Raw genomic sequence first — 144,179 nt, forward strand, 5'->3', positions numbered from 1 at the left:
TTCTCTTCTCTCTCTCTCTCTCTCTCTCTCTCTCTCTCTCTCTCTCTCTCTCTCTCTCTGCTGAACACTTTAGAGATCTGATTTCAGGGACTCACAGGCAGTCAGGAAGGAAGTAGGCCGCTGTCAGCCTCACCAAGAGCCCAGCAGATAGAGGAAGTGTTTCAAGGGCTGTGAGGATGGTATTAAATATGCTCCACAGTCAATCTTCGTACAAATCCTTTATTTATCAAATATTTTAAAATACACAGTTCTCCTTGTGAAGCAAGTTTACAGCAAACTCCATGGCCTATCCCTCCAGCACTGCAAGCAGGATGGCGCCTTGCTTTCCTGTCAAGCTTAGATATGACAAACATCTAAAGTACAAGCTCTGAGCCAGAGCTCTCTGAGTCCTGGTGCCCAGCAGGTCTCTCTCTGTGAAGTAGGTGCACAGGGTGTGGGAGCAGAGGGGCAACAATGCCTTTCCACATGAGGTGGGCCCACCTGGAGAGCTTGGAGCGTGGAGCAGTGTCTGATAAAAACTAGCTTGGCAAACGCTGTCTTCTACTTCTGCATGCTCTGGAGACATGTTCATCAAGGCACTGAAAAGGAGTCCAGGGAACCCAGCCTTCCCTGCATTCCTGTGACCATGAGCAGCAATTAGCAAGGACTGAGTGGGTTTCACTTACGGCGTGGGCTTCCATAAGTAAAGAAGCAACTTGCAAAAAGATGTGTGGAGTAGGGCAGACTCGTGGCAGCACCGCAGCATCACGCGATTTAGGGAGATAAATAACAAAACCAGAGACCTTAACAATTTCACAATTTTTACCAATAACAACAACAATGACCACCACAACAAAAACTATTCATCAGTGGGATGGACGAGACTGCCTGAAGAGAAATGAGAAGACGTTTAAACCTTGTTTGGATTTTTATCAGAATATCAGCCATAGGAAAGGACATTTTAAAAGCAATATTGAAGGCTCTTCCTGTGCAGGACATGACACCCTGACTCCTACAATCCTCTGCTGCTGGGGCTCACACTCAGCCAGTCTGCCAGACAAGGGCACCTCACATATGCCTTAGTCAGTCACCACTCTGTCTGCTGGCATGCCGGTGTCTGGCACTGCACCCAGGCCTCTTCAGATTCTCACAGTAAAGCAGGCCCCTCCTTGCTCCAACCCTGGAGTCTATCTGGATCTCTCCAAGTGGGTTCTACTGACCTTTCTGTCCAGGACAACAACAGAGGGGCTTTGGGGCTTTTAGTTTTAAACTAGACGCTAATGTCTGCTCAAGGACCAGAACCAAGCCAACAGCATCCACCTATGAGACCTGCATGTGTTCTCCATCTCCAAGGATGCAGTGTTCCTCGGCCTAACCTCTTCAACAGCATCTCCCAGTGAGAGCAAACCAAATTCTACTGTGTGCATCCCACTTGTTTCAACAAGGGGTGAGGAAGGTATCCTCTGTGTGTCTGGAGTATTTGCCTATCATTCCATCCTCCAAGATGGAAGCCATCAGCATGTGTGGCCTAAAGTGAGATAGGAATTGGGGGCCCAAACCATACAACATTTTCCAGAAAATTCAGCTTCGTGGTTAAAACAGCATAACATTAATGGGGGGAAAGAATTCACATGGCAATTGAGGCGAAGCTTCTGCTAATGGGACGAAGAGTCATGATCATACAGGACCAGGCAAAGAACCTTGGTGAAGTGCCACATATGGTTAATACACTACAGGAGGACAGCTCTTTTTTGGGCCTCTGGAAAAGAGTGCTTCCCAATTTTGCCTTCATCTTCCCTTGGGATAATATACCCCAGAATGTTTTGCATCTATAAGATGTATAAGTGACTTCAGTTCACAAGACTCAGTGGGCTACTGGGATACATGGTGGGTAGCTACGAAGATGTCTGAACCCAGGCACTTTACAGTGCACCCAGACACATTACAGTGGAATTCCACATGCCACTCAAAAGATGAGGTAAGTCTGTATTGTTGGGTACAGAAGAATGCCTCTCTCTCTCTCTCTCTCTCTCTCTCTCTCTCTCTCTCTCTCTCTCAAGGCAACTTCATATATATGTATTTAAAACTAAAACATGTTTAAAGAACAGACTGACCTCTTGTAGCTAATTCTAGCAAGGAAGATTCAAACATAAAGTACTTTTCAGTTTTCCCCTTCTCTGTGACAAATACTTTTTTTCTATAATGTATATTACTTATAAAAGGCTCCTTTTTAAAAAAGACACCGGATGGTTCGTTGCTTATTGAATGGATGCTGCTGAAAGACTTAAGAAATATTAAGAGTGGCATGTTAAAAAAAAAATAAAGAAGCAGTAAGTGCCATGTGTGTGAATGAGCAGTTGACTCGTTCTGAGCCTGGAAGAAACAGAAATCATATTGTGACAGGAGAAAAATCCCAGAGCATGACAAAGCCACCTAAACAAAACAGTGACAGGAAAATAAGGGATCAGACGATTTATGAAGGCAAGCGAGACTCTGGGATTCTGTGAAAGAATGTATTGTTGGAAAAGCCCGGTAATTTTGAGACTCTGTCAAACTATTATTGGCACAAGGAAGCATCTAATATACAAAATAAGCAGAAATAGCCCACTGAGTCTGCAGCTGTACACTGAACCATTGGTGTCCGGGACAGTTCCCAACCTGCTCAAAGGCTCCACCCTTCAGTGTTGCCATGGAGACTACAGATGGCAACAAAACAGATATAAGGGGAAATGGCAGAGAACTTTAAATATCTATCTCTAGAATATTTGCTCTCTCTCTCTCTCTCTCTCTCTCCCCTTTCCTCCCTCCTCCCTCCCTTTCTTTCTTTACAAAAAAAGCAACAGTTCTAAAGAATGAGAAGCAAAACAAAAAGGGGAGACAACAAAAAGATTTCATAGACATTGTTAGATTGGAGGAGATGCAAACATGTTTGACCTTATGTGTCCCTGATACTTTTATGGCTCAAGTATATGGCAACAAGAGTTGATATAGGGTACAAGCAGGATATAGGGTACACCGGAAGAGGCTCTGCAGGATCAGGACATGAGAGCCTAGACTGGAGCTAAGAACCAAGTCCCTTCACTCGGTGGGCACGATCCGGGCGGCCTACAGCTCCTCTACTCAGGAGTGTATTTCCTTGTGGGTAGACAGAGTAGTCTCTAGTTTAGACTTTACTTCCCTGAGAAATGGACCAATAATACATATGTCTTCTCTTGCCAGGGATTCTTATTGGCACCGGCTTTCAGTTTTCATGCAAAAGTCCATCTACCCCAGGCTGAAGCCAGCATTTAAGTACATGTAAACATGACACTGATCAAGTTTCACAGTTATAAGCCAGGGCACAGTCACCCAAGTACTGGCGCTTGTCAAGACCTGGATGACAAGCACTCTTCTGGGGCAAGCTCCTCTGTTGAGCAGATACCGCTGTTTCTCCTCACAAATCCCTCTTGTTGCTTCTTAGCTCTTCCAAAGAGAAAGGGCAGCACCGGGCTGCCCTGTCAGAGTATTTACAACAAAACAAAATCATTCCTGCTGCTGGCTTCCCTCTCATTCTTGGATGGAAGAATGACGGAGGGGACGGTGGTAATCTGGAGCGCTGATGTGTTCAGGTAGCTCGTAGCCCCTCAGGAAATGTCCACTGTTTTGTTGAGCAAAGTAATACAGTTGTCTGGCTAGCAGAGGTTCCACCTTTAATGAGATTTTTTTTTTAAAAAAAGAGACATCACTACAATATTCTTAATACCATACAATTGGGGCATCATGAAATGACCCTAGGACTTTAAGTAAACCCACAAGCTGTGTAGGATAACATAGGGAAACAGTTCACATCTGGACCCATTTGAAAAACTAGTTTTGTTTGCCCTTGCAATAACTAGAATAGAATACCCTGGAAATAGAATTCTTGGTTCTCTAATTGAAGATAAATATGGCATTTTGAAACCAATTGCCTCTTGCATTTTTCTATTTAGTGAATTAATTGGGCATTATTGGGTGAGATGATCAAATTAAATGGCTAAGTAAAATCCTGGGTAAGTGAGGCTCGTGAGTTTGCTAGAGGGGCTCACCCTGGAGCAGATGACGAGCGTGCAGTAGACACAGCTCTGAACCACGAGGAGAAGAAAGAGCTGAACAGCCACAAGACAGCAGTTCGCTGGCTCTGATGGATCTGGTTTGTTTATGAGCATCAATTGCATCCCCAGTCAAAGCCAGCCTTCACCAAGGCAGGCTCAGTGCTCTGTAACAACCCATCATGTATAAAACAAGCCTTTTTGCTATTTGATATATAATGACTGCTATGATTCCTCTGTAAGCCCCCATATGAATTAAGTCTGCAATAAGAAAACCAGGAGGGCTCATGGGCATGCCCATGCACGTTTTCCATCTAGGGACCACATGGCAGCATTTGGAGGCCTTTGCCTATAGGATCGTTGTTGTCCCCTTTTTGTGGAGCCCCGCTGCACCCAAAATCCTTAAAAATAGCTCGATGCTGGAATTTACTCACTACTTTAAAAAGTACTGCTTGTCTATGCTACATTCATCCGCACATCTACAATCACTTGATATCAACCACCAGTTAGAACTGAGAAAATGCTCAAGGCCTGGATTAAAGTTTTGTTGCCCCCCCCTTTTTTTTGAGATTTATATGTGTGTGAGTACACTGTAGCTGCATACAGACACAGCAGAAGAGGACACTGGATCCAATTACAGATAGTTTTGAGCCATCATGTGGTTGCTGGGAATCAGGAACTCTGGAAGAGCAGTCAGTGCTCTTAACTACTGAGCCATCTCTCTGGCCCATTTTGTTGCGTCTTGAAATTTACTTTTGCAACTAAGAAGGGAGTCTGGATGTTCAACATCAGTGCCCAACCCCCATCCCAGGCTGGGTCCAGAATCCAGGGCTTTCCCACTGCCTAGCAAGTGCCTTCCATTGAGCTGTATGCCCAGTCTTCAATTTTCACTAAGAAATATTATCAGAGCTACTATCCCATTGGCATTGAGATAGTGTGGATATTCCGGAATATAACATTTATTTGGTACTGCATACTTTTCTAGATATGTAATTAAGTAAAATTCATTTTCTAATTGAAACCATCAGGTATTCAGAACTACTTTTTAATTATTAAGTAAGTGTTAAACATTATCTAAATAAACCACAGCTGTGAGGATAGACTGACCTGTCTAGATTCCTGGAAAAACTCAGCCTCCTTCATGACACTTGATCAGCTACTAAATAACTCCCTAAAGTCCAGCAACATAAAGAGGGCTGGGGAACTATCTGAAGTTATTAGGAATCGTGAAGCATACAGAATACACAATAGGTGGGAAACGTTCTACTCTACTAGGAAAAAAAAACCAGCATTTTAAAAACCACATAAGAAGCAGAGACGTCAGAGTGTAGTACTTGGTCCCAACTATTGAAAATTCCAATAAAAGTGCAGATACCAGTCTATCTGAAACAAAGAGGAGACGGAACAAGCAGAGCCTTGGGTTCGAGTCATCTACCCTGCTGGTTCTGTGGTGACAGCATTCGGCTGGAAGCAGGTTGTGGGTCCCTGAGCTGTGTTGTTCACTGGGGCCTGCTTCCTCCTACGCTATTTTAAGGTCTTCATTTAGTTTCCCAGGTGAGTTGACATTTACTCGTCATTTGCCACTTCTCTAAAAGGGACAGCTCCACAGTGTGCGATTTAAGGGTGATGTAACCAGGTACTCACATGAGCTGTGATGAGCTTCCTCTGTCTCTGAGGGTCTGGAAACTCCTCACCAAAGCACAGAGTCACCTGGAATCTCGGGGCTGGCCGGCCGTGGTGAGCAAACACTTGCAGCTCTGAAAACCCACAAGAGAAAAAAAAAAGCCTATTGAGACACCTGGTAAAGTGGGTGAACGGAAAGCAAGAGCCACGTGTGGCCTGCTTTGGGAGGGCCCAGGCTCTGTTCCCCTAAGCCCAGCCCTTAGAGCGGACCCCAGACCCCAAATCACGTGGTCAAGTTCACATATCATTTCCTGACTTACACTGGTTTTACCTCATTATTCTTAAGGAACACGACCCGGACTTAAGAACTTGGGTGTGCAGCACTAGACAGAACTACACGAGGCCAAAGGAAAGAAAAGCAGCCACATCGAGTCAAACAAACAACACAAGCAAAGGACACAATTTAATGTAAAGAATCAAAATGTTCTGATGGCCCAGGGTTCTTTTTAAACCTCACTAGCTAACCATGGAGGCCGCATGGTGTTTGGGCACCAAGGGCATCTGTCTCTCACCAGGTGTTGGCAACTTGGTCCCACTTGGTACTAGGTCTAAAACTCCAAACTGGAGAACCAGAGTAGCATTCAGTCTCACTTTGGGGACTGACAAGGATGTCATGCTGAAGCTACTCCTGCCTGAGAGACAGGAATCAGACAAGAAGATTGCCGAAAAGAAACCTGCCCATGGCTGAGGGCATCACCACTGGAGGCAGGGCACTTGCATGGACAAGGAGCCCCTGCTTCCTCCCCCCAGCACAAGCAGGAAGCCACATCCAATCACTGGCATTAACCTTTATTCTTCCTCCTGGCAACAGGTTCCCAGGTCTTGTCTGTTTGAAAGAACTGACATTAAAAAGCTGCCTCAACAGAGCAGCTGTGAAGACTCTGCCCTGATCAGATATGAATTCTCAACTGCGCCTACAGGGGACCGTCCCTAGCGGGGTGCAATTCCCGAATGGGTAAGATATCAAAGATTTCCACCGCTCTCTGCAACTGAAGAGCTTCAAGAAGCTCCCAGATCTGACTTCCTGTGTTTCTTTCTCTTTCTTCTTCCAGAATTTAAATCAAACCCAATGGGTTTAGTCACAATGTGTAAAGTGCACAGCGCTGTGGCTGGGATGACACCTACGTGGGGTTAGGTCAGAGTAGTAAGTGATACAACTCTCTGAGAAAGTCCACCTCAGCCTGCTCTTCCCAGAACATTGGCTGGTGATCCCTAGGTACAGAGGCAGTTGGACCCCTCTGCAGCAATGTCATCTTCCCTGAGCCTCTGTGGGACTTGGGGACTGTGGACAGAGAAAACAACAGGCCCCACTAGAGAAGAAGGGAATGAAGGGGAGCAGCTCTTACTCACTAATAACTAATAAGTCTTAGGAAGCAAATTTCTATCCCAAGGTGTCTGCTCTGTTTTGGCACTTGCCTCCTGCCTCACACCAAGACTTAGTGTATCCCAAAGCCCTGTTGCTGGCAACTGTCACAGTTCTGAGCTAACTTAATCAAACACGGGGGTGGGGGGTGGGAGGTGGAGGCTGGGGGGGGAGGGCAACACAAAGACTTCCAGACCCCAGGGCAGACACAGGATGTGTAGCTGTCCATCTCTAGAAGTTATTTTTCTTTGCCTTGGACCATAAACACTAAAACTTACCCCTAGAGAGGCAAAGGCTTATATCATGCCCAGCTCCAAGGGTCTTTCTTCATCAGGCCTCCTGAGATGACTCCCTTTTCTGTGTCCCACCTCTCAGGGGAGGATATTTATCAAGGAACATGTTTGTTTTTGGAAACCAAAGAGGACTTGGATGAGCCTAAACAAATATCAGCCACTGGAGCTCAAAAGGCAGAGGAAACACCTCTAGTACCAAACACACTGGGCCTTTTTGTCTTCATTGTAAATGAACGGAAGGAAGACGCACATTGAGGATTCAGCAGTCCTTTTCTGTCTACATACCCAAGGCAGAGCAAATTGGCTTTGGAGGGACAGCTACACTCCCCCATTCAGCAGCACCAGTCAGAGCTGTTTAGACAAGGCATCAACCCAAGTACCCACCACTGATACGCAGATAAAGAGAAAGTGACAGGATATCGATAACACAATGGAATATCCCTAGCCTTTACAAAGAAGGAAGGCCTGTCATTTGTAACAACACAAATGAGCCTGGAGAACATCATGCCAAGTGAAACTGGCCATGCATACAAAGACAAAGGCTGCATGATACTCCATTGCGAACTCTAAAATAGTTGCACTCATATGAGTAGCACCAAATGGTGGTCACCACAAGTGGGAAGTGGCTAGGAGCTGTGGGTCACAGACTAGAAACTGTCACTAAGACAAGAGGAGTTTGATGAACACAAGCTTGGCAATACTCTCATGACTAATAATGGACCATGTGCTTAAAATGTTGAGAGTAGATTTCAAGTAATATTCTTACCAAAATAAAAAAGATAGCTATGCAAGGTGACACACATGCTAATTAGTGGAATTTAGCCAGAACATAGTGTACATGCATTTTAAACTATCACAGTGTGCACAGATGAGAGGGAGAAAAGGAAGTTCACGTTCAAAAGAAGGAAAGTAGAGGAAAAGCCAGAAGTATGGGCTTTTTGGAAAGGGCATTGGGAAGAAATAAAGCTCAGGATATGATGGGGAGACAATCAGCAGTCAGCAGAGCAGCCTACTGCTCGATTTCTAAGGAACCCAACAGTGGCAGGGCTAATGACTTCATCTAAGCCAGCTCTGGACTAACGCAACTACACAAAGTCAAAATTCAAACCATAAAAAGTACAGGTACTGGAAAACATGATTAGAAGCCTTTGTATGCCAGTGATAAGACCAAGCCTTCTCAGAATTTCCCCCTTACTGAATCTACTCCTTACATTCTCAGCTTTGGTCCTGCCTGCAGTGTGACAATTTTATAAGGGTGACACATCTCATAACCAAAAACGTTAAGAATGTGTTTCTAACCTTCTTGATTTTTTTTCTAGAAACCCCTAAAGAGCTGAAGTGTCAGCAGATAAACTTGCTGAGAGCATAGAGCCAATACAGTGGAACCTCGCTGGGGGAGGGGCACATGCCGCAGAAAGCCAGATGTGCTGGTGTACAGCTATCCCAAGGCAGGAGGATCTCTAGTTCTAGACCAGCCAGAGCTACATAGATTCTAACAAAACAAATAAATAAAACAAAAACCTAGGGTGAAAATAATAATGATAAATTAAGATATCAACCTGTACCATTGTCTATCCTGGATCCTCTTTCTGGCCCCCTGCTAATTAGGGGAGTACCCAGCAGACAAAGTCCAGGGACGAATCAGGCAGAAGCCCTATTCCTGGGTGAGCTCACTGATTTCAGGAAGAACACCTCTGCCTGGGGTAGTAGACAGACACTGCCATTTTGAGACCTTCATGGCCAGTACCCCCCACCTCTATTCTAATGGACCGTGAGGTGTGTTACCTGATAGAAACTGCTGTGTGTCAAAGAGCTTGCAAGTCTGGTCTCTTTCTAGTTTGTTGGGCCGATCACTGCACAACGCCAGGGGCCCATCCCAGTAGATCCTGCTCTGGCAGAGTCTTTTGGCATAAAGCCCATCTGGGGCCATCCAGAGGACCAGTCCCCTCTCCAGGTGGCTCAGCAACTTCTCAATGTTCTTCCTCTGCCCATTGTCATCCGGGTAGGGGAACAGGACCTGGTCCAGGTTGCTAACATCATAGGTATGTCCGTGGGAGATCCGGCAGCCTTCGGGGCTGGACGTTGTCAGCTCCTTCACGAGGATGTCCCGGTAATACAGGCAGATATGCAACCGGCAGTCTGTGAACAAAAGTCTGGAGTCAGGGCTGATGGACTTGAGACAGGTGCCACCATGCTCAGAGCCGCAAAGCCTCAGTGACTAGACTGATAGGAAGTACAGCAGGGGGAAGTGCCTAGATGCTTTATGAACAAGTGAAAGATCCTAGGGCCAAGGAAGTCCTGGGGATGTTAGCTGCCCTGTAAGTTCTTAGACCTCAAGCACATTCAATTCCAAGAGAAGCTCGTGGAAAGACACTGATTTCTTGGAAAGACACTGATTTCTCTAACACCGTCACTTTCAAATGTTTCTGTGACTTGTCTTGGGGAGGGGTATATAGTTCTTGAATTTTCAGCCAAATTTTATTAGAAAGCACCTCTGTTGTGAGGGCTTTTGGATGGTGTTGTTAATGGTGGTAGCATTTTGTCTACAATGTGAAACAATACTACCGAACTGGAATTCATCTTCCAGCAACTCAATTTCGATGTTGGAGTTGAACTCTTAAGACAGATTTCTATTAGTAAAAGAAACACAGAGATATCTTAGAAAAGAAGCAAATGTGCCTTCAGCTCGGGAAATTTCCTAAAATGTCACCATAATGACATTAAGTAAAACCAAAACAACAACAACAGCAACAACAACAACAAAACTCACATAGATATGTTAGAGATAGACACTAAAATAACAATTTCTGGGCTCCGGAAAATGATACTTTTTTTTTCTTAGTTTTAAGTCAGCATTGTGTGTGCAAAGCACTTCCCAGGCAGAGGCAGATACCAGGGTGGTGGCTGGAGCCCAAACAGTGCCTGGAAAGAATAGATTTCTGAAAAGTACACTCAAGGTTGATAATTAATTATGCAAACCAGAAGAAGAAACCCACAAAAGCCTCGTATTCTTCAAGTTCTGACAGCCCACATCATGACTTCTTCCATGTCTTGCAGCTATGAACAGCAACTCAAGTGGTGCACCCAAAGAGAGGGGGCGTTGGCCATCTGAAGTGACTGGAAGGGCAGGTTTCATTTCACTTAATGTCACCAGAATCACAAGATTGCGGAGATATAAATAGCTATTTATTTCCCACTCTTAGGGCACCCACACAAGTCTTAGGTGTTCCAGAAGAGGATCTGGAGCTTTCTAGTGTCTGTGACAAACCCTGATGCTCAGAAGTGTCCTCGGCTGTTCTTGAGCGGCTCACAAAGTCTCCCTGAACATCAGAACTGGGAGGAACTAGATTTTGAAACTTCTTCCTCCCTCGAGAATAAGGGAAGTGTCTAAAATTGTCAAAATGTAGTTGATGTTTTAAGTCACGGACTTTTAAGGTAGCCAAGGGCATGATGAGAATTCTAATAATTCCATTTGAAAACATCCAAAAAAAATCATCTAAAGACTAAACAGACCTGTGAGGTTTCCTAACACTGGTCAGAATCTTCCTTAGTAACAGAACTTTAAAATCAGATCAAATCCACACATGCTCAGCAATCCTATCAAAGTGGTGAGGGAGTCAGAGCGATATGGTCCCTTAGGGGTATAATAACTTCTCAGAAGCCAGGGTCCAGAACCAGTGTTCCCTGGAAGCAGTTCAGGACCACTTGTTTGTAGCCAACCCTAAATCCTAAAAGGATAAACAGCATTGGAAAATGAAAAGCTTTTCTACACTGCAAGCCTGGAGGAGGAACCTGGTTACGCATCCCTGGAAAGCAGGGCAGGTAATGATATAGATAGAAGGTTAAAGACATCATCCAAATCTGTTTGGCTAGCTGCGGAGATTCCTAAAGTTACTTTATTCAGTGTAGTGTCCACACAGCCTGGATGATGCTTACTCCAGACCCTGGGGCCTGCAGGTGAGAGTCTAAATAGTCACCCAAGCTAAGCAGAGGAGAGATGCCACCTCCCTAGGAGCTTTATAGGAAGCGCCACACTCACCTGAGAGCGCCAAGGCTTCAGCAGACCTTATGCTTGGCTCAATGGGAATTCCAGGAGCCTGGGACTCAGGTGGGGCACAAGCATAAAAGGTTCCTGTCACCTGGCAACCTGCATTTGCAAATAAAAATCAGATGATGTCTAAGTAGAGAGTCTGAGTTCAGGGAGGCTCTCGAGCTGGGAGAGGCTAAGGCCAGTCACCTTCCAACCCAAGCCTGACAGCCTCTAAATACCTGCTAACAGCAGAACCGGTGATTATGGGGCAAAGGCTAAAAGCCACATCCAATGAGAAAAATCCAGGGTGATGGAGAAGGAGCCACAGCACAGCTCTGGATGGAAACCTGAGGCTCTCTCCAAAACTCATCTACAGGGAAACTGAGGCCCAGAAGGAGAGGGATTTGCACAAGCCTAACACAAGTTACCAGCAGGGTCAGAATTCAAATTTCTATAAGGCTGGTTTAAAAATAAATTAATTATTCAACTCCTTTTATTCTGTTTAATGTCTGTAAGTTAGGGGGAGGGGCTGAACCATGTTCCCCAGCAGCAGAGAAGTTAGGTCACACCATAAAGCAAGATTAGTGTGAGCATGCATGGAATGAGGGGGTGTTGGTGATGTGACAAGGAAAGCATCTCCAGAATAATATAAAAGGACTGCTCGCGTGGTGACCCATGCCGAGACTCAAAGCTTGTTTTACATCCAGCCTGGACAGGACTGTAATCCCAGCTACTCAGGAGTTGAAGGCAGGAAAGTCAAAAGGCAACCTAGCCTGGGTAACTTAGCAAGACTCAACCTTAACATGCACACTCGAAAAAGGACTGGAGGTGAAGCTCAGTGCACTCACCTAAATAAACACTAAAGGGCCCAAGTCTCACTGAACATAGCTTGAGAAGTGCACTGTGTCTGGTTAACTGGCATTTATTTCTTCTGCGCGAGCTCATCTAGCTTCTGGGGGTCCCCTGTGCTTTGTTAAATGCAAGTTCACGGTCTTTCAGAGCTGGACACTCATTTATAGAGACACTTTGTGGATGACTTTCGCTCTGATCCTTCTTTAGTACCAAGGTCAGCTACCAATGACTCATTACTATTCAAGAGATGTGAACCAACAATGATTTCCTTAAGTCCCTGCTGAGGTGGTCTGGGCACAGCTGTCTTCTTTACTGAAGAGTAGAAAGACACAGACTGGGGAGATAGTACAGCTCTCTAATTAGAATTAAGAGACAACTCAGGGGCTGGTGAGATGGCTCAGAGGTTAAGAGCATTGACTGCTCTCCCGAAGGTTCTGAGTTCAAATCCTAGCAACCACAAGGTGGCTCACGACCATCCGTAAAGAGGCCTGACACCCTCCTCTGGTGTGTCTGAAGACAGCTACAGTGTACTTACATTTAACGATAAATAAATCTTTAAAAAGGGGGGAGGGCAACTCAGAAGAGAGACTGACAAAATCTACCTCTCTGTCCTAATGGGACAAAGAAAGCATAATGTTATGGAAAGCACTAACACGTTTACCAAGTAATTAAAACAAAATATAGACAAGTCTTATAATTGACATTGCTGTCACTGAGAACTTGTGGTCAGCCATGGTTTTCTCTATGTATTAAAAATGGGTCACTTTTCAGCTACTTGGGATGATCTCTTGGGTCTTCTAGTTAAGTCCCCACACAGACTAATGCCGATCATTGATCTGAGGACTTCAGCATTTCATAGGACAAGGCAACGTACCCTACCCCCACCCCCAGCAGCAGCAGCAGCAGCAGCAGCAGCAGCAGTAGCAGCAGCTTTATGTGATGTGTCTCTGGTATCTCAGTGGTAGGGGAAAGCTCTGTGCTGTTGCCCACACCCTGAGCCCAGGTTGTCCTTCTGTCTGCTGCCCTGGCACAATCCTTACCATTTTCACAGGATGGGCCTTGCCAGTGATGGCCTCGTGGGCCAAACGTCACAGGACATTGATATGGGATTTCTGGGTGTGACTGGTCAGGGGCATAATCCCTCCAGCTCCTGTCATGGGGTGGCATCATGTAGTTATGAACCTGCTGACAAAGCACAGGGATTGCTAAGAGGAGGACATCAGTGGATGTCAGAGTCCTTTCATATCACCCAAACTCCCCAGGGAATCCCTTTTTTTTTGTCCAGTGGCCAAGTCATTTTGCCCAAAAAAGTGACATGGACTGTCTATCACACTAGGTAGAAAACAGCCATAGAGGGACTGAAAGCACAAAGGGGGTATTCTGTCAAGCTGTGATGACTGTAAGCTTTCATCATATGGCTGAGTCTGGCACCAAAAATACCGCAGTGAAATTTGCCCTTTTTAAGCCACCAAAGTGAATAAAACAGTACTGTAATTCACATCAGGGAAGCCTTAAGAAGTCAGCTGCCCTGTGGTTTCACATGATGAAGTGCTACTTCCAAAATCTTTAACAAAAGGTCTGATTCCCAGAAGATTTGACCATCAGTGGAAGCCTATCTCCCCAGGTGGGACACATCAAACTCCCCAGAGACAGTCAGGGACAGAGACATCACACTGGAACAGAAACCTCCTTCTCTGACCAGGATTTTGCTCAGCGTGTATATTAGCCATAGCAAATAGGAAGTCAGTCCGACAGTTTTCATTTGTGTTGGCCTCTCTGTGTGGAGCCAGCCAAAAGGACACAGTCCAGCCTTCCACAAGACCAACAGTCTACCACATACCTGGGCTGGCAGAGAGCCATAAGGCGCTGTCATGGGGTAGGGGTGGCCCATGGCCATCTGTGTGTCTTCCAAAGTGAGCTGCTTTGCTCCTGTGTGTTTGGGGAAAAGGAAGAAAGAACACAGAATAAAACAAGGAACTGAGTTAAGTCTTATAAAAGTACCTAAGCACTTAATTCTTAGAATACATGGCCATATTTAACCAATTGGGTGTTTTAGGTGTGTTTTGTTTTTTGTTTTTCAAGAAATTCCCTCAAAGAGATATTTGTCTATGTCATTAAACTGATTAAACATGCTCTGACTTGTGAGTAACAGCCAGGGAAGGAAACACCACCCAGGGCCCTGTGATCCACCAAGTGCTTTCTGGTAGTGAGATGGTACCTAGCTAAGGCATCCTGTATGATTGGAACCAAGCGTAGATTCCCTGGGCTCTGCTCTAGATGGACTAGTTGGAATCTCAAAGACAAGTCAAGATCATAGCTACCCTAGCAGGCTGTGCTACACTAGAAGCTCTAGCAGTTTTATTACAAGAAATGTAAATATGTATGTGGTGTGTGATGTGCTTTCCCCTCTTTAAAATGCTTAACTACTAGAAGATATTAGGTAAGCAAACATTCAATGGATTCCAGGGTTTGTTTGGAAGTTTGATCCATAGTCTAACTGATCGGAGTACCTGAAAACAATGCTTTCAAGTGCATACCCACACACCCATGGGGCTTAAAGTCTTTGAGGTCACCACACTACACTAACACCACAGGGTTGTCACTTGGGATGGAGAGAGTGGGCAAAGGGACTGCTGGGCTAAACCTACGGCAGAGGTAGGACATGGCCTTCTCTAGGAAGAACGGCTCTGTGAGTGTCTTTTTGCGGCGACCTGTGCTGGGCAAGCCCCTACCTTTCTTGGCTCCCTCTGGAACAATCCTGTACACCTTGTACGGGTCCGAGATATCCAGCTGGCTCCTCTCTACCAGCTCCTCAAAGTCGTTGCTCTTGTTCAGAGCACATCGTAATCTCGTCTTCCAGGTAGGGGGATCTGGCTTGTCTATCCCTTCTCGGAACTTGCCTTTGAACAGTGCCCAAGCCTAAGAACAAAGACAAAGAAAAAAAATCAAGCCCAGATCTTCAAAAGAATCCTATGGATTGCATTTCGGAAAGGAAGGTTGGTGTTTCAAATTTGCTGTTGCCCAAAACATGGAACATGATGTTAGTGAGGTCCTATAAGGAAAGACTTTCTCACTTAGGACCCTATGGTGAGAGAGGGAGACTCCCTAGTACGGGCTGTACACACCCAGTGCCTGAATCAAGTGTGGGCAAGACGAGGGGCAGAGTTGTGGAGGGGGCAGGCCCCCAAGAGGACATCTACAGAATCACAGAGGTACTTTGAACAAATTCCCGCAGGAAGTCCCCTTCCTTGGCCCTGCTGGCAGGTGGAGGCTGGGGGGCTTCACAGTTCAGTGAGCCAGCTCTCTGGGGACATCAGTCCTAAGGGGCTCACTTACACGGGGTGGGAGGGGGGATACCAGAGAAAGACTTGGAATAGTCATATCTACTTAAAGAAAAACAGAGATCACAGTTTCCAGAACTAGGATCAGATAGTAGAGGAGCCCAATCGAAGAAGGAAAACCCAGAGAGAGAAACTCAGGAAAGTAGCAGTACAGAGACAGGGAAGCAGAGAGTGGCCCTAGCAGTCGGTGGCAGCTGCAGGAAACAGCAAATGGGCTGTGCAACTGGAACCTCGGGTGCCCAGAGATGCTCCTGGAGCTGGAAGTTCTTTCCTTCACACAAACTTAGTATTGGGACCTGGTTTCCTGTGTAAGCAACCCCCGGAGAGGGCTTGCAACCTCTTTGCCTTCTCCCTTCTGCTAAGCAGGACTCAAGACTTGATGTTCTAGCCTCCTCCTTGCGGGAACCCACCCGATCTCCTACTCCCTTGTCCTGGAGCCGCAGCGCATTCAGAGTTGTCAGACTGCCCCCCCCCCCCAATTCCCGCCCAGGGATCCCCGAATGCCGCTGACCTTGAAGAGGGCGGCGTCCTCTTCACGATTGTAGTCCTGCTTGCCCGCGTGTTTCCACGGGATGCGGAAGACGCTCTTCTCCTCGTTCTCCCACACCAGCCCGGGGTACTTGCCGCTGTCGATCTGGTCGATCAACCACTGTCGGAGTTTCCCGTTGCCGCAGCTCACTGCGCTCATGCTGAACTCTGAGCCCCGGCTGCTGGTCTCCAAGTTCATGACGCGTGCCGACCTCCTCCCGGGCTCGTGCGCTGCGGGGAGACAAACATTTCCTGCAGCCACGGTCGGGAGGAACCCCGTCCCAAACTCCTGCAGTGCCCATGAGGCTCAGGAATCTCTGAGGCGACTGAGGTGCTCCCGTGCAGTGCCAGTGTCTCCGGAGTCCCCCAAGAGAAGGTACTTTGATGAATGTGTGGGGAGCATCCCTTGGCGTGCACCATCGTCAAGGTCCTTTCCTTCACTCCACCTTCCACGCTACAAGCTCCTAGATACACAACTTATCTGCAGACACCAAGTTTTGCACCATGCTGGGGCGCCCACTTTGCTTCCTCGCCCCTCCGTGCTGGATCCAAGCCGCTTTCATCCCACTCTTCCCTCACTCTGTTTCTATGCTCGCCCCTTCTTGGGTTCAAGTTGTCCCACCCGGGCCCAGGCGAGAAGGACCTGGCACGTGGACTAGCCCTTGCCCAGGTCCTGTGTCCCTGCCATGCAGGTGTGCAGTACCTAGCTCTCTCCCTTGACTTTCTTCTATGACCCCCTTATTTTGTCCCAGAATAACGCCAGGCCTACCCAACCAGAGACCGTAACGTGGGCCCGAGAAGCAACAAGTGGAAGTCTGGTTATGGGGCGAGCAGCGCAGCCAAGACATAGGAGATTGCAACCTGCAGAGGGTCAGCGCGAACCCTGGTGAGAATGAAGGTGAGGCTGGGAATAAGAGGTGCTGCGGACAGCTACACAAGCTCCCTTGCGCGAGAAGTGAAGAAGGGAGTGAGGGGAAGGGGCTCTGAGCGCCCCAAGTTTGGAGCTATCAGCCCTTCTTGGCCATCCCGCCTAGGAATCACGCTCTGGAGCCCTAGATGAGTTTGCGTTCTTTATGAACCAGGGCAGGGAAAGCAGCTTTGGACTAGAGCAGAGAGTCGGAGGCTGTCCCTCTGAGGGCAAGCTGCGGCCAGTGCGATCCTTTGATGACACCACAGTCCCATTAGCTCGTCCCGCCCAGCCCGTAGGGGATGAACTGGAACGCCCGCCCAAGCAGCTTCATACAGAACCCAGCAGTGCACACGTCCTGGGGCAGCTTAGATGAGCAGAGCCTCAGTCCGCTCTCTCAGCACGCTCCCTGGGGGCTCGGCTCAGAGATGGAAGCCAGGCTTCCTCTGCCACTAGCCTCACACTCCTCCTTCTGCCCGAATCCAGGCCTTACCTCACCCGCACTCTGAGCTGAGGACAGCAAAGGGTCCCTTGTTCAAGTGGTGAAACTAGGAAAGTGAGGTGAGAAAGAGGAACTTTATAGAGCCGAGGCGGAGTGCTGGGCGGGCGCAGTGGCCCCGCCTGAGAGGGCGTGGCTCCACTATACCCAGGACCGCCCTCCACCCCTGCCTTGTGCTTGGGTGTCCCGCAGGAACAAGAGCTTCGGACTAGAGCCCACCGGGTCAAGGGCTGTCCCCCTGCAGACAAGCCCTGGTTTTCTCCAACCCCTCCTGTGGAGGGGGCTGGGGACTCTGACGCACTCAGAAATCCTCAGCTGGATGGGACAGTCAGTATGAGGCGTTCCTGTGAAGGTGGAGGCATGTAAATGGGATACTGGAATCTGCACTGGGCTCAAGTCCACTGGCCATGGCCAGGTTGAGAAGTGATGGAGGGTCTGGAGCCCAGGGGACTTGGGTTCTCACAGCGTGTGACAGAAGAGACAGACTGAGAGAGAGGTGAGGAGCATCCTTGGGCAAAGCAGAGTCATGTCTCTCTGAGCGGTTAGAGAATATTGCGCTCACTAAGAAGAAAAATAGAAAGGCAAGTTTATAAACCGGGAGCCCAAATACTGTGTTTGAAACGCTTATACACGTTGGGTGAATGAAACCGACGAATTGAGATGACTCAGACAACTGCAAAGTTTCAATTATGCCAACATAAAAGAGATGGGGGATCCCTGAGTATTCAGGTAGTTAGCGCTTCCGGATGTCAATTCACCTTAAAATGATAATTTTAACCTCAGCCTCGTGGGAGGCAGTTGCGAGTGGGGTACTAATGCCCCAAATAGAAATAACAGCTAGGCTGACTGAAGGTTTTACTTCATTTTCGTGTTTTCTTTGACCTTCATATTTAACTCCACGAGCTTTCTCCAGCTCAGCCTGGATGCCTGGAGCTTGTCTGTTCATTTGGTGTTTTCAGGTCAGCAGGCAGACTACGTTTCTGTATGATTTTAGATTACCACCGCCACAGATCAACTTGGAGCCTTTGTAAAGCTTTTTTAATTCATATATTTCTCAGTTTTTCTTTTAATCTGCCATCCTGGGTTCTGGACTTTAGGAGAAACATCTGGTCTCAGGCACAGGAAACCTGGCGCAGAGATGCCCCACCGGCATGTTTTTTCCCTCACACTAACAGGCTTTCTCAGAAATTAACAGGATGCCAATGCGTTGTTATTTCACCCCAATAAGTTTTCCATTGTCAGAGCCCTGGTAGTAAACAACAGAGTTTCGTTCAAAGAAAATTTTGGTCACACCCATTTTCCCCTCTTCTTCCTTTGGGGCTTCATTCATTCAAAAATATTCTTTGAACACCTTCTATCTGTCGGGAAGTATCCTGGTCACCAGAGACACATCTTGGAGCAAAGTAGAGATTGCAGCTTCAGATAGCACAGCATTGCTGCTGAGGAATTCCTTTTCTTCAAAGTGCGCACAGATAGGAGACTGCTAAGGACAGAAACAGCAAACCCGGGGTGGTTTTTTTTTTTTTTCCTTTTTTCTTTTTTCTTTACTTAGATACACGTGTCTTCTGCCTTGGCTTAGACGGTTTCAACATTTTCCTCAGCCATCCACATCCTCTGTTTTCAGAAGTTTAAACAACAGTCATTGCAAGAAACCTTCTGAGACTTCACATGGCTATCTTGTTTAAAAAGATATGATTACTAATCTTCAACGCCATCTTCTGGTTTGCTTGGTTGTTGTGTGGATCCCCTAGAAGTGATAATTTGGACCATGAGGTGAATGCAAGCACTAAACTACAGAAGTCCTTAACTCTTCCTATTTTATTAGCATCTATTAGTCGCACACAGCAGGGATGGGTTTCATAAGTGGTCTTCACCTGCTCTGTTGCCATTTCTTACCTCTCAGCCCTTCAGTCCTCCCCACCCCGTGTCTTTAACCAGTCTGCCTTTTACTTTCTTACCCCTGCCCCCAACATGGGAAGGCATGTGAGACACTGGCTTACTTCACATGACACGTTGAGTTGAGTTCCAACCGCTCCTTTCTCTTTTTGGTTGAATGAGATTTCCTTATGAATCACTGAAGTTCTCCATGGAGAGAGAACTGGTAGAGAGGAAGGAGTGGCCAGGTGGGCACTTCTAGCTGACCACTAAGAACTTCTTAAATCACAGTCAGAGTTGAGAGAAAGGAGGTGATTTGGGGAGTAGGAGATTTCCCATCCTCTTTCCCACTGATACTTAAGAAAAGTTATACGTTTCACAGTGAGATGGTAGACTGTTGCTCGGAAACATCACAGGAATTTAGTGAACTGCGCATCATCCTAAAGGCAGAGCTCTGTACTCCATGCACATGGGGACTCTTTAGGTTATCGGGCTAAAGAGCCACTGAGCAGGGATCTAGGTTTGAATGGGGCAAACTTTTCATTCATACTTCCCATAAGGAGACTGTAAGAAAAGCTATATCTCAACTCAGTATTTTGAGAATTGACCTTTTAAAATTATACATTCACAAGTAGGAAAAAGTGGCTTATAGAGCCAGTCAGTGTCGGACACTCAGAAAAACCTTATTTAGCCTGGGGTGTACCTTGGCAGTAGAATGCTTGTCTTGTTTGAGGAAGGCACTGGGTTCAATTCCCAGTAATCTTTCCTCCAAAAGATGGAGACCTTGTTTTGGATAAATGTATTTTCTCATGAACTCCTTAAAATAAGAACTACAAAAAAAAAAAAAAAAAAAAAAAAAAAAACAAAAAACAAAAAACAAAAAAAACAAAACAAAAAAAAACAAAAAAAACAAAAAACAAAAAACGTAAAATTCTATCTTTGGGAAAAATTATTTAAAAAAAATAATAAAAAATAACCTCTATTGTTTTAATGCACTGCCTCTGATTTAAAAACAAAGACAAAACCTCTGATGCTCTGATTCCAGGTATGCCCACTTAGAGTCCTGACAGCCGCTTCAGGGTAAATGGTCGGGAGGAGGTGTCTAGAGTTCACAGGAGTGAAGCCGTGGGTGGCGAGCTGACTTTCCCATGTTCAAGAGTGACAGTGACCCTGCTTTCAGCAGTGTTCTGACAACAACATTATGTGCCTCACAAGTGTTCACCCACTTTGAACTATGATTGTGTATATCCTACATCAGCACTTGGAAACTGTCACAGACATAATGACATGCATCCTTCAACCATACCTGCATGGTGTTCAGGGTAATACATGTTAGTCTAATTTTGTACATAAGGAGAGAGATCCAGAAGGGCCACTCGCCATCTCTGTGACTTGCCCAAGAACTAAGGTTTTGTGAACCAGTCTTTCCCATGCACGCATTTGTTTGTTCCCCTTTGGGTTAAAGTCAGGGGGATGGGGAAATGGCTTAGTTGGTAAGAGTGCTTACTCTGCAAGCATAAAGACCCGAGTTCAAATCCTTAGTACCCATGTAAAAAAGCTGGGCGTGGCTGAGTATATATAACCTAAGAGGCTGAGACAAGTGGATTCCCAAGAGCTGAACTGGACATTATTAGCCAATATTAGATGTATTTGTGGGCAATAATACAACTATTTATTTTATATAAGGTCCCAAATATACCTTCTTAACTGAAATTGCAAAAATGCTGAGTGTTTTGTCACTTCAGACAGCTCCAGTATCAAACATCCCCAGAGCATGAGCCATTGAGGAGAAGCTGTTGGGAATACAGTTAATACCAGGAGCTGATGCATGTGGTACAAAATAACCACATTTAGGCTTATAGAAAATGAGACTTGTCATTTTAATCAATTATGTAATGAGGAGTCACAAAGTCTGTGACTCTAGAGCAACATTGTCCCTTTCCCCTTTCATCATGTTTACAAACAACCAACTGTTCCCTTTTTGTCTCCTTTTATCACAAGCATTCTAAGAAGTTTCCTTGTAACTTGACTTGTTATGCTGGCTACGTAAATAGTGACGTGGCTCTAAGCAAGGAACCACTCGATGCTGCCAACTCCTGTTCCCAAGCCAACAAGAATGCAAATACTCTGCAATCGCTGGGGACAGTTTTCCGAAAACTGAAGCAAGAGGTGAAAGGCAAATGGCACGGTCTCACTTCACCCACTGGTAGCGTCGCTTGGCTCCGGACTACTCTGAACTGTATCTGCTGTGTCTCTTTTCAGCAGAACACTGTAAACAGTGCATCAGCGTTCGTCACCCAGGAGTGATGCTGGGGCACATGGAGCGGTAGAGATTATCTTTCAGGGAACATTGCATTGTGTACGGTCAACCCCAGGCTCGGGGTGTGAGTTCTTTCTTGTTCATATGGACGATTCAGGAGCACTTAGTCTGGAACATACTTGATCACAGGCAAAGAGAAGGGATTCAGGGAGAAACATGCACTGACTGATTGTGTAGCAATTATTGTTATTCATAGTGCCACGACCCACATCCCCTGTTAGGAGATGAAAACCCCAGCAAAGGAGAAATTATCTCGCTATGGTTGTTGGGTATGCCAGACAGAGAGGAATGATCAGGAGTCCTGAGAGGGTTCTACAGAGAGAGACAAGTTCTCAGATAGGCCAGGCAGATGGAAACGGGATGGTAAGGAAAGACCATGAGACCTGATGATGCATGGACAGAGCCAGGTGCAGAAATTGGGAAATGGTACCACGAGGAGAATCTACTTCCCAGACTCTCACAGAGGAAGTGTGACTCTGAGTTGGAGACTCACATTATGGGTTGAGTGAGTGTCTTATATCCAGAAGGTTTGGGCTATTACTCCCCGGAAACAAACCTGGCTATTAGAAGATAGCATCCTCCAAAGTCTGTGCATTGCTCAAAGCAGAGGCTTTGACCCATTTCTGTTGACACCTTCCAGGGGCTGTGCCCCTAAGGCATCCTGCCTACCTCGTTGCCTAGAGGAAGGTTGCCAGTTGTGGCACACAAAAATATCTAATTCAGAATTAAATTTGGATTTTCTGACAAAATGTGTATAATTTATTAGTGTAAGTATGCTCCAAGCAATATTTGAAACTATTTTGTCTGAGGTTCAAATGTCTATCAGATGCCGTAATTTGAATGTTTCCCCACTCAAAGTCATGGGTTAGCAATTTAATTCCTCAGTGAAAATTTATTTGGTAGGGGTGGGGCCTTTGGAAAGTAATTAGGATTGGCTGGAGTCCCAAGCAAGCCTGTTAGTAGAAGAGGCATTATCAGAAAGAGAGGCTTTAACTAGCTGCTTGCTTTGTATCACCACATGGTATCCAGTGTCATGCTATGATTCAGCAAAACAGCCTCTTCAGTAGTTGTAAGCATTATGCTCCCAGTCCATCTATATTTGTGTGTTTGTATATGTATATGTGTATGTGCATATGATGTATGTATATGATGTATATGTAGAATGTATATGTATATGTACATATATATGATGTATATGTATATATGACATTCAAATCACAGCACCAGATATGCATATAGATCTCAGACAAAGTAGCTTCATAGATCATACTTAAATATTTGTATTTTCTCTCTCCCCCCCTCTCCTCTCATTCTTTCCTTCCCTCCCTCTCCTTCTTCCCTCTCTCTCTCTGTTTCTCTCTCTCTCCTTCCATCCCCCCTCTCCTGTTTCTGGCATTTTAAGGAAGTCATGAAGAGTGGGCTAGTAGATTGCCTCTCTCCTTGGTCAACCAAGACAACACAAAGCAAGCATTTTGGCATGATAAGCCTGAATTGCTGGTCATTGAGCCCTTTTTCAAAAGAGTCTGTACTTCCCTTTAGAGTTGCCCATGAACAACACTGTCAGACAAGAACTAAGGGTCTCCAAGTGGGTCCCCGCGGTCCTCTGCATTGTATGAACAATAACCACATGTCTTCAGAATTCAAAGGATAATTTTACTGAATGTGTGCTATTTTCATGCCATTATACAATTTAGAAAAAAAAAAGACATAAAATCAAACTAAGATAATCTGGAGACCATCTAAACTGTTGTTATGCCTTTTAGTAGCGGCCTCTATTATGCACAGCACAGCCCCAGCGAGGCCATCTAGTCCCTGGACCTTGGTTGTTCCTCTCTGGACAGCCATGAGGATGGGGTGGGAGAGGTGCAGATAATCGGAGCACTGGTGACTTGCAGAAGGGAAGTCTTACCATCCTTTTCATCATAGAAAGGGATGAGGGCCCCTGGGAATGTGAGTTCCCTCTGTAGGCAAAGCAAGGGCCACCTGGGCCATTCTTCCTGCATCCAGGCAGGACAGTGCAGGGCACTTCTTCCTTTCTTATTTTCTGTGTAGAGTTCACCTGCTTGTTTCCCCTCCCTGGCCTGTCTCCCTCCCCTTCTCCCCCACTTCTCCTTTTCAACATCTTGACAGTTTGTTAATGCAGATTACCCTACAACAAGGGACAAAAAGAGAAACTTTCACAGTTGCATTAAAACTTTCGTTGCTTATATCTGATGACCATGAGCACACAGCTACATGTCTCTTGAGCTTCCTTGGTTCTGCTGAGTCAGAGAGAGGGGTAAAGGATGTGGCTTCTGATCCAAAGCCGTCTAAGCTCTCATGCCATTCTAGTAGACACAAGCTCTTTCCCACATTAGGGGAATCAACATTTTTTTCGATTTAAAATTATCTTTTAAGTGATTAAAAAACACGCGAAATACATGTGACTACTGGGGAGCTGTAACAACATTTTGATACATGTGTGTCCCATGTGCTTTTACCCATGATGCAATAAGCCAGTGAGTGTGAGCAAATGACATGACTTGGGTGAGATCATTGTACCTCCCTGAGATTTTGGCAGATACATTCTCCACAGTAGACACAGGCATGAGGCTGGTCAGAGAGTGCAGAGGAACTACCATATAAGAAGCCACCTATGAGTAGACCTCTGTCAGAAGGACTAGGCTGGCAGGGTAGAGGAAAAGCCCAGGTTAGCTAAGTCCTCAGCTCAGTGGCAGTCTGCAGACAATGAGCCTCACATCTGCTACTCCCGAGAGAAGTTGTGCTGTTCTATGCAGTACCTGTCACGTAGTCCCTGATAGTATGTTTAGCTGAAAAAAAAATAAAAAAGGATTCTTCTGGGTCACAGGTGGGCATGCTTAGAAGAAATGAGCTACACAGAATGTTGGAAGCTTAATGTGTTGGCTTTTAATACTTTTTAAATTTTATAGCTCCTCCTTTATTGAGCTGAACTCAAGTACCCGGGGTGGGGGTGGGGTAAGGGAGTGGGAGGAGTGGGGGGTGGTATTTGACATCAGATGAAACTTGAAAATGACAAGAACCATCTATACTGTCTTTTCCATCTGCCCAGCAGGAGAAGGCATCCCAGCATGCTGCAATATAATGAGAAGAAACAGGACTTTCCAGGGACTCTCTGTGGTAGCAGGCCTTTAAAAGACAAGTAAGCTGGCCCCCCTACTCTTGTGTTTGAAGATCCAGCTCACCTTCCATATGCTCTTCCCCTTTCCTTTGTGCCATGAGGCATCCTTTCCAAGGGCCAGGGAACAACTGTTTGCTGCTCCATGTCCTTGCTCTGCAAAGTACCCTGCCGTGGCTGCTGCTCAACGCTGCGCCGTAGGTCAACGGTGTGTTCTATCATATGCAGCTGCCTTCTGCAGAGACAGTGCTTGCAAATATAGTTCTGGAATTGCTGACACTGTTGCTGTGACTCCACATCTCCACATCTTTGAGCTCTACCTGCCCTTGCTGTGGCACCCTGCGACCCCAAGCTCAAGTTAGCATGGTCAACTGCATGGACCACTGTGCCGCTCTCCAAAGTTCTGTGATTTATCTCAGTTTTCTAGCTCCCGTGAGGTGCAGGATGAGGCAGTGAGAAACTGCCAAGACCCAGGGCTGCCCAAAAGAGTATGCTGGCAGTGACTCAGCTTAGTACTGGGTAACTATCACTCACCCCCCAAAAGGTATCATTCTCTGGGAAAGTACCAAATAGGGAAGGGGTAGAAATGGTCAAAGAACCAGAGGCAACCTCAGCAAGAAGACTTCTGTTCTGAACCTTGGAGTCACAGGATTTCAATGTAAGATATGAAGGAAAAGAACATTAGGTTTCAACGAACATGGTTGAAAATCTTAGTGTAGACAGGGGGTTCTGGTAGAAGAGTAAATAGTCAGAGGTAGAGATGGAGACCTAGGAACTGGAAAGAGAAGACCATAGAGAAATTCTAAACCATTAACATAATTGTTTTGTACAGAGCATTAGTTCTTCGGCATCACAGGGATTGGATGCCTTCATGGGCTAGCTCAGACACTGGGATTCAGGCAGTAGAGCTTGGGAGCTGCATCTCTATTAGCTATTGGGGGTTAGGAGTGTAGGGACAGTTCATTCACGGTTGGAAGAGACTAGGCAAGGCATCCATATTAAAAGTTTATCCTTACAAGTGATACAGCTCAACTGGAATTTTAGGAAGGCAAAATTGCAAAACTAGCCCGGTTAGAGGTGCAAATATGGAAAGATAGGACATGCTGAAGCAGGACGAGGCTGTGATTCAGAGGGCAAAAGCGAGGGAGGTGTGGCCTCAAGGATGGTGTCCTCACCAGAGAAAGGAAACAGTGACAAAGGTGATATTTAGGATGGAAAGCTGCAAGTGGGAAAGTTAATACTAATGGTCAACCAAAGGAAATGGAGAAAGATTGCCGTGGAAGCAACCTGTGTCGAGTGTCTAGATGGGGGTTAATCGAGATCTAAAGATCCACCATGACTGTGAATGGTGTCATTCCATGGGCTGGAGTCCTGAACCATACAATAAGTGGAGAGAGAGAGAGAGAGAGAGAGAGAGAGAGAGAGAGAGAGAGAGAGACAGAGACAGAGACAGAGACAGAGACAGACAGAGAGAGACAGACAGAGATAGGTAGAGAGAGACAGAGACAGAGAGAGACAGAGAGAGGGGGGAGGGAGGAAGGGAGGGAGGGGAAGGGGGGAGGGGAGAGGGAGAGGGAGAGAGCATCCTTAACTGTCATATTATTCTGCATCCTTGCCACTGATACAATATGACCAGCACTTCATACTTTTGCCACCATGACTTCCCACAATGCCCTGAAACTGTGAGCCTAGACACTTCACATCTAAGATTCATCTGTACATTCAGAGGGAACATGGGCATGCTGAACTATCTTGAACACAGTGGATATTGTGGTGAGTAGCCGGCTTCTCTATTTTCCTGCCTCTAACTGGTTAGATCGGGGCCAGGGGGAGGTCAGGAGGAACTAGGTTCCTTATGACCATGGGCACCGATCACTTCCTTCCCTGGCTGCAGGTCTATTCGGCATGGGTTCAGAGTCACTCTGGGTGCGAACAGCCATGGTCACTTCCTTCTGAAGCCTGCAGCAGGCTCCTGAGCACTGGAAGGGAATGCTGGCCTGTCTGGAAGGCACAAGGGCAGCTGCCTGAAGAAAGGGAAACTGACCCTTGCTGGGTGTTTATGGTGCCGGACACAGTCCAGGGGAACTTTCTTGGAAAGGAGTGACTTGGATATTCTTGCCCTGAGATGGCTTTGAGATCCTGAGCTCTGGAAACAGAACCTGGAACTGGTGCTCAGCCTGGGGCCTGGTTTTATCCATTGCTGAGAAAGGTCTTGGGAGGTAGAACAATGCCATGCCTTTGCCTTTGCCACTTTGGATTTTGGGTCAGCCTCGGCAATCAACCTGAACAATGACCAACCTCAAGTCTGGTCTGAGGCTATGAGACTATCTTCAGTGAACCTCAGTAATTTCTCATACAACTGAGCCTTGTAATTCTATTCTAGAGAATACAGTGAGGTAAAGAGACTGGTCAAGCTCTCCAGAATCAAAAGAACCATCTGGGGACTGAGGGCAGCTTCCGCCAGGCACATGCCTCATTGAGAAATGCCCCATATGAAGAATAGAGGAAAACACAGCCACTCTCGTTAGCAGTCACTTCCTTGGAATGCTGCCTGCCCTCTTGCCTACCTTCAGGCCTTTACTCAAAGGCCACTTTCCAGGGAACTCACACAATGATTTATCCACAGAGCCCTGGCTGAGTCAGTCCAAGCTTGCTCCACAGTCTGCCTCCTCTGACCACCACACAGTGGGTCTACAGTTGTCCTGCTCTCCGATGTCATCCCCACCAGAATCATCTCTTACCCAGATGTCCAGAGGATATTTTTTGAATGAATGGGGAAATGACTGGTCATTGAAATGAGACAGAAAATTCACTCACATGAGAGCTGGTAACAACCACGTGGCTAAAATCGACATATTCCTTTCAGTGTCTACAGAGACACTTATCTGAGCACCAACTGAGGTAGCACTAAGAAATTCTTAAATATTGAATCATGGGGGACAGTTAAATATGCATTGGTACATCTGCACATTTGGAAACTGATATTTATGAAAATTTTCATCAATTTGGGGGAAAAGCTTGTGATTCGGGGCCAAGGGAAGATAGCAGATGCAAAATTGCATGCATGATGTGATCTTAACTCTGAGAAAACGATATGGCAGTTAGGGGAATCCCCAACGTGTTACCAACATAGTGGGGGACCACACAGTATTTATATAAATGTTTTTTTTCTCTATCTCCTGCCCCCATGTTTAACGCTCCTTGGGGGGTAAACACATAATAATCTTAAACCCATAAAGATAGTTCTTGAGATCAGAAAATTAGTTCTCAGCAAGCTTAACTAATAATTTGCAGCAAGCCAAAGGCCACATCTCTCTACCTTGGCTTTAACAGCTCCTTCTTCAATGGCAGATCTGCCTCTTCCTTTTGGTTGGAGAGTTTATTCCTGAAACATGGCATTCATACCAGAATGCCTTTTTCTGGATCACTTGAAATCTGGCTTGGTTGAAACATGGCTGAACCCACTGTCATGCCCCGTGCTAGATGTAGGGGAAATACAGACGCAGTGGAGCGTGGTTCCTGTCCAAAGCACACTGTCAGATGAGGGGCTCTTCACCTCTGGTCTTTACCTTGAAGGAACTGCATTCACCAAAACCACCAGTGACATTCTCCTGGCAAAATTCCAGTGGCCTCATCCCTTTTTCTAAACCCTGGGCCTCTTGGCACTTCTGCTGAGGTGGCCAGTCTCCTTGTGACATCTCTCCACTGTGGTCACCGGGGGTGTTTTGCACCCTCGGTCAGTGCTCACGTCATGATCCACTGAGCACCAAGCAATCCTCCTGCCTCTTCAGACATCTATGTCTCACCACGCATCTAGCTGGCCCCAGTGGGGTGAGTCAGGACCTGAGGGTTTCTTTCTCCACCATTCTGTCTCCACAAGTGTCCGTTGGCCTATGCCGAATGCCCTTGCCCCACAGAGCACCACTGCTGCCCCTCACCTACAGCTCCTGAAGAGTCAATGTTCTCTGCAGAGCAGGCCTCTCAACACTCAGCTCTGGCCCTACCATAGCTTCCTTTACCTGGATGCCACTGCCTGACCCACTCACCTCTGAGGGCCACCTGAAGTTAATGTTCATAGGACGTGTAGGATCTATGGGGACTTTGAAAACTATTTGCTAGTCAAACTGAACGTTGTTTTTAAAATTTGTTGTATAAAACAATGGATTCCATTATTGATTTTTATGTATATTATTTACCTCAAATGCTCCTTCTGCCTTCACATGATCACGAGTGTTTGCTTGTGTGTGCATTCTACATATGATTTAAAAACACATGGTGTTTTGTCTCTCTTCCTTCTCCGCATCATCCTATCCTGTTCATTCCCTTTAAAAATCTTCCTTCTTCTCACAGTATCCCTCTACTTCCAACCATAGATAGTTATTAATATTACCTAGATGAGCTATGAAAGAAAATCATCTTTCTGAGTCTGTTTTTTTAAATATGATACTCTACAGCTCCACTCACTGAATTTTATTCTGCTTTCTGGTTGAATAAACTGTCGTTATACACATACACATACACATATACATACACATATGCAGATGCCACTCTTTCAGGGCTACTCATCGGTTTGTGGGTGTTGAGGCTGCTCCATACGGAGGCTAGTGTGAATAGCACTGTAGTCAATATGGAAGTGGTGCCCTGGTGTTCTTCATGTATATTTCTAGGGCTGTGCTATAGCAAAGTCACATAGGCAGTAGTTCTATTTTAAGAACTTTAAGAATTTTTTTCTTCTAATTAATTTCTGTACTGATTTTTCATAGTGACTGGACTGATTTGTATTTCCACTATCCATGTAAAAGCTCTCCCTTCCAATATATCCTCACCAGCACTTGTTATTATTTTCTTGATAATAATAGGCATTCTGGCTAGGGCAAGACTCTATTTTTTTGTAGTATGGAATTGAAAACAAGCAAAACATGCCATTTATAGTGTTCTGATTTTCTCCCTCTTTCCCTCTCTCTTTCCTTCCCTCTCTCCTTCCCTTCCTCCCTTCTTTGCTTTCCCCTCCGTCTCCATCCCTTCCTTCTTTCCCTCAATTTGAACTGACAAATAAAAACTGTACATTTTTATTGTTTAGTAAACTTTCCATATCTGTGACAAAACATGTGATCCAATTAACTTAAAAGGAGGACAATCTTGCTTTGGATTGTGAGTTAATCCATAGCTCCCAGCCCCGTTCCTTTGGTTCTGAGATGGCAAAGCGTGTCGTGTCAAAGGTATGTAGAGAGAAGGCTGCCCCATCACAGCAGCTGGGAAGCAAGAGAGACAGAGTTCTGTGCCAATAGCCCCTTAGTGTGCTAACTACAATTGGCCCAACTTCTCTCCACTAGACCCCACCTTCTAAGGTCCTACTACTGTTCAATAGATGATGACCACGCCTTTGGGGGGCATTCCAAACCACAGCATTAGAAGGCTGGATTAAACTGTGTAATCTGCATTTCCTCATTTATGTATCTACTTAGCAAGTAATTTTCAAGTGCATAATTTATTGTCTTTATTTGTAGTCACAATGAGGGCCCACAAATTTGCTCTTCTTTTCTGACTGACATTTTGTGTCGTTTAACTAACTTCTCCCCAATTCCTCCCCTCCCAGGGCCCCAGTCTCTGGTAACCATTCCACTCTTTGCTTCTAAGTTGGATGTCTTTAGATTTCACATACAATGAGGTTCTTCAGTGGTGTCTTTCTGTGCCTGGTCTGTTTCACATTGTGGCTTCCATATTCCCTGTTGTTACAAACAGCAGGACTTTTCTTATGAGCCTGCCTTGTAATACTTGATTTGCATACCATTAACCATATTTATCATTCTGTACATAGGACACCAGAAAACCCTTTTTTTCCCTGTCTATCTGAAATTCTGTATCTATTGGCCTACCTTTCTTTCCCCCTGAACCTTTATATCCACCATCTGGTATTTGTTTCTAAGAGTGTGAAATTTATCTTTCTGTCCCTGGGCATTTGTTTTAACATAATGTCCCCCAGATTCACCCATATCATCACAAATGGCCAGATTTCTTTCCCCTTGAAGGCTATATACTATTCTATTGTGCATGTTCACTGCTTTCTTTATCTAGTCCTTTCTATTGGTGGACATATAATTTGATTCCACATCTTGGTTATTGAGAGTGGTTCTAAAAAAAAAAATCACAGGAGTACAGCTATGTCTTTGACGTGTTCATTTAAATTTTGGACATATATTGAGTAATAGAACTGTTGATGCTTTATCTACTTTAATTTCTTTTTTGAGGATTCCCACCCTATTTTCCACAGTGGTTGTATTAATTTAACTTCCCATTGTCAGTGGACCAAGGCTTTTTTCCTCCCATGGGCATTCTTTTTATTGTTTAAAGATATCTTTATTTATATTTTATTCGTGTGTTTGCTTACACAGATGTAAGTGAATCATGTGTGTGCTAGGTGCGTACAGGACCCAGAAGAGGGAGCTAGATCTTACGGAACTGCAGTTACAGGTGGTTGTAAGCTGTTGTGTAGGTGCTGGGACCTAAACTCAGGTTTCCTGTAGAAGCAGCAGGCGCTCCTGACCACTGGGCTCTCTCTCCAGCCCTAGGCACACATTTTACTTCTTTCTCTCTCCTTTCTTTGCCTCTTCTTATTTATTTATTTATTTATTTATTTATTATTTATTTATCTATTTTTCCTTGCTATATATTATCTTTTATGTCCCCTAGGAACCTCCAAGGGCAAGAACAATACTTTTTATTTCTTATTTTTCAGCACACTGGAAATAGTGTCATGCACAGAGTAAACTACTTGCCCCCCCCCAAAAAAAATTTACAATCTTGTGGACTGTTTTAAAAACAAGGCTAATTTTTTAAAATTCTGCTTTGTTTTTTTTTAAAAAATAGCATTCACAATGATGGATTTTATTATCTTGATGTGTGTAGATCAAAACAGTTCACCTCTCACCATCATCCACTCATAGGTACCCTCCTCTGCTCCCACGCCTCTTCCCACCAGTGGCCTTCCTTCCCTTCATATGTGTGTGCGCGTGCGCGCATGTGTGTGTGTGTGTGTGTGTGTGTGCGTGTGTGTGTGTGGTCTAGATTCTACATATGCAATATTTGTTTTATTTTGCTTAAGGGGATAATCTCCAGTTTCATTCATTTTCCTGCAAATAATGTATTTGGTTTTCTGTTTATGGCCAAAAGAAACCCCACTATGTGTTGCCCACAAACATCAGGGCTGTCCCTTATCAGAGCTGTTGGGAACAATGCAGCAATAAACATGGACATGAAGCATTTGTGGTGTAAGGACTTCAGGTGCGTGGCCAGGCGTAGCGTAGCTAGAGTGGATAACGATTGATTACCTGTCTACCAGCAAGGCACAGAGCTTCCCCGGCCGCCTAGCCTCCGCAGGCTTTGGTGCTATTTGTTTCTTGGGAAAGCTATTTGAAGGGCTGAGATAGTGTCCCAGTGAAGCTTTGATTTGCATTTACAGGAGGGCTGAAAGTGATCAACTGAAGTTACACTTCTACAATTCATTTGCTCACTCATCAACTAGATAATTGCTTTTTTCTTTTCTTTTTTTCCCTCGGTGTTTGCTGTTTTGACTTCTTTACTGATTCTAGATATTAATCTGCGTCAGATGCTTAGCTGACAAAGATGTCCTGCTGCTCTTTGGCTGCTTCTTCACTCTGTTCCTTGTTTCCTTTGCTGTGGGGGAGCTTTTAATTCAGCCCCTTTTGTTGATTCTTGGGCTTAGTTTCTATGCAACCAGAGTCCTTTTAGAAAAATCCTGGACTGTGACCTTTTCTTTAGTATTTCCCTCTAAAAGTTTTTGAGGTCTATGTTAAGGTCTTTGATCCATTTTAATTAATTAATAATAATAATGATTTAATTTCAGTACTTGGGAGTGAGAGGCAGGGGGATTTCTGAGTTCGAGACCAGCCTGGCCTACAGAGTGAGTTTCAGGGCAGCCAGGCTACACAGAGAAACCCTGTCTCAAAAAAACAAAATAATAGTAATAATAATAATAATAATAATAATAATAAAATTCTACACACTATATAATATAGAAATAATATAAACATATATAATATAAATATAATAAATATTATCATTGTTATTATTATATTATTTGGTACAGAGGGAGAGCAGAGCCAGTTTTGTTTTTTTGTGTTTGTTTGTTTGTTTTTTTTTACAGTCTGTTATCTTTTATTGGACACTAGTTCTCAGTCAGGGCATGAAGGTTCAGGCAGTTGAATTCTTCCTAGATCAGAGCGGGGCAGGGGGTACGCTCAGCGATGCAGTGCCTCCATGGTGACCCCACTTCAGTGGTCCTTGCACTGCTGCTCCTGTCTGAGTTCCTTGTAAGAAATGCAGTCGCTGAAAACCACGTAGGCTGCCAGCACCATGTCGATCCCTGAGATGCTGCCTGTCCGAATGTTGATGTAAGTGTTGGTCATACCCTCTCCGAAAGGCTCCTGCAATGGCAGCCACTGGGGGTGAACTCCCTCATCAATATCTAGCCCGGCCGCTCTCTAAATTAACCTCCACCAGCTCCTTCTCCTTCAGTGGCATGGGCGACGCCATCTTGCAGTCCTGGCGTCCGCAATATCCAGCCGAGCGTGAGGGCCCCAGTTTCGTTCTTATACATGCAGACCATTCATTTTCTTTAGCACAATCTGTTGAAGAGGCTATTGTTAGGAGACAGTTTCCTGAGTCCTCCCGTCTCAGGGATAAGTCCCATCTTGCTGGTGGGGCCAAACTGAGTTCTCGTTCCCAGGCCCCAGAACCAACTCTTAATCTGCTTCTTCGGGCATTTCACGTTTGTCTGTTAGCCAGCAAAGGATGCTTAGAGGGGAGTTGTCTATCCCGTTATCTGAACTGAGGCACACAAATAGTCAATTGCCTGTCGTGATTTAATTGACCATGTGTAGCGTACTCACTCCTTTGTTTCATCATTATTCTAAACTCCAGACTGGAGTCCAGGAGAGGACCTCATGTAAACGCTGAATCAGGACCTGAAACCAGGTGACCCAGATAAGGCCCAGTCGCCAACATTAACTTCTTGATTAACTCTTCGTGTCAAAATAGGATTGATCAATGCAATAGTCCACCCCACCCCCTCCCACTCTTCCCCCCACCCCCCGCTTTGTGTTCCCATCCTATGAAAAGGTTGTAAATCTCCCCTTAGAGGTGCAGTTCAGAGGTGGAACTGGCTGCCTCTTTGTGAACCCCAAAAATAAAGCTTTCATTTTTAAACTTCTGTCTCTGAAGTGAGTTTGGCTTCCAATCAGATCCCAATAGCTGTCTTTTCATAAATATATATATATATATATATATATATATGGCACTTTTTGAAGATCAAGTGTCTGTAGTTGTGTGCTTGAATAAATACAGACAAGTTTAATGGTTTCATTATTATACAGTGGCTTACACTGAGTTCCATCTCTTTTTGTATTTTCTCCCTACACAAACCCAGATACATGGTACTTAGCTTCTGCCAGGGTGTCAGGTATCCCAAACTCTACTATTTTTGGTGATTCTACGTTATTATTTATTTATTTATTTATTTATTTATTTATTTATTTATTTATTTGTGTGTGTGTGTGTGTGTGTGTGTGAGAGAGAGATAGAGAGAGACAGAGACAGGAGGGGGGTTGGGAGATGAGGTCTTGATATGTAGCCCAGGCTAACCTCATTGAACTCATACCAATCGTTCTGCTCCATGCCTCTGAGCACCACTTCACATGACTCTCATTTTGGTTTTGAGGGAGCAGTGTAACTTTTTAACTGGCTGGTCTCTCTTTGGGGTCCTTTCTGTCATCTGTGCTTCAATGCTTTTGGTACCACTGGTTGACAATTTTGCGGAATGTCTCTCCATTGCCCGATGTTTGTTCTGGTTACGTTGAGGTCAGTGCAGTTTTGGCAAAAGTCCCACAGAGGTGACACTGTGCACTTAGTGTCCTCAGTGCGTGACACTAAGGGACATGTGACAGTAATGGGCTTACTAATGTCCCTGTTACCCTTGATAGTCCAATTAGGGCTCTAACTGAAGGGTTTCCCCTCTGATCACCCAACAGGTTTTCTTTCTGGTTGGTCTCTCTCTTGGGAGAGATAAGTCCAGACTATGCAAATACAGTCTCTCCCGAGTGCTGTGACTGGTGAGTCAGTGGTTGGGTAGTTGGCCCAGAGTTATTACTGCCGTATGTAATGGCGATTTTTGTACGTTTCTTGTCCTGTCCACAAGTGCTCACGTGAATTCTTCTACAAGCAAGAAGGCCCCAGCCTTCTGCTTACTGATTCATTCAATTCTTTGTCAGTTTGGACTCATGTATTTATTTTATTTCATGGGTTAGACGCTAGTGTTCTCATAATTTGTTGTTCAAATTATACCAGTTTGGGTTCATCAGAAGTTTACTTTGTTTGGTTGTTTTTTGTTTTGTTTTGTTTTTTAGATTCGCTCAGTAGCCTCTTACCATGTTCCTTTCTTTTTCAAGTACTTCCTTGTTTCCTGGCTGCACAAACGTCTCAGGCTCTCCCTTTCGAGTCCTGGCACCTACCACTTCGCCCTGAACCCCATCCTGTGTTGGAGCTTTTTCACAACCACCCTGATTTCAATCAGTACCTTCCTTTGGAGATGCTGACCACCGAAGGGCCAGGCTGCTGGCAATCCTTACCACCTAGGGTAGCTCCCATACAGCCTAAGCCGCTCACAGAGCACTCTGGAAGAACAAGCTCAGATCAACCACTCCCATCTCCTTTAGTGGCTCGATCACTCAGCAAACTGTCCTGGAGAGTGGCCAGAGAGAACGGTGCCGACCGACCAACCAACCGTGAAGCAATTCCAGCTTCTGCCAGCCTGTGGAGCCTGGAACTAGGAATCAAACCTCTGTCCTCATTTTTCTAAAAGTAGTTCTTAAGGAGACAGGATCCCTGACAGTGCAAAGCCACTCGCCACAGCTGAGTACAGTGACATTAGTGGACATAAATATGTAAGAATTTATCAGCGTATATGTAGAGATAACGTAGAGCCGGATAAGGAACCACTCAGCAGGCGGAGGATAATAGACGATGTATCCCGCTGACTGCGTGTTAGGGTGCAGCTCAATCTAAAGCTAAGTACTTGAAATTACCATCCGGGGCTTTTCTTTATTTGAACGCTTTTCTCGGTTCGCTACTACTACATGGCTGGCACTAGGAGATGCAGGGCTGCAGTCACAGAAATTCCCGAGTGGCACAGTGAAGTGCAAATCATTTATGTTTTACAACAAAACTCATAGGTTTCCAGATCATACAAGATCATCAATACTCCGAATCATTCTGGAGCACAAGAACTAGGGGGCCCGTGGAGACTCGGGGTTACCTTTGGAAGCTTGTGGGAACTCAGGCTTTAAAGATGCAGCCTGCCCTCGCCTCAGCTGCACTGCCTCCGCCTTCATTCTTCATACATGTGATGCTGCTAATCCAACGGAACAACTCACTTCTCTGTTAAGTGGAGACACCATAGAGAAAAGCCCTTGAGACGAATGAATACCCCCCCATCCCCACCCCCACCGCCACCCTCACCCCACCCCGACAGGCTTTGCGCTTTTTCTGGTGAATGCTAGGCAAGTGCTCTACCACCAAGCCACACCCCGGCCTCTTTGCTTCTCCATAGCAACTAGCTCATTTGGAACTTCTAGGCCACAAAGTCCAGATCTAGCGTGACCAGCACCATTTTCACTCGGTCTGTTTTTTGTCAAATGGCTACAGACCACCCCTCAACCTTCAGTGACCACACCTTCCCTGCTGGTTCCAGAGAGGCAGGGAATCATCAAGCTTGACCTAAGGGGACTGGTGGGAAAGGCCCGCAGGGGAGGGAAGAGAGGCTCTCGGGGTGGAAGAGGGTTGCAAAGGGGAGAGGGTGCTGGCTTTGAGGAACTGAAAGAGCTGCAGGCTGTGCTGGTGGGCAAGCGCTGAGGAGGTGGGGCTCAGTGGGTACCGCTGCAAGAGGCTGCTGCCAGTGAAGGCGCTCAGATGGCTTTCAAGGGAATTGAAGCCTGTATGGGCTTTGGGATGGGCTGCTTTAGGATGTAACCGTGATAACATCTACAGTTGGAGCATCAATTGCCACATAGATGGTGCTGATGGAGGGATGGTTTTTTGTTTTTTTTTTTGTTTTTGTTTTTGTTTTTGTTTTTGTTACTGCCACTGCTGTCATTGCTTCTGCTGCCACTGGCATATCCTGGTGCTGCCCACTGGTACTATCATCCTGCTCCGCTGTGATTTCTGTTAGTACACAGCTGCTGCTGCGGCTGCTGTCCACTGATGCAATGGCCACTGGCAGCCATCTCTTCTGTCCTCTGCATTTATCTCTACCCAGGAGACTGCAAGCAAAGTCCTTGATCCTTCTGCATGTCTCAAGTCTAGATTGCAGACACTCCTCGACTCTGCTGATAATTTAAGGTTCGGGGAGGCTTGTCTCTGGGCCTTAGAAAGTTTTCCTTTGGAGACCTAGAGCAAATAGGAGGCAGCGATTCCTCATAAACCTTTGTTACCCACCAGTAAGCACATCAGCCTGCGCTTCAGGGAAAGGTGGGTTGAGCCCCCAAGCCTTCACATCTTAGGCAGGCAGTTGCCAAGTGTCTGTGTCATGCCAGGTACTATTCTAGGACCAACCCTTCAGTGCTTGCATCTAAGAGAGGAGAGGGGTCTCCGGTCTGCACACAGCTGCTTATTTCTGCCGCAATGTTAAGTGCTAAAATGTAAACTGAAGAAATCCTTAGTCTAGACAGAGACAGTGGCCTCACATGGGCTCCTGTAAGGTACCTCTTGACCCAAGAGAGGGTTCTACAGGGATGTGGTCTCTAAAGACCTGCAGGTGGTTGTAGAGCCTTCCTTGGGGACAACTATGACTCACTCTAAGTATCCTCTTTCAGTGGAGTTGTGGGTTCCAGTTTTAAGCAGATAGCCCTCAAGTGAACTATTCAAGCCAAGAGAAATCAATTCCTATTCTTGAGATGCTCAAAATGGCTGTTTAATATTGCCTCTGTCTCACAGGAAGGCGATGGGGGCTTACTTTGGTCCCATACCCCATACCTCTGGACAGACAGACAAACAGACAAACAGATAGGCAGGCAGGCAGGCAGACAGACAGACAGACAGACACACACACACACACACACACACACACACACACTTACTGTTTCCTCTCTGTAGAAGTTTGAAGCACGTGAACTTAGGAAAACCCCACACTCACCAACTGAATGATTTATTCAATAGAATTTATAACAGACATCTCTGGGGAGGTTGGCACTGATGAGTAAGACTCCATCCTTAACTTCAAATACCAAATCCTCCCCATCCCCCTCAGTGTGGCAATGTACCATGCAAGGAGAGTCTCATCACTTCTGCACAGATGAAGGTCTATGGAGCACCAGAGAATGTGTCTGGGGATGAGGGAGATTTCTGAAAAGCTCAGCCTTGGGGAACAGAGAGCTTGGTAGCAGGAGATCCAAGTGGGTAAAACACTCTAAAGCAACAGCAGGAGTCCCAGCCCGGAGACTCACAGCCAGCGGCTCAGCAAACTGGACTCCAGGCATTGCTACGTCATCCTACAATACAGCTTGTTGTCCTGGTCTACGCAGCCAGTGTCTAGGAACTGAAAGACCATAGCCAGCGCCAGACGACTCATTTAAATAGTTACCTGCAGACTTTGTGGTTTATCTTTGAATCTCACACAGACTTAAAGGACACACTGTGTCTCACAGTCTGTGTGCATCGTCCAGCCAGGCCTCATGAAGGTGTACTAGCAAGCCGTCCTCTTCCTGTGTTTAGTCTATCCCAGACTTCATTCTTGCCTCCCAAGAGACAACTCCAGTGATTCTGGTCCACTGTTTTCAACCTTTGTATATGCACTCATAAACTGGATCTGGCTTTCTTTTGCTTGTATTAAAAAGACTATTGGCGTTTCCTGGCCTTGGTGGCACACACCTGTAATCCAAACGGCACGTAGGGGTCACGGTAGGGAGATCCTGTTCCTGAATCCAGCCATAGCTGCATAGCAAGAGTTATCTTAAAATCACAACACAAAACAAAAAACACAAACAAAAAAAAGACAAGGTTGTAGAGAATAAATTTGAAATGGACAGTAACTGTACTTTTATTATATATTATATACTTTATCACATATTATATGTTTACTTGTACAAAAAGAACAAACATAAAATGTTATCAACAGTTAAAGTAGGATCGATCAAAGTAGCCCTAACAGTCTACTTTGCAGACTTTATATTTCCTTTCTTCACAAAAAGCAGAAAAGAGGGCTGGGTAGCTCAGGGGTTTCAGAGTAGTCGCTGCTCTTTCCGAGGACATAGGTTTGGTTCACAACACACTCACAGTGGCTCAAGACTGTCTGTGACTCCAATCTCAGGGCGTTTGATTCCCTCTCCAGATCTCTACAGGAACCAGAAACACATGTGGTATACATACACACATGCAGGTAAAAGACTCGTACATATTTTTAAAAATCCAGTAAAACTTGAGAAGCCAGCTGGCAGAGAGATCAGGCTCTCCAGCCACTCCATTGACCTTCTGGGGACAGCAGCCCACAGAGCTCCTCAGTTACTCTTCTGAGACTTCCGGGGGCCCCTTCCGTGGGCAGGTGAACCGTGCGTGGGCCGTGATGCAGGGCCTCACTGGCAGCTACGTTATAAAAGCTCGCATGGGTTCTTGCTCCATCATTTTTAGCTAAGTGATCCTGAGCCGGCTTCCCACTAGTTAGAGAGTAGAAGGAGCTAGAGAACCAGAATGGGTGATTCAAGGTCTGAAATCAAGGTCTGCAGTTGGGAGCCGCAGGAAGTGAGACGAGGCCCCGCCTTCTTCCACTGTCCTGTCCTCCCGATTCAGTGAAAATAAGACCAGTCTCCTTCTCTTTCCAACAGCATGGAAAGCACCTCCCAGGACAGGGGCAAGAGTTCAAAACCCCTCTGAATGCTCTGTGTGGTGGGTAACCCCAGCTAATTAGCATACACGGCTTCTCACCTACACTGTTTTCAGCTCTGCAGTACGTTGACTATAGTCACAAGATGTGTGATCAATCTCTTCAACTGCGTGGCGTGTACGCATTTCAAAACATTTCAGACACAATATTTTGATCAAATCAAAAACCAGATGAAATCACAGATTAACATGTGCTGTGCTCTTCGGGAGGAGAGAGCGTTTATAAACACGGGACAGTGTATCCTCACTTGGCAGTTTGGGAATGAGCCGTAGCCAAGGCCTAAAGCCAGATAGGAGTTTGCCAAGGGTTGATGGGAGTTTGCCAATTCATTCTCTCTCTCTCTCTCTCTCTCTCTCTCTCTCTCTCTCTCTCTCTCTCTCTCTCTCTCGTTGTACTTTAGGTCAATGTAAGTCTCTATCAAAGTTGGGGAAAACTTTTTTTTGGTGCCACAGTCACATTTAAAAATAATAGTAACCCAAACCCGCTTATCTACAAAGTAGAATAAATGAGGAAGGCGCGCTGGAAGGAGCAGTTAAGAAGTGCAATATATTACCGGCTTCATCTACAAATTCAGCTTTGTGGTAAAGGTTTGAAGACAGTTGTCTTCCTCTAGGGAAGTGTCTTCCTATAGGAAGCTGAGGTGGCTTCAGCTCAGATCCACTCAGTCTCCAGGCAGAGACAGCTTCCAGGGAGACAGGCTGCCCCCAGCTGTCCCCATCAGCCATAGAGTTCCTGAGGGAGGGAAGGAGTCTCTGCAGAGAACGGGCTCTCAGGTTCACCTGCCCATCCTCTCTGGCTGGAGAAGATGGGCACTGAGGAGTCTCCGACCAGCCCTGCCTGCTAACACCTGTGACACCTGTGACCTGCCCTCACAAAAAGGAACACAGATTCCTAGAAAACACATAGAAGGAGGGAGGGAGGGGGGGTGCAAATTTGCATTTCTTTCTTTCAAGGGGAGGACAGAGGGGAGCCAGAACAGCGTGAGGGTGGGGGAGGGGCACAGCCCTGTTGGCCTCTGTTGTACACACACACACACACACACACACACACACACACACACACACGAATTGCAGTTTCATCCTGTCCTGGGAGGACAGTTAAACGTTCAGTTGCAGTGACTCTGTGGTATCTCTGGAAAATTGCTTTAAGGAGCAAAAGATGGTTTCCTAAATATTCGAAAAGAAAGGACCAGGCAGTGCCCCCCCTTTGTCTCTTACTCCTTGTGTCGTGATTCATCGCCTCTTTTCTCACTAGTGTGCAGGTGCTCCCGGGGTGAGGGACCAGCTGGCACAGCCACCCACAAGATGAAGAAGACTACACACTGCAGCTCAGACACTCAGCCAATGCTTGCCAGAAGAATCCATGGGGCTTGAACATGGCTTCAAGTTGAGAGGGGGGACAGGGGAGGGGGAAAGGGGCAGGAGGGGGAGGGGGAGGGAAAGGAAGGAGAGGGGAAAGGAGGGGAGGGGAAGGAGAGGGGAGGGGGAGGAAGAGAGGAGGGAGAGAAGGGATAAGGGAGGGGGAGGAAGAAAGGAGGGGGAGGGGAGAGGGGAGGAGAGGGGAAGAGGAGGGGAGGAGAAAGGGGAGGGGAAGGGAGAGGAGGAGGGAAGGGAGACCATATAGAGCAGATACTGGTTTGAATTCGTATAGCCATTATAATGACATAGAATTAGACATGTTGACATAGGATGCCAACATGCATTGGTGACCGAGAACAACCCGCAACAGGACACTGTCCATCGAGAGTGTGGTCTGTGTGCACCTGCCCATCTGTCCATCTGTGTCCACCTGTCCCAGCACTGCCTGAGGAGCTGCTGGAGGAAGGCTGAGCAGATGTTGGGGTTGCTTCTCTGTCAGGAAGGACGGAGGCAATGCTCGCCCTCTTCTCGTACTTCAGAGGCACGCGTGCTGCTTGGATAATCTGTATTTTCTGTTATTTGAAGATGGTGGATGAAGTCATCACCCAACCGCGCAGCGAGAACAAAGAGGCCTGGAAGTTTCTTGAAACCAGAGCTGGGATGGTTTTGCAACATTGATGTGTGTCTGTACGTGTGTGCGTGTGTGCGTGTGTGTGTGTGTGTGTGTGTGTGTGTGTGTGTATGTGTGTGTGTGTGTGTGTATTACACATTTGTATATACAAATATACACATATATGATATATACATTTATATATACTTATATATTTATCTTTTTATGTGTGTATTACACATTTGTATATACAAATACACGCATATATGAAATATACATTTATATATTTACAATATATTTCATATTATATATGTGTGTATATATATTTCTCCCTCCCTCCTTCCCTCTCTCTCTTTCTCTCTCTGGTGTGTGTGAGCGTGTGTACACAGATATGGGTGTCCTCAAATTCTCCTTGAACTAGAGTTCCAGGCAGGTGCGAGCCACCTGGCGTGATTGCTGGGAACGAAGCTCAGATCCTCTGCTTTCCTTCAGAGCTGTCTCTTCAGGCAGAAGTTTCCTCCAGGCTGCCTGTGTTTTCTTGTCACCACGGAGCCTCACAGGGCAGGGTAGAGCTGCCCACTGGAGCAAAAGAGGGGTCAGGTGGCAGAGAAGCTGCCCGAGAGACTGAACCGCTGCTGTTTACTTGACTAACTCCCAACGGCCCCTCTGCCGCATCAGTCTCCTCTTCTTCTGGTGAAGACCCAGACAGAGGGCTTCGTTGCTAATTCATCATTGCACAAAGCTGCGGAGAACTGGGAGATAGAATTCCACCTCTTGGCATCCCAGGCACCCTAGAGAGAAGATTTAAGCAGCCAGCAAGTCCCTGGTCTCAGATAAAAGAAATATTTTAACCCTGGCTGATATCTTCTTGCTAAGGCAGGGTTTAATGCTGTGCCAAAGGCTGAGTGATAAGGGCTTTCATTTTGTTTTCTTAGATCTGTTTTCTTTCCAACTCTACCCCGGGGCAGACTCTATCACTTCTCATTAAGAACAACACAGATCCAAAATCCTCATTCTTCCATGTCCTCTTGGGATTTTATCTGTGCCAGCAAGTACTTCCTATTTTTGACATTTCTAAATGGTTTAAATCAATCTATATTAGATATCAACCCGGAGACAAGAATTACTCATCCCCCTCCCCAACTTCTCCCTCTGGTGAAAAGTATATACAACTTTTTCACTAACATAGCGGAGGATTCCAGAACTTACTCGAACGGTTAAGAGAGATCAATTTCACAAGCATCTGTGTTTTAGATATACATCAAAACTGGACAAAACATCAATGCAAATGACCTGCAAGTCACTCAAACAGGAAGATTAGCGCCATGTCCCTCTAATTTACAGGAGAAACCCTAAAGTCAAGTGGAGTTCCAGGGAAGGATCTCAGTGGAGAGGCTATGCTTTTGTGTTTCTGTCATCAGCAGCAATCAGGCGTCTGTAACAGATGTGGTGGCAACCTCTAGGCCAGGTGTGACAAGCAGACAGATCCCCACATCTTGGCACGTGTTCCCGCTCAGGGGCACGGTCAGCTCCGGCAGAAAGCCTATGGTTCGACCTCACCTCTACTCAGTATAAGCCCTTGAGTCCAGTTTAAAAAGAAAAACAGACCAGTCAAGTAAGGGGAAAGACTTGCTGCTACACCACAGCAGGGCAAAACTCAACTGCCTTACACAGGAGACAAGATGCCAGACAGGGAATACTGCACACTGTGTGCTGTATGATTCTGGGTCATGTAATGTCCTTGTCCGGCAACTCTATAGGGACAGAAGGGAGTTGGAGTTGGAGTTGGGCAGAGATGACAGTCGGAACATTCCTGTGCACAGGGCAGGCCACCCACTAGGTGATGACCATACTCAGAAAGCAGACTCTGAAGTCGGCCAAACAACTCAGTGGACTCCCTGCAGTTGCTGAATTTATACTTTAGAGGGGTGAGTTTTTCAGTATTTAAAATCCTGCTAAACAATCTTTCTCCCTCTCTCTCTTTTTATTTTCTATATTCTTTGTTTACATTCCGAATGCTTTCCCCTTTCCTGGTTCCCCCCTCCCCATCGGTCTCATAAGCCCTCTTCCCTCCTCCCATTTCCCAATCACCTCCCTCCCATTTCCCTGTCCTGGTACTCCCCTACAATGCTGGATCAACTCTTTTCAGAACCAGGGCCCTCTCTTTCCCTCTTCTTGGGTATCATTTGATATGCTAACTGTGTCTTGAGAATTCAGAGCTTCTGGGCTAATTAATATCCACTTATCAGTAATTGCATTTCATGTGTATTCTTTTGTGATTGGGTTACCTCACTTAGGTATTTTCCAGTTCCAACCATTCGCCTAAGAATTTCACGAATTCGTTGTTTTTAATTGCTGAGTAGTATTCCATTGTGTAAATACACCACATTTTTTTGTATCCATTCCTCCAGAAGCTGGAAAGAACCCAGTCTTTCTTAAGTATGCAAAATTGGTGGTGGGCAATGTAGAAAAGAAGGTGGGGGGTCAACACAGGGACACCCTTCATGGTGAACTGTTTCCTTTAAAAGGAGGTCAGATTCCGTGTTCTGTCTGCCCAAAAGACAGTTATAAGAAGCTCACAATATTTTTGCTGGCCAGACAGCTGCAGAGTCTGTTAGCACCTGATGTAACCCAATGTGCTGTTTAATTAAGCCTGGCCTGTATCTGTATTCTATGGAAAATAGTGTGTATGCATGGTCACTCATGTTCAACCCGGCCAGGAAGGTGGCAAGCCACCAGCATGGGTGTGTCCTACAGGCAGGCAGTCTGTATTCTGTTAGAATGTGAATTAATTCAAACCATTGGTCCAGTATATCTGGTGTAACATGATATCTAATGGGAAAAAACGTTAGAAACCATGAAGAATTCCCCATTCCTCATCCAAACCTCTGCCATAGCAAGACAAAAACAAAAACAAACCCCTGAACACAGTTTTCTCTTTCTCTGTCCTTTGGTTTAAATGGCAGGCGCTGACATTATTCAGAGAAATTCCAGGGACTCTCCTTATAAATGGTGTAGCAGCAGTCTTCTTAGAGAACATTAGCTGTTGTCAAGATCACTACAAAAACATTCAAGGTGGGAGAGTGGTGCTGTGTGTGTGTGTGTGTAAGTGCGTGCATGTGCATATGTGTGTATGTTTATATATGCGTGTATGTGTGTGTGTGTGTGTGTGTGTGTGTTTCTCCTGGAACCCTTTCCCTAGCCTGGCTATAGACCCTGACCTGACTGAAGGCGCAGCCCTGTGAGAAGGAACATGAAGTATTTTTAGTGTTGTCAGTCCAATCCCTAAACAAAGTAAGAAACAGGTCAGAAACTGGGGCTTTGGGCAAATTTTCCCAAGACCTCATTTTGGTAAAGTTTGGGGTTAAAAAAAGGTTACTAGGGCAAATTCATTTCATCCCTTTAGTTGGAAACTGTGTGGTCAATGAAGAGAAGAGGTAAGTTAGGATGTTCAGACTCCTAACAGTCACACAGAAAAGACGCTTTCTTCTCTTGTGGATCACCCATCTGATGTCACTGAAATTGAGGAAGGCTGGCCCTATTCCTGGGCTCAGCAAACTGAAGCCTGCAGCTCTATTTGAGGAGGGGGAGGAGGCAGCTATGAGGCGAAGAGCCTACCCAGTACCTGGTGCCACTTTAGAAAAAGCCAATGAAACAAACACTTCTGGTTAGGCACTGTTTGGAAACCTGGAGTCAGAGGCCATCAGTTAATTCACCGGATTGCTTCAGCTTTTTGGGGAGTGCTGCAAAGACATCTTTTTGATTTCAGTGATCAGCAGGTGCTGTGGGCTCCACACAGCCCGGCTGGCTTCTCCCATGCACACCGCCTGTGAAAAATGCATCCCTTCACTTCCTGGCCTGTCTCCTTGGGCAGGATTCAAATGGTGTAGAAGCAAAGGTCTCAGAAAACACGTGACCAAGGCGTGTGTTTCATGTGGAGAGTTGTGAAGTGCCACATTCCCTCCGTGGATTCCTGTCTTCTGGCCTGTGAGTGGACACTTACGGGGGGAGGCAGAGGTGTGTGTGAGATCCTTTCCTACCCAAGAATTTCTCTGAAAGGTCCTTCCTTTTTCGGGGACTAGAGCTTTTTGTTTTTCATGTTTTGGAGCAAAGTGATGTCACCTCTGAGGTTGGCGCACATCCACTGTGGTTTGACAATTATTTTCAGTTAAGTGTGAAGATTTTGCCTTAGATTGTGTCGTTTTAATTTCTTAAAACACAGCCAGGGCTTTGTTCTCCCTGGCAGTGGTGTGGGGACAGTACAGGTGTCCTGTCACTGGGGTACTGGCCTGACCCGAGTCACATTCCAATGTCCCTGTCGTAGTAGTTCTTGAGTTACAGATGTCACGAGAGCCACTCACTCACACACACACACACACACACACACACACACACACACACACGAGTCAACACTGGCTTCTTTTACTGTTTGTGTTTACTAACTTGTAAACCATAGGAATCACTGTGTGGCACTCATGGGCTGGTTGGGGAAAAGGGCCAGTCCATGTGGGTGTGCTCCACAAATGGAAAACAGTGTATAAAGCATACAGAATTGACTAGATTAGTTTTCTCAGTCTCAAAATGGAATTCTTTTTTTTTTTTTTTCAGAGAACAAAAATCTTGAAGTTTCAGAAAGAAGTTCAGGTCAGGAAACCCTGAGGCAAGTTCTTCTTCTTCCCACCTCCCCAAAGAACCCTGAGGGAAAGATACTGTGAACAGCTCTGTACCTGCGAGCCAAGCGGCCCTGCTATGTGAACAGGCACTTCAAGGAGCTAGTCAGTGTGTTGGCTTTGGGGTGATGTCCAGGTGCTTTAGTGTCTGTTCAGAGCCTCTACAGAGCAGAACTCTGGGATTCCTAAAGGAAACGATGCTCCAGGGAACCTTGGGAAGTGCCACAGTGAACTGTGTTAACAGCTAGCTCCACAGAGAACAGCAGCAGGCTCTTCTGAGAAGCTCAAGCAGATTACGGGAAAGGCGGTGAGTGGAACAGTGGGAAGCAGAGGCTCTCGCTTGGATCCCAGTGAACAGTGACAAGAATAATGTCAAGTCAGGATGGCCAAGAGGTGCAATCTCCCCTGGAGGCATGGGTTCGAATCCCGCTTCTGACAAACTTCTATTTATGGGATTTTCGGGGGAGGGGAGAACAGAGAAGGGGACAGTATTTGAAGTGTAAATAAAGAATATACCTAATTAAAATAAAAAAGAATCATGTCAAAGATCTGGGTCAAAGGTCTGGGGAAGACTCAGCCAGAGTGCCTATTAAAATGGAGCCGATAGCACCAGGTTTTTCTTCTTGATCCTCTCAGGAGTACAAATCAAACAAAGTAACAAAACAAACAAAAGGCCAAATAACAACAACAAACAAGCCCTAATCAACCATCCAACCAAATAAATAAAACAGCCCAGGGGATCTGGCCCCCTTCCACCACTGGAGACACCTTTGGCCTGAACTGAAGATAGGTGAAGGGAGCAGGGCATGGAGGCCCCTGGAACCCCTTGTTGAGTTCTTCGCCTGTGCTAGGCCACTCTAAGGTGTGATGAAGACCCAGGCCCTGCCCTCAAGGGTGTGAAGTCATTGAGAGGGCTGGAGCCCTACACCATAGGCATATGCATGGCAATTTCTAGCTCAGGCGGGAATGTTTAATAATTAGGAATCATAGAAAACATCAGCTACTTCTGTGGTGAGAGCGGCAGTCTTAGTAAACTGTATCCACACAGAAGGGTTCTAAATATGACTCTGAAATGTTCAAGGGAGTAGAACAATTTTCAACCACACCAATAGGAATTCTTTGAGAAAGAGAACGGGGCTAAGGGCCAGCCTTCCTTCCTGTGACAGCTAGACTTTCCCATGTGGGCTCTTTTCCTGGAGGGGAAGCCCCAGGAGCCCCCACACAGGGCAAGAGCAGCGCTCTCACCAAGGTCTCCAAAATATCCAAAGTAATATTCCGTTGTCTCTGAGGATGGGTCAGAAAAGTCGGAATGGAGCCAGCTGGCAAAGTCCCAAGTATTGAAGATCTCTAACAAAAGTAAATAAAAAACCAGGGAGGTGGGCATCCCAAGAAATCCCTAATTAGCTGGAGTCCCACAAAAGAGGGCTTAACAGGGAAGTAACACACAATCAAGTGCAAGCTTCTCTTGTTTGTCATGAAGGAGCCTGTGAACAGAGCTATGGCAGGTACATCTGACACTCTGCTCTGTGGCAATGGTCACAATGGGAGACGGTATGGGAAAGGAGAGATGCCCTTCCATTGTCTCCCCTCTAGCCTGTGGATCACAGTCACTTCCTGTCAGGTCCAAAGGCAGTCCAAGGAGGCAGAGCTCTTCCTTTGCTTGCGTGATCTCTGCCCAGGTTCCTTACCCTTGACCCTTCTTCCAAGTTTTCCACCTTCATGTTCAGCACCTGTCCCGAGGGCCCCCTGGCTTGTGCTCACATCCTGAGCTTAGTGTATGCTCATGTAATAATATGCTCTAGTCAGACTGACTAAAAAGTCCATCACCCTTGTGGCAGACTGTACCTAGTGAGGCTTAGAGAGATGATGGAGACACAGCTGACTGCCCTCTCCCCTACTCTGTAGAGGGGTGGACTCTTGGGGACGATGCAGCTCAGCACACCACAGATGTCATCTACCTGGAGAGTGTCACCTCTCCAAACAGGCCATAAGAAAAGGCACAGGTTGGGAGAGGGGGACAACTAAGGATGCTTCTAGAAGGCTTTCTGAAGCTGGAAGCAGTGACAAGAAAAGCTTTGACTGGAGTGTTCTAGGGCAAATGTATAGCAGACCAGAGCCCTCACCCCACCCCACCCCACCCCCACCCCAGATCACTTTTAGCTTAACAGTTGGTTGACTATAAAAGGTGTTTCTTGGAAGCTGTCAGCAATTATGACTGTTACCAAATCTCTGGCCATAGCTGTGTGCAATTGCTAATCACACCCAGATCAAACAGACACAAGGGCAAGGCACAGTGGGCTTCCCATCCAGGCCCTCTGGGTCACTGCACTTCTTCAGGGGCAGCCTGTGGATACCTCTGCCTGGAGCTGTACCTTCCTGGGGACGCCATCTCTTAGCTCCTCCCCTGGGACACAGGCGTGGAAGGAATTCTTGGCAGACTCTGGCTGCTGCAGCAAGCAGTCCCTGCTTCCTTTGGCTCTGTCTTTGATAATCACATCTTCTTCTGAGGGATCTGTTTCCTGCTAGGAGTCTCCAAGTCTCTGCAGTGCATTCCTTATTTTGTAGAGCTAATGGAAAGCCCTCTGTTGATGGTCTGGAGCTAAGCCCTCCCCCCCCAACACACACACACACATAGGCAGCTGGACATAGTCTTCCTGCAGGGGGCATCCTTTGCAGCTGGACACTGCAGGCACGAGTCAGTTTTTCCCTGCCCTGAGATGATGTTGGCATTTTAAATGGATTAGGAACTTGGGGCACTTGTAGCCAGCAACTATGACTTCATTGCTTTCTGGCTGTGACACTAGAATTCAATTTCATTTGTTAAGTGAGGATGCTAGGAAAGGCCCACCTCACATGCCTTGACCATTTTTCAAAAGAAAAATGTCTCAGCCACTGCTCTGAGGGCACACGTCTAATGTTCCATGACCGCTGTCCTGGCATCTGGGGGGAGGTGCTTAGTGATGACAGAAACAAACACAGATGCTACGTAGGAAGCTGGTTCTGGCCACATCACTGTCCAGTAGACAGGGTACTGTCCGGGCCCTCTCTTCTGTCTTCTAAGGAATTTCTGTTGCACCAGGCTGTGGTAGAATTTCCTCACATGAATGGGTGGCCTGCTCGGGGACTCCCCCAGGTGTTCCAGAGAACTGGATCAAACTGGGCCTCATCCAAACTGGTCTGTGATTGCCAGGCCTATCTGGTCAAACACAGGAGAGCCTCAGACCATCTGCTAAGGAAGCACTTTCCCAGGGCTGTGTTATTTGGTCCCATGTCTCTCCCTCCCTCGTGAGGAAGGAGATGACCGGAAGAGGCTCTGAGTGCATGAAACAGGAATCTGGGAGGCCATTGCAGACCATGCCATGTCACTGTCAGACAGAGTCCAGTCTGCAAGTGAGTAAAGTTCCCCTCTCCTCACACTTATCTTCCCTCTTCTACCTCACTATGGCTTCACACAAGGACAAAGAGGATCCTAACCTTGGGGGCCCAGGCGTGTGACAGGTTTCTTCCTAAACTTGAAGTCTGAGGGAAATGTGTACCCTTTCGGCTTGGAGCCATGACGGACACGCCCTTTGCAAAGCAGAAGGCAGCATTTCTCTGATGCCCATAGAAAGTTTTCTGATTTTCATGTTCCAACATGGCTTCCGACTGGTGCTCTGGGTTTCCCCAAGTGCAGCATCTTACCAGAAAGCCTGGTTCCTGTTTGTACTACCTTAGCAGCTCCTGGGGACAAGAATTGAGGCTGAGAACAGAGAAAACCATAAGAGGATTCTGAGAGGACAGATAGTGAGCTGTCCTGCTTCTGACATGTTCCATGCACATGGAGTTTATAATTGGATTTGTGAGCAAGTTGAAGCCTTTCTATATTTTTTTTCCTGGTTCCTTGGGGCAATCAGAATGGTCACAAAAGGCATTATTCCTTGAAAGAATTGCTTCAGAAGACCCTTTCCCAGGCTCTGACACTATTTTAAAATACAGACCTTTGCACATGGGTATATACAAGAACAACCCATTCCAAACACCTCTCGTAGCAAACCAGCTTCTAAGTCAACAGCCACCACCTCATGCAATTAGAATATTGAGCTGCCCACACTTTCAGACACCTGCTAAGTAGCCCTTTTGGTGGCCAGATTCTAATACCTGAACTAAAACCTTCAGGAAAATTAACTGTGAGCTACTAACTCTTATGATCGATAGTTTGCATAGAGACGTGGAGCCAAAATAAACCTCAACTCGCAGATGTTCGAACATGTGCTGGTAAGTCTTTCCCATGATGGAAAGATGCAGGCTCAGTGCTGACAGCACCATCAGATGTTTCCTGAAGCCCCTTGAGCCTAAGCTGCAAAGAGGAATGACAGCAATTTGTGAGACTGGCAGATGTGACATGGACATATCTCACCCTGTTTCTTGGCATCACAGGTCTCAATGTCTTGAGCTGTGACAGGGAAACAAGAAAGTGACCAGCCTTCAGGGCATTGAGATGGTGCCCATCTATAACCCTGCCCACGCCTTTGGTTGTGTTCTGCTGCACCTGAGGACCAGGGGATGCCACTGAATGGAAAAAAGGAAAGATGTTTCCAAGTAAGGAGTCAGGGCAGTGCTTCTTGTTTCTCCCTTTCTCTGGCAATAAAGGAAGCGGAACCGCCCTTTGCAGTCTTGGTGATTTCTTGCTAAGTACATATATATACAAGAGTGTTGAAAGCACATTCTTAATAAAATTATTAATAACTCAGGGGCAGGATAGGAGGAGCCAGCTGATGTAGGATGGCAAGGGTGTGACTCTCTGTGTGTTCCCTATTTCTCTGATCAGAGGCTGGCATGCAAAGTGGCAGTTAGTAACCAGCTCTGGCTGTGGAATATGGGCTCATATGCGTCCCAAGCCACTGCCAGGTGCCAAGGAACCGAGGCCCCGAATGTCCAGGTATTTGAGCTTGGCATGTCGTAGACAGGCACGACATGTGTTACTCCTCTGGAAGTTAAGGATTTTTTTTTTTGAAACGAACCAACAAAAAGTACCAATGCAAACAAATACCATGAGTGCACACATGTTCTACCCCAACCTCATCACCGGAGTTCATCTGTGAGACTAATAGGTCTCATGCTAAGACAGAAACAAGAAAGAATCGTTCACTGTGCAGTAAACTAAACCACGAGCAGGATCTTTTCCTCAGGGAAAAGGGCAAATGCCAACATTTAAGGTTAGTACTCTGAGAAACACGACTTACTGTCAACTCATCTTGGGTAGAGCATGTGGCGTGGGCACAGGTAATCTGCCGGCAACCCATCAGAGATGTCTTCATCTGGAGCTAGCAGCCTTGCCTAGCAAGGGGAGATGGAGCCTTCAGGAATCATGCAGGTCTTCCCTGTGCACAGTGTTGGCTGTGTCAACAGCACTCTTGCCAGGGTATACAGCCAGATCAAGCAGGGCAAGGGCTGCAGCTCCCAAGCTCATGGTCTGATTTTCCATGCTTGCTCTACAGTCCTGTCCTAATTTGTTTTATATTGCCATGATAAACACCATGGCCAAAAGCAACTTGGAGAGGAAGGAGTTTCTGCCATCCTAAGGCTTGCAGTCCACCATCCTAGGAAGTTAGCGCAGGACCTGGTAGGTATCAGGAAGCAGGAACTGAAGCAGAGAAAATGGAGGGATGTTGCTTGTTTACTGGCTTGTTCTCCATGGCTTGCTCAGTTTATATTCTTATACTACCCAGGGTCACGTGACCAGGGCTTGCAATGCCCATACTGAGTCAGGCCCTCCCACATCAATCATTAATCAAGAAGATGCCCCACAGAGTTCCAGCATAATCTGATGGAGGAATTTTCTCAAATGAGGTATTCTTCCCAGATGACCTCATCGTGTGTGAAGCTGACAAGAAAGTAGATCAGGAGCTCAAGGACTAAGCTGATCTCCCAGAAGTTCTGACAATGAGACGGATAGCTTGGCCAGGAGGAAGCCAGTATCTCTCTCAATGACGAGGAAATTGGAGACTGACTTGTACAGGAAGGTATGTGAGTCTGGTTCCTGGGACTGAGTTCTAGGTGAGTGGACAGGCTTGAGTATTTGCTTTGCAAAGCTGTTTGCCTCCTTGGAGATCTGCCAGCTTCTTCTTTAGTATTTCCCTTACATCTAACCCTAACATGGCAGAAGCTCACACAACCACATAGTGTAGAATACTAAAGTACAAGTTTTGGCAGTGAGCTCCTAGAGAGCTGAGACGACCCTAACCTTGCTTCCCCAATAGTCACTGAATTCCTGTTTCTTTCAACTCCAGCCTACTTGCCCTCCTGGTGGTTCTTGTCACCATCAGCAGGACTTGGTCCAGGGTACCACCATTTCTCACTTTGATGGTGGCCACAGCTACCCCCTTCATGGGCCTCCAATCCATCCTCAACAATACGCGAGTGTGGAAAATTCTTAGAACACTTTTGTTTAAAATTCTGTAGGTAGAGTAATGGAAGGCAGAGAGATGGGATGCTGTAGATGGACAGCAAAGATCATCTCGGGCTCTCTAGCCCCCCAGAAGCCAGTTATCATCTCCCTACCTGACCTAACATCATTCTGTCAGGCAAAACATTTGGGATAAATTAATTTAGCAGATCAGTAGCATTCACCAAACCCAAAGCTAAGATCCATAAGCTTAGATACTATCCGAGGCCTACGACAGGGATCTGCCCACCTTACTGAAGCCTGTACATCTGATGTCAGGGCTCAGAGGTCTGGGATGTACGACGCTGACATTAGCTTTTTTTTTTTTTTTTTTTTTTTTTTTGGTTTTCCGAGACAGGAATTCTCTGTGGAGTCCTGGCTGTCCTGGAACTCATTCTGTAGACCAGGCTGGCCTCGAACTCAGAAATCTGCCTGCCTCTGCCTTCCAAGTGCTGGGATTAAAGGCGTGTGCCACCACTGCCCGGCTGACATCCGCTTTTTTAAATATAAAAAAGCCATTCATGTAACTGACTTCACGGTGGTACACACCATTCAGGACCATCTGAACCTTCCTGAGCCATGGACATTCTGATTTAGCTCAGAATTAACTATTTCACATTTCATTTGTGTGGGGCAAGAGATTTTTGCGTTGTGTGCACGGATCATGAACCCGCTCATTCCGCACCGTCCAGGGAGTTCCTGCGGTGTCCAGGGAACTCATCCACAGCACTGAGCTCCTTGGGAAGCTCCCACCTCTGGACCAAGTCACAGTTGATGACAACAGGCCAGCGTACGTAGGACGTAAAGGAGCACGCGCGTATGGTGGTCTCTGCGAGTGACAGCTGGCTGTCACTACAGGTAGATTGCTTTTAACCTGATATGTGCAATCCGCAATGTTTACAAATCCAACTTTTTTGAGCTCTGGTATTTTCCACAACTGAAAAATCCCATACTTGATATCTCTCAAGTGACAAGCAAAAGTCAAAATACAGATGACAACAATGTATGAAACAATTACCTCCAGACTCTGTGTGTGTCATAAGTACATGTGCTTAAGGTGCATGTGAAGCCAATCAATTTTAGATTTATGGAGGGTCCTGTTCCTAAGCTATTTCATGATGCTCATGAAAATGCTGTAAGCAGGAAACCATGCCAAATCTAAAACACTTCTAGTCCCTAGCATTTCCAGGAAGGGATTCAAGCTTGTACCAGTATTGGACTGGCCGGGCCAGACCTTCTACAGCCTGCTCTGCAGCTCACCACTGCCTATGCACTGCGACTCTGTAGTCACTGGGGATGGTTTGTGACTCCCAGTGCTGAGCTCCACACCTTCAGGCTTCCCCACCCGGGAAGCCTCAGCCTGGGCTCTCATTTCTTCACACCACACTGACTTACATGTCAGCTCTCAAAGGAGGCTTCACTGCTTTCAAGATGGCCTCCCTCAACATCCTGTCTCCTAAAACTCCCTCCTGCACTGCACTAGGCTGGCTGCACTGGTTTTTGCACACTCCTTTGCTGTCACTACTGCAGCTTACCGTCCTAGGGCCCAGCTGTGATATAAAGACAGATGCATCATTTGAATCAAGGAATGGGACGAATCCTGTTTCTTTCTGTGGACACTGGTTCTACGTTACAGGCTATACCGCAGGTCTGTGTTTGAAGAGAGACACTGCACTGGAGCATGACACAGCTCATCTTACAAGCCTGAGTGCCCTCAGTGTGCAGGTCCCAGGTGTCACCTTCAGCATGGCCTACAAGTACTTGGTTTGGTCATGAGGAGGATGTCCCCTAGTCTAGTCTAAGCAGGTCAAGGCTGCACCCAAGGAGCACCCTGACAAGAGCAAAGCTACTGCAATCCAGGGACTTACCGTGAGGGTAGGTGCAGGCTTCAGGTTTGAGCCTTCAGTGAGTGAAATAGTTCCTAATCTAAGTTTACAAAGTGAAGGGGTGGTGGGTGTTGGAATCACTTGTGGTTAGTCAGTGAGAAACAGGCAGGAAGGGACATCAGGCTACAAGTAGTATTGCCTCGGAAGGACAGGGTTTATGCCCAAGGAGCATGTGTCCCTGTTCTGCTTTCTCACCCCTATGTAGGCATGATGGTTCTCCTGGGACTGCCATGCGACTGGCTTCTGCCAACTCAGTGTCCCCATGGCTTTACAGCTAGTTTGAGAGACATGTTCAAGGTTCCTTGTATCTGACACAAAACCTGTCAGGTACAAGGAGATGACCTGTGAGCATGCCAGGTGCTTACAAATCCATGGGATGTTCATTAACTCCCAATATCACCCGCCTCTTCCTTAAGTTAAACCTTACCAGATGTAGACAGGGAAATTTAGTAGCTGGCCTTCGATTGCTCTTCAAGTGCATTTTGAGTTCCTTCATATTAAGAACTGAAAATGGATTTGAAATGAGTCTGTGGATTGTCTGGTGATTGTATCCCTGTGGTACATGCACTAACTCCAGAGAGCCCAAAGACTCAAAGCATTCATTCTACAGGGAACGTCTCCCTCTGTGTGTGACTTTCTTTGCGCCCACAGAGGATCAGTGTTTCTTTTTGGTACAAGGATGGAAGACATAAGGTAAGGGTGTTGCTCTGAGCTGTGCCCCCAGCCACAACAGCTCCAGGACAGTTTTATCTCTTGGTCATCAATGTGTTATGTGCTCTTCCCAGTGTGTGCTGTTCTGCCTTCTGGAGAGAAGCATGTCTTCTGAGCCAAGACTATGTGCACTGGGATTCTCCAGGAAGACACATGTGACCTTCGTATGTCACAAAAGAATACTCTTGCACATGTTGACAGACTTGGTTGACTTGCCCTTTATTAAGAAATCTGAATAGCTTTTGGTAATTCTACCATACAGAATAACAACAGTGGATAAAACACACACCAAGAGACATGTCTGGGGCTGGAGAACAGGAGGCCATACTTCACACCACACACTTCCCAGGTGCAGGCTTCCTCCTTGGGTAGTGTTCATGAGAAGCAGTTACTATTACAAAACAGACAGGACTCTTGAGATTATTGTATGAGCATTGGTCATGTCGAAGGAACAACCATAGCAGTGGAGTTAAGGCAAAGATATTTTCTCTTGCTACAGAATCTCCATAGTTCTTAACATATTCCAACATGATTATACATGCATTTGGTTTAAAATGAAAAATAAACAAGTATACAAATCACTATTGGATTCTTAAAAATAAACTCTATGTCACTTTTCTTTTTGGCAGCACCAGCCTGAACTTTGCAATATTTCAGAAACTTCAGGTACATTACAGTCTTCTGAGAAAGGCCCAGTACTTCAGAATTCCCGGGGCAGCTGTGGAGAAAGAACATTACTGGCAACAAAAATTAAGACAGTTGAGACCCTATGGGAACATCTGTAGCTGTTGACACATGCGCACACACACCCAGGCTTCACTTCCTGCACTATTGCTTGGTGTGAGGGAACTCATTCTAGCTCACCATGCCAAGCTACTCACAGCTTCCCTTTGCTCACGACCTATGCAGGGCCTGCACACGCAGAGACTTGGCCACCTCACTGTCCCTGGGCCCCAAAGGGCTCCACTCACACAGGAAGACTGCTGCTTCTAAACCGGGCCTTCTTAGGCTTCAGAGAAACCTGGCTGAAGTATCTTTAGGGAGAGATTGAGTGTATCTTTCATTTGCATGGTTCTACATGCTTAAGAAATATGAATTGGTATAAAAGACAGGACACCGGACTGTGCGGAGCTTTTGGGGGTGCCCGCTACCACACACTTTGAGCTAAGGAGCTCTCATGGCTGGAATGTGGGGGTCAACCCACTAGAAAACCTTATGAAAGTCAAAACTGCTAATTTTAAATCACTCAACGACATAAGTATGCTTTTCTCTTTGGTTTCAAAAACAAAAGCCACATGACAGACATTCTCAACTATGAAGCAGAGTTGACTGGGGTAGCAAAGCAACTGCAACCTTAAAGAAGGAAGGAAGGAAGGAAGGAAGGAAGGAAGGAAGGAAGGAAGGAAGGAAGGAAGGAAGGAAGGGAGGGAGGGAGGGAGGGAGGGAGGGAGGGAGGGAGGGAGGGACGGAGGGAGGTAGGTTAGGAAGGAAGGAAGGAAGGGAGGGAGGGAGGTTAGGAAGGAAGGAAGGAAGGAAGGAAGGAAGTGAAAACTAATGAGGTAGCTGAGTCAAAGGTCAGGTCCACAGCATCCAACAATGAGCTCACAGAATGCTTAGGCCTTTTTGATAACTATTCTTTCTTTCCAGTTCCTGCAGGTACATGCAAACCTGAGATGAGACCCCACCTCACGCCCCCACAACATGAAGTTAGCCAGAGGGTACATGTGTAAAAGCAGACAGGAGGCGGGCCAGGCCTCTGGTACAGGGCTATTGTGTCTCAGGTTCTCCCTGTCACCATACCATATCACCATGCAAGTCAAATGACGCTGGTCCCATTCAGAGCAGGCACCAAGTGGAGCTCAGGGCCATGGCAGGCTAGCAAGGCTGAGGTCTGGTATACTGATCAAGTCCAGGACAGCGCTTGGAAAGCCTGCCCTTGTTCCCGTAGACATAAAATTCTCTGGGATTATGCCACCCTTTCTCTGGAGGTCCTGTCCCTTCCTCTGTACCATCTCAGGATGTGGAACACCACTGTTTCCAGCTGCTCATGCCCTGAGTTCTCACCACAGGCTGTTACTCGGTGAGTAGCTTTTCAGGGACCAAGTTCAAATGACTTCCATGTAGACAGAACACTGTGACCATTGCAGTTCTGGCAGCGGGGTGGTTTATAACTTTCAGCACCATAAACACTCAGTTCCCACATGCAGAGACACATGGACATGTATCCTTGTTCACAATGCATACATTTGTAGGCATATATGCACATTCTTACACACAGACATGCACATCCACACTCTTGCACACATACGAGAAAGACAAAGTGGCCGGGCAGCATCCCAGGCTGGGCAAGTTCAGGTGAGGAAAAGACTGGGCGAGGATGAGAGAGTAGAAAAGCCTGAGTAAGGCAGGGTTCTGGGAAGGAGCCCTGAGTGCTCCACCTCGCTGCGACCTCGACCTCCTCTCGTAGTCCTCAGAGGCGGGAGCCAGCGCCCCAGGCACACCGGCACACAGCAGGCAACCCAGAAGACCCACAGCGCAGCGGAAGGCGACAGCAGCTCTCTGTTAGGTCTCTGTTGTGTAGTTATTGTAGGTGGGAGGAGGCAGGGCAGAAATGGCGCTCCACCGCCTGCCGCGAGGCCGGGGCTCCATGCGCCCTTGCTCTTTATATTTACCCAGAATATTTTTGGCTTCTTCTGCATCCCGCAAAGGGTTCTCTCCATACTCTTCTCTCAGCCATTGCCGATACTGGAAAAGTTGGAAAGAAAACTGGAAAAGTTACACACATACACCCGCGCTCGCTCGCTCGCTGGCACGCACGCACACACGCACGCACAAATTCCCAGCGACTCTCACCTCTTATGCAATGGTGAAGTTTCCACATATAGACATGGAAATAAAAGGTCACTGGGCACCAATCACAGCTTTGTGGTTGACAGCCAATGACAGGCAGAAGAAATGGCTGCTCCTTTAACTATCTGGTATCTGAGCTTGTGACTTGGAAATCTGCTGACTGTACATCTACACAGCAGCCTTGGAACAGTTATGTTCTTGTGCCATCTGCCTGTGATAACCAGGACTGATTAAAAGAGTCCATGGAGAAAACAGGAAGAGATAAATTTTGCAATTCAGAATCATCTTGTAGAAAGGTGACCTTGTTTTACTCCAGCAAAGAAGAGAATACCCGAGTTACGACAATGAGTACTGGAAGATAATGCCTTCTGCTCTCATCTGGTTGCTCACAACTTTAAAAGCTTGAAGGTTGAGATGAATTCAAAACAAAAAAAGAAAAATAAGAAAATAGGCCAAACCAGGAAATATGAACTACACCAGAGAGAGAAACAAGCTGATATGAGTACCAGGTAAAACAAAAGAGCAAAGCCTCAGATCTTGTGGCTGCAGTGCAGGAGCAGAGGATGCAGGACTCTGAGGGATGCAGGGAGAATCCCCGAACCCAAGACTTCTGCGGGCCTTCCAGTTCCACTTGCCACAATTCTCAAAGTGCAGGCACGGCCCAGTGTGGCTGTCTACATCTGGAAAGTTCCCCCAAAGACCCCTCACCTGGTGCACTTCATGTTTCTCAAACTCCTGAAGCTGCCTTTGGAAGCCCAGGTTGGGGTTGGCACAGGATCTCCCCGCACGAACCATGTGCAAGGCATCTTCCCAGCCAAAGTCGGTGACAGTCATGATGTATGCGATGACCAGTGTCACACTCCTGGAGACCCCAGCCAGGCTGCAAGACCGGAACAGCCACACATTTCAAGGGCAGTTTAGCAACTGGAGCTCCATCTCCACCCAGCTAAAGGACCCCAGTTTGAAGAGCCTGCCTGCCTTCAGGTTTCCATGGAAGCAGGCAAGGCTTACTAGAGAATTATTCAGGATCACATCAAGAACTGTCCTCTACTGCAGATGCCGGGGCTCAAGCATTCTGCAGGAATTTCAGCCTCATTTTCTATGATTTTTCTATAGGATATGGTCTGGATATTCTATTTCCTTGGGCAGTAATGTATCTGCAGCCCAGAGATGGGCCTGGGGCTTCCAACATTATACATGTTGGAAAAGATATACTTTTCCTGGATAGCAATTCCAGCCAAAACCTGAACTAGTTCTGAAGGCTTCATGGCTTTCTTAACTACCACAGACGAAGTCTAAATCTGATTTTTAAAGGATATGAATATCAGGTCTAGAGTATTCTAATGACAACAATAGTAAACCTCCCTCTTCAGCACTGGCTTGTCACCAGGGCTTTTTCTTAGGAACTTGTAAGGGAGTTTAAAACAAATATACCCTCTTAGGCTACAATTCTTTATACGAATTCACCAGGAGCCTGGAGAAACCCAGGGACTGGGGTTTCAGGACCTACATCAATGGCCTCCACTGCACTCCCCAGGCACTTTAAACCAATTATAATGGAAGACAGCTAACATTTGTATTGGCTATCCACCTACTTTGAAAGCAGTATAGCAAAAAATAAAAAAAACTATATTATTTAATATATACAAACATAAACCTGTATAAATCTGTAAAACACCATTCTTAAAGCTACTGAAATATCTTCTGTCTTTTTCTGCTTTTATAGGTTACTTGCTCGTGGTTTTTGGGTGTGGCTTCTCTGTCTATTGTATTCTGTCAGGGCTGTCACGGAGCATAGCACCAAGAGTTACCACTTCATATTTCTTGTGCTGCAAGGGTGGGTGCTTTCACTTAGTCAAAAGACTTATACTTTTGGTTAATTAATGTCATGCATGATTCAAGACAGAGGGGAGATGATCCATCTCCATTCAAACCGTGGCACAGCCCTGGCTCCAGAATGCTGCAAGCCGTTCTCATCACTGCCAGTCACTCCCTGAGAGCTCCCCAGGTGAAGGCCAGACTGTACAAATGCTTCGCTTCCTAAGTGTGCTGCCTTGTCTTTTCTGTCACTGTATGTGCCCGTGTGCATGTACAGTTGTCCTTTCTGCCCATGGGTCGCTGGTCCCAGAGCTCACTGCGGACACCAGAATCCATGGTGTCTGTCCACAATCTTTTAAGAAGGGCATAGTACATAGTGCTACCTGACACACTCTACCATGCATTTTCACGCATATGTAGGTGACACTGTAGTGCAGAGCAGTGCAGATGCCAGCATAACACTGTTATCCTACACTGTTGGAGAAATAAGGACAAGGAAAACATGTACATGTTTGGTAAAGATATACTTTTCCTGGATATTTTTGATTTATGGTTAAAATAATGGGTTTGGAGCCCATGGATAAGGAATGTTGACCTTCTACTAAAAGTACAGAAGACTACAGGTGGGTCACTGTCAATAAAATGTTTACTTCTAAGTTTGCTTGGATCACTTTAAAGTAAACTATTAGTACTAAAAAAACACTGAACAAAAGCCCCAACTGGCAAATGGAAAGGAGTTCGATTGATATTATAGAAATCTATCTCTAAGCACCCACAGCTGCTGCCAGAGTGGGTAGGAGGAAGCGGGGCTTCGGAATGACCACCATGGGGCCTGGTATGAGCTTAACAGGACCAGCTGGCATATGAGAGGCTCTTCTAATGAAATGCCACGTTAGAAATGATTGTCTTGGGTGCCACTAACCTTGACAACAACCTCTTGAAATCCTAGCAGTGACTGAAGGACAAACAAAAGCAAAGCCAGTCAGTTTTCTTCCAGAAATGGAAACAGGGACTACTGAGGAGCGGGGCAGCAGCACAGCATGCATGTGAGATACTGCTCCAGCACCGTGCTGCATGGCTGCACGGCTGCACGGCTGCTGCCTGCGCCCACGCTGCTCCTCATGCCGGTTATAAACTCTAACTCTCTGGAACACTGAGCCCCCACTTAAAATGCTTCATGTCATATGTTGTGCTCGCCATGGCATTTTGTCACAACATTAGAAAAGCAACTAAGAAAGACATCAACTGGAAATGGAACTTATGACAACATATTAAGCAAGAGTCATACATACCAATGTACAAGACAGCCCTCACCCTGGAGTCGGCACTCATGAATGAATTTAATACTTTCTTTGAAATGTCTTGTCCTATGCAAAAAAAAAAAGTAACATGAAACATTTACTCTTTAACATCTGCAGAAAAGAAACCATTGCTGCAATTTCCTAAGATGTCTAGAGTCTGCCCATCTAGAGCCTGCCCATCTAGAGCCAGGCCGGACTGGGGCCAGGTGAGAGTTCTATCTTCAAGCCATCCTGAAGCACATGGTTGCTGCTGACTGGCACACTCCAGTTCTTGCTTAGCCTCCTACGTTTGCTCTGCCTGCCACACTGGCTGTGGACTCTGTACAGCCACAGTGGCTCAGATGAGGACGGTTTCCCTGTTGTGTGGACTTCAAGGTCCTAGAAGCCAGCTTACTTCTGACCCCATGAAGAGCTCAGATGCACTACCATAATGATCTCCCTAGAGCTCCCTGATCAATCTCATCACTGAAGTGCTACGTGTCACTGGAGCTGCGGGGAAAGGAACTTTTAGTTTCAACCCTGTTCTGCCCCGCTGTGGAGCACTAGAAGCACAGCTTAGAAAGCAAGGACGATGGCTCACAGAGGAGACCTGACATAGTATCAGTATGCTTTGCAAACCGCAGTTGCAATGATGTGAACATCACAGTTCTTTCTTCTGACCCTTATCCCTTTGGGTCACTTCATTTCTGGGCACTTGTTCAGCACACAACTATTCAGGAAGGCCACCGTCAAGTTCCCAGGTGATGTGTGCACCTTTCACCATATGGGCAGAGATCTGCACTGTAGCACGTAGCAAGTGAAAGTTGTGGGAAGTAGGCACAGAATTTTTTCCCGGGTAGATTATACCTTCAGATGGTTTCCAAAGCAGTGAAACCTCCAAAGCTGCCTATGCGCCCAATTCATTTCTCTACAAACACTGAGTACTGGCCATTTGCCAGGGGTTATGATAGGCTGAGAGACAAGTAGGGAGGAATAATTCTCCCTGCAGAATGACAGCACAAATAAAATGAGTCAGAATGGAAGCTCAGTGGGGCTATGCTGGCAAGAGGTAGGAAGTGTTTTCATTGACGAATGCATATACAACAAACACATCCATGCCTGCCAATAAGTGTCACTGCAAGTGGAGATTCCAAGTGTACCAACACCTAAGGACACCCAGACTGCTACAGACATCTTTAGATACCTAGCCCAGCCCAGCCTAGCCCAGCCTAGCCCAGCCTGGCACAGCCCGGCACAGCGCAGCCCAGCACAGCATGGCACAGCATGGCACAGCACAGCACAGTACAACATACCAGTTTCTGGTGATTTTTCCAGGAAAAAAAGACTTGTAGATGTAAATACAGGACTCAGAACTGAAGTGTTGTTCCTAAATGGCCAATGGCAGGCAAGACCATGTCCTTGTCAAAACCCAGCACTCATACCCAGCACGTGTACCCAGGAGCCAGGCTCGTGAACAGGTGGGAGGAACGAGAGCAGGAGCAGACTGACAGCTGGCGGGAGCGTGGCATGGCAGCATGTGTTGGAGGGCTGCAGCAGAGAGCAGAGTTCCTCAGGCTACAAGCCAAACCAGCCACCTGCAGTTGGCCAGGATGCCTCTGACCAAGCTCCGACATAGCTATGCAGGCCAGGACACTGATTCAGTTGTAGGCAGTTGGGTGCACACAGAGGAAGAAGGAGAAGGCTCTGGGAGAGGAGCTCTGTAAAGTTCTCCCTTTCTGAGGTAAGGTAAGTGCTGCATCTAGCCTCTAGCCTCCAGCAGACAGCTACAGAAGTCTAAGGGCTGTTTTGGAAGCACAGAACTCCAGGATAAACTGTGGCAGGATGGGAAGGCAGGTTCCTACAGCATTCCAGAGCTTTGCTGGCAGCTCTGGAGCATGTGCAGGCTTCTTGGCAACATCTCTCCCTGAGACACCACCACGAGTCCACTCACAGCCAATATCCTCTTCCTCGTACCAGCACCTAACTGAGGGGCTAAAGGCCCAGGCCACCTCACCTAGGTACAGAGTGTCCTGGAATGGCTAATTTTATGTTAACCTGACACAGCCTAGAGTCATGTTTGGAAGAGGGAATCTCAATTGAGCAAATGTCCTCACCAGACTGGCCTGTGGGCAAACCTGTAGTGCATTTTCGTAATTAAAGATGGATGTAGGAGGATCCAGCTCACGGAGCGCAGTGACACCCCTGAGCAGGCCATCCTGTGCGTTGGTCAAAAGAGCAGGCAGGCAAGCAGCATTCCTCCAGGACCTCTGCACTAGCTCACGCCCTGACTTTGCAGGATGATGGATTGCAAGCTCTTAACATGACATAAACTCTTTCCTCCCCAAGTTGCTGTTGGTCATGGTATGTTGTGTCTACAAGAGACACAAGACATTAGGCTCTAATCTGACTCATGGCTTATACAATAGTGTCCATCCTCCTTGTAGGAGACAGAGGCTGGACTCCAGACACCACACTTGATAGACTCTAAGGTCACTTCAGACCAGCTGAACATCAGCGGATGGCCAGATGACACATCCATAAGTCTGTCCACACTGTGGTTGTCAAGGGTTTGCTGGGGTCCCTTTCCCACTGCAGGTCCTACCTTTTGGAAAGCTTCCTTCTGGTTGGGAAATCACTAGTGTATAAGCATGGACAAGGAAAAGAACACCGGAGCCACAAAAGCAAAACCAGAAAGCAATGAATGAGAGCCAGCCATGTGAAGGAAGAAGCCACAGACTGCCTCAGAGCATTCTGTAATGAGCACAGCGGTGCAAAAGCCAGCTGAGCTCCTCTGCGTGCACACAGGACTCAGAGTCTTCAGGAAGTTACTGGTTCTACAGGCTCATTAAGATCTTGCTGAAAAGTTAGGCCAATTCCTCTACTGAGACCTCCCTGGGAGCAACTTTTTATATCTGTTTTTCAGACCTGCATGTCCCAAACACACACTAGGAAATCAGGCTTCCTACAGACCATGAGGCAGAACCTGGACTCAAGAGCGGGCTTTGCTACATGTGGGTCGAGTAACACCCAGACCTGTACTGAGCCCACAATAGCGTGTGGAAAGAACACTTGCTCCCCTGATAGCCTTTGCATCCTTTGGTTTGCATGTCTGTATGAGATAGAGGCTAGATCAACAGTGACACACAGGATGCTGCTTCTGGCCACCACTGTGCTGGGGGTAAGGAGCCCCAGGGCAAGCAAGCAACTGTCTCAGTCTAAGACACAATGATGCCTCCGGAGAACATGTAGAACTCTACCATGAGACTTGACTCAGACACAAAAATCAGGCACAAGGCCAAGCTAGGCAGACATTCCTAGAAATGCCTTTTACAAGAAAGGCCAGGAGGTGGGCTGGCCCAGGGCTGCTCTGGGTTAACACTGGGTGTTGCAGAGAGAGGTATGTGGGTTATTTCCAGGGAAAAAAATGACATAAGTCCAAGCTCTGGTCACTAACCTCCCTCCTCCACAGTGGGAAATACCCACTGTCTGGGCTCTTTTATTTTCAACTCAAGTCTGAAGCAGAAGCACAGATCTGCAGCCGCATCCCACCACATGCTGTTTACATGCACACCAGTTCCCTCTTTGTGTTTGTCGTTTGGTTGGCAGTTACCCTTACTTCCACACAAAGACATGTGTGACAGGCCTGTGTACAGCAGGGAACATGCTCGCAGGTGTACCATACTCATCAAACAGTACATAGAGTGATCATACGAGCTACTGCCAGCGGCCCTAAGATCACCTCAGTTACGGTGGACAGCTCTGGTGGAGAGACATTCTTCGTGTGGATTAAGCAGGGAGACCAGGGGTTGCAAATTGTCCTTTTGCTTTTCAGAGACTAGTACCTCAACCACCTATTCTCCACATATGAGGCTGAGAGTGACCACATGGGTCTTGCTGATCTTCTGAGAGCTCAGTAAAGGATGATGGGTAGAGGGTGCAAGCCACACCCCACGGCACTCTTACTTGGAGACTTCTTGCTCTAACACCCATGGTCTTAGCTGCTCTGATCCCGTGTGATGTGACAGAGTCCTTAGGTTCGGGGCTTTGCTTACTGTAGTAGGACCCTAATGACTTGGCCACCTGGAATGGTGGTGGGTCTTACTTCAAAGCCAGTGGTATCAGATGAGGTTGAGCTGGTAGCAAACAACACAGAATTACAAGATGTGTTTCCTTTCTGACTAAGTCCAAGTGTACATAGAGACCATCCCACCAAAGGCAAGCACCGATGGTCCCTTTTAAAGCAAATGGGTAGAGCACTCTTTGTTGGGAGATTCTTCTTAGGGCTGAATTGGTCCAGATACTCCAGGCTCCCCTGACCATCTCACAGCTAGCACTCTGAAAGCAACCCCCAGCATTAATCACCGACAATTCACATGTCTAACAGTGACTCCCAAACTTTATGCCTCAGGAGCTGTCACCATTAGAAAAGAACTGGAGGATGTTCTTGTGTTACCACACTTTTCACTGCTAGGTATATCCATTTAAACAGACAGCTTTAAAAAAAAAAAACCAAGAAAACAAAACCCCTTTAACATGTCATCATTTCACAAAAGAATCTTTTAACTCAAGAGTAGCAAGGACACACTGAGACCAGAGGGCTTGGGTAGAATGATTGTTGTTGTAGCAGACACCGATTCCAGAGTTCTCCTTTACCCCACGACCAGGAGAACATCACTGAGGGATACAAAGACCTCAAGAACCTTCTGGAGGTACAGCTACAGGGGTGAAAGGCTCACCTACCTCTGATCTGATCAATTAATAAAAGAAGCAGAAAAAAAGACAAATGAAAGAAATGTGGAAGACAGACAGTATCAGCTCTACTCAGACAACACTGGCAAAGGACAGGGTGGTGATAAGACCAGGACACTTCCTGTGCCCCTACAGAGCTCAGGGGACTCCCTACACCCGCTTCTCCACAAGACCTCCAAAAACAGAGACCCGCTTCCCCCTGAAACCACAGACCACCACAGAGAGTGCCATTACAATGCAATGCTATGGAGCTGGGAGCATTAGCAAGATCCCTCAGAATTCACATAGGATAGAATGAAAAATTATCCACTAACGGCTGCTTGGCTACAAATACCAACTTACTCTGTAATAGAAACAATACAAGCAAATGCAAGTGAATCCGAATCTAAACATCTACTTTTAAAATGCATTAGCATTCCTTACTTGAATAGAGAGAAAATACAATCTTATTTTACAAATACTAAAGAATTAACAAAATACCCAATTCCATACATCATCTCTGATGCGCTAGGCAGACTGGTCACTGAGAAGGTTAAAGAACCTTGCTTTAGAGAACCCAGAGAAAACAAACGCAAAGCGGTTCCATGTACTGAGCTCCAGCACTGGCCACCTGACACACTTAACACCCACTCCAGCATCTCTTATTACGACAACATCATGCAAACACACCACCCTAGGGCTGTGAGGTTATCAGGAGACGGAGAACTTGAACTTTTCTACTTCCTGACTTGGGCAGGCTAGGTGGCTGGGGGAACTGAGCTAAAATTCTGTGCTCGTGTTATCTCAAAACAGCTTTCTGCATTTCAAGTTCATGGAAGGTCAGATGGGGAAGATTCTCTAGGATTAAGGCCAAGACAGAAAAAACAACTTTTCTGCAGTTCAGAGCAACTGACTCTCAGGTGACTGAAGTGTCAAAAGTCACATACCTCTTACTAAGCATAATCAGTCTAAATACCTGCCAGTTCAGGGCTTTGCTGAGAAAGAAATATTTAATTTTTATAGCAGTAAGCATTCTACCACTGAGTTAAGTCCCTAACCTAAGAGTTATGAAACATAGCACTCCACCCAAACTTAGAAATCATTTTAAAAGTTACCACCTATGTTTAGAGCAGTAAGCCATTCAGATTTCCAGGAGTTGTTTTGTCACTGAATAGAGGGAACCAGGCATCAAAACTCAGTGTGGTCAGACAGATTGATTGCCTGTTGATAAGCATTGGGGTTACTGAGATCAAATTTTATAAACTACTGAAGTTTTCTCTTGCTCTAGTTACCCAAGCACTAAGAATTATCTTGGGACTGGAGTGATGGTTTAGTCTCAGCAGCTGGAGCACTGGCTAAACTTCTAGGGGTCCTAGGTTCAGTTCCTGGTGCACACGTGGCAGCTAACAATTGTCCATAACTCTAGTTCCAGGGGATTCAAAGCCATCTTCTATTCTCTGTCGGCTTGCATATTCATGGTACACAGATATACAAACAGGCAAAATACCCATATACGTAAAATTAAACAAATCTTTTCTTTAAAAGATCTATGTTAAAAATAAATACATTTAAATAAAAAAAAAACCTCGACCTCCTGACCACCTGCATTGGTTGATACAGAAGGTGAAGGTGAGAGCTCCTAGTGTGTTGTGAGTAGTGAACGCAGGAGACCCTAAATAAGTCGCATCAGACAGAGGCAAGCATTTGAATCAATCATGGATCACATTCACTATTACAGTCTGAGAGTCCCTTCCCCAATTTGTTTATTGGGACCTTAACTCCTAAATCTGGCAGTATTGGGAAACAGGGCCTGGTCTGTGGTGTCTGGATCATGGAGACAGTCTTTCCCTTTCACTTGGCTTTCCTCTTACCTCCTCCACACACACCCTTTTTGCCTTTCCACCACAGTATCCTGAAGCAGTAATGAGTCTCTCAACAGATGTGGCAGCCTAATCTTGGACTTCAAGTCTCCTGAACTGTGGAATCAAACTTATTTCCTTTCTGTATTAATCACCCAGTCTCAGATATTCTATTACAGCAACAGAAAGCGATGAAGATACTCGGCCCTCTTCACTGGCAACAGATAAATAAAAGTTAAGTTCTCACCAAAACTTATCTCAATAATCGTTCCTGTAACTCTGAAGACACGTACTATAGTAGAATTAGATTCATACTTTGAAAATGCCTAGAGTTCACAGAAATATGTTCATGTAGATCTGACTGTGCCATTCCAAATCTTAAAGATGGACATTTTTATATGAGAATTGGATGTCATAGTTAAAACAACCTGACACAGTAGGTGAGACTGGCTTGAAATCTGGGATTTTCTGACACTTAGTTGTTCTGTCACTTGTCCATAATGCAGGGTTGTAATGAGATCACTGCTGTGGAAGATGAAGGTAGCACTTAGCTCCTGGAAAAGTCTTACAGCAGCTCAAAGACCAGGGGCCATGTGTCCTGACAGCACATACACAGGATAAGTTCCAGTTAGATTCCTGAAGTCAGGTATTGACACATTCAACAGCATGGTTGAATCTTGGTTGTAGATGAGAGCAAAGAAATCTTTCCAAAAATAGTCACCAAAACAAGGGTAGAAGATTGCTGTGGTCTTCGGAGAAAGGCAGCGCCTCACTTCCTTCCGCAGGGACCATGCCCTTCCAACCACTTCTGTTTCTTGACACGACTAGTAACCAAGGAAGTTCTCCAATGTTGCTGTTTCTCCGTCCAGATGAGACTACTACTTTGTTTTCCTAGTAAAATCTCTTCTGTCCCTTTCTCAGTCTCACCTCTCTATGAAAGATCAAGAGTTGGAGTAGAGACAGACCCTGGCCTGAGCAAAACATGTCTGTATCAACTTCCCACGTCCTCAGCCCTTGCCTGATCTAACTCTACACCCTCTGACCCCTGCCCAGCTACTCACTGACCAACAGACCTACAGCCCCCGTCCTGCAAGTAGTTCTAGAAAGTCACAGTCTAATTCATGACCACTCTGCTCTCTGGCAGTGAAGACTCAAGGATGGCCAACATTCCAGCATCTTTTAGAGAAGCTGGTCAGTTGGGTCAGAAAACAAGTATGTATCTGCCTCAGTGACATACAAGCTTTGTATGCACCAGCACTTGTACACAGTGGGGGATGAACCCTGTGGTCTTCCAGACTCAAAAATACCATTTGAATCTTGAGTACCTCTGAGGAAACACTAACACGTGGACCCAGGAGGGTTGTTGTGCTGGTCTCCAGTATCTAAGCCAAGACAGGCAGAAAATAGGATGCCAAGGATTCACAAAGCGATGGCGCTCCTAACATCTCAGCCTGCAAGGGCCAAATGCAGGCCTAGGCAAACTATCACCTATCCATGCTGGGCCTAACTGAGACCAAGGGTGCTGTTGCAGTTATAACTAGGTCTCCAAGCTTCATCTCATCCTGCAATGCTGCCGTTCAGGTGAGCTGTAATTGTGAGTCCATCTTAACTTGTTAAAATGACACAGACCCAATGAGATGGGCTGATGGATAAAGGTGCTTTCTGTACAAGCCTGAACCTGGAACAGATCCTTGGAACCCAGAGTGAAGAAGAAAACTGTCCTTTGACCTCCAAGTGTGTATAGCATGACACACATGTCCCCACGTTCATGCATACATGATCTTCAAGTGTTCCCACTTCTTCGTTAAAGCAGTCTCTCATTGATCTGGGATTGCACCATGAAGACCAGGAAAGCTCTCCTGAGTCTCCAGAGATCCTGCAGTACCTCCCGTTTTTGTAGTCTCTAGGGATCTGAACTCAGGTCCTCAAACTTGCAAGGCACACTTGAGTCCATGTGTGTGGAGGAGAGAAGCTGCTGACGAGTGTATCCTCCGTCTTCCTCCGTCATTCTTCACCTCGGTTTTTAAGACAGTCTCTCCCTGAATCTGGAACTCATTAATTTGGCTAGACTAGCTGAGTGATATACTCTGAGGAACGGTTTATCCCTAGGTCTCTAGCACTGGGGTTGCAGATGTGCCTGTGCTAGACTTTACCTGGGTGCTTGGGTCCTGAACTCTGGTCTGAACCTTCTCCCTTGACTTAAAAGACCCTTCCTCTGGATATCCCAGCCTCCATATGTCACAGCAGGACTGGAAAGTAACAAGGTGCCTCCAGCCAATTTGACATTGGTTTCTCCAGTTTGATTTCTGTAGTCTCCCCCTCCCCAGGGAGCAGTTATGCAGGGACACTGATCACTCTCTGGGTTCTCATGGTGCTTCCTTATTTGCCTTCAGAGCCCTGTATTGGATTTTCATTTGACTCAAGAACTGCTGAAAGACACACTGCGCTTGCTTTTAATTTCTCAAAAAAAAAAAATACAGAAAAAAAAAACTTACAGGTTTTGAGATGGTGAGTCTGCTGCTGGAATACACAGGTATTTAACTCCCTGTAGAGAGATAAAAAGAATACATAAACATAACTAAAGAAGATCATATACAGTGGAGTAAAGTATTAAAAGGAACCATTTACTCAGGTCAAAAAACAAGAAAAAGGAGAAGTTTTAGGTTTTTTTTTTTTTTAATTTGTCTTTTGTTGCCTAGGAACTGAGGAAAAACTTGTTAACTTGGGTTCCTGATTCTTTTCCAAGGGCATGACAATATTCATGCTTTGGTTTGAAAGCAGCATATATAACAAATTTAAATAAAATTTGAGGATCCAAAGAAAAGAAAAAAAGAAAAAAATCAAACAACAAAGAAGAAACAGGAGTTGAGCGCGCCGTGTCAAGGTTCACGACTGTCATCTTAGTACTTGCTTACATACTTTCTGTGTCTCTTTTGGATCCTCAATATCACAAAAGGAGAGAATGCTGGCCAAAATCTTCAAAATGGCTTAAAACACAGATGTCATGCCATAGCTTTCTAGGCCATTTTAGTGTTACAAGAATTACAATTCCAGGCTTTGAAACCTGGAAACGATGCTGCTTGATTTGCAGAATGACAGTATGTATTCTAGTGTATTCTTTATTTCTCTCAAATTTGAGGGAAAAATGTTTACCCAACGTAATGATTCAAAAATATGCCAGACTTAAGTTTTATGAAAAGAAACAAAGCTGGTTTCTTCTGTACAGGAAAGACAGGCACTGTAGTTCTAAAGGCCTCAATGTCACTCAACACAGACCTCAAAGTCCTTGGCAGTGGAGTTTGGTGAAGGACGGGTGAATCACTCATAGATCTTCTCCTGGATTTTGCCAACCTGTCAGCACATCTTGGACAGCCAGAGAGAAGGACTAACTAATGTGAGAGACCAGGTCGATGACCAATAATGACGTGGATAGAGCCAAGTCCCCTGGGAAAGGAAGATACAAAGCCACCTGCTTTTCAGATTGACTTGTTGTCTTTCTGTAATTTTCACTGCTGATCTAGTCACTCTGAGGGTCACTGGCACTACAACTGGACAACTACAATACAGTCATCATGCCTGCCCACCCTGATGTTGGGTGCAGGCTCAGGTCCAAGCCTCCCATTTCTAGTAAGCTTACAGAAGGCAAACTGACCTGGTAGGAGGGTCAGAGGATGGGAGCTCCTGCTTTGCTGGTGCAGGAGGAGGCAGAACACACGAGACTGCTGTATAATGGAACAGGTGAACTAGTCCCGGGACTTCAGCATGGAGCCATTTCTCTAGCTCTCTCGGCCTCTAACTACCTCTTAATCCTCTTAATCTGCTGAAACCGATCTGTTGTCAGCAAATAAACACCCGAATGGTACAAACCCATCCCTTCCCATCTGCCATTATGGTGGGAGGGGGGTTTCATGGGGAAAAACCCTCAAAAATAAAAATCAACTTCCCCTCATTTCTGTGTACCTTTTCAAGCTTTGAAAAGAAGTTATTTAATCATGATTGGAAAGAAAATCATTATACATATAGCAGTTATTGCATCTTTTAATGCAGTCTTCTGAGCCTTAGAGATTAATTCTACCCCTGTTTATCCCAATAGGATCACTTCACCCAAGAGCAAACAGACTTTGCCAGAGTGTAAGATGTGCCAGCAGGGAAGGGAAGGGAAGCAGTGGGCTCTCCCTTGTACGGCTTAGGCTTGCCCTTCCCACCTGTGCACTTCTACCCATGTTGTCATGTTTCGTGGGCCCCAGGATAATTTGAAGGGTAAGACACTAGAAAAGAAAGCACTTCTGCCCAAACTCGTCATTTCCTCCTCTTTCCACTGAGACCGACATGCGTGTTGTCTGATCCACACACCCATTGCTTCCCCCAGCTGCCATGGGGTGCCTTCTTTTGCCTTGGCTCCTGAGTGGGAGCTGGTGGTTGGTTAGACTCAGAAGCTTGTGAATCCTTCCTCCCACAAGCTTCCTCCTTTCTCATGGTATACTGTCCACAATACCAGAGGGACAGGGGTCTCAAGTGTGCCACTGCCATCTCAGCCTGGCAACTCCCAGCAGGCAAAAGGCTAAGTGGACTCATCTAGGACAGCACAGAAATGCCTACCTCTCCCCAGGTGATGGATAGCTGTTAGCAGAATCTAAAGTCAGCCCAGTTTATGTACTCGGATGATAGATCAAAACAGAGAAAGCGCAGAGAATGGGCAGAGGTTGGGCTACATAGCATTTTGCCTACTAAGAGCATAACGCATATGCCTTGGCCTCTTGTTAGCCGGGAAAGCAGGGACCACTGTGTGCTCTTTAGGTTACAGACAGGCCACATTTACGTGTGTGCTGCCTGATGCACAGAAGCAAAGAAGCTTGGCTCACAATGTAGAACCAGCCCAGTGTGCAGCCATAGGAAGTGGGTGGAAGGTATTCTCTCTCTTTGAGCCACAAGGATAAGGAAGCAAATTGTGGCCATTCTAGGCCCCTTGACCCCATAGTGGAGAAGGACATGTGGCACCTTCAGCTTCCTACTCCTGCAACTTGTAAAAATGAATGTGTGCCTCTTAGTTACATTTGGGTACCTTGTGCTGTTAAATCAAAATGGAGAAAAGACAAGACATTGTAGCATCAAAGATTATATAACCACAAGAACACGTATCTTCCTGGAATGATCCTGGCCCATGGATGGCATTCATTCAAAGTCTAAGTGCTGCAGATAGGTGCTAATCAACTCCATAAAGGTCACAGGGGGAGAAGGGTCCAGGGTGCACACACATGTGCGCGTGTGTGTGTGTGTGTGTGTGTGTGTGTATGTGTGTGTGTATTGTTAAGTACCACTGGGAAAGCTGGTTTTCAGGGCATGCTGTCTACATATGCTCTAGTGACACTCAAACAGAACACAAACCACTTCACTATGACCTACAATAAGAAATATGCAAATCAAGTCATTGAAGGAGTCAAAACTGTCAAAAAGGCTTAGCTGCTCTCCCCCAAAAGCATCTATTTATCATGACTTAGTCATTAACAAAGCACAGATATCTTTGAGGCTACAGAAGGCAGACCTACAGCTACCTAAAAAAGCATCAGATGCCCGCACATGTGCACAGCTTTAACAGTTAGTTACTAATACAGAAAGCAGCGCTGAGACCCCTGTGCCACCAGAAAGCTGGGCTGACTTAAATCACCCTGTTCTAAAGAGAGGAATGGACATTTTCTATCTATGAACTATACAGGGGATTGTTCTCTGGTGAGCTTTGCAGAGTGTTGGATGGGGGTGTGTGTGTGTGATGTATTTAGTTACATTGTGTAAAGGAGAGCAAGAAAGGAAGTTAAAATAAAGAACGTAAAACAATCCAACAACTGAAAATATACAAGTAGTAAAAATAGGAAGAAAGTTTTCAGTAGTATATATAGCATTTGCTATATATTTTCTACTTCATAATCTCTATATTTTGAAACACATAAAAATAAAATAGATTTTCTTCTTCCTTGAGATAAAATTCTTACAAAATAAAGAATAATAGAGATGAGTACTTTTTATGGTGTCTCAGAACGGCAGGCTGGTGGGAAGCCAGTTAGCATTTATGGAGTTATTAACTATCAAGTCAAAACTTTTCAAACCACAGAACAATTTCGTGTTGCACTAAAGCAGGGACACTGGATCAGTCAGTGATCCACCAGCGCTTTAAAAGTCACAGTTCCTATGGGATACTTCTTTGTCCTCTGTGGCCTCATGAGGGGCCAACATAACCAGGAAACAGCAGCAATACTGATGAGCTGGGCGCCAGAGTCAAGAAACAAGGGGCTGTGTAAACACTCTGTGCCCACAGAGAGGCACTGCCATGCTGGACAGCCACCACTCCGAGGACCACGCGGTGCAAACGCTAGAGAACATGAGACAGAAGTAAAGGAGTTGCGAGGGATTGGCCTGCCCTGAGAAGCTTCCTGCTGAAATTCTTGTGTTTAGGTTTTGAAATTACGTCAATAGACAACACTGGGTCAAGAAGAAAGTTAGAAAGAAATTACATATCACTGGGAAAGAAGAAAGTTCAGAAAGCTTACCAAAGGCTTGATCTGAACAAACCAGAACTATCGTATTCTCAAAAGTTCCACCATTTTTCAGTTTTCTGTTTCAGCAAGTATACTAACCACTAGAAGGTAGGGGTTTGCCTTTCTGTGGACTGAAACTAAAGATGACGTTCAAACGATAGGCACATACCTGAAAAGCAGAGCCAGGCTTCTGATCACAAGACCAGGAAAGAGCCTAAACTCTTGCTTGTTTCAAGTGTAATTTCTAAACCTACCCCACCCCCAGGCATAGTAAGAGTTTTTTGAGAATCCAGGTGACCTGCTGTGCACAAGATCCAGATGTGCACAACCATTTCCTCACAAGGAAGCAAGGGTGAAGCGTGTATGAACAGAACTCTACAGTGACATGCCTAGACCCTGGGGGCATTATAGCTAGTACATACAATCTTCCTTACACATGGAAGCTATCGCTGTTCTTCTCATACAGGTGACCTGGAAGATATTAGAACTTGGTATAAGGAGGGACTTGGAGATTAGCAATGGCAAAGAGGATGATGTCAGAGACAACTATTCCAGAATATAGCTGGGATACAGGGTGGCAACAGCAGAGAGGATGGAGGTTACAGATGTACACTGTACACTGTATAGTACCTGTGGTAAAATATGTACAAACACCACATATCTTTCAAAAAACAACTACATCCTTGTCGAAATACTGAAAACAAATGGAAGAACATAAATTCTGGAAGGGAACAGAAATCCATAGGATGGAAAAATGATTTTAGCTGTCAGAAAAGATGTCACGATTAGACTTGAGCACCAGAGATAGGATGGGCGAAACAAGGGGCTTCCTCCTCCATGCATGGCATCTTTCTCTGACAAACAAGCCCATTCAGATTCCAGGAGCCTGCTAAGCAGGTCTTACCAGTTCTAAACATGCAAGTCCAAATGACACAAGGACAGACTAAACCTGAAACCCTACTAAGAACTAATTTCACCACTCCCCAACTGTCGATTCTCCACCCCCAGAAAGGAAAAATTAAAATTAAAACAGCAAAATTAAACTTTGGACTGACCTCAGGTGCTCAAGACTCTAGCCCATGACTTTATGCACTGCTACGAAACTCACAAAGTCAGCTGTGTGCCCTGACACATGCTTTTGATCTCAGTACTTGGGAGGCAGAAGCAGAAGAATCAGAGTTCAAGTCCATTTTCAACTATATAACCAGTATGAGGCTAGCCTTAGCTACATGAGACCCTGTCTCAAAACAGAAACAATCAAAACTCTAAAATCACGCAGCATATTTTATTGGTGAAGACAACTCACAGCACTGAGGCAGGCAAGGGAATCGGTTAGTAACCTGGGACCCAACCTGGTGTGGGATATACACACTCCTACTCCCTAGTAATGCACCAGGCAGCCTAGATCCTTCTCCTGTAAGTACTGTGCACACACAGCCCTCTCTGAATAAAGCACATAGCAACATTAGATCCCTGCCTGCACTGGACTACATGTACACCCCTCTAAACAAAGAAAAAATAGGATAAATTTCCTTACCCCTAATAAATCAAATCTAGATAGTTTCTATTCAAGTGGAATTCCAATATATTTAATATGAAGAATAGACAAACTATTCCAGTTTGAACTGGTTTTGGGTATATTCACAGTAAAGCAAAACTGTGTATGCTCATGTTATCTTTCAGGGAAAATCCCCTACTTACTATCCTATGCCTATGCATAACTGGGTATGCATATAATTAAAATCTGTTGCATTGTGGGAACATACACAGTAGAAAAATGATTAGATAATCTATCACCCAAAATAGAGAACAAAGCTTTCTTCTCTTGAGTCCATCAAAGGAAGTTCTGAACAATCAATGGGGCCTAGACTATCTTTCTTCACCCGTGGCCTGCTGCTCTTTGGCAGTATATTCTTGTCTTTTCTACTGTTTTGCTCTGAATAATTTCCTTGCTACTTGGGCACATCTGTGTCAGCATTCATCTTCAGATCTCTGGATTAGAAGCCAAGAACCTGGAAACACCCAACACCCATTCTGACCACTAGTACTTATTTCTATTCTGGTAAAGTAAATATACACAATGTAAACCTACTTACATTTATTTTCCTTTTTTTTTTTTTTTTTGGAAGAACTAGAGACTGAGTCAAGGCCTTGCACAGGCTAGACAAATGCTCTACCACCACATCATTATTCCTAGCCCTCCTTTCATTTTCTGTTTTGATATATGACCCTATTAAGTTGCCAAGATTGGCCTTGAACTTATATCCTCTGCCTCAGCCTCCTCAGTAGCTATAGTTGCAGGCCTGAGCCACCAGGCTGATTTCTTTGTTTGAGTGGAGAGTCTCTACAGTACCCAGGCTGGTCTTGAACTTCTGAATCCCCATCTAATTTTGTCAATACCCATGACTACATAGATAGCCACTGCACCAGGTATCATACTGACCTTCCCTAAGTGATCATTTCCATGGTTGTAAATCATCACCATCATCCATATCTGGAACTTACTCTTCTTCCCAAATCAGATTCTGTACCCATTACACACTAACTCCTTCCCTTCCCTATTCATTACCCCTGGAGATGACCAGTCTCATCTTTGTTCCTATAGACCCTAGTACTTCTGTAGTTCATATAAACCTAAAGGAAGTAAACTTTGAAAAACTAGATTCGTAGAGGTCACAGACCCAAGAGATGACAATTGTTGACTTGAAACTTCCTTGAGATGCACATCCCATATGAGTCCATCTCAGTCTCCTTCATAAGGGCCCAGAGCTGCTGGAGACTAATATCTCTATCATGTGTGTGCAAGGCAAGGTCAGTGCCTGGTCCATGAATTTGTATTGATGTCTTTCTTCAATCTAATAATTTACATACAGTCCATAACTGTTGAAAACATTATGTTGAATTAAAGGGAAAAGTATAAGTCAGGGTTACATCTGCAAGAAGAATAATCTAGAAACAGTCTAAGTGGCATTGACTGGGACTTGGAATTTGTTACGGAAGATAAAGAATAGGTAAGGTCTAGATTCATATGAGGTTCTTGGTCACTTAAAAAGATCACAGCTGAAGATAAACTCGGTCTTGTAGTGATACCGCATAATGCATGCTTTAAGTCTCGGTTCTGAACTGAGAAGGCATTTTCTGAAAGCACCCATACGCCACTGATTCTTCCTGCATGCTAAATTTAGGCAATATACTACAAATAACAACTTCCAGGAACACTGCGGTCCTTGATGGGGCTTGGGGCGGGGGGTGTGGGACGGTCAGAGTGGAGAGGTAAGATTTAGCCTTGGGTTTGATTTTGTGAGTCCAGATGCAAATAAGAAGGCTCTACACCTGGTGCTGCTTTCAGGTTAGTCAAAAACCAACATACATTTGACTTGTCAGAGTGACAGAAGAGGATTCTGATGTTTATTTTTGTTCAAGGTTTCAAAGAAAGACCAAAATGGCCTTAGAACAAGGGGTTTCCTCTGGCCCACATGGGATGATTATAGGAAGGCAATGGGGGAGATCCAGGTGCTCTAACTCCCAGACTCTTCTGGATTTGGTTCAGTGTGAGGGTTGGCTGATGTGCCAACTGTGACTCATAAAATCTGAGGCCTGTTTAACACATGCTCAAACTCCAGGCACTCTGCAGTGTCCCTTCAGGAGAGTAGTGCCATCTAAGCAGTCAAAGCAATGACTGTGAACTCAAGTGCTGCTTAGAGACCAACAGGAGAACATGTCTAAGGAAAACATTCCTTCTGTTAAAAGATGCATTTTATCTGGCCATGTGTGTGCCTTTGAATCTGAAAAGTAAAGAAAACCCAACTTCAAGTCCTGCAATGTGTCCACACCCCCTGCTATTGAAATCTGCTGTCTGCACTCTAAGTGTGGCCTGCTCAGGCCACTGGCCTGCCTACGAGTCAGTTCCTGCAGGTCTTGTCCTTCCTCGGGCTCCTCCCTGAGCTGCTGCTTTACAGTCTCTGTGATTCCTTCTCTAGGCTCCTCCCAACGGCCTCTCCTCCGCAGAACTTCAACACAGTGCAGTGCCTCTTTTCAAAGTTTCTCTTGACAACTTGTCTCACAAAGACACCAGATCTATGTTCCAAGTTCCCCAAGACCACAGAAATCAGGTGCCTTCGCCCTGCATGTGAGCTTGGACTGTTGATCCCAAACTCTTACAGTGATCACTGTTTTCCCAGTCTCTCAGCTCTTGCTTCTTGAAAATCAACAACAAATGTGTTTAAGTGGAGAAAAGGATACTTCAAAGAGTAGATGCATCTTTTAAAATCCAAACCTGTATACTCTAGAGGCGCAGCCCCTTAGCTGGCCATTCCCTGTGGAGCTGGCCATGTCCTGTGGAGCTGGCCATGCCCTGTGGAGCTGGCCATGCCCTGTGGAGCTGGCCATGCCCTGTGGAGCTGGCTCTAGAGTCATGGTTCCATGCAGGCACACTGTGCCTCCATCAGAAGGCCTGAGCCTCAACTTTCACTGCCTGTTGCTAAGGGTCTTAACAGGATATATGGTGGATGTGCTCATTAAGAATGAAAACTTTAGGCAGCCACTATGATGAGACTTCGTGGATCTAGAACGTCTCTGACATTTCTATGAAACAAAACCTCACAGAAACTTTCGGTTTCTCCGGCTCTTACAATCCCCGACTCCCTCTCTGCTGTGGCCCTGAGCTTTAGGTGCTCTCGTGTTGTAGATATATCAGTTAGGGTTGGGTGCTTAATCTTTACATGTTTATGGGCTGTGGTTCTCTGTAATGGTCGCCATCCATTGCAATGGCTGCCTAGAGAAGATATGAACATGGATGTCTCCACAAGACATGATAACCTGGAAGGTAAACACAGACTCAGAACTGAGTACTGATCTTAAGGGCTAGCTAAGTCCTTGAAGGCAGAGTTTAGGCTCCCAAAGCAGAGGCCTAATTTAGCAAGAACGTTTGAATTCCACGAGCAAGGTGAGGGGCTGCAGAGGAGCAGGGGCTCAGAGCTGGGCAGGTGGAGAGAAGCAAGGCGAGGGCGGCATTCTGCCATCTCTCCTCCACACAAGGAGCAGCATCCTCCTGCAGTGTGGTCAACTGTGAGCGCTGCAGTGGTTGCCATGGTACTGCCTGGGGCTTGATGTGGCAGGTGCAGCTGGAAGGGTGCTTTCCTCAGCTTAGGCGCCAGTGTCCTAGGCCTCCCTTGATGGGGGGGGCTGCTTCACCACACCCATCCCCCTCCCACTGTAACACTTTGACGGACTATTTTTATTTTGACAGCTGTATGCTCTAGCACCAGACACAGATGGAGCCCTGGGGCAGAGAGCACTGTGGCCACCAAGGAGGCAGAGCGTCCCCAGGATCTCAGGATGGCCAGCAAGAGCCACTCAGTTGTGATATCATTGCTCATGTGAAAGCAGGAAGAACAGCTTTTCATCAGAAGAAGCAGGAAACCTCGGGTTAAAAGGAACAACAAAACGAAACAAGAGATGTTTAGGATACGATACTCATACTAGGTTAGCCATGAACCATTTTTTCTTGAGGGTAGAATATCACATGCAGCTGAAGTTCAGCATCTTTAGTAAGTAACTGCTTTTCCCTGGGATCATGGAGCCGGTTCCTCAGAAAAGAAACTCTACCTGAAGAAAATCAGGTTGTATTTGTCACATCATACTAACAAGTCCCTATGAGTAGAGTCTCAATGCCTGGGCTTGGTTCTGACCATTCAAACTGCTCATCCCAGAATTACCCAATGATAAGGAAACAGCTAGTTCTCACCCACAGCCCCTTGCTTTGGGCACTGGCCATGGTCAGAAGAACCAAGGGCACAGCGGCTCATCTCATTTGAACTACGAGAAAGTTTGGGGGAAGAAAACAAAAATTCCAAGCTAGGCCTGGTGGTGTAGAAGTTCTGTAATCCCAGCTACCTGCAAGGCTGAGGCAGGATGGCAAGTTCCAGGCCTGCTTGGGCTAGAATGAGTACAAGAGCAGAATGGACTATTTGATGACACCTTGCCTCAAAACAGAGTGAAAAGGGGTTGGAGATGTAATTTAGTGGGAGAGTGTTTGCTTAGTTTGCAGAAATCCCTGGATTAAATCCTGAGTAAAGGGGTTGGGGGGGAGAATGAAGAGAGGGAAGGAGGGAAAAAGGAAGAGAAAGAAAAGAGAGGGGTTTTAAGATACTGGGAACACGGAGCCCAGCACTGCACTGTGAACCTCCTACAGTTTGCCTTGCTGTAACTTTCACCCTGCACTGTTTTCTTTCCCATCAAAAAGGTCAAGAGGTGGCCAACGATTCACCCGCTCTGTGATCAAAGGTGGAAATTGAAATCTGCCGTGGTTGTGGTAATAACTGAAAGGAGACAAGTGATATGTCAGTGCAAGTCCAGGGGTAGATGCCATCCTCCAGACACACATGTCTCCAGAACATCTCAGGGAGCTGGGCTGCAGGGAGGGAAGCACATTCCAAAAGCGTTCTGGGCACAACTTGTTCATCTGGTCTGCACCAAGGAGCCAGCTATTCATACTCAACCCCAAGTAAGATTGCATCACTTCCCTTGCAGGTGTGGACAGGCACTGATCCACCTGTGTCACTACCTAGCAATGACTTATTAAGAGCACACAAAACCAGCAGATTTGTTTAAACTAATCTTAAGTAACCCTGGATCCATTTAAATAATCATTTTCCTATGGTGAAAAACAATAATGGTGTTCATAGCAAGCTTGAGCCCTGACTTAGTTCCATACCATTGGGCACTTTCTGCTTACCAGTCAAGCTTCTGACTACAGACTCTTCCTAAAGGTCCTGCAACACATACAGCCGCCTGGGATAGATGCTGTCTCTGTTCCTCACAGTGCTCAGGGTGCCTAGTATCTGCCAGCCATACACTGCACTGTCCCAACCAGAGTCAGAGACACACTGGCTACAGAATCTACAGAGATACTCTGTAGATTCTCTCTGGTTACTCCCACCAAACTAAGCCAAACTACCCTTTAAACACCTTAAAAGACATCACATACCATCAAATCCTGTCCAATTTGCTTTATATGCAACATAACTCCATCTCTGTGGTTGCTTATAATAGCCATGTGGATAAGGGTCTCCTACAGTGAGGGTCCATAACCAAGGAACCAAGGATGCTTGCCTGAGGTAAAACAAAATGTAAACTGTTCACATGGTCCAAACTCAGAGGACCCTGTGCCTCTGCAGAGAACCCCAAAGACTGCAACCAGAAGACTGGAGGTAAACTAGAATGTACAAGGGTTTACTAGGGACAATACATATACAGCTATATCACAATGTGAACTTGGTGACGCATGATATCTTCCACCATGTTGCAAACACCATAATATAACTAACATCACTCCCTGGTCATCCTATCTTGTCACTTTCTTGTATGGTTTTTATTCAGACCCAATGAAGTGACCACACATTTTACAGAGAAGATGCTCAAGTATTTCTGTCCAACCTACACTCTCTCTCTGGAGCACTGAATGGACCTGCATTTCTAACAAACTTTGGAATATAGCAGGAACATCTCACCCAGAGCTCTGGGATGTGCATATCCATCAGTTGCCCAAGTGTCTGCACCATGAAGCCATTATGTAAGGTACCCTGACACATCCCTTGCTCTACCCCACAACTAAACACTAGATAATTCCTTTCCACTCTACCCAAGAAAGGGCTATTTTTTAAGTTGTTTCTGAGGTGCCTAGAGGTTAACGGTTGTTACGTCTTGTTGATGGTTTACTGCCTCTGTCATAAAGTAGCTGATGTTGCTTTGTACCTATCATGTGTTTGTCTAATAGGCTAGGGCTATTGTTGACCCTCCTTCTTTTGGCTCATTTTGCTTCAGAATCATCCCCCACTCCTTCATTTTCAACATTTCGGTATCCTTTTGTGTGCAGTCAGCCCCAGATGCAACCTAATCTTTTATTTCTAGAAAACAACTATCACTCCTTAGTGCTCCAGGTCAAACCCTCATTTCTAACTAGGACTAAGGCCAGCGCTTTCAGGGGTCTCTAAGATGGCAGTATCTCCTCCCTCCATTCTATTTCTGCACTGGTGACTACTAGAAACGCAGCCTGACTGTACCACTTGATTGGTGCACACATGGTGGCTGAGTCTCTACTTACCCCCAGACTCTTCAGCCTGACAGACAACTGGTCCTCCTTCCTGAGGTTGCCTTTCCAGCCTGGCCACTCTGATGTACTCTGTCTGTTGAGCCTTTCCTACAGGCCGGGACACACCCTGAACTGCACTCCCATGTCACTGCATGTGTTGTTCTTTACTAGGAATCACACACAACTGTCCTCACCATCACCACCTAGCAAGCTCTCATTATCTTTCAAGATCAAACAAAACTCTCACTTGGTACAGTCTTACTGGCTGCCACACCCTCCTGGGTGTCTTGGGGACCCTTAGACCTGATAGATATTTGCAACTCTGCACCACCGTGAGGATTCAGGTGCCTGTATCAATGGGGAGCCCCTCCCTCCTCCTCTTTGCATCATCCAATAGCCCCTTGCAGGCTAGGGAGCAGGGAAGTCTGAGGAAGAGGGACAAGATGTCTGAAAAGCCTGGCTAGGCTACCAGGAGGCAAGCACAGAGCCCTTCCACACTGGAGGTTTAAGGAGCACACATTTCCTCCACAACAGTCTGGTATTAGAGGCTCCAGCCTTTCTCCTGCCCCATGCAGCCTTGTCCTGCTAGTGCTCCATTTGCAGATAGAATGCTGGCAGAGAAGCAACAGGCAGATAAGAGTCAATCTCTTCTGAATTTGGCTGCCCCCCTCCCACAAGGAATTCAGACATCTGAGTCAAGAAAGAGCAATTACTAGACAGTTTTCGATCCCTAAAATAATTATTTCTATTTGAGTCATATCTATTTAAGTCTGGGGTTGACTTCAAACAAATTTGCTTTAACGCACAAGAGGTACTGCAATCCCTGAGCAGAGTAGGTACCACTGACTTTCAAATGACATCTAGAAATTTTCCTAGAGAAGCGAGAACACAGCTAAGGTTGCAAGAAACAACCACCAATTAGAAACCAACCCCAGGGCAAGCAGTTGCTTGTCTCCAAAGGCACTGGGCTTCACTACCAGTGGGTAGTTTGGTGCTTGTGCAGTGCTGGTAAAAATCAAAACCACCCAGGTTGGAGGAGACACTGGGCATCTACACAGGAACCACTGCCCAGAGCTTGAGGCTACAGCACGAGGTGAATCTGTGAATCTGAAAGAAGGGTATAAACACATTGCTATGTCCAGTCAAGCTGGTAGAAACAGACTGTTTTGATGTTGAAAACAAAGCCTTTATCATTACAGACATGTTCTGGGCTAGCTTCTGCCTTTGAAGATTAAGAAAACTTGAAGTGGATGATATATTTTCTTTGTATCTGCTGACCACAGACCACATATCACACATGAATCCATGGCACACAGTGATCACACACACACACACACACACACACACACACACACACACAATTTTTTTCAAGCTAAGTCTGAATATGCACATGCAATCTACCCATTGTTATCACAGGCACTAAGAATACTGCTCACCAACCTCTCCCATCACTCAAAGAGATAATCTTGTTGCAGTAGTTCTCAACCTATGGGCCAAGACTTCTTTGGGGGTCAAACAACCCTTTCACAGGGGTTACATAAGACTATCTGCCTATCAGATGTTTGCATTATGATTCGCAACAGGAGCACAATTATAGCTATGAAGAAGAAACAAAAATAATTGTATGGTTGGGGATCACCACAATATGAAAAACTGTATTAAGGGTCACAACATTAGAAAAGTTGAGAACAAGTGCTCTTATTGGAACAAGTCAATTAAAGCTTAAAAGAACATAAAGAAAACAATACTCCTTCATTCTTGGGCGTCTCTTATGATCCTTTCAGACTCTATTTGTATATGTAATAGATATACAATGATAATTTTACATTTTATATGAGATGGTATTACAGATATGATTTGTTCTGTTTCTTAGTGAGCTCTTTTCTTTAAATACACAGACATCTCCTCTTTGGGGACTGCTTCAAGTATTTTTGCAGATGCACAGGCTGATTCTGGTTCCACTGCTGTACCATTGCCAATACTGTGTCCATGAACTTCAGTGTATCCCGAATCTGCACATCTCTGTGTGTTTAACATGGTTTGGGGAGTCTATTCTCTTTATGCTAGAAGAAATGTGACTTATAGTTTCCATAACTTGGGTAAGCCTGCACATTCACCTACACCCTGCCTGTCAAGTCTCTGTGTCCCAGGCACAGGGGGAACACAGTGGGCATCAGACAAGAGAGGCAGAGGAGAAGGCAACGCCTCAGTGTATGCCTGGAGAGCTACCCCTTCCTACACCAGACAGGGAATTTTGCCCTGAATGTGACCTCAGTTTCTTACCTCTAGGGTCCGCAAAGTCCAAGACACCATCTCCTTCAACCCCACATGCATGCCTCCAGCGTGACAAAGCTTCTGTTGATGGATAGTTATGAAGTTGTGTGATCTTTTTTATGGGTCCAGTCTCCCAGTGCCAACCAAAGGCAGCTGATGGACCATTTAGAGCTCAATGAGGAAGTCACAGAACCTTCTGAGGGGATTATAGATGTGTAATTCGACAACAGAGGCGTTAGTAGCACGACAAAACTAGATACCATGTATGCCTTCACTTCCTGGCAAGTGGGAAGCTGTGGCAGCAGCCTATGTGCTGGAGGCTGTAACACACGGATCAGACCCTCTGGCCCCACAGACTGCTCACGTGAACTCATCCTGCTTTCCTATGTCAACAAGCCACACGTGACCAAAGACATGTGTTCTCATTTTGTCATGGTGTTAGCATGTAAACAGCTCTTTGATCTTTGGCAAGCATCTACACCCCTGTGTCCCAGACTGAACTATACACCATCAGAACCAAAGAAACTCCACAAAGGAGCAGAGTGTCTACCCACTGGTCCAAGAGTGTTGCATGGACCAAAAAGACTCGGAATATTAAACAGGGGTTGTCATAGATGGACAAAATTCATGTCTCAACCAAGAACACTATGGAAATGAAAGGAGCCTAAGGTCTCTCTCTCCCTGCTAAACATGCAGCAGAAACTGAAGTCTGGGAAAGACAGGCTAGACTGCATCAATATTTGCTACAAGCATGTGGTATCCTACTGAACCACACTGGGAAGGAGAGAAGCAACAGATGAATTCTTCCTTAAACTGTGAACACTCTCTAACTCTGGTTCTGGCTTGAAGGAGATGGTCTCTTCATATTTCAGAAGCCAACAAAACTGCTCAAGCGACATTCAGAGGGACATAGGGCAGGAGGACCAAGGTTCTTGCAGGGGCTTCTATCAGCCACTGAATCCAGCCCCCTGGTCAAAGCATGGACTATCCAAGCAGATGCAGCACTAATCCTGCTGAGTACACCCCCATCAAGAGGTACATGAGTGCAGACAGCATACAGACACATAGAAAACAGAATAAACAGTAGTAGCCAAGTAAAGCAAAACCACAAAATTAGGTACTGGACAAGGATAGCTCAAAAAGTATCTTTAGTGATGAAGGAAATAAAAACAGGATCATTAATAATAAACAAGGCATGGTGGCACATGCCTGTAGTCTCAGCACTTGGGAGACTGAGAAGGAATAGGGACTATAAATCAGCTTAGGTTTCACAGTGAGAGCCTATCCCATAATGAATGAATACATAAACGCCTACCTATGAAAACAGGCTAGTTATTATCTAACCATATATACTAAAGGAGTTCAAACACAAAACTGAAAACATTCAAAAAATTCCATCTCATACCATCTACCCACTAAACATACAACAGACATATATGTAGATATATCTCTACTAAATATGTATTTTGTTTCTCTATTGAGTTCATCCATGCATAATTATAATCTTTGATGTGAAGAAGCTGTGTGGTGGGGTGTGAGCACTTTTAAGGCATTTCTATTAATAGTGAAAAGTAGTTGTTTCCTGCAGGTGCTCTGTCAAATACATAGAACGAAAAATGAAACAAACTCTGAAATTTTTACATCAGAAAGAAAGACAGGGTTCTGTTTCTTTTCTCAGGGGAAGGGAGAAACCTTTCCTTGGTCAATATTACTTCCTCAGCACCTATAAACAATATTGAGTTTCTGATTGGAAAAAAAATAACCATTTTCCACCTCTCCTCAATGTTGAATACCCCATGGTCATACTAGCCTATCAAATGCAGAAACACTTCTTTTATGTATGTGTGTGCATGTGTTTGTGAATATGCTAGTCAGTGCATGTATGTGAAGCTCAGAGGACAACCTCAGGTACTGTTCCTCACGTGATGGCCACCATTTTTTGAGCAAGGTCTCTCTTTGGCCCGATGCTTGCCAACAGGACTAGGCCGGCTGACCAGAGTGCTCCAGGGATAGCTGTCTCCCCAGGACTGGGATTACACACCGGCACCACTATGCTTTATTTTAACATCAGTTTGGGGGAATCAAACTCAAGTCCTTTTGCAAGCATGTTATTGACTGTAAGCACTTACTATCCCTGCAACCCAGGAAGGAAACACTTCCCAATAAACATCAGCATTTCCCAGGCACAGCCCAAGCATAGAGTCAGATGAAGAACTGTTATATCATAAATTCTATAACTATGGGTCTAGAGGGGTCTTTATTTGAAATTAAAATATGTATCGATGGTTTCCCCTCTAAATGCACAAATAACATGTATTTCAATGACTGACATCAAAGCTCAGTCCTAAATGATAGTATCTAGGAGAAAGACCCTTGCCTTTGCAATGAGAAGACCTCAGAATGTAACCCTGGCCAGGGGCCATTTTCTGACAGGTGGAGTCACCAAAATCAGTTATGCCACAAAAGAGTAAGAATAATTCTGACTGCTTGCCAGGCTTGAAGCCTTGGAATATCAGACCACAATGAAGTGTCTGGGCCATGCAGAGGAGGTTCCATTCTGGTTCTCTGTGCTAGTTTCCTTCTGGAAATAATACTGTAAGCTGACTATATGAATTACTAGTCACTGCTTAAGACCCATTCAGATGCTTGCTCAGGGCAAACAGTCCAGATTTATGAATGGAAGCCAGAGTTCACTCCTGGGTCTTCCAGTTTACTCTTTCTATTTGATTTTGTCACCTACCTTGAGCCATAGCTCTTGTTTCATTAGGCTGCAATGAATGTGAGACAGAATACACTCCTGTCTATGCATTATAGGGTCTGCCAAGGTGATGCTCAAGGAACAAATATACCATTAGCTTCCTCCCTCCATGTGGAAGAGCTGTCATGCAAAGGAATGCAACTTTTACCAAAAATAAAACAAAACAAAGCATACATTTTGCTAAATAAAGAGGATAAAAGAAAAGAGAGGGTAGTGAATATTACTAAAGTATATTATAATCAGGCATGGGAATATCACAATGAAATCCATTAGTTTGTACAATTAATACATGCTTAAAAATAAAATTGTGCTGGTACTGGGAGCAGGCACACTCCCACAACTGCTAGGGAGAGCTCAATAGGCACGTCCCTTCTCTAATGTAGAAATATCTATAGACACTGGCATCAGAAGCATCAGCCAAGGCAGCAAAGGACTGAGACAAGGAGCATTCTGGGAAAAAAATCTCTGGTCTAGGACAGAACTAACTAGCTTCTCATCAAATTACCTAAACCAGCCATGGGGACTTTGGACTTTTTATTTTTACAATGATAGAGTCAGTAGAGATCACTTGTAGGGACCCAATTCTGCTGAGATTTGTCAGATAAAAGGTAGCAGCTGGGCTGGGGGTGTAGCTCGGTATTAGAGCACCTGCCTAGCATGCATGAAGTCACGAATTTGATTTGATTTCTAACAATACACATACATACACACACACACACACACACACACACACACACACACACATACACACGAGAGAGAGAGAGAGAGAGAGAGAGAGAGAGAGAGAGAGAGAGAGAGAGAGAGAGAGAAGCAGTAGGAATAGAAATGGAATTGTAGCTCGCTAGTCTCAGAGGGAGATAGAGTTGGGGTTCCTAGACAATAATGTCTCTAAATGTATGTGCTGCTTTATGTGTGTGTGTGAAATGTGTGTCCATGTTTGTTCGTGAATGTTTGTGCAAGCAGAGCTCACAGATCAAGGGTAGGTGTCTTAATGACTCTGCCTTACTTTTTGAGACAGAGTTTACTCGTTCGGCAAGCCATCAACAAGCCATCCTCCTTCCCCGACCTCCCCAGTGCTGGGGTTACACCTGTGCACTGAGGTGCCTGGTATTTTTTAGGAGAATCTAAACTCAAGTCTTCGTGCTTCCAAAGCAAGCACTTAACTGACCAAGCCCCTTTTATGATGTTTTTTGAGGGTCCTCACTCTGCTCTGAGCCTGACTTGGTTCCTAAATTATTTTAGGATCACCTCCTCAGAGATGTAGGACTGGTGAGGGTAGAGGGTGGTTAGTGTAGCAGTGAAGGTTCATTAAAGGAAAATCTTTGGTAAGGAGAACAGAATGTCTGGCCTGGGTAGAGATCTAACAGTCCCATTGGTCCTGGCTAATTCCTTAGCAAAGAAACCACTCCTAGGTAGGCAGGCTTACTTTAGAAATAAGCAGAAGAACCAGTCCTTTAATGAGATACTATTCCTTCCCAGAGTTCCTATCCATAGCACAGTAGCTGTGCAGTTGTACAGCTTCGTACGTTTTCTGAATTACTCAGAAAAGTCAACTTCTCCTCGTCTTCTGGCTGTGGGTTCAAAGCTGCTTTCCCAGACACTCCTTACTCTTTCTCTAAAACTGCCTGCGTGTCTGTCTCCTGTCTGACTTCCATTCCAGCACACCTGTGTGGCTTTTTCCTTCTCTCGGCCATTCTCCTCCCTAGGCAGCTACTGAGATTTGTAGCCTGCCAGTACTGGGTGATTTTTTTTTTAAACACTAATAGAATTATTCTTGAATGTTGATAAGCAAGCAAAGCATCTTCATTCTGATAGACCTGCTCAGATACTCTTCAGAAGGACCATACTTGAAGCTCCAGGATTTATTCCCTGGATTGACTGCCTGATCCCATATCTGAGAGGCCACACAAACCCTGTGTCATCAGAAACACCTGTTCCACTAGATAACCAAAGATGGCGGCTCAGCCATTTTGGAGGCCTGAGATCAGTGACACTCAGTCTTTCCCTTCAGGCATGGTGGTAGGAGTCTTAGACACTTCAAGTGCTATTCTGGAAACTTTCTCCAAAATCAACCAAATAATGGTGTGTTATATGTAGTCAAACTAAAATCTAATAACGCAAAACTTCTCATTTAGTTAAAAAATAAAAATCTGTATTGCATAATGAAAACCAACTAATCAAGTTTCAAATGACCTGTGTGGTGGACACAGTTTAGGACACTGTGCTGGTCTGGAATTGTGACAGAAAATAGATTGCTAAACCCAGAAAGGATATATGTCCAACAGGACTAAAACTACAGAGCCTTCCCTTTTCCCTACAGTGACTCTCATAGCTATGGAAGTAAACCAACATGGAGAGGTACAATCTGGACAAAAGCAGTGTCGGGGCAGGGTCTGGGTACTGTCTCCTCTGGCCTTCTCATGGCAGATGCCTGAGTACCCTTTGACCACTTGGATAATATAGTTACACAAGACTGGAGATCATGTACCATATCAACAAACATGATCACAAGATCCTTGTTCAGAGAGACTGAACATGTGTCTACACTGCAGCTTTTAAAAAGGTTATCCTCCAGCCTAATCAGGATTTTCTCAGGAACCTATGACATATTAAATTCTCTAAACTCATTTTCCCAAAGCATGACATCACACACCCACAGCAGCTCATCCTCGGAGTCCCCTCATCAGTTCTTGAAGCAGGTTCAATGGTGTGGCCACATGCTCTCACTTGCCCTCTCTTGCGTTGAAAGCTGTTCTGCAGACGCTAACAAAAGACCTTGATGGCAAGAACCTCAATGCCTGAGATTTACTGACATGACCCAAGAAGTACTCACGCCATAGAGCCCCATACATGGCTTCCTGGTAGTCTTGCTTTTAGAAATCCTACCTGGATATTTTTTGGACCAAAATCCCTTCATTTGGGTAAGAGAACACCTTCTTACCTCCTGTCTATCCCAGAGAAAGGTTGCCCAGATTAAGCTAGGGGAGTTTCATAAATATGTTTGGCTTTGAAGTTCTCAGGTTGAAATTCCTTCCCCATTCCCTTCAAGAATCAGGGCCAGCAGAACACAGAGCTGTGGAAGACCCCACACTAACACTTTCCCAGCCTGCTCTCCAGATTGGTTAGGCCATGGATCTGAGTTCGGAAGGTAGAGCTGAATTTGGAATTTCAGAGAGAAGATGGCTAAACCAAGTCCCTAAACATCTGGAATTCCAGTAACTTAATTACTGTGTACACACCATTGTACAAAACTCACCACACATATAGCTGGAGAGGCTGGTAAGCAGCTTCATAGAAACACACTAACAAATCGCCCATGACATATCAAATGAATGCAGTAAGACGGGCAATGTTAAGCTATGCTACCCTCTAAAACGGCAGTGTGGCCTCTCCTACACAAGAGTACTTACTATCAAGCTGAGTGATGATGGCATCCCATGGCCATGGCCACACTCTGAGCACCCAGAAAGCACAGGCTAGGCTGGGAACTGCAGGTACAGGAGGGTGGTGTCGGCAAAATACAAGAACTGTGACAAGGAAGCACAGCGACTTCTCTCTCCATTCCCCTCTTCTCTTTGTAAAGGCAGTTTGTCCCCACAGACAAAGCACACAGAATACAGTAGTAAACATGTAATGTGTTCAGAATGGAGGCCCGCAGTCTGCCCTGAGCTCCGGGGCTCACGCACACAGGAGCTTCTTTAGGCCTGGGTTGCAATCCCACCGGTTTGACTTTCCAGGCCAGCCAGAGTTTCTGTGTGTGACAGAACGGCTGGAGTTGTCTCACTTCTAACACTTCAAGACCTTGTACGCAGGTGGGAGTCAAGAGATTGACAGCAGTGTGCAAATGACAATGTGTTCCATTAAAATTAGTATACAGTAGTAAGGCAGACTCGGTGGGGGAGGGTGGGAAAGACTGCTATGCAATTTATTAAAATAAAGGAAACCTCAAGCTTCATCTTGTGATTTAAGAGGAAGTCAGTCATGACCACTTAGTAGTTTACCATTTTATATTTTAAACACAAATTATCATTAACAGATTAAACAATTAATATTGTTTTATTAACTTAATTAATTAAAATAGGAATAACTATTTTCAAAGTAACTGTTGGACTCAAAAACAAAACAAAACAAAAGCTGTCATTCCCACTAAGACTAACAAAGTGCCGTAGCAAACACCCATGGAAACGCAGAAGGAAGTAGGAGCTTCCAACTGGGAAGATAGCATGGGGGGCGTCTGGGCAGTGGTGACCATCTGCTGCAGGTTGGCTAACAGACTGCTTCTCTCTCTCTGTTCTCATCTATGCGCTTTAGCTTGTTCTGTACTGGCTCAAGCCTGGAGCTCCAAAGCCAAGGAAAATAGATACACACATACATATATGCATACTACCTATTCTTGCATGGTAGACTTTCAGTGAAAACAGCTTGAACCAGGATTCTTTGTTTCAGAACAAGTACCCCTCCCTTCCTAACACCCCACCCTAAAATAGAAAAATCATGTATCGCCACCACACAGGCATTGTTTTCTAAAACGAGGCTAACCTGGGCTGTGTCACAGCAGAAACAGAAATAGATTGCTCCTGATCAACAGCTCAAACGGTCCATCAGGGTAAAATTGAAGATGTTTTTGGAATTAGTGTACAAGCAGACACACCCTGTTTACCCCACAAACCTAACACACAAAGCTCTCTACTAATGCTGTCCATTCAGACCATGCTGGGAAAAATCACAGGGTGGCTTGCCTGCCTTCCAGTCCTTACTCCTTCAAACAAATGCTGTAAGGACTTTTGTGGCAAACATTGTCAGGAAATGAGCAATTTAAATTCGTTAGGATCTTACTAAAGCAGAAATAATTTTGGAAACAGCAATAGGTTTTACTTATTTAGCTGTTTTTCCCTATAGTTCTAGAGATGCATCCTGGATCTTCATGTGTGCTAGGTTACCCTACCACCAAAACCGCCCTCAGCCTAAAGTTTAATTAATTAATTAATTAGTTATTAACACGGGGTCTCACTCTGTAGCTAAGTCAGGCTGGAAATTCACTATGTAGCCCAGGTTGGTCTTGAACTCGAAACCACCTCCTTGCCTTAGTGCTGGAAGTACAGGTTATGACTTACCACTTGGCTGTAAATTGTGTTTTAAATATTCTTAATATTCAAAACGAAATGCAATGTCAGTTTATTTTGGAGAATTTAGGAAAAAAGAGTCAAGCAAGCTATGCAGCAGGAGCACAATAAAGGACGCCCTCTGTCAGGCCACGACATGTCCTCAAGTGGACCCAGGCATTTAACTTGAATACTAAAGTAATCTGTCCTGTGACCATAGAAATATAATAGTGTCAATATGGCTGCTTTCATTAATATCATGTGCACTTTCACAGAGTATAAATACACACACACACTCACAGAGACAGACAGACAGACACACACACACACTCACTCACAGAGACAGACAGACACACACGCACACTCACTCATAGAGACAGACACACACACACACACTCACTCACAGAGACAGGCAGACTGACAGACAGATAGACAGACAGGACCCCCCCCAACACACACACACAGAGTTCTTTCTTACCTCCAACATGGGCCTGGCAGTGTCGTGCACAGAAAGAATGTGTGTCACCTTGTTCCTGCTCAACTGTTCTGCATCTCTTGCGTCTGCCATCAAAGATAAAAGAAGGACATTTTGATAGTCTCTATGAGTTCACCACTCTTACAGTCTAGGCAGAAAACAGCACACAACTTGCAGATTTTTTTTCTTAAAACTTTATAACTGATCATATTCAGAATAATCTAGACTGGTGAAATTAGGAATTTTGTGCTTTTATATATTTTGCCTTAATTTATTTTTGACTGATAAAACTTTTAAGCTCAAGCATTGTACTCAGATTTAAAAACATTTTAATCAGTAAAGCTGTTAAAAGAAATATAAGATGTAGTATAGCACACTAGAATGTTTTTACATGAGACACATATATTAAGCATATTTATTTTAAAAAAGTTACCTCCTACTGATTGCTTAAGTTGAATGTAAAGTCCAAGAACCCATTTGCTGAAGAAGACAGAGAAGCACAGTGGACAGCCCTGACCCTGAGAGGGGTGGAGCTTGAGACAGGACTATGGTTTATAATCTATGTCCACAGTACAGCAAAATCAAACCAACAAAAATCCAGAATGTTTTCTAGAAATTTTACACAGAATTATTAACTGGCTATTAAATTATATTCATAAGAAACCATGGCACCAAAATTATATTCCCTTCTAATGTTCCCACCTGTAGGAGAAGACTAATTTTCAGATGCTCTGAGATTAAAACCTCAGCTAATCTACAAAACAGTTCAACAAGAAAGAAGGCCACTCTTCTGAGTTCTTGGCCCTGGCCAGTCTCTTCATAGGGATACAAGAAAAAAAAAAAAGGACCAAAATCAAGTGTTCCATGATGTTCTACGAGAAGCTCTGATGACACGGGAAATTGCCCAGTGCCTCTACCAAATGTAAGTAACTAGAAACTCTGTATAAACATGTGTAGCCAGAAATATATATGGTGGGTTATGCAGTAAGCAGGCTTATTGGGATGCAGAATGAGGAGATTATCTACTCTCCATGTGCCTCTCTGGGAGGCACATCAGAAAGGCTGGTTCTTAGGTTGCAGTCTAGTTCTAGGCCTACAGTCAAACAAGGTCATGTACATTCGCAACAAGCCCTGGAATAGAGCAAAAACTAAGGGCCAATGTTGTAAATGTTCTGCAATGTCAGGAAAAGGACCTAAATGATGTTAAAGTTCGTTTTCAATTTGAAGATTCTCCTCATTGATTCAACCACTGAAGCTTCAGGTTCCATATTGAAAAGCAGCTTTATACTTCACACCCAGGGCTCTCAACCACAAGCCTTCACCATTGCAATAAACTGGGGTAACACAGCTCTGAATCACATTGTCTGTCCTACAGAATGTAGCATATAATGCCTTCCAAAGGCTCATGCATTAATGGTTTGATCCTCAGGCTAGTGCCACTGGAAGGCAGAGGGTCCATCAACAGGTGATTTGGGCCATGTCCTTGAAGGAGATAACAGGACACTAGTCTCTTCCTCTTTGTTTTACTTCTCTGCTACCATGAGGTGAACAGAATCTTCTCAAGGGACACTCCCAACAGATGTGCTGCCACAGTTCAAACGGCAATGGGTCAACGGACTGTGGACTGAAACCTCCTCAACACAAAGTAAAGTGAACCTTTCCTCTCTTTAAGATGATTACTCCAGATATCTGTTATAGGAACAGAAAGCTGACCAACACGAACAGAAGAAAGAACTGTGTAGGGAAGGGCTGGCTAAATGGCTCAGCAGATAAACTCACTAGCCTTGAAGGCCTGACAACCAGAGTTCAATCCCTGGAGCCCTTACAAAGGTAAGAGAAAATTAAAGCCTCCAGAATGACCTCCGACCTTCACATCGGCAGCACAGCACTAATGTCCACACATTCCCCTACCCCTTCAAACACACTAATACAAAAAATAAGATTAAAATAAATGGGGTGATTCAGGAGCCCACCCACAGAGACACTCACACAGTCACCCACACAGTCACCCCAGTGTAGGAAGTCACGATTTCCTCCTGTGTTTGCAGTTTAGACGTGCAGACAAAGCTGAAGGCGCTGGAACCTGCACACAGCTGTATGGAGAGCCTGACAGGGCGGGCTCGGGACACTGTTGTTCTTCCGGGTTCTTCCAGATTCCAACAGAATTTAAATTTTAAGAAAACCTTACTGGAAGATAACATTTGCACAAAATATAGAGATTCATCCTGACATCTGATGTGTATATGAAGTACTTTAATCGTATTTAACCCATCCCCCACTCTGGATCTGTTGTGTCTCCCTTCTCTTTACTAACCCCCTTCTCCTTGCCTCTTACTTCCCTGTTTGAGGATGCACAGTATCCCGGAGGCTGGCTATTTCTCCTAGCATGACCATCTTCCACGTCTACAAGATTTACATTTTAGCAATCGTTGACTTCAGACAAAGTTGCCTCCCTGTATTCAGGAGATCTATATCCAGAGGTTCAACCAAAATTAGAGCAAAGGTATTTGAGAAAATTACATTTTGATTGAACATGTACAAACATTTGTTCTTGTCATTGTTCCATAAACATTACAGTACAACTCTCACACAACATGAGCTCCGTATTAGGTCATCCTCTAGAGATGCTTTAGGTGCAGAGGAAACACACTGGGGTCCTGTGTAGATGCACATCATTTTAAATAAAGAACTGGATTTTGGTTTTGGTTTCTGTGAGGGGTCCTGGAACTAGCCCCTAGCAGATATTGAGGGACAATATATTTAATGGACTATTTTTAACTGTTATTTAATTTTATTGGGCTGTAATACACAACATTGCAGCCTTTTGATGATGGTCAAGTAAAAGCATGACTCACATGAGACTCACCCTGGTAAGAGTGTATATATATATGCCAGTGGTTTTTAGCACATTCAGAGTTGTGCAACTATGACCACAATTAACTTAAAATGTTTCATTACACATAAAATATATTTTGTAACAGCTTACCATTTTAAACTGTGGTTTGGAGATAAAACTGTAAATCTGTGAATAAAGAGGCCCACTCTACCACACGTGACCCGATGGGCTGCTGGATCCCTGAAGACAGGGAAGAGCCAGGCCATCAGACACATGGCCAGAGCTGCAGTGGCACCTGCCTGCTCCCTGCTGTAGCACAGTCCGCCTGCATAGCTGTGCTACTCTGGAGTTACTCTCTCCCATGAAGCTGAGCTGTCTGTTGACTGGAGCATGCATGCTATCCTTCAGCAATTTGGCTAGATGATGACAGTGGGCCTTTGGTGCGTACTGACCTCAAATTATTGGACATTCAGAATGGAAACCCACAACCACAGCCACTGTGGCAATGAGCTGTGCACACAGCATGAAGTCCCATAAGTGTGAACTTAGATCTTCAAAATAGGTATTGCCAGGGTAGTGTCAGACACTCAAACCCCTAAGTCACATATGCCCAACCCACTGAGCTCTAGAGGGCCAAGGGCTCAGATTTTCAGTCTGGGATGAGAGGAAAGTTCTGGAAATCGATGGCCATGATGGTTACACAACCATGTGAAGGAGATACTTAGGGCTTTTGACCCATACATGCTTAGCCAGAATGGTATATTTTGTGATACATAATGTCTTTATCATGAAAGAAACAGAGAGTAATAACTCACCTTTGAAGTTGCCAATGTACAGACCTGGCAGGATCTGGAAGAGAGACATAGGCATGGCTGTCATAGGGTGCCAAGTAGACAGTGCTGCTGCCCAAATGTAAGGCTCTCACAAGATGCCCCAGGCAAGCCCAGAAGCCCTTAGCTACCTACCCAATTCCCAGCACCTCGCGACCACAGCTACTAAGGACATTTTCCCAAAAGGTTACACTGTAACCTTTCAACTCCCTGTGGAAAGCAGGACTTCAAGCTGCTCTGGGCATTCTGAGAGAACCACCTCCCTTCTCACACTGCGCCTCCCTCACTGCCTTGGCAAACATGCTCTCTAATGCTCAAGATCTCTGTACACAGTGTCCACAGCCAAGTGCCACTAACAGCACCATGGTGCTCTGTGACCCCATTCAGTGACTCTGTGGCAGGCCTGCTTCTCTGCTTCACTAGAGAATTCTCCAACACCCCCCCCCCCCGTGGCAGAAGACTTCAGCAGAGCTAAGATGAGATATTTCACAAACACCCCATGATTTTCCAAGTACCAAGGCAAATCTTTGACAGTGTTTTGCAAAGATAATAAAATCCAATTACAAAAATGCTCTGGAAACTAAAAGCGTGTCCAGTTACCTCTCTGCTACAATTTCCTGTTGCACTTTGCCTGCTGGTTCTGCACATACCCAGGAGCTGTGCCACAGCAGTCCTCCTGTCCCCTGCCTCCTGCTTCCTTGGTGCTGCCCTATCAGGGGCTCTATTTTTAAGAAGCAGAGTGGAACAGGTCCCAAAGCTCCAGTTTTAAAACAACAGTGCATGCTCATCTTGCAGAGGGAGCAAGCTGGGTTCCCAGCAGGTTCTGGATCCCTGCGGCTTTTCTCCCTTCCTCTCCCATTCCCCAGGGTCTCTTGTCTTTCCTAGGATATGACATCAAAATACTAAAGGGGACAGTCAGGACATGGCTCCTCTGGCCAATTTACATAATCTGGCAATACTGGAAAAACAAATGATCTTAAGTTCTTCACAATTCAACCATATGGAAATGGAGACATTTATAACCAATGCTGAGAAGGAAGTTGTGCTGGCACTTGTTGAAATGGCAAGGAAGGGGCTGGCGAGATGGTTCTGTGGTTAAGAGCACTTGCTGTTATTCCAGAGGGCCAGAGTGCAGGCTTTAGCACCCACACCACACTGCTCACACTGCCACACTACAGCTTCAGGACATCCAACAAGACCAGGCTCCTTGGGCACCTGGACTCAGATACACACACCCACATGAAGATATGCACACCTACTCGTAATTAAAAATACCATTTTAATGGCAAGGAAGACTCCATTGAAGACACGGGAAAGACTCCCCATAAAAGAGGGACAGAAAGAGTGGCTAGAAAAGAAATCACTGGTGGATGTGGAGTCCATGAACTAGCTTAGTTAGTTCTTTGGTTATACTGTACCCTGTGGACTTAGAACAAGGCCTAGTCAAGAAGAACACATGGATTCTATGCAGGAATGAGGGGAGAGGGCAGGCAGTGGAGGTGAGTTAGGAGAGTTGGCCCTGTAGTGAGGATATTCCACATTTTCAGAACTCAAGGTTAAGTGTTATGAAATGCTACCAAGAAATTTAGGATGAGTGAAAGCATTTAATGCACCTTGGAAATGTCATTGCAAAAAAAGAAAGCTAACATCATGTGGGAAATACAGGGTTTCTCTACCACAGCACCTCGGTCAGTAGCATTGGGAGACATCTGCAAGGGCAGGTTTTACATTCTCACCTTTCTCTGGAGTTCTCAAGAACTCAACTCTTACTACAGAGGCCACAAGGGGCCAGATACCAGCTCCCATGGGACTTTACAGCTCTAATACGAGCATGTGATCTGAGCATGGCCAATAATCGAGAAGCCACTCAGCGTTCCCCTTGGCAGCACAGGCAGGGGGCTGGCGGCACACATGAGCACTTCAGCTGTGCTATGGACATCTTGGATTCCCAACTAAAATGCTCTCAACTGACTCCTCGTGGAGTCTGCTCCAGGTATGGGAACCCTTGGGCTTTGTCCCCCAGTCTTCCTGGCCATTTGCCCTGTTCTACTAACGTAGCTATCTAGATTTCACAGCTTACAGCTGAGGTCCTTAGTATGACCTCTCAATAGCAAAAAGAGGGGCAGACTGTGTGGAAAGACAGGTTTGCGCCAGGATCCTCCTCCCTGCCATTCCGGATACTCCTCAGCTCCCGTCTTCACATGCAGCTTTCAACAGAGACTGTAAGTAGGCTCTGCGCCCAGGCACCGGCAACGTCCAAGACTGGCTTTCCCATACTATCTGTCTCAGTCCTACCCTTACTGTGTCCCCAGTCTTCCTGCGCTTGAGGAGATGGCAACAATATTCCTCTAACGTGGCCCCATAGACACGGGCAAGGCTCCCAAGTGCTGGTATCCAGATTTTATGGACAACAGCCATTTTTACCTTCTTTTTTTAAACAAAACAAAACAAAACAAAACAATTTCTTAATTGTAAGATACATTAAGAAGGTCCATCTGTGGTCTGACCGTAGCTGATGAACACAGCCTATGACCTCTATGTGCCACTACATCAGGGTCCTTCAAGGACTGGTTCTAGGACGTACGACCATCAAATGGTACATAGTCCCTTATGAAAACGGCACTGTATTAATAAGCATCTATGTTCAGTCATCTCCAGATGATGAAAGTAACTGGTAGACTGTACGAGTTGTGCGAACAGTTGTGCACTGCCTTGCTTAGGGAATAATGCCACCAAGGAATATCGTAAGTCCTTGGGAAAGGAGCAGCCACTGCAGGCCTAGCTATATAGTATAGGAATGAGACACAGGTGAATGGTGCTTAAGCAACGGATGCTACAAAGATACCACGGCTCTAGCAAATGGTAGGCTATGACTACATTAGTGGACTCAGCCTGTCTTAACAGCTGAATTTACAGGTCTACCCGGTCACCTTCTGGGATGTGGAGAGACTGGAGAAAGTATGGAGCTTTAATACCAGGATAGCCTAATCCTGATAGGTCTTCCTGACAGGGCACAAGATGTACTTTTCTATGTGAAACTAAGCAGGCCATAAAGAGAGCCTCAGGAAAGAGTCTGGATGAAGAAGTGTTTATTGACAATCATGGAAGGTGAGGACTTTACATGCATTCTGCAAAGAAAGGACAGGGCTGTGTCAGTCATCTTTTCACTTTGTTTTCTAGACAAGACAGTAAGCTCGAACATCATGGGCTGGACTAGTAGGCAGATTGCTCCCACCCATTTCTGTAGTTATACTCTGGCTCTCTTCCATAGAGTTACAAAACGAAATCAAGGAAGGCCGGTTTTTAACAGATTAAATAGTACTTGGGAAGACTTCTCAACCAGTCAGCTTCGTGATTTAAAGATGACAGTAAGTCTGACTCACCACTTGGCTGATGTTGTTGCTGTTGGTAACCCTTGGGCACAGAGAAAGAGAGAAGGAAGCAAACCTACTGGAAGGACTTTCCAGCAGCAAGATGGTGTGCACAGCACCCTGCAGAGCAGTGTTCACTGGGACAACACAGGAGACCAGTGCAATCACAGACAGCGAGTAAGAGCAGTATCAGTACCTGGTCTGCAGCAGCATAGGTCAAGGGAAAAAAGTCTTTCATGTGACTTGGGGATGTTTTGTTTCTCCAGAAGAATAAGCATAGAGTTAGTCCTGGTCATCTTTGTCCTTCAGAGCTGTCATTCTGTCTCTGCTGGGCCACCTTTCCCCACCATCTCCTTACAGAGATGTCTCTTTTGGTCACAAGCTCCCTATCATACTCTGTCCCTTTGCCTCGTCTTATTTTCTTTACCATAGTTATCAAGACAGAACTTGTTTCCTTACTTTCTGGCTGACCTTGAAGAACCAGGCTGGCATCTGCTCATTTTCTGTTGCTTACAGCAGAGCACCAAAGACCGAGCAGCTTCTAGAGGAAAGGCTTAGTCGGGCTGTTCTGAAAGCCTTAGAACACGGCCCCAGCACCTTGTTTAGCTTCTGGTATGGCTTGTGGTGGGAGGGCAAGTCAGTGCATGTGGAAGAGAGAGGCTGAACTACAACAGTTAATCCATTCCTGAGAGGAAAACATCAATGCATTAATGTCTCGTGTCTCAAATGCCTCCTATGGGACCACCACCTCTCTGCACTGATGTATTGAAGATTAGGACACAACATACCCTTGTGTGGGCATGAACCATGTTCAAACCAAGGCAAGACATAGAGGGTTGGTGAGATTGCAATGCAAACCACAGAGGAACTGGCTCTCTGGAAGCCCCTGGTCAGAAAGGTGCCCTCAGCAGACAGCATACAAAGTAACAAAAGCAGAACCCTGAAAGGCAGAAGCACTTTGGGATCACACAAAAGCACCCTGCTCCTTTTGATCAATACCCTTCACACTGATATATTACTCAACTCTAACATCGGCCTCATAAAAAGCACAAAAACACAAATCCTTTGCTTATGTCTGAATGAATTCTGCTTTCTGAGGCGGGGAATGTTTGGACTTATTTTTAAACTTTCCTTAGTACTTCAGGATACCACAAAATCTGAGATCCCCACCCAAAAAGATGTGAGAAACTACTGATCAAGCAGCCGGCATAAAGCAGCAGTATTTTGAGTGTGTATTGCATCTGGATTCATTCCGGGTCAAAAAGGATTTTCTGGATTTTAACCCCAAGGACATTTGGAAAAACTTTGGTGGATTCCCTGAGAGGTGAAATATCACAGACTTTTCAATATCCTTTGGCCACAGATTTACCCGGTATACATTCATAAAAAGATATATCTAAGTGTTGTTGTGTATTCTTACACTATTGCCTTAAGCATTTGTTCTGTGAAATATGAAATAAGATTGTAATGCTAAAGAAGAAAAGAGAAGGCACCAAAGTACATGCATGTAATCCCAGCTACCTGGGAGTCTAGGGCAGGTTCAAGACCATCATTGGCCATAATAGCAAGGTCTTGAATCAAAATAAATCAAAAAGGGTTGGAGATGCAGTAGTAGAGCACTTGCCTACTATAAATGAGGACTTATGTTCAATTAAAACAGTTGGTTTTTTTAAAAAATAAAAAAAGGAGACAAGATTCAGAGAGTATAGAAAAGACTTTATCATTATGGTGCAATATCCCTGCACCAGCCTGAATGTGTTCACTCTCTAAAGTGGGTCCTCCATGACTAGAAAGAATGCCTAGGGGAGAAGCTTCATGTGTTCCCCACTATAGGAGCTAGCACCGAGCCTAGGCAGCAGCAGGTGTGGAGTAGTACAACTTGAATGGTGAATGGATGGACGGATGGATGGACAGATGAACGGATATATGAATGGATGGATGGATAGATGGATGGGTGGGTGGGTGGATGGATGGGTGGGTGGGTGGGTGGATGGGTGGATGATGGATGGATGGATGGATGGATGGATGGATATATGAATGAACGGATGGACAGATGGATGGATGGATGGAAGGATAGATGGATGGATGGAAGGATGAATGAATGGATGGATAACACAGCCAAGTTAGCTGGTGACAATGGAAACAGTGTTTAGCAGGACAAAAATGTGAGACTTCCAGCTCCTCCCCACACTGAAACAGTACTTTCCACAGGATTAAGCCCACTCCTTGATAACTACTCCTCTCCAGGTCAAATAAGTCTCGGGGAATTCTGAGACAAAGAACACAAGATGAGAGGTAGGCAACTGGGAACAAGTCCCTTCCCCTTCCTCCTCCCCCCCCCAGGGCAGGGGAGGGGGGATGGAGAGGCACACTGCAAGGCCTGGAGAATAGCCTAGGAGAATACCAACAGCATCATCTGGGTAGAGGCCTCTCTAGCTCCCTGTGATACACAAAGGCCTTCAAACAAATACCATCCCAAAGGTGAAGTGAGCACCTCCTGAGGACCCTTCTCTGTGCGAGGAGCAAGCATCTCCCTTGGATGACAAGCCTTTCCTCACTCCTTTCTTGCCTCACACAGAAAGTCATCCTAAACACGTGTCAGCCCCATCCAAGCCCCACTGTGCTCAGCAGGGGACAAAGCCGAGAACTCTGATCACATAGACTACTTACAGTTTGTCAAAATTCACCTAAAATTCTCCTCTGCTTTTCCTATGAATCTGAGTAGTAACTAGGAAAGGCATTGTTTCACACATCTGAGAGAGAAAGGGGACATTGGATTATGCTAACCACTGAAGATCTTTTAGTTTTTAAGCATCTATGAATCCAGGAAGCGAAAATCGGGCTTTTGGATATCCCTGCCCTCTTAGCAACAGAGGCCTTCTTGTGGAAAATCCCAACTGAAGGGATAGCAGGCCTCCCACTAAATGCCAGGGCAATATCCTTCCCTGCCAGGAAAGGCATGGGGGAGGAAGAGGCCACCAGACCAGTCAGGAGACCGCCCATGAGCTAAATAATACTGGCAGTTACTGGAGGACAAGATGTCACAGCCTGAGGGTCCCCATTTCCTGCCCCCAAATGACACTCTTAAACTCTAAGGCACCACACATTTTACTTGTAATCTTAGAATCACATCTCCATCAGTAGCACCTTTTCCTGATTCTGGGAATAAATTGTTCTTTCTTTCTTTCTTTTTTTCTTTTCCCAACTAGGGAAAAAGAGAAACCTGTTCCAGTATAGACAATAATTCATGGAAGGCCTCTGGGCCAGGCTCCTGGTTACCAGCATCCAGTAATTTACCTCGCTCCTACCTTGCTTATAACCCTCCTATCTCAGATGAAGGTGTTTGCTCTACCAGGGATCTTTTGCCTGGATTGAAGCTACCCTCCTCTGAGTTGACATCTACTTTCCCTACACACCCTGGAAATTATCTTTAGTGCCTGATAAACTACCCCAATCATCCCATACACAGGTATGCAGACATAGTAACCTGTGCTGGGCAGTGCTTATTAGCCAGTGGTTGTTTTTTAAAATGTTAAATTTAAAAATGAACGTTTAAAATGTAGCAAGTACCTAATAAGAATTTAAGACTCCACGGGGGGGGGGGGGGGATATTACATAAATAATTTTACTTACTAGTTACGTGTTGAAATATTTTAAATATACTCAGTTTAATAATATTCTTTATGTGATCATCATAAAATTAGTTCTAACTTTTCAAATAAATTTCACCAGGAAAATTTAAACGATATATCTGGTTCACATTGTATTTGTACTGAACAAGTTCTGTCCACCACTGAGGAGGTCTGTGTCAGACTACTTGGTCCTTCCTGCTGGCTTTCTCCCTGTTCCCAAAAGCACTACACGTGACATCTCTTCGGTACAGACAGTAAGTGTTGGACCACTGAAGCATCTAAATTTCTCTGTACATATAGTTTTCCATTTCTGCACTAGAAATTGTGTCTGTACAAGCTAGTTATGAAAGTAAAATAGTCAAGGAATCTACCATAAACGGTAAATACACAATGTGGCTATGAATACTATCACCTTGGCTGAGAAGTGTGAAAAGAATACACCTTAGGCAACCAATCATTTGTATGTCTACACCTATTCTTTCAATTAGAATATAAAATACTAGAAACCAAATGCAGAGAGGGACAGTAAACAGTGGAGCCAACTAGAGATACCGAAGGAAAGCTAAGGGGCAACCAGTGGGAAAGCCAACAGAGCCCGCAGCCCCAGGCAGACATCTTCACCGGTCTAATTTTAAAAGCATAAAGCTCAGAGTGATGACTGATCCCTGTGCTAATGGAACATAACACAAGCATATATCCTAGAAAGGGAGTTTGTTTCAAATTTGATCACTGGCAATAAATAAATAAATAAATCCTAGTCATCAAACACAAAAGTCACAACACACAAAAACATGGAGACTGTGCAAGGAGCATGCAGGTTTCCATCAAAGACAGGTTCGTTCCCTTCCTGCCCCCCACCCCCACCCCGGTCTTGGATCTCTGCTTCAATAGTCATTCCCACGGAAATAACTAAACCACAGCAGAGCCCCTGTCACAAAGCAGAGACAAATGTGAAAGGGTGAAGAAAGGATGGGAGAAAGCGAACCAGAACCACGCTGTTAAACTTGACAGATAAGTAAATGGAGACAAGATGGGGGTAATACCAGAAGCTAACCAAACCCAGGACTATTCAAAATACTAGTAGAAGTACCTGTCTTTAGTCCTGGGCATCCAAAACCTTAGTAAGATTTCTCTTTGAATCAGCAAGTTCCTTAACCTTGAGGCTGACACAAATAGAACCCAGAGGGCTGTCACTGCCAGACCATCCTCAGCCTAGGGGGGTAGGGGTGAGGAAACTGGCCCAGAGGATTCGGGCCACCACAAGGGCAAGGAAAGGGTTTCTTAAAAGGCCTTGTGGCCACTACAGCCAGCCAACAGGTTGCCCTAGGGAAGCCCCACAACCCAGGGTCAACCAGCTCCAGGCACCTAAAGCCGTGTCAGTTCTAGGGTTTCCGTGAACTTCCCCATCAGAGCGGCTTATCTGTGCACGCGCACACAAATCTGGGGAAAAGAGGAAATTACAGAAGCCGCCCATCTGCCCTGGTTCACCAATGTTGTGGGTGGCAGACGTCAAGGGGCCCGGTCTCAGGGGAGGGAGACAGACCATCTCCAGCATGGGTCGCGGCTCTCAAAGGGCACGGTGTGCGGGTCAGGGGTGCGGAAGCTGCAGAAAGAGGGTGCGGCCGGGACCGGACGTTACCTGGCTCATCCCACTCCCCATGGCCGCGCTGGGTTCGCCGCTCCGCGCTCGCGGGAGGAGACGGCGCGCGGCCGGACGGGCGGGCGGGGCAGCGGGAGGCGGCGCCAGGGCGGCGCTCGCAGCGCGCTCCACCCGGGACGCCGCATTACTGTCCGGCCCTGCGCACCTCGGGGACAGCGGCCCTCGCCCCCGCGGCCGGACGCCTAGCGCGCACGCGCTCGAGCTCGCGCACGAGCACAAGATTCCAACCCTGCAGTTTGCGCACGCGCGCCGGGGGCGGAGGCGGTCGCAGCGGTAGGGGGTCCCCAAGTCCCTAAAGGCGGTTTCCCCTGGGGCTCCCTGCTGCCGCCAGTTACTGGCAGTGTCTCTGGCATTGACTCCCTGGGTGAATCAGGTGTTAGAGCCTGGGCTCGGGCCTCCCCTGTCTGGGTTTTCTGAGCCAACAGTTTTAGGCGGGGGATTCCTGTTGCCCTGCCCCACCCAACCCAGACCGAGAAGGAGCACGCTCTGGGAAAGGTGGGCTAGGTGACTCACCTCTGCGGAGATGTGACCCTGGTCTAGGAGAGGAATGTACACGACTGGCTGTCAGCTCTAAATGGTCTTCTTCAGAGGAGTGTGTTGCAATGACTGCCCCCAGAAAGCCCCCTATGTACCTGCACTGCGGTTTTGTCTAGCGTGTACATTCATTTTAGCATGTAATAAAATTAGTTGGGAGCCATCTATCATCCTTCTTGAATTTTTAATTTTCTTTATAGACACTAAATCCTTCAGCTAGACCTGGGGGTTTGAACATCCCTTTCTAGGGTGAGAGGTCACCCTAGACCCTCAGAAAGCACAGATACTTAACATTACTATTTATAACAGTTGCAAAATTACAGTTATGAAATAGCAAGGAAAATAATTTTTATGGTTGGGGGATCACCAAGTTATAAGGAGGTATATTAAAGAATCTCAGCATTAGGAATGTTGAGAAGCCACATTTTCATTTTGTGTTCTTGACAATGCCCTACATACACACAGTAGACGCTAGTACTTGTTGAATGGAGATAAGTCATTCTTCAAGCCCAATTCTGCTACCCTCAGACCACCATCTGTCCCCCTTCCTGGAATTAGCCCAAGGGACTGCTCTATTCTTTCTTCGACAGCCCAGACTTGATCTTATACAGGGTGCTGTGCTACTGACACCTCAACCCCTAAATCTTTGCATAGCTTTTTTGAGGTCTCAGTGCAAAGGTCATCTCCCCATAGAATTTTCTCTTAACTAAACCATCCAGTGTATAAGGGATACGCCAGGTACTTATAACATTACTGTATCATATTTTTTCATACACTTAGGATCAGAAATTATACTTAATTGCTTAATAGTAGCCAATCTCATAAGCCAATAACTTCCTGAAAGAGGTCTTTCTGTCTTACTCACTACTTAGCCAGGGGACCTGGGGTAGCAACTAGCATAATAACATAGACTAAACACTGACTAAACATAATAACATATGTCAAAAAAAATTAACAGGTTCTTGGCTGAGAAACCAGTGGGGAAGTTCTAAAAACAAATAAACAAACCAGAAAAAAAAAAAAAAAAAAGAAAGAAATGCCGTTAAGCTGGCCTAGCTGGTAAAGTTAATTACTGCCAAGCCGGATGACCCGAATTCAGTCCCTGACAACCACACAGTGGAGAGAACCAAGTTCTGTAAATTGTCCTCTGACCCCACCTGTGAGTATACACACAGACACGCACACGCACGTGCACACTTCCACACAAACACACACCACACACAAATAAATAAAATAGTAAGCAAACAAATGTGAAAAAATGTATTTAAAAATTTTTAAAGAGTGCCAAACATGTTTGGGATGAGCTCGTTGCCTCTGTCTGGAATCATTGCTCTCCGCGTACTCTCGTCCTGAGCAATAAAGGCACCTACCCCGCCCCACCCCATCCCACCCCTCCCTCAGTGTGGGCTTGCGTTGTTTCCTGCCTACAGGATGAGATTCTGGCCTACTTCTGCTGCTCCTCATTGCAGGACAGTTCCTGCACTATCCTGCTCATGCCTTCTTCCTCCTAATCACCTGGGCAGCCTGTCCCCTCCCCTCTATACCATAGTGTCATCATGTAATTATGTCTACTGCTTGGGGTCAGCATAGTTAATGGACTCTATTAGGGAAATCCCCTGGTCAGCTTCTGTCCCCAACTCCTAGAAAGATCTTGGACAAGATGAGATGAGTCACTTTCTCAGCATTTTCCTTCTTATGAATTCACTAGACCATGCGTTTAAAAGCAACTGACCAATGTTTATTCCTCTTCCTTTTCCTTAGGCTGTTGTTTTCAGTAGAAAGATGGACTTTTAGCACAATTAGTTCATATGCTAGTATACTCCCATAAATGACAAATGCAAATCATGTTTTTTCTTCTGCCACCTATTTGGAATACTTCTTTCTGTGTCTATGCTTCTGTTGTTGTTATTGTTAGTAGTATTACTATTATAGCTTAGATTGAGAGCTCGCAGTTCCTCATTCCTGTCTCCTGACAGTCAGAGTTAGCATTCCTGCCTGCATTTGGCTTGGCTCTTTCTAGCATACTCATCTCAAATCCTCAGATTTCATTTTTGAGAAGAGGATGAAAAAAGATATAGCATCAGAACTTCAAGAGTCTGGTGATTGACTGATTCAATGGGTTGCTTTTGCCTGATTGATTCTGAGACTTCCTTAACTAGAATCTGTGTCTCCTCTCACTCCCTGGCTTCATCTCAGAACTTAAACCCACAGCCCAAGTGAATAGCTGTGCAATACACTTTGGCCAAAGCACCACTGAAGAGAAAGGAAAGACAGACACTAGAGTGTAGGAAGAAGACACAAGACAAAGCCCAGAATCCAAAAGTAGAAGCACTGGTTGTTCTCTCTGTCTCTATAGCTCTGTAGAGAAGAAAGAGGCTCAGAGGTCTTCTTAAGGCCTCGGAATCTACCTGATTGCCTGGCCATGGGCTTGGCCTCTGTGGAGGATGACCTCATCCTTCAGAAGGAAGGCTACCTGTTCCCAGCCCTCAATCAGCCTTCTGAATACGTTCCTTCTTCCTGGCAAGAGTCTTGGAGAGCTCAGATCTCAGAGCTTCAGGTGAATTAAGGCAATGTGCTTCAGGGAAAGGCCAGACACCTGATTCCCAGGGGAGCAGGCAGGGCTTGGAGAGGAAATTGTGAGCAGATTCTAAACCAATGTCATGCAAAGACCTTGACTTCCAAACAGTGGGTGGAAAATGGGCCCCTTTTAAAAATTTTTTATGTCTTTTTTTAATTTTTAATTGTTATTTTTTATTATATTCAACACAATATGTATTTTATACCAATCATAAAAATGATGGACATGTTATTAAATGAACATAAAAAGATAGTCTTTTTGTTTGTTTGTTTTATTTTTAGTAAAGCCTAAAATCTTGGCTCTTATTGTAGTAGAAACCCAAAATATGAACAAGTTTTAGATACTGAAGTTCATTCTAATAAGGCTGTACCTAAATGTCCCTCACTCACATCCCCAAAGGATTTTACCTCCATAGTAACTAAGAGTTGACAGTTCTGCTGTGCCAAATGAATTGTAGGCACAATTTTTTGGATACAGATTTCCTGCTATGGTCAAAGCTTTTTGACTTGAGTGATTGTCATCATTCTCAGCCCACAGGGAACAGGTTACATTCATTTAAGAAATGGTGTGTGTGTTAAGATGGTCTATCCATGAAGTTATTCATCAACTGTTTCAATGAACAATGGTTCTGCTTGGAGAGTGGCACAAACATTAGGTGAGGGTAAGATTCTGGTTCATTGGCTGAAATAATTTTGAAAAGCATTCATATCAGAAAAAGAGTAACATAAGGTCATCTTCAAAACTGATACAATAATTATAAATATCAAGCAAAACATTCAGTCTCTTTGTTGTTCTCTTACAAGCCATCTCCCAAATTAATTATCTACATTTCTTTTGCCTATATAAGCAATTTTGAAATATGTAAGCTGTTCTGAAAAACCGTAGTATAGAGTAAAAATAGCAAATGAACAATCCTACTAATAGAGAGACTGAGATAGGAGAAGCGTGATTTTAAGACCCTTTTAAACACACACACACACACTCACACACACACACACACACACACACACATACACACACACACATACACACATACACACACATACACACACACACATACATACACACACACACATACACACACACACACACACACACATACACACACACACACACACACACACACACACACACACACGTTGTAGACTGTATGCCAGGTATTGTCAGCCAGCCCTTGTCAAAAGGCCAGATTTTTGTTTGTTTGTTTTTGCTTGTTTGTTTTGGTGTTGATAATTGAAACGAGGGCTTCAAACTTTCTCTACCACTGAGTTATGCTACCACCCTCAAGAAAAGTCGTTGTTCAATGTGGTATCCAGCATACAAAATAGTTCCTGGTCTGAGAACATTTATATGTCAGATAAGGAAAGAAACACAGCCAGGATATTGCTAGACTTCTGTCTTAGATGCTTTTTCCTATTGCTGTGATAAGACACTAGGACCAATACAACTCTGAAGCTCCCTGTCTTCCTCCTCCTTCTCCCTACCCTCCCTTTCTTCCTCTTCCTCTTCACTTTCTCTTTATTCGAGTCATGGTCTTTCTATGTAGATGATTCTTTATACCCAAAGCTATCCTAAAACTCACAATTTCCTGCTTCTGTCTCCCAAGTGCTAGGACAATGTGTGTGTGTCGCCACACTCAACTGTCACTTTTTTTTTCTAAAGCAATATCATGTGTATGTGTGATGGCTCTTTGAATTAGGAGTGACCAAACTCCTATCGACTCCCATTTAAAAACAAAAACAAAAACAGATACAATGTGACTTTAATAGAACAAGGGGGAGGGTTTATAAGGAGAGGGAGAGCAGGGAAAGGGGGTAGGAAGGTAGGGAAGAGAGGAGGGAGGATGGGGAGCAGAATGCTAATCTTGCAAGGGTGCTTTCGAGGGTGTTGCTGGGCTCTACTCCTGTACACAGTGCTGACTAGTCAGACCCCAGGGTTTTCTAGAGTTCCTCTCCTTGTTTTTCTGTTGCTTGAGCTTTGGGTTAGGGACTTTGCCTGGCTTAGTCACTCCCTATTGGACATTGTTTTGTGGTTATTGTCCTTGCTTGGCATGGTTTGACATAAATACAGCTCTATGCGTGCCAAGAAAGACCTATAACAATGAATTTGCTCCTTTAAAATGTTTAGACAAAACCTTTTTTATGGTCAGTAATTCTATTCCCAAACAACTAGCAAAATCTGAACGACTACTGTCTTTCCAGCCCCTGTAGAATGTTTGACTTTATCTTGGTATTTGACAGGACAGGACTGATGTAAGATCCAACTGGAGCCTTGTTCTTCTACCTACCTCCCCCTCTGCCACCACTTCCAGGGTCTGACCTCAGCATGGAAAGGGGTTCTGAGAGGAAGGGTGTCTAGGAGCCACAAAAAGAACGACTCGAAGTCAAATTGTGGATCCAAGCTGATGACCTGTGTTCTGCTTGATCCAGCTTTTCCAGTCTGCTTCTGTGTTCTGATTTCTCTCTGGAGATCTCTCTGTTTCCTGCTTGCTTGCTATTTTAAGAAATCTCTCTGGCAATGTCCTGCTTGCATGTGAGTATACATGTATGCATGCATGTGTGTGTGTGTGTGTGTGTGTGTCCTTGTGTGTTCTCCAAGCAGTTCTCTCTTTTTTTTTTATTTTTAAAGATTCATTTTATTTATATGAGTACACTGTAGCTGTCTTTAGACACACCAGAAGAAGGCATCTGATCCCATTACATATGATCACGAGCCACCATGTGTTGCTGAGAATTGAACTCAGAACCTTAGAGGAGCAGTCAGTGCTGTTAACCACTGAGCCCTCTCTCCAGCCCCAGTTCTCTCTTTTTAGCCTAAAAAACTCCCTGGATTGCTCATCTCTTGCAGAACCCAGGTCCAGTCTTTTATTTTACATATCAATCCAGTCATTTACTCTGGGTTTCCCTTTGATTATCTTGTGAATCAGCAACTCCAGAGCATAGCCCTCCGACCCTTAAGAGAGACTAAGCATGCCTTTTTATCTTAACATTACAAAAGAATTCAGAGATCTGCCAGCCTTTGTATCTTTCTGGCAAGCCATCTCATAGCATAGCTGCCTCTTTTCTTTAGATTCATGAATCCTCATAATTCACATTACATCCTCATATTTTGTAAAGCTGAAAAATTATGTATTTGTGTATCTAGCGCTTTTCCTCATAGCCTTAAGGGTTGTCCTGAAGGTCCCATTTTTCTGTGACATTAGCCACACCTTCACCTCCTGGACTCCTGCTGTCTCAGATTATCATGGTATCATTAACTTTAACAGGGAGGACATTCCTTGAAGGAATAAGAAAGTATTCAAAATATCCTTACACTAGCAAGCCTTATGCCCACAGCAATCATCAACATCTCCTGGAGGTTCACAGCAGGGTCCTTCCCCAGGGGCAAGAACCATGCTACTCTGTCCCCACCAGAGCCACTCTGGGCTCAGATGCCACTCCATCTCTCTTGGCCTTCAACACCCAGGAGGCTCACCAGCTCTGCCCCCTTCAATGCCTAGTCACAGTCTGTAGATCTTTATCAACCTCTGTCAAACTAGCCATGGAAGCTGCCATGTGGGGGAAAACTGTATAGCCCCCAAGCGTTCCTGGTCTGGGACTCCATCCATTGGCACTGCCTACACCTGCACAGACAGCCACCTCTCTCTGAGAGTCACATCTGCTTCTTCAAAAGCCTAAAGGGACGCCTTGGTTCAGAGTGGTTCTGGGCAGGGCTCACTGCCTTAGCCACCTTGCACTTGTCTGCTGAATGTAATTTTGAAACTCCTCCCAAAAGAAGGGCCTGAGCTTTGTTTTGCTCATTAAAACAAAACAAAACAAACAAACAAACAAAAACTGTACTCAATATGAAACCAAAATTGAATTGGGAATGAAAGTGCACACACACACACACACACACACACACACACAGCCTGGATGGGGGCTCAAGGGAGGAGGGGCTTTCCTGAGAGAATGGAATGCCCCAGGAGAAACTACACTCACCATAACGGGGAAGTCCATTTAACATGAAATTACACCGTTGTTATTGAACATTCTGCATCAGGTTTTGTTAATAGTTATCTTTGGTTTGATTAGTCAGTCATCATCAAAGCTCTATAAGTTGGAGAAACTCATCACACAGTGGATAGACTTCAGGGTGGTGGATCAATAATCCACTGTCCACTATGATACACTTGTGTTTCCATTTTGTTTGTTTCAGAGTAATGCCTGCTTTAAAGGATGGAGTCCAAAAGACACATTCTCCCCGAGAGCAACCACCCAGCACCCATAGCTCATGCTTCCTTGAACAGGAACCCCACCACAAGAGTACGAGTGGCCCTGGGTTTTTCATCTCCTTCTCACACCTCCATAATCTTTCTCCAGAAAAGCTGCTGCACAGAGCATTAAGCCAGGGAGACCGGAGGTCTGTCTGAGCCACACAGGATTAGCACTGATTTTTCTTACACCTCCATCAGGACCTGAGAAGTCTTTGGCAAAGAGTACCCTATTTGGCTTGCGTATGTTGTGCCACTGAACAGAGTTGAACATTTATATTTGGTTTCGTAATAGCCCCAACTCCTCCTCTACCCCACTCAAGGACACAAAGGTATACTTACTTCTTTCTCTCGTGTTATTCATGAGTCTCTGGTGGTGATTTTGCTCAAATGAAGGTGCATCCTGTCTCTAAGGTGATGGGAGATCTCTCTCTCTCCAGACCACAAACCTGCAGCTTTGAAGTAATAGTTCCCAATCCTGCTTTCCAAGGGGTCAAAAGGCAGCCCAAATGAGGGGATGGATTCGAGTAGAGTGGGTGGCAGGAAGAAGGCCTGGCACATGACTTAGGTGGTATGTCGAGTTGTTCCCCAATCACAGTGCTTTTACAAATAATTATGTGAGACAAATACTGGCTGTTTTGCACCATTCATAACTAAGAGATCAGCTGCAGGCCCTTGGCATTGCTGGCATTTTCCTCATACCGTGGCAGGCAGCTGCTTCTTGCTACAAAAGGAAGTTTACTTTCTGCTCGATTGATAGCAACCTCACCATTTGAGAGGCAGTAGAGGTGTTGGTGTCAATGTCTACAGTTATGTATCTACAGCTACAGGGCAACAGAAGTGTAATATCTAGTCAAGTGGTAGGCAGAACTATCATTTTAAACAGGGCACCTGACATCTAGGTAGTTATTAAATGTTCCACATTAGTAGACAAATAATCCCTTACCACTCCTTTAGTATTTCTTTAAAGATGCATAACATATGCATATGGATACATATATGGATATTTGTAGATATTTGTGTAAATGTGGTTTTTATTTGCAAGATGCCAAGCCCAAAGTGGCCATGGCTGGGACAGAGTGATTTCGTTCCTGCCCCTGGGACAGTACGCTGGTGTGAGCCTCCAGGAGATGTAGATGGTTTCTATAGGCCTAAGGCTTGTTTGTGTAATTATGAACATATTTTCACATTCCTCCAAGGATATTGACTGTTAATGATAATGACTCCCGTGATTATCAGATAACTTGAATCCAGGGGGTGAAGGTGTGGCTGATGTCACCTCAAACACTAGTAGTAAACACTAGGACCTTCAAGATTGAAGGTCTATGGCTATGGGAAAGAATTCTAAATACATGAGTTCAAAATGTATGCATTTTCTCAACTATGCAAAATATAAGGATGCAATATGAATTATAGACAGCTTGTCAGAAAAATACAAAGACAGGCAGATACAAAGGCAGGCAGATTCCTGAGTTCAAAGTCAGCCTAGGACAGAGCTGAGGTTAGGGCAATGTGTGGTAGAAATGGTAATTTCAGGGCAGGGTCCCACCCAACTAGTTTATCTCAAGTGTTTAACAAAGGCAGACAGAGCTCTCTGAAAGGCTTGGTCCTCTCTTAAGAATCAAAGGGCTAGGGTCATGGGATGGTGATTCATAGATAAAGGGACACCTGGAATAAATAACTAATTAATATGTAAATAAGAAACTGGGCTTTTGGTCTGCATGTGATGAGCTAGCAAAGAGAGATAGTAGTTCTTTAGAATTTTTCTCTAGGGAGATCAGAGCTGTCTGGAGATCTTTGGAGAGCAACAGAGCTCTTGTCAAAAGATCCAATAATTTTTTATGACTGGTCAGAAAAGCCATGAACTATCCAGATAGCTTTTAGAATTTTTACTAGTAGAGAGAGGTGTCTCAAGCAGAGCTGTTTTAGAGTAGCAAGAAAAAGCTGTCTAGAGCAGAGTAGAACACACAGACACACCACAGAGAGAGACAGAGACACAGAGAGACAGAGACAGAGACACAGACAGATAGACAGACAGACAGATAAAGATAGGCAGAGACAGACAGAGCAGTCTGTAAAGCCTGCTCATCTCAGCAGAACCTAGGCCATCAGTTTGGATCCAAGATTTGACTTCCAGACGTTCTTTTCACAACTCCCAGACACTCCTTCTCTCAGAACCCCTCTTCATGCTAAGGTTGATCCTTAGCAGCAAGATTGCCCTCTATTCTTTAAAATTAGTGACATTTCTTAGTTCTCTGGTATTGGACTATCAGGTGCAAAGAGGAGATAGTTTGGCTCTTCTATTTGATATAAGGCACCTGTACTCTGAGGTCACTGATATATTCTGGTCTGACAAACGATTTCCTGATTTTCAAACTGACAACACAATGTCCCAGTGTCTGCTTTGGTCCCGAGTGATACAGAGCACTTTATTTCTATGGTGTGTTTTGGTGAACATCCCTATATCTACAGAGATTTTCTTTAGATGAGAATAAAACTAATTTATCATTTAAGCACTTGTTTTTTCATTTACATAAAAATCTCACCAGTAAAATGTGGGAAGACAGTAGCTACCTGCACTTACTCCCCAGCCCAGGAACACAGGCCTTGAACATGAGCCTAAAACCCTGGAAAGAAAATACTAGCCAGGGGCACCAAAATGAAGGGAGTGAGGAAGGTATTATATGCCTCTGAGAATAAGAGCCGTACAGAATGTGTTCTTGTTTAGAAGCTTAGGGTGGGTCCCTAGCCTCACCCAATTTCTTCCCTTTTTTCCTGAGATTCTTGGTGGTAACCACCTTTAAGAAAAACCTTTGGAAGTCTGCAGGTGATTTTGCAAGACTTTAATATCAGCACTTTGGAGGCAGAGGCAGGCAGATCTCTGAGTTCAAGGCTAGCTGTGTCTACAGAGTTTTAGGAAAGCCAGATTTACACAGAGAAATCTTGTCTTGAAAGGGAAGAAAGAAAGGAAGAAAAGAGAAACCTTGGGACTTTAGAGTGATCACAAATGTAGACAGTAAAGGCAGCTTATTATACAGGTACAAATTGGTTGTGTTCAACCTTTTGAAGAGAAACATTTTATCCTACATTTAGAGTTTGGAAGTAACAAGCTAAATCTTCAAATCCACCTTTGCAAACATTAACAGAAATCAAGTTGTAGAGCCAGAAGGCCTTTATAGATCATCACATCCTAGTCTAAATCAGTTGGTTATTGTAGTAAGTGACTTTTTTTAAAAAGGCCACACAAAGGAAGGAGAACCAGAAAATGTTTGCTATCCCAGCCTCTCACCCCACCAGCCCCTCCTCCAAAATTCTACCACTTCATTTTATAGCAACTAAAGAGTCAAAGTCTGACACATGATAGAGTCTTTAGGCTCTAAACTCAGCTTCTGTAGTCTTGTTGGTGAGGTCAAGTGTGCCAGGCTAGAGCAGATAGAATTGCCTTAGTCAGTAAGGAAGTTGTATCATAAATATTGATTGCCTACATAGAGCAGACACAACTTGACCTAAAGATATCGAAGGTAAGCATCTTGTTTTTGACTTCTAATGAACTTTTAGCACCATGGGAAAAATCAAGGAGAAGTCAGTTGCATCACTAAGTGTTGGAGTGTAGCAAGAAAGGTACATCATTGGGGTGGCAAAGTAAACCCACCCAGAGAGGCCATGAGACTTTAAGAGAAGTTCTACTTAATGACTGGTGAGCCAAGCTTGATGAAACAAACCCAAGCTGTCAAAGGCTTCAGTTACTGGGAGCTGTGAACAGTAGTTGCCAGTTATCAGGTCTGTAGGGAGAAGAGAAAGAATGGATGGGAATGGAGCCCAGGAGGAGCTGGAGTTGGGCATATTATGACTGAGCTGATTGATATAGGCCTTTGAATTCGTGTTTTGAAATTCTTAAACTAGCACCTCAGAATTTGTTCACATTTGAGACTGGATTCAGAATTAAAGCTTTACCAGAATTATCAAGGTAATTAAGGTAAAACAAGGTCTTTGAGGTAGGGCTTCATACAACTTGGCATTTTTCTCTCTGTATCTTCAAGGTGTCATAGTGTTGTGCTTCAAACCACTAGATCTTTTATAGTTACTGTTTTAGTTCCTGTAATGATCTCAGAGGGTTGGGGAATAACTGGGAAGAGCAAAAGGTGAATATGATGCTCACCATGGAAGAGATAATGACGACATCCCAACATTAACCCGAGGTGAGAGAGAGGATGGAGTGAGTGCTGGATGAGGAATCTGTGTGGACACAGTGCTTTCTAATGTCCCCAGCTGGGTCCTAATGTGATGGTGAGAGCTACTCTAAGTCAAAGCTCCTAAGTTCCACCATAGGGCAGATCATCAAGATGTACAGGAGGCTTCCTCCTTGCCTAATGTTTGGACAGTGAAAGCTTAAATTAATAGTAAATATTGAGGAAGTAAGCCATATGATGAAATACATTGGAAAAATAATGTGATGATACCCATGTATGATAGATGAATGTCCTGAGGATGACCTTATAGTATCTTAACTTTGAATAATCCATCTCAATTTAGATGTGTGGTAGTTCTTATTATCCTAACTGTGGCCATTAGATAGTCCTGGGAGACACAGACCCTTAGAGAGATGGCTCCCAATTCTCCCCAAATTCCCTCACAGTAACAGCTCTGTGGTTATATTATTAGACAAAAAATTTGTTCCCATCTCTTATATATTATAAGAGATGCATAATTCATATCATCAATATAATATAATCTCATTTAATTCATATTTTATATATTATAAGACAGAAACCTATGAACGCTGCAAGACCAATTTAATTTCACAAATTTGAAGTTCTATTTTTTATATCATTATTGAAATTTCTATGTATAAAGACATACATTTAGAGAGTTCTAAGTAACAATGATCCTTGAGTTTTAAGGAGTTTACGTCCCGACAAACACATCATAACCAGGAAATATCAGATCATTCCCAGAAAGTCCTATCTTCCCTTAGACAGGCTATTTATGTACCCTCTTACTTCAGGTCTCTAATAGGCTCAAGAAAAAAGATAATTATATGGCTCATTTAACTTTTACTTTTATTTTATTATATTCATATATTACCTTGTGTTTGTGTGGTTGTGACTAGGTGCATGCACGCTACAGCATTCATGTAGCGATCAAAGGACAACTTGTAGGAGGAGGAGTCTGTTTTCTTTTCTACCAGGTGGAACCTCAGGGTTGAACCCATCTTATCAGTCTTGGCAGCAAGCTGAGCCATCTCACCAGCTCACTTTTTACATTTCAGAGTAAATGCTCCTTGTTCCCTGTAGTTCCTAACTGACACTGGTTCAACTTGATAGTGTTTCCATCGTGATGCAACAGCAATGGGCATTAGATAGAAAATAGATTTCAATCCTTGAGTCTGGGTCTTTCCTCGGATTACAGACGTGTAATAGCATCATCTCTTGGTTCTGGGCAGTAGCAGAAGCTGCAACTCCCAGTAAGTTCCAGGAATATGAAAAATGATAACCAAACTTAACGACTCCTTGGTTGCTGAGTTAACATAATCGGTTATGCTACATATTTTAGGTACATTTCCAAAGTAAAAATTATCTATATAAATACATTTAAACCATGTATACCATAGTGTGGTTTATATTTGTGTGGGATGGTCATGACAAATAGAATGCTATGTAGCAGTAGTTTGTCCAAATGAAGTGTGTTTACTAAATCAGTGTTTTCATTGTAGATTGTTTGATGAGGGCCATAGTTAATGTGACACTCTAAAGACTATATATTGATGACTCTATCAAGAAACATTGTGTCTTGCTAAGGCTTTCCACCAACAACACTTAAAGTCGTAAAGCTTGTTGTTTTCTGTTTATTCCACTCAAAACAATCCATGTCTGGGGGATCTGGAGTTGTGAGTGAGAGGCAGGGACATGTAGACTGGCAGTGGGACATCAGGAAGTACTTTCCTTCATCCTGCTTGTCGACAAGTCACTGCTCGCCTTTACACAGGTATTTTTTTGTAAAGGAGTATTGAGTTCTGACTTTGGTGTTTTCATTTTTAAAGCTAGTATAAGTTAATGTTGCTTTTAAACTCCCCTTTCAATTTTCTGTTCAACCCAATAGTCAACTACACAGGAAAAACAAAACAAAACAAAACAAAACAAAACAAAACAAAGCATTGTGTGTGATTGTTCTTGAGTCTGCCCAGTTTCTGACATTGGTAAATTAAAGGTGGAGCCAGAGTTGAATGCTTTTGAGCGTAGACATGTGTCAATCCAAATCCAACTGTTAGACATTAGAGTCACTGAATGGAAGACCCATGGTGGGTACAAAATATACCTATAGTATTTATGTTCAAATAACCCAAAAATAAGGCAAGAAAAAAAAAACAAACTATACACCCCATAGAAAAAAATAAACAAATGGCTAAAATAAGTCTCTTCTTAGAAAACTTTCTAACATAGATTTATTTCTTGAATGCCAAAACAGAGTATGTTGGAATTTTAAATAAGATACAGTTATATGGTGTCTATACTTTAGATTCAAAGAAACAAATACTGATAATAATATCATGAAACATATGTTTCATGTAAATAATAGCCAAAAGAGATCTGGAGAAAGTGTACTAATAGCATACAGAACAGACTTTAAAAATTTATAAGACAAAAGGAGAAATTTCATATTAATAACAGTTTGTATATGGCAACCATCTCAAACATCTTCAGAGTCTCCAAAGATGTGATGCAATCAGGAGCTTCTGGGAGGGAGAAGCAATAGTTCCACAGTGATAAGTGTACACTTCAATTGTGAAGTTAGGGCATTCAGACCGAAGGGTCAAGCACCACTGTGATCCAACAGCTGATATATAAAACACTTCACCTCACAACAATAGAGTATATGTGTTTCGCAAAGGCATTCGTGATGTTCTCTAAGATAAGCTGTATGTTATGTCACCAAAAGAGTTTCTGTAAACTTGAAAAGATTAGATAAAGTCTTCTCTGGACACACTAGAGATTAGAATTAATAAAGGAGGGAGTGCTGAGTACACGGTTTAATGGCAGCATTTCCTGCCTATCTTATGAGAAGCCCTGGGTTTGATCCCAAACTCTGTTGCCATCTCATCAAAAACAAAAGGAAAACTGAAAACTTCACAAATACATGGAAATTAAGCTGTACACACGGAAGGAAACCGATGAATCAAGGAGGAAATGACAAGAGCGATCAGAAAACAACATCCAAGTTTACAGGATGCAGCGAAAATCCTGCTGAATGGGAAATTTATCACTCTAAATGCTTACATTGAGAAAGATCTCAAATCAACAACCTAAATTTATACTTTAAGGAACTAGAAAAAAGAAGAACAAACTAACCCCAAAGCCAGCAGAAGGAAGGAAATAATAAAGATTATAGAAGAGATAAACAGAACAGAGAATAGAAAAACAATACAGAAAATCAGGGGAGCCAAAAGTTGGCTCTCCTAAAAGATCAATAACAACAACAAGAACAACAAACAACAAAAGTTTAACTAGCTCTAAGAACACAAGAAAGTAGTCTCAGATTACTAAAATCAGAAATGGCAGTGGGGTTATTGCACCAATTCTTCAGAAAGATAAAAGATTATAAAAGAGAGCTATGACAAGACACCGACAAGTTGGCTAAGCTAGATGAATGGACAATCACCCACAGACTCAAGACCTTCCAAGAATGAATCATTAAGAAACTCTGTAACTTGTGATAAGACTGAACCAGCATTGAAATACCTGTGAAAACACCTATTGAAGAAAAAGCATGGGATGCCTTTATTGACATATTCTACCAAATTTAAGAAACACCATCAATCATCATCTAAACTGTCCCCAAAAGTGGAAAGGAGTTCTAATCATTCAAAATGTCACTATTTTATGAATCATAAAACCTGACAGCTACACTATAAGAAAACTATAGAATATCTATTATGGAGACAGAAACAGTCTCAAAAATTACTATCCAAGCGAATTTAATAGCACAGTTAAATGATTACACACCATGACCAAATATGATCTAACACAGGGTTAGAACTAACATACAAACAGTAATATATAAAAGTCAACATACAATTGCTGAGAGATTGTTCAGTGTTTAAGAGAACTTGCTGCTCCAAAGTAGAGCCTGGGTTCAGTTTTCTGCATCCACACAGTGGCCCACAACCACCTATAACTCCAGTTCCAGAGTATCCAATTTTTCTGTCTGTCTTCCTTGGGCACTCACACTTAAAATAAACCTTTTAAAAAATAAGTTAACATGCAAAGATAATTTTCTTTATTATACATTAAAATAAGCAACCTAAAATGGAGATAAAGTGAATATTTTCATTAATGATAATATTGAAAGGCATAAAATAATCAGTAACTCAATCAAGAAGAGGAAATACTTGTAAACAAAAACTATAAAATGCTGCTGAAGTGTGAGTGTGTTTAGATTTTTTTTAAAAATCTACTTTAATTAGGGTCCTTAAATGCTTCACTTCAACCTCCCATCTAAACCACCAACCAGAGGTATCGAAAGAGATGGTTAATAGGAAAATGAGGATGTGGACCTGTTTAGAAGTAGTTCTTTGCAGGTGATTCCAATTTTCATTGTCAGGATATCAGCAGCCCAGTCCAAAACTTTAAACATGAATCAATAGCAGCAGTCCAGTCCCATTGGCAAATTCCAAACACAAATCAGTAGCAGTGGTTTGATCTAGAGGAAACCTCAAGGCTCAGCTGAATCAGCTTGAGTCTGAGGAAGTGGCAAGAAATAGCCAGAATACCAGAAGTGCTTGGAGCTTTTCTCTTTACTAAGCCATGGCAAGCAAAGATCCGCCTTGCAAGGTGTACCAATGCAAGAGTTTCATTTATCGTCCATTGGTTTATATTATTCTCTTTCCAAATATCACAATCCTCTCAAGAGTCTGCCTCAGCACAGCATCCTCTTACATGTCTGCTTTAGCAAAACATCATCTCATTAGACAGCTTTCATAAAATTTCACATGACACAACTGAGTTTCCAAAGAAACCATAAATTTCCATTTCATTTATGAGCTAAATAAATGGAAAGACATCTGTGTTTATGGACTATAATTTAATATTGTTAGGATATTTTTCTATCCCTTCAAAAGCCCTATATGTTAAAGACAGCTTAGGCATCAGCTGGTGGTGCTGCTGAAAGCCAATTGTATTCTGTTGACACTAACTCCATTCATCAATGAGATAACCTGTTGATGAGTTCATTGTTATAGACTTGGCTATAGGAAGTTTGTCACTGGAGCCCTGCCTTTGAATGTGTCTATTGACACAAACTCCTTCCACTTTCTGCCCCTCTCCCTCTCTTTCTCTGCTTCTTAGACTCAGAGGTGAGCAGCTTTGTTCTGCCATACTTTCTCCACCATGATGTTTTATCTCAAGACAGGCCTATAACAACTGAGCCACGTGACCATGAGTTAAAACTTTTGAAACCGTGAGCCAAAATAAATCTTGTCTCCTTTAGGATCTTCTTGCTGCTATTGTTGATTTCAGGTTATTTGTTACAGAGACAAAAGATTGGCTAACATAAAAAGCAACATTACCCAAAGTGATCCACAGGTTGATTGCCATCCCTAAAAACATTTTTTTTTAAGAAATATAAATATGCATCCTAAAATTTATGAAAATCTCAAGGGTCCCAGGATAGCCAAAAGATCGTGAAAAAGAAACAAAAAGTTGAAGGTGTGATATTTCCTAATTTCATAAAGAGACCGTATTAGTTAGGGTTTCTATTGCTGTGATAAAATATCACAACCAAAGGAAACCTGGGGAGGAAAGGGTTTATTTCACCTGACACTTAGCAAGTAACTAATTCTATCACTGAGGGAAGTCAGGAAAGAAACTCAAGGCAGAATCCTGTTGGCAGGAACACAATCAGGACCCATGGAAAAATGCTGTTAGCTAAATTGCTCACCTTGCTTTCTTATACAACCCAGGACCATCTGCCCTGGAAGGTACCAGTCCTTGTTGACTGGGCCCTCCAACATCAGTCATAAATCAAGAAGATGTACCAGAGACTCACCTATCCCTTTTCTTCTCAGATAATTCTAGCTTGTGTCATGTTGACGACAAAATAAAACAAAACAAGCAAACAAAAACCAACAAGGACAAAGACATTCACCCACGGAGAGGAAGGGGGACCCTGAAATAAAATCTTATAGGAGGTAAAGAAATTAGAAGGTGGTTGATACTGATGGTCTCACCTCTTTCAGAGGCAGGAAATACACCTAGGAGATAAACATCTGGGCATGTCTATGAGGGAGTTTCTCAGTTGCGCTAATTAGGAAGACCCACCCTAAATGCAGGTGGTGCCATTTATTCTTTGGGCTACTGTACCAGGTGACTGCTAAGGAGAAGGCAAGTTGAGACCAGCATTCAAGTCTTTCTGCCTTCTGCCTTCAGACTCAGTGTGAGCACTCCTTGTTTACTGCGGCCACGCCTCTCCCATCGTGTGGACTGTGTGCCCAGCTGGTGATGTTGTTTGAGTTTTGTAATCTTCAGATTGTAGTGCCAACTTGGAGGAGCTGGGTTACTGGGGAGATCTGAGGTCTACATTTCTGCCATATTTCTTTTATGGTTTCTGTTTACTAATTTTCTCAGATGTGAGCCTCGTGCCCTGACACCATAGCTCAGAACGACTACTGCCTCTATGCCTTTATCATCAGGATGGAATGCACCTTCAAACTGACCCAAAATAAATCCATCCTCCCTTAAGTTGCTTATCAGACATCTGACCATAGCAATGAAACAAATAACTAATACAATAATATTCTTCCAAAACTTATAACCTACCATTACTACTACTATCATTACTAAGGGAATGGCATACTTTATTTAGATTTTATTAGGTTTTTCAGGAAGGTCTTTTCTTTCTTTCAGGAATAAACAACACCATTATCACCGTTAGATGCTGCTTCTGGTCTGTGAGAAAATTTCAGACTTTGTTTTGTTAACTTTGACAATTGGGAGACCCGTTGGTCAGGTATTTTGTTCACTGTTCCTCAATTTGGATTTCTCTGATATTTACTTGTGGTTATATTGGGTTTACAGGGTTTGGAGAAGAGAACATAGGGATAGTATTATTTTCATTGTAACATACTGGGAGTACTTTCTTTCAGTGTGACTCACCATGATGATGTCATCCTTGGCAACTGGACAGACCAGTGTTTTCCAGTTTCCCCGAGGTGATATTGCCCCTCCCCTTTCCTATATACGACTCATCACAGGCAAGTCTTGGATTAAGGCTTACATTCAGCAGAGGAGTAGGAGTAGAAAGGAAGGAATTATCACAAGCCTCAGAAGGCAAAGTGTCTATGAGAGGTACTTAGACTTTGTTTATGGTAACATTAATGATTGGGAGACATATTTGTAGACTGTTCCTCAATTTGGGTTTCTTTGATATTTACATGTGGTTATATTGGGTTTACAGGGTGAATATTTGTAGGCCTTTGGTAGGCATTTGGTACTATTTTTCCCTTTTGTCTTTTTTCATTCTTCTTTCTCTCCCTCCCCCCCTCTCATATTTCCCCTCTTTCTTTTGTTGAACAATGTTTGGAAATTAAAGCAGCATGCAGTAGTTATTTTTGTTCAATCTCATCCTTTTCAGAGGCAGGAAATACACTGCTGTCTATAATTATTTCTGTACCTATGCATGTCTTCTTAACCCAACATAAGTTCACAGTGGTGTCCCCACCTCATATCTCCACCCCTCTTTTTCCATTTTGGAATCAGGATTTCTGATTTAATTTCTGATATAATTCAGCAGTACTTTCTAATGTCCAGTGTTCTTTTTAAAAGGTGTGTTACTTGCTTTATCGACTTTTAAATTATTTAAAGTCAACAAAATATCATTTAATATAACTCTGCATGATTTTTATCCTCTTTTTGTTGTAAGAACACCTCCCTTAAATTTTTGTTAGATCTCTCCATAATCACTGGACCTGTCGGATGGTAAACTGTATCAAAAACAGGCTTTTTACCATAATGTATTCAAAATTGTTGTATTCTATGACTACCTATGCCTGAGCATTGTTGGCTTTGATCATCAAAGGCATTTCCAAGACAGTCGCCGTTTCCAGTAATTGTGTAATCTCAGAATTATCCTTCTCATAATTCAAGGCCTATTGGAATTTTGAATATGCATCAATAGCAAGGTGCATCAACACATGTACAGATCTCAGTTCTCCAAACTCTACAAGATTAAACAAATATTTCACTGTATAACGTTGTTCTAAGGTAGTATCCATAAATAGAATATGGGTTTTCAATGTAATATATTGTATTTTTATGGGCTGCCATTTTAATTCTTTAAGCCTTTGAGGATTTTTAAAAATCTGGAATTATTTCTTTGGTTATTGTAAGTTCCAGATTAGATTCCCCTGAAAGTTTTTTATTTTGATTCAAAGAATTGTCCAATCTCTGTTTTATAGTCTTATAAATTAGCATCTAATTTCTCAGTCTTTCCTTTTTCCAAGTCTGTCTTATTTTGATCTTTTAAAAAGGATATATAAAATTGTAATCATTACTGAAAAAATAATTATTTTTATGTTGATAAGTATAGCAAAATTGTATATAATCTAGATGTCCTGTGACATTGTGTCTTTATTTATTTATTTATTCATAACTATTTATTTATTTTATGCAAGTACATCATTGCTCTCTTCAGACACACCAGAAGAGGCATCATATCCCATTACAGACAGTTGTGAGCCACCATATGGTTGCTGGGAATTGAACTCAGGACCTCTGGAAGAGCAGTCAGTGCTCTTATCTGCTGAACCATCTCCCCTGCCCCCTTTTTAATTTTATTTTTAACATAGAAAATATATTTTTCTAACTTTCTCTTTCCTTCAGAGACAAGTATATATTTCTTTCTGTGAAATATTATACCCAGCTAGAGGTTTGGGTTTTTTCAGGCCCATTGCAGCTTTGGGAACAGGTTTTTAATGTCCTTTTGTGTGGCTGTTGGCTCCTCAGACCAACATGTGTTCATGGTGGTTAACTCCAGCACCTTAGCTGGAGCCTCTCTTTGCTCTTTGACTTGCACCAGCTAGCTCCTGGCCACATATTCCTGGTCCATCACATCTAATGGAAACCTCCTGTTCTCTCCACCTCCTTTCTCCTTAGTCGTCTCCTTCTCCTTTTGTGGTTCCTGCCTGAGATGCCCTGCCCAGTAACAGAAACTCAGCCTACTTCTATTTTCCCAAATAATTGGCTATAGCCACTTTTTTATTTACCAATAGCTTTAAATTGGAGAGCAAGGTTTACACATAGCATCACTTGGTGTACATGAGGATCTGCTCATGGGGACAAACAGATCTTTGGGATCAGCATTTAGCATTTGAACACATAGAAGCACCAGATTGACCCCCAACAGTGAACTGATATAATGAAGGAAGAAATAGTCAAGAGTTGGAGACTTCAAAGTCTCATTTAAATAATAGATGTAACAATTAGACAAAAGGTGACTTAGAGGACTTAAATAACAGGATAAGCCAACTAAATCCAACAGTAACACAGATCATCTAACAAATGCAGTATATGCTTTTGTTTTCTCACACACACATGGAACATTCTCCAAGATAGACCGTGTCTACTTTAAGCACAGTGGAATGAAACCACAGCTAGAAACCCAGAGCACAAGTTGTGTGAAAACTAACCACCTGTTTTCAAACTACAACAGAATCAAAGGAGAAATCAGAAGGGAAATGGGGAAATACTCAGAAATGGTTGAAAACAGAAACAGCACACCAAATTTAAGAACCTATCAAAGGCAGAGCTTACAGGCAACTATATAGTTTAAGTGACCACATATTAAAACCAGACAAACATCAGTGGATGAAACACACTTACACCTTGAGAATACACACCACACACCGTGAGAAGAAAATACAAACTCTCATCTACAAAGCCTGAAGTAGGAAGGAAATTGTGAAGAGAAGAGTGGAGTTAAGTGAAACTGAGAGCAGAAAAAAAGAGTCAGTCAACTCTATAGGAGGCCGGCTTTTCAGCAAGTCTACTGAGACAGAAAAGGGGAAAACAGAAGACACAAAAGAGTGAAGTCAGGAACAGGAGTAGAGAGATTAGTACTAGTTTTACAGAAATGAAATGTTATACATGAATACTAGGAACAGTGTGTACCAACAAATCAGATAAGGGAGTTAAATGAACTGGACACATTCCTAGAAATATAAATTATCCAAACTGGCATACGTAGAAATAGAAAACCTCTACAAATTTGTTACCAGAGAGTGAATCAAGGGTGAATACCTCTCAGTATCCAGGACCATACAGCTTCAGTAGTGAATTCTATTGCATATTTAAGAAGAATCAATAACAGTTCTTTACAAACTCTTGTAAAACAAGGAAAAAGGGAGGAGGCAGAAGAAGAAGAGGAAGGGAAGGAAGAAATCCATCTTAACTTGTAGAAATCCACCACCACATGAATAGCAAGAGTAAGAAAACATAATTATAGACAAAAATCTTTTTAAAAAAAGTGCAATAATCTCAATGCTAGCGAATTAAATCATATGACATATTAGAAGGATTGCACATTGAGTCAGTGAGAATTACTGAACAAGATCAAAGGTGGTTGAAAGAAATACTTAAAATGATCATTACATTACATTTATTAAGTTAGTAGGGGTGGTGAGGAGGAGGGGAGGTGTGGGAGGATAGGAACAGGTTAGCGGAGAAGCATATGTGAAAATGTCATGATTAGACCTTCACTTTGTATGCCCATCAGAAAATCTAAAATTAACAGGACAAATGAACGGAAACACGTGATCATCTCATTTGATGAGAAAGGCATTTGGCAAAATTCAATGTGGTTTCAAGATTAAAAATGATTCACAAAGCTGGAGTTTATATAAAACTTCTTAGATGTGTTAAGAGCCATTTGTGGAACATATGGATGACATCAGGTTCAATAGTGAAAGACTGAAAACCTTTCCCTTGTAGATTTCCAAGTTTCCCTTCAAGACAAGGTTGTCTGCTTTCATTATCAAAGATTCTAGTCAGATAAATCAGACAAGGAGAAGAAGTAATTAAATTGAAAAGGAAGAAGTAAAATCATTTGAAATGTAAATAAAAAATATATCGAATAAAAAAAAAGAAAAAAACAAACAACAAAAACAAACAAAAAAAAGGAAGAAGTAAGCTATCTGCATTGGCAGGAGACACAACAGTCAAGGTTCTAAAGAATCTACTAGACCACAATTCCTCAAGGTTAATTTGGCTACTGTGGGCCACTTGAAATTGTCTCTGATTTTCAGTTCAGCTTTCCCATGTCCTCAGTGGAGGAATAATTAGTTTATTAAATCAACACACAAATATTTGCTGGTTTCTACATACCAGCAAAGAACAATAAAAAACCCACATTTTAAAAAGCAATTCAGTTTACAAACATATCTTTTAAATGCAATTGCCTGCCAACAAATTTACATAAAGAGCTGGGTGTTGGTGGTGTGCACCTTTAATCCCAGCACTCAGAAAGCAGAAGCATCTGGATCTCTGTGACTTTGAGGCTAGCATGATCTACAGAGCAAGTTCCAAGACAGCCAAAGCTACACAGAGAAACCCTGTCTTGAAAAACATAATAAAACAAAACAAAAATAACAACAAAAATTTAACCAAAGACATAAAAGATTCATATGAAAAGTACAAACATTTTTGGAAAAAAGTACAAAGACATCTTGTGCTCATGGATTAGAAAATGTAATATTGCTGAGATGGGTACCCAACCAAGTTCATTCCGTTACTTTCAGTATTCCAACAGCCTCTATTGAGGACATGGGAAAACAGATAGTAAAAATTACAGTAAAAATTTCAAGTGGCCCACAGTAGCCAAAATAACCTTGAAACAGAAAAACCTATCTCAACTTGAAGGAAGAAACATTTATTTTATCTCTTTGTTTGAGGAACTTTAAATCTGTCAAGGACCAAGACACAGAAAGCGTGGGCAGGAAGCAGAAGTGGGTATCACCTTCAAAGGCCCATGGGGGTGACCCACCTCTGGCAGGGCCAACCATGTGTCCTTTCACAGGTTCTGTGTCTTCTAGAACAGCATTGCTATCTGGGAACTAAGTCCTCAGACACAGGACCCTATGAGGGACATTTCACATTTAACCTGTAGCAGAGGACTCATACTTCTATCTAACACTCCTATCAAGGATGCAACACACAAAACAAGGTGGTACTAGCACAGAGATAAAAGTATGGATGGAATAGAAACAGAAAAGAATCAATGCTCCCAACTTAAATCCACCATCTATGGCCAATTGCTTTTGATATAGGTGTCAGTTTCATTCAATGAGAGGAAAATACTTTGTTTCACAAATGATATTAAGACAACTGCAGCAAATAAAAGGACTTAGATCCTCACTTACATGCCTTGCAAACTGTCCTTGCAGTGGATGGTGAAGTGAACGAAGAACCCCAACCACTAGACTCTTTGAAGACACTGGTGCTTTTTGTGGATTTAAAATAGAATGATGAAATTACAGATACCTGTAGAAATTACAACAAAGGCAATCCCTGAGGTACACTGTAGAATCTGGGTAATTATGGTGTCCGGTGTGAGCTCATAAACTGCGTGCATAACCCAAGGGAGGATTTTAATAATGGCGATGCCAGGAATATGTAGGGAAATTTTTTTACCTTCCTCTGAATTTTTCTGTGAACCTAAACCCTTGAAGGAGGAAGTGGGGAGGAAAACATGGAGCTAGAGAGACTGCTCAGGGGTTAAGACTACTTGCTCTTGCCGAGGACCTGGGGTTCAATTCCCAATACTAGTTGGCAGCTCACAACTGTCTATAACTCCAGTTCCAAGGCACCTGATCCTCTCTTCTGGCCTTCCTGGGTACCAGACACATAGTGCACACACATACATGTGGGCCAAACACTCATACATATAACATATAGAGAAACACATGCTTAAAATATTGAAGAAAATAAAAATGTCTTGAAAAAAATTCAGGACCCAAATAGGAATAAACTCATTTCTTGGAATTTGATAATGTTTTCTCACAAAACCAATCAACAAAAGAAAAAACAATATGAATATATCATCAAGTTTTGTACATAAAAGATATTATCAAGAAACTGAAAGACTGATATAAAATATGAATATGTATCATATATGTGTCTGATAAGATAAATATTCATAATCAATTTTAAATATTCCAGAACTCAAGCATTTGTTTTTTGTCAAAAAGACAAAGACTGAAAAGCCTAATGATTGAAGATACACAGATGAGAACTAAGGTCATTAATCAGTAACACTGCGAATCCTTAGAGAGATGCTAATCAAAGCCATAATAAACAAGTCTTGGTGAGGACAGAGATAATACGGGAAGCGTGTACATTGCTAATGAGAATTTAAAATGCTACAACCATTATGGAAAGCAGCGTAATGTTTCTACAAGGTTACAAGTATAATTATATCACAATTTGGCAACTCAGTTCCTTGACATAGACCACAAAGAACTGAAAACACTGCACTGGATACTCAGATCCCAATGTTTATTATAAGTTGTTTAATAAACCTTATAGCCATCAACGAATACACAAACTAAACACAGTCTAACCATAGATTAGGATATTCTTCAGTCTTCCAAAGGAACTCAGATACATGCTACAATATGAATGAATCTTGGAAAGAATTTTCTAAACAATTAAAGCTCCTTACAGGTTTAAACCTGAAACTAAAGTAGGAACATGAGTAGAGTCAGAAAATAAAGTAGTGGTTTCCAGGGGCTAGGATATGGAGAGAAGAAGGGGTTTGTGTTCATGGGTAGAGGATTTAGTTCAAGAAAGTGGGACAGCCTGGCATCAGACAATGGTGACAGTACCAGCTCTGTGAATATGACTAATGCTGCTAACTTTTGTTACATTTATGAGGGCACATCTTATATTGTGTGCAGCTTATCACAATAAAAGTTTAAGTCTGGGGCTGGTAGTTGGTTCAGCAGTAAAGAGCACTTGCTTTTCCAGGTGACCTGGGTTTGATTCCCAGCATCCATCTTTATCTCCAGTCCTAGGAGGTCTGGAGGCGTCTCCTGACCTCTTCAGGCACAACAGGTGCATGACATACATACAGGCATACATTCAGGCAAAACGCGCATACCCATAACATAATAAGATATATAAATCTGAAAACTTTTTGCCAAATCCAGACATTGTGAGACACTGCTAGAACCCAAGCAATCAAGGCATGAGGGATGTAAGCTTTAGGCTTGTCTGAGCTACAAAGTGATACCCTGTCTTAACAAACCAAGAAGGCAAACAAACGATATTTAAAATCTTTTGCTATTGTCTTTTGGCTACTTGACTAAAACAGCAGAAATAGTTCAATGCTTGTTTTTCACCACAAAAAGAGTAGTTAATTTGTGGTTGTGGTATCTTTCCTGCCTCAGAATGAAAGTGTCGGGTGTCAAATGTGGTGGCTCATGCCTGTAATCCCAGCTCCAAGGAGACAGAGGCAAAATCACTCACACAGTGAAGGTTATGGGAGACACTGCTACAAAGCCTAAACAAGTCACTGATATAAATCTTATCTGTGACTCTTGCCTTCCCTACAGCAATTGTCCCCTGAACAGCAATGTCAGTATCTTCCAAGTGGTTGTAGCAGGCTTCCTGACATTCTACTTTACATGGAAGCTTGCAGAGTAAATATGAGTAGGAAAAACAAACAAACAAACAAACAAAAAAACTCTCTAAATTCCCTGGTCACCACTGTTCTCCTGAATGTGAGTTCATCTTTGGTCAGAATTCCATACTAAAATCCTAGAATTAACACACAGCACACCGAAAATGTCGAAAGAATCTTGGTGTGTTGTTTTCTTCTGAGACAAGGTCCCATGTAGGACAGTCTGGTCTTGTACTCACTGGTAGATTGTAGCTGAGAATGACTTGAGCCCTAGATCTTCCCGCCTCCACCTCTGAATCCTGGGGTTACGGGTATGCTCCACCATGTCTGGCTTTACACACTGCTGGTGACTGAACCCGTGGCCTGTGAGTGCTAGTCAAGCATTTTACCCATTGAGTTATGTGCCTACCCACTTCTCACCAGTACCCACTTTGAGAGAATTCTAACTCATTTCTTCTGCCTTTAGTTTCTTTCTTCTTTTCTTTTTCACATTTTATTGAGAGTATCACAGTGTATATGATATGTTTAGATCAAGCCCACCTTCCACTTCCTTCCTCTGTAGTGGTTTGGCCTTGTTACAACATCCTATGGGACCTGTAATCTCCCCATCCCTCCTGTCCCTGTTTCAGCCAAGAAAAGACACTTGTGACTTTGTGAATTTGTAGAAAGAACTTCTGTCGTTCCCACTCTACCCCTGAATCACGTGGCTAACTAACTCTGCTGTGGTCCACTAAGGGTCCGTCCTGCTGTGTACAGTCACTGTTCCCCTTCCGCTTGGGCAGGTACTCCCCTCCTCTCTGTCTCTCCCACCTTCCTCTCTCTAAAATCATTTTTTTTAAAACAGGAAGCACCTGTTCTCCCCCTCAATGGGGGTACATAAGACCAAGGAGCCAGGTGGGGTCCTTGCTGTGGGAGGCCACAGCTGTCTTGCTTGTGAAGAGTAGATTTGAACAAATTCTACTAGATCTTTTGGACCTCGTGTCCAAGTCAAGAGTTCGATTCATTGTATCTCATTTCTGCGTTTGTTTTTTCAATTAATTCATAAAGGCTTGACAGGAAAGGGAGATGGTGAATTTGCATTCTCAAACCCAAACCACAACAGTAAGTTTGATGTTCTTTAAGAATGGAAGACACTTAAAAGAGAGCAAGCAGAAAACTAGTCTGTATTCTTCTGTAATGCTTCTGAGCATTCCCATGGCTGAAGCCCAGTATGTTGGCTTAGTTTTAGAGAAGAAAGAGATTTTTACCAATTCTTTCAAATGATGAGGGTCTATAGTAGCCTATATGCTGACTAGACGTATGTAAGATGTCAGATTGATGTGTTAACTAAGTAGTAATAAAGGTATACCAGTTCTACAGGCCAGCACAGGCTTTTACACAAAGTCATGGGCTTTCCTACCTGATCTTGGGCAATGTCACAGCATCCTTATCTTCGTCAATCTTCTGAGACTGAGTGATTTACAAGAAAAAGAGATTCATCTGGCTCACCATTCTGGAGGTACTTCTAGAACCCATGCCTCCTTGGTTTCTAGTGAGGGTCTCATACTGCTGTAACTCACAATGGAAGGCAAATGGACACAAAGAGCAAGTTATTTGTAACAATCCATTGTTGAGGTAACTAGCTGTTTTTGTTTTGCTTTCCCATGGGCCTCACCTTCCAGCACAGCCACACTGGCAGCCAGATTCTACATGAATTTTGGTAATGACAAACCACATCCCAAAACAAATCCAAAGCTATTTCTAGAACTGATAATTAATAGACCTCAGAGGTCTGCCCAGGCAAGACTTTCTACAGAACTAAGGCTGCCCATGGGTCTCTTGTTCATGAGATTAAGATGAAGGTCCCATGCCCAGTCCACTGATGCACAGTCCTTCCCGTGGAAGAGAATGTAAGGAGTGGACAAAAACACACATCATGATATCCTCAGGAAACTTGTTGAAGAGCAGAGCTGAGTGTCTGGGGAGATCAGAGCCAGGAACAAGAGCAGGCCCAAGAGGTTGGTGAGAAGCCAGAAGTGCAGAACTGTGTGCCTCTTGCTTCGACACTCTTCAAATAAAGCCTAAGTCATCTGCAGGAAGCACACAGTTTTTGATAAAGATTTCTTGTGTGTGCATTCAACACACACACCTCTAACCATTTAGAAAGACAATGATTTTGGAGCAATTTTTAAAGGACTTGTTCATACCTTATACGTACACAAAGAAACTCTAAAAGTTTCATCTCAGAAATCATTCTCCAAACACATCGATGTATTTCTTTAAAAAAAATCTTATAGCAACAGTACTTAGCTCTATTACAATATTCTATTGCTAGCATTTAGTTTACAAGGTTAACCTTTAAATCATTTCTACTTTATCAGTTTCACAAATAGCTTTGCATTTTAAACAACCGAATAGCAAATTGTCTAAGTTTAAACAATTCTATATCTCAGGAAATATATTCTTTCAGAGAAAGATTGTCTGTATAAAGCATTGACACCCTCTTAAGGGAAAAATGGAAGTTTCCTTTTCCTCATAATGACATAATTAGAATTGGAACTATCTCATCATGGGGAGATTTCTTATGATTAGTCAACCAAGAGCAGTCAGAGGAAGATCGAGTTAATTTTTAAAAGGAAACAGTTTCAGGAACCATAATTTTTTTCTATAATACAATCAGTGCTTTAGAGGGAAATAACACATTGACTTTACTAATAGGCATGCTACAGTCCTGAAAAAATTCCCAAAAGCTTTTATCCAGAAGGCATTTTATTTATTTAAAATTTAAAATAAGCATGATTATTAAAATACTTTCAAATAAGTAAAATCATCACACAGTAAAGTTACAGAGACTCCAGGGTCTATACGGCTCAGTGAACTGCTCTACACAATTAAGATATGCATTCGGAATGCATGATGTGGAACTCCACGTTAGATTTTACAATTTGGGGGTCGAATACATTTTATGGAATTATACACTTTAGATTAAAAAAACGTATGATTACCTTAATTTTTAAAAGAGATAACAACAAAGACTTCTTCCCTATAGAAGACACCATAGAACAAGAACAAAATGGAGTCTAGGCAAAAAAATTTCATCTGTCAGAGTTGTGTTTTATAATATTAAATATAATTAGACACTAAATGCAATACATTTATATGAACAGGATACAAATATTTCCATATGTTCAGTATGAATAATTTAATATAGAATGGCATGGCTAACCTCCCACCGTCTCCTCATGCTATCTGCATGGCTGTCCACACAAACGTGTGTCCGTTATTTCTCCTCATGCTGTCTGCATGGCTGTCCACACAAACGCGTGTCCGTTATTTCTCCTCATGCTGTCTGCATGGCTGTCCACACAAACGTGTGTCCGTTATCTCCATCAGGCACCCACTGAGGAGCCAGAGAGACTCAGACTGTACATGGAAGTTTCAACATAGCACACATTAGCAAAATTCCGGGGACAGTAAGAGCTACTAAGCATAAATCAGGTCAAAATATTACCACAGCAGAGCCGTGCTGATAAGACCAACAGATACTCTGCTGTGTAAACACCATGCCTCAGTGCAGACCAGATCAGAACCAGCACCTGTGTGACTAACCCATGAATGGTCCTAACACAGTCTTGGTTTGGGTCTGATGCTAAACTCTGAAAGAATGTGTGCCTTTAGTCGCTGTATACATGTAACATTAGTGACAACTGAAGATTGATATTTCCCAGAACAGGAAGTGGGGGGGTCCGCCTGCCTCCAGTTGACAGAGAGTTGGTGAGCCTCTTGTAAAATGAGGAAGGGCTGACAGCCAGATTAGGCTCATTTGAGCTCTTAAAAGCCACCATTTTCCATGAGATATTTTCTTTAGACTTTAAGGTTGTAACCACGTACCAGCAAACGAAAAAGCATTCCTTTTCTAGGCTCTGTGCGTTCCTTACTGATGTCAGAACTTCCAAAGTGATGTAGGTCTGTAAGAATCCCCCCCCTAAAGTCACTGAAAATTCAAAACCCAGGACCCTCTGGTCCTCTCCTCATGCGGAAATGTGGGTTTTCAGCAGCAGCAGCAGTAGTAATAGTAGTAGCAGCAGCAGCATGGTGCCTTCTGTCTATTGCATGCTGCTAACGTGCTGCTGGCTTCACTGTTTACTGCCAGGTTTCACTGCCTTCTAGGAATCTCTTCTCAAAAGTTGGGTGACTTATGTTGTGTAGTTAATATCCTTTTGGTTTCTTTTTAAAGTCCCAAAGTAGGGTTCTCTTGGTGAACCTCTTTCCCAGTGATTTCACTTTTAGTTGGTTATCTTCCTTAGTGTGTTCACTCAGAGTGCATCTGACGAGATCTTCAGGGCTCAGAGATTGGTGTAAGCCAGCATTGCTCATGGACCCTGACAGAGTTGGAGGCCAAGTCTTCCCTAGGCAGGAGTTTCTCCCATCCTGTCTTGTGAATGCATGTACTAAGGGCCACCTCAACCTTTGCCTGATCTTGCTCTAGTAGAGCACAGTAGGGTTGAGGTGGAGGGGCTTGGTAGGGCTTGGCATTTATCCTTCTTAGGAATTCAGGAGAGTGAGAGGTTTGTCGTGTCCCATAGAAAGCATTTTTGTCAGAGCTATTTTGACAAGTAGCAAATTGACCAGCCGTGGAGAATGAAGATTGTGACAAGGAGAGATGAGGAAGCTGTGGTGAGATCCTCTTCTCCTCAGCACTGGGGATATAATCCAGACCATGTCCTCCCTGGCCCAGTGAGATGGGTGAGATAAATCCCTGGTTTTGCTCCACACTCCCGCTGAGATGCGGAACTGTACCGAGTCCCTGTGGTACTGTTGCTGATGACTTATGAGCTTCTTGCTGTCCCTGTGTTCCACAAGCCCTTACCTTGGCTAAAGTTGGCTCCAATATGAGCCTTCAGTGTTCACAATCAAAGCATATCTTAGCCCATGCATGGACAAGTAAGTGACAAGCAGGATGGAAAAGCACAGAGATATTTCATAGCGTGGTTGGACAATGAGCTCCCTTGCCCTTTACACAGTGAGGGCCTCTGTGAGATGGATCTTGACCCTGCGACCAAGTTGGTAAAGGAGGAACAATGGGACCTTGAAAAAGTCCTCCCCCTCCCCACTCTCTTCCTATGTTTCTCATCTAAAAGGACCTTTAGAAATAGCTTTGGAGTATTCATTCCCCAGAAGAGGAACTTGAGGCCCAGAGAGGTAAAACTATCCACAAGGTCACACAGCTAATTCACAGCAGAAATGAAAGTACACTGTCTGTAAATCGCACTGAACTCACCCTGGACTGGGGTACCTGCTACCTCAGAACTAGCACCAAGACCCAGAACCAAGATGTCCCTATTCAGATGCTCCTTCTCTGGAAATGTTCTTAATTTAGCTGCCACTCAAGATAGCTCATGGTGCTGAGTCCAACTGGACTCTGCCAGACAAGACGCTGTTGAGAAATAGTCATGGAAGGTCCCAATGTGAAGTAATCAAGGCAACCCACAGAGATGTCAATGGATTTTTTAACAATTGAAATGGGATTTCTCTGTGACTTTGCTAGCCACATGGATAAATGTAGAACAAGTCAATACAAAACCCAGGAGCAAAAACATTTACTCAAATGCAGTGACTGAGAGATACATCAACAGTTGGGAGGGACTTAACGTCAACCAGCCAATCAAGTTTAAAATCAAAAAAGATGCTTAGTGAAAGTCCAATATAAAAAAAAAAGAGAGAGAGAAAGAGGTGGGCTGAAGATGTGGCTCAGGGATGGAGTGTTTACCTAATGTACACGAGGCCCCAATACTGAAATGGAGAAAACAGACAAGCAAACCAATATTTATGGTGTTTGTAACTCCACCACAAGGAAGGCCAGGGAGGTTGGTGAGTTTGGGGTCAGCACCAGGTCTATAATGAGACATTGTCTCAAAAATAATATCAAGCAAACCAAATTCTAATGCTGAGTCAAACAGAATCAATGTGAGGATGAACAGGGGAGTCAGAGTAGTAGTTACACTCTGTTAGATGGGAAAAGCAGGGACTAAGAAAGTAAGGCTGGAAACTAGAATTCAGGAGTCACAGCCTTGGCTTTTATGTTGGTGGGAGGGTTCACCAGTCTGTTGTTGTTGTTGTTGTTGTTGTTGTTAGAAATAAGTAAATGAGAAAAATTAATAAAAATGGGCTATACATGGACCCAAGGTAAAAGAGCTGTTATAGACCAAAGTTAATGAAGAATTCAATTTTGTGCAACTGAAACCTATAGATCAAAAGAACAAGGTAAAGAAAAGATACTTGTGGCATCAATATAATATCTTTATAATTTCTCTAGGGCTATCAGTTACTTATTTCATGACATTCTCAGTCTTTGGGGGGTTTTGTTAAAATTTCACACATTGAGATAATTATTCTGCCACAGGTAGAAACGAACTGTCCTTAACTTGCTTCATATCTGAGCCAAGCTACTGATGCGAATCGGTGAGTCACAGCCTTGATTTATAGAGTGATTTCAGAGACCATACCTGTCTTACTGTTCTAAAACAAGACTCTCTGTTGAACTTGGGTTTCCTGTGTGTGGCTTACAGTATCAGACTGATGCTCAAGTTGTTTTAGTTTCAGTAATGAAATAATTAAAAACAGACTTTTTTGGGTCCTTCGAAGGAGGTATGTGTCTGATGTTCTGAAACAGGATAGAAAAGTTCTTTTGGGGGGGTTGGAGGAAGGTGAGTTCGTAATATCAACAAATCTGCTTTTTAGATTTGTGCATTTCAGAGCTGGTTGATGCCTTCTACATGGTGAAATGATTCACCCTTTGAGATCTCAGCTCTGTTAGAAATGTTAATATAGACAAGGCAAATCTGGTAAGAAATAAACATTTGGGAGCTCTTGGTAAAAGGGGCTCCGGAACCTTTGGGTGCAGAGGCTATGGGGACTGTACATACTAGTTTTGAAGCTTTTGTATAAGTCTGAAATAATTTTTGTAGAACAGATTATAAGTAAACAACTGAGCAAACTGTTCTAAGGAACATTGGCATGCGGGCAGAAGGAACAAGCCTGGGAGAGCATCTGAGAGGCGTGGTCAACAATGGTTCATAAGAATCAGGTATAAGCTTCATGAAGAGACAACAATAACAGCTCCAAGGATGTAAGAAAAAATGTAACATCGACTTTAAATAATTGTCCCAAAGTTGCAAAACCATGGAGCAGAATCAATGTTAGGAGAGCCTAGGGTCTCCTTCCGAAACCCAGTCATTGATTGCAGGGTAAAGCATTCGGAATGAGTACAGCTGCAGGGAAACCCTTCAGTGGGAAACAGTTGACCAATTTCTGTGTAATTAAGCAGCCCAGAATAATTAACAGCAAGCTAGCTTCATCTTACTGAAACAGAACCTTCTGTAACAAAGTATCACCATGCTGGGGCAAAATAATTAATAATAATAATAATAATAATAATAATAATGAAGAAGAAAGAAAAAGAAAGAAGGGATAGAGAGGAGGAAGGAGGGATGAAAAGAGAGAGGGAGAAAGGAAGGAAGGGGGAGGAAGGGGAGAGAGGAAGGAAGAAGGAGGGAGGGAGAGAGGAAGGAATGTGAGGGAGGAAGGAAGAAAGGAAGGAAGGAAGGAAGGAAGGAAAGAAGGAAGGAAGGAAGGAAGGAAGGAAGGAAGGAAGGAAGGAAGGAAGGAAGGAAGGAAGGAAGGAAGGAAGGAAGGAAGGGAGTCCAGGAAAGGCCATCAAACCCCTCAAAATGACAAGATACTTCTCTGGTAAATTGGAAAACTCAGATGCTGAGGTACAAAAATGTTAACTTTGCTAGAAAAAAAAACCTCACTTAAGTTTGAATACAAATCAGCATCGTACTGTTGTTTTGGTAATTGTTTTAAGGTACATTAAAGAGAATGATTTATCCAAGATGGTGGTTTGAATAGGATGATCCCCATAGTCTGGGGCATTTGGATACTTGGTCTCCAGTCGGTGGGTGCTGCTGTGGGGAGCCCTAGGAAATGTGGCCTTGTGGAAGGAGATTCATCACAGGAGACTGAAGGCAGGATTCTAGAGTTTAAAGACAAGTCCACTTCAAGCTCATTCTGCCTGCTTCATGCTTGCAGTTCAAGATGTGATCCGGCAGCTCCCGCTCCGACTGCCTTGCCTGTTGCTTGCTGCTGTGATTATCCTTCCGGAACTGCAAGCCCAGGTAAATGCTTCCTTCTGTAAGCTGCCTTGGTCACTGTGTTTTACCACAGCAATAGAAAAGTGACAGATACATCCCTGTTAAATAACAGGATTGAGAGCCCTCTTGCAAGAATAAAAGGGTGAGCTGCTTTCTGTGTTTGTTCAGTTCTGAAATGACCTGGACTTTAGTTCTCTGTGAAAGTGGTTCTCCATCAACACACAAAACATTTCATTCAAAAGAGAGGAGAGAAACTTGAAATTAACTTTCAAGAAAGAAGTAGTCTTTCTCTTATGAACAATTCTGATGAGGAAGGAAATGCAGAATTTCATATTCTCAATTCTGTTGAAGTTATGAATCATTGTCACCGCTTTGTTAACCATTACGTAATATCTAATGAGTGCTTTCCAGTTCTCCCAGGCCAGGCCAATTCCATGAAGTTTGATGCCCCTCCTTTTTTACCCATGACATTTTACAAAACAGACTTCTATATTCAGTAGAATAATATCTCTCCTCTCATTTTTGTGTTTCTTCATAATGAAATTTTAAAGAGTTGTTAAGAAGCCGGTTTTGTACAAGAAAGTCATAATAACCTGTCCAAAACAGATCAGTGATATGGAACATTTTTGTTTTCTTTTTTTTCACTGTTTGGACAAATGAGCCTAACTAATAAAGAAGACGTGTACAGCAAACCGGTAGCCAACATCAAACTAAACGGGGAGAAACTAGAAGCAATCCCACTAAAATCAGGTACTAGACAAGGCTGTCCTCTCTCTCGATATCTTTTAAATATAGTACTTGAAGTTCTAGCTAGAGCAATTAGACAACATAAGGAGGTGAAGGGGATACAAATTGGAAAGGAAGAAGTCAAATTATCACTATTTGCAGATGACATGAGAGTCTACTTAAGTGACCCGAAAACCTCCACCAGAGAACTCCTACAGCTGATAAACAACTTCAGCGAAGTGGCTGGTTATAAAATCAACTCAAGAAAATCAGTTGCCTTCCTATACTCAAAGGATAAGCAGGCCGAGAAAGAAGTTAGGGAAATAACACCCTTCACAATAGCCACAAACAATATAAAGTATCTTGGTGTGACTCTAACCAAACAAGTGAAAGATCTATATGACAAGAACTTCAGGTCTCTGAAGAAGAAAATCGAAGAAGACCTCAGAAAATGGAAAAATCTGCCATGCTCGTGGATTGGCAGGATTAATATAGTTAAAATGGCCATCTTGCCAAAAGCAATCTACAGATTCAATGTAATCCCCATCAAAATCCCAACTCAGTTCTTCACAGAGTTAGAATAACAGACATAGAGACATTCAAATGCACTTTTTAAATCTTAACATGTGTACCAGATCTAAACTGCCAAAACTGAGAGAAGAAATAGAGATCTGAACGTTGGATAAATTACAAAAAGAAAACTCTTCTTCCCAAGAAATGCTCAAATGCAGGCAGCTTCGCTGGCAAATTCTTAATATTTAAAATAGACCTAGCAAGAACCTCTCAGGACCTTTTTTTTTTTTTTTTAAGGGAATGTTAAGGCGTAGTTCTCAACTTGTTCTAGGAAACCAGTGCTACAGACATCAAAACCATGTCACGTCACCACAGGAGAGAAAAATACCAACCCGTATCCATTGTGAATACGGGGGAAAAAAAGCCCTCCATGAACTCTGGAATTCAGTGGCTCAAAAAAGACATCCATTTCAGTGAACTGAAGGCATCTGAGCAAAGCCAGGAGCCTCGCACCTCTCCCTAGGGAGGAGAACACCATTAGGTTGTCCACTGCCAATTGGCCAGCCTTGGAAACATACATACAAGTTACATTGTATATGAACTCACCAGCTTGTGTTTAGAAATGTATATGCATATAAAAACATGTATGGATGCATAACAATTAGTGATGAATTTGAAGGAGAGTGGAGGGGCATAGGAAAGGGTTTGACGGGAGGGAAGGGAAGGGAGGAATGTTGTAATTAAAATACAAACTCAAAAATAAACAAAAAATTCAATTAAAAATCAGTTTATTTTGTCACAAAATTTAAGTGTTTTTAAGAGGAATTTTGAAGGAATAAAACAATTACTTTGTTATTGAAAAAAAAATCAGTTAATGAACCCAGATAGAATAGAACTACAGATCACAGGTCTTTCCAGAGACGGGGTATTTTACAAAATCTAATAATGTTCTTCAATAAAAACACCCCCCCCAATAAAAAACTAAAGAAGGAAAGGAACTTTCTCAAACATCCCACCACAGGGCATGTGTATGATCAGTAATAAGACAGAAAAGAATGTTTGAACCCACACTGCACTGGAGAATCAAAGGAGAGCAGATAAAAGGAGACATAGAAACCATCAAATGGGAAAGGAAGAGATAAAACCATCTCCAGTTGTAGATGATGTGGTCTAATATATAGAATCTTGAGGGGTCTACAAAATAAACCATTATAATTAACAAGTGAATTACACAGTGCACAGCCAATACACAGAAACTAATCCTCTGAGTGTACTATTAGTGAGCAACCAGAAAATAAAATTAAGAAGGAATCCCATTTACAGTGCTCTTAAAAGAATAAGATATTTGAAGGATACATTTAACAAAAGACATACAAGGTATTCAGGCAAGTATAAGTACAAAAGCACTAAATAATTAGCTAAGATTTAAATCAATGGCACTTGTTATCACAGAATGGTATATCTAATGGTTTCTATTAAGATGAAAATACACCTTAGTTATACTGGCAGATTCAATACAATCCCATTCAAAGCCCCAGTGCATATTTTGTAGAAACTGAAAAAAAGGAAAAGAAATCAAAGAAAGAAAGAAGGAAGGAAGGAAAGAAGGGAAGAACGAGAAAAAGGAAATAAAAAATATTTAGAAAAGCTAGAGCAATTTTGAAAAATAAAGCTGGAGGACTGACACATCCAGATTTCAAAACGTTTTCAGGTAACAGTAAGCAATGCAGTGGGGTGCCAGCATGCTGCAGAGGACACAGATAGAGAAAAGAATTGAGAGCTTGTAAATAAACTTTCATTTGTGGTCAATGAATTTTGACATGGTTTCCAAGATGACTCAAGAAGAAAAGAAACATCTAACTCTGACCTATAATTGTTCCTGTCTGAAAGAACTGCAGGGATGGAAATGGAGAGGAACCAGAGGAAAAGAAGAACCAGCGACAGGCCCAAAGTGGGATCCAGCTTAAGGGGAGGCTCCAAGGCCTGACACTGTTACTGAGGTTATGGAGCGCCCACAAAAAATGACCTAGCATGACCATGCTCTGGAAGACCCAACAAGCAGCTGAAAGAGTCAGATGCAGATATATGCACCCAACCAATGGACAGAAGCGGCTGAGCCCTGTGGTTGAATTAGGGGAAAGCTGGAAGAAGCTGAGGAGGAGGGCAACCTGGTAGGAGGACCAGCAGCCTCAATTACTCTGAACCCTGGAGATCTATGAAACACTGAACCATCAAACAAGCAGCACACACCAGCTGATATGAGGCTCCCAACACATATACAGCAAAGGATTGCCGGGTCTGTGTTCATTCAGAGATGATGCACCTAATCCTCAAGAGACTGGAGGCTCCAGGAAGTTTAGAGGTCAGGTGGGATGGGGGTGGGGACATTCATGTGGAGACAGGGGGTGGGGAGGAGGTATAGGATGTAGAACAGTCAGAAAGTTAGAAAAAGGTGGGGAATAAAATCTGGAATGTTGAAAAAAGAATAATAAATAAAAATTATAAATAAATAAAAATAAAGAGTTCTGGAATAAACTGACTGCCAAGTGTAGATTTACAACTTAAAGGGCCAGCAAATATCTTCAATAAAATTATGGAAGAAAACTTCCCTAACTTAAAGAGAGAGATGCCCATGAATATACAAGAAGCCTACAGAACTCCAAACAGACTGGACCAGAACAGAAATACCTCCCATCACATAATAATCAAAACACCAAATGTCCTAAACAAAGAAAGAATATTAAAGGCAGTAAGAGAAAAAGGCCAAGTAACATATAAAGGAAGACCTATCAGAATCACAGCAGACTTTTCACCTGAGACTATGAAGGCTAGAAGATCCTGGGCAGATCTCATGGCAAATGTAAATAAATGAAATTGGGCTTCCTTTTTATATAATAATTAACTTATAGTCATAAACATCATGCGAGCTGAAACTGTACAATCTTAGAAGAAATAGAAGGAATAAATAAACATGTTTGTTTATTTATTTATTTATTTATTTATTTAATGTGCATGAGTGTTCGCCTGCATAGTATGTATATGTACTACACATGTATCTGGTACCTGAGGAGGACAGAAGAAGGCACTGGATTCCCCTGGAACTGTAGTTACGGATGGTTGTGAGAAAATCAAAGCTGAGTCCTCTGCAAGAGCATCAAGTGCTCTGAAACACTGTTCCTTTTTTACAGACTTGGAAGCTCTCTC

General features: G+C 44.0%; 2 protein-coding genes, 2 long non-coding RNA genes and 1 pseudogene across 13 annotated transcripts; 2 read left to right on the plus strand and 3 right to left on the minus strand.

Moving 5' to 3' along the window:
- Positions 1-2,478: 2,478 nt before the first annotated feature.
- Irf4 (interferon regulatory factor 4) lies at positions 2,479-17,633 on the minus strand. 3 transcript variants are annotated; one of them, XM_052156681.1, is made up of 9 exons: positions 17,537-17,632; positions 16,120-16,367; positions 15,000-15,186; positions 14,108-14,196; positions 13,308-13,449; positions 11,425-11,532; positions 9,171-9,524; positions 5,691-5,803; positions 2,479-3,666 (listed from the first exon to the last, which is right to left on the minus strand). In XM_052156681.1, the coding sequence occupies exons 2-9, from the start codon at positions 16,333-16,335 to the stop codon at positions 3,526-3,528; spliced, it is 1,350 nt and encodes a 449-aa protein (XP_052012641.1). In that variant the 5' UTR covers positions 16,336-16,367; positions 17,537-17,632; the 3' UTR covers positions 2,479-3,525. The 3 variants fall into 3 exon arrangements, with proteins under 3 accessions (XP_052012641.1, XP_052012640.1, XP_052012642.1); XM_052156680.1 differs by having other exon boundaries at positions 13,308-13,452; XM_052156682.1 differs by lacking the exon at positions 11,425-11,532 and having other exon boundaries at positions 13,308-13,452; positions 17,537-17,633.
- Positions 17,634-17,724: 91 nt separating this feature from the next.
- Positions 17,725-34,072, plus strand: LOC127664948 (uncharacterized). Of its 3 annotated transcripts, none has more exons than XR_007973287.1 (4): positions 17,725-18,038; positions 24,808-24,897; positions 26,510-26,646; positions 33,814-34,072. It is a non-coding gene; the product is annotated as an uncharacterized LOC127664948 (long non-coding RNA). The 3 variants fall into 3 exon arrangements; XR_007973286.1 differs by lacking the exon at positions 33,814-34,072 and adding an exon at positions 26,768-31,188; XR_007973288.1 differs by lacking the exon at positions 33,814-34,072 and adding an exon at positions 26,768-31,188 and having other exon boundaries at positions 24,811-24,897.
- Positions 33,023-33,486, minus strand: LOC127664947 (ATP synthase subunit f, mitochondrial-like; annotated as a pseudogene).
- A 6,876-nt stretch (positions 34,073-40,948) lies between the features above and the next one.
- LOC127665062 (uncharacterized) lies at positions 40,949-47,083 on the plus strand. Of its 3 annotated transcripts, XR_007973309.1 has the most exons (6): positions 40,949-41,205; positions 41,764-41,865; positions 43,612-43,716; positions 44,755-44,863; positions 45,558-45,775; positions 46,397-47,083. It is a non-coding gene; the product is annotated as an uncharacterized LOC127665062 (long non-coding RNA). The 3 variants fall into 3 exon arrangements; XR_007973308.1 differs by lacking the exon at positions 40,949-41,205 and having other exon boundaries at positions 41,432-41,865; positions 46,397-47,081; XR_007973307.1 differs by lacking the exons at positions 40,949-41,205; positions 41,764-41,865 and having other exon boundaries at positions 41,986-43,716; positions 46,397-47,079.
- Positions 47,084-55,682: 8,599 nt separating this feature from the next.
- On the minus strand, positions 55,683-105,756 carry Dusp22 (dual specificity phosphatase 22). Of its 4 annotated transcripts, XM_052156951.1 has the most exons (8): positions 105,554-105,756; positions 96,897-96,930; positions 93,249-93,331; positions 70,510-70,559; positions 61,440-61,514; positions 59,038-59,209; positions 58,152-58,224; positions 55,683-56,197 (listed from the first exon to the last, which is right to left on the minus strand). In XM_052156951.1, exons 1-8 carry the CDS (start codon positions 105,572-105,574, stop codon positions 56,151-56,153), a joined length of 555 nt encoding a protein of 184 aa, XP_052012911.1. In that variant the 5' UTR covers positions 105,575-105,756; the 3' UTR covers positions 55,683-56,150. The 4 variants fall into 4 exon arrangements, with proteins under 4 accessions (XP_052012911.1, XP_052012909.1, XP_052012910.1 ...); XM_052156949.1 differs by having other exon boundaries at positions 55,683-58,224; XM_052156950.1 differs by lacking the exon at positions 105,554-105,756 and adding an exon at positions 105,458-105,516 and having other exon boundaries at positions 55,683-58,224.
- Positions 105,757-144,179: the final 38,423 nt, after the last annotated feature.

The sequence above is a fragment of the Apodemus sylvaticus genome, chromosome 14, assembly GCF_947179515.1.
Source record: "Apodemus sylvaticus chromosome 14, mApoSyl1.1, whole genome shotgun sequence".
Lineage (NCBI taxonomy): Eukaryota > Metazoa > Chordata > Mammalia > Rodentia > Muridae > Apodemus > Apodemus sylvaticus.

Bases quoted from the DNA above. Each gene is read 5' to 3' on its own strand.
- Dusp22 (XM_052156949.1), bottom strand. From the start codon at position 105,574: ATGGGGAGTGGGATGAGCCAG. The intron at 96,931-105,553 runs GTAACGTCCGGT...TCTCTCTTCCAG, and splicing joins TGGGGAGTGGGATGAGCCAG to ATCCTGCCAGGTCTGTACAT. The intron at 70,560-93,248 runs GTAAGAAAGAAC...ATCTCTCTACAG, and splicing joins CTGCCAGGCCCATGTTGGAG to GGAGTTAAATACCTGTGTAT.
- Irf4 (XM_052156680.1), bottom strand. From the start codon at position 16,335: ATGAACTTGGAGACCAGCAGCCGGGGCTCAGAGTTCAGCATGAGCGCA. The intron at 14,197-14,999 runs GTAGGGGCTTGC...CCAAACACACAG, and splicing joins TCCAGAGGGAGCCAAGAAAG to GAGCAAAGCAGCTCACTTTG. The intron at 5,804-9,170 runs GTAACACACCTC...GTGGGTTTTCAG, and splicing joins CACACAGCAGTTTCTATCAG to AGCTGCAAGTGTTTGCTCAC.